At 34.3% G+C, this 132800-nt stretch overlaps 13 protein-coding genes, 1 long non-coding RNA gene and 2 other non-coding genes across 30 annotated transcripts; 10 read left to right on the forward strand and 6 right to left on the reverse strand.

The window, feature by feature from the left end:
• Positions 1-437: 437 nt before the first annotated feature.
• LOC100814386 (B3 domain-containing protein Os01g0723500) lies at positions 438-4919 on the reverse strand. The gene is made up of 7 exons (XM_006595886.3): positions 4767-4919; positions 4413-4648; positions 3311-3857; positions 2880-3055; positions 2024-2528; positions 1584-1753; positions 438-865 (listed from the first exon to the last, which is right to left on the reverse strand). Exons 2-7 carry the CDS (start codon positions 4497-4499, stop codon positions 548-550), a joined length of 1803 nt encoding a protein of 600 aa, XP_006595949.1. The 5' UTR covers positions 4500-4648; positions 4767-4919; the 3' UTR covers positions 438-547.
• Positions 4920-7952: 3033 nt separating this feature from the next.
• On the forward strand, positions 7953-11373 carry LOC112999398 (uncharacterized). The gene is made up of 3 exons (XR_003264584.2): positions 7953-8137; positions 8220-8553; positions 9610-11373. It is a non-coding gene; the product is annotated as an uncharacterized lncRNA (long non-coding RNA).
• Positions 11374-15246: 3873 nt separating this feature from the next.
• LOC102665645 (uncharacterized) lies at positions 15247-16906 on the forward strand. Its single transcript, XM_026125560.2, has 2 exons — positions 15247-15703; positions 15784-16906. Exons 1-2 carry the CDS (start codon positions 15350-15352, stop codon positions 16810-16812), a joined length of 1383 nt encoding a protein of 460 aa, XP_025981345.2. The 5' UTR covers positions 15247-15349; the 3' UTR covers positions 16813-16906.
• Positions 16907-20944: 4038 nt separating this feature from the next.
• LOC106795766 (uncharacterized) lies at positions 20945-24844 on the forward strand. The gene has a single exon (XM_014766666.3). The coding sequence runs from the start codon at positions 21731-21733 to the stop codon at positions 24842-24844; it is 3114 nt and encodes a 1037-aa protein (XP_014622152.2). The 5' UTR covers positions 20945-21730.
• Position 24845: 1 nt separating this feature from the next.
• On the forward strand, positions 24846-27952 carry LOC102665982 (uncharacterized). Its single transcript, XM_014766667.2, has 3 exons — positions 24846-26276; positions 26412-27857; positions 27941-27952. Exons 1-3 carry the CDS (start codon positions 24846-24848, stop codon positions 27950-27952), a joined length of 2889 nt encoding a protein of 962 aa, XP_014622153.2.
• Positions 27953-29135: 1183 nt separating this feature from the next.
• Positions 29136-33148, reverse strand: LOC102666252 (uncharacterized). 2 transcript variants are annotated; one of them, XM_014766580.3, is made up of 4 exons: positions 30410-33148; positions 30239-30342; positions 29662-30175; positions 29136-29581 (listed from the first exon to the last, which is right to left on the reverse strand). In XM_014766580.3, exons 1-3 carry the CDS (start codon positions 32022-32024, stop codon positions 29945-29947), a joined length of 1950 nt encoding a protein of 649 aa, XP_014622066.1. In that variant the 5' UTR covers positions 32025-33148; the 3' UTR covers positions 29136-29581; positions 29662-29944. The 2 variants fall into 2 exon arrangements, with proteins under 2 accessions (XP_014622066.1, XP_014622065.1); XM_014766579.3 differs by having other exon boundaries at positions 29662-30342.
• A 14473-nt stretch (positions 33149-47621) lies between these two features.
• Positions 47622-53758, forward strand: LOC100815258 (nucleobase-ascorbate transporter 3). Its single transcript, XM_003544392.4, has 14 exons — positions 47622-48018; positions 48394-48491; positions 48599-48775; positions 49520-49620; positions 49779-49854; positions 49960-50019; positions 50111-50295; positions 50390-50486; positions 50706-50792; positions 50905-50963; positions 52118-52209; positions 52293-52370; positions 52455-52615; positions 53368-53758. Exons 1-14 carry the CDS (start codon positions 47862-47864, stop codon positions 53584-53586), a joined length of 1647 nt encoding a protein of 548 aa, XP_003544440.1. The 5' UTR covers positions 47622-47861; the 3' UTR covers positions 53587-53758.
• A 3980-nt stretch (positions 53759-57738) lies between these two features.
• On the reverse strand, positions 57739-64023 carry LOC100816326 (probable disease resistance protein At4g33300). Its single transcript, XM_003544394.5, has 7 exons — positions 63588-64023; positions 62886-63249; positions 62009-62403; positions 61516-61871; positions 61184-61395; positions 58193-61084; positions 57739-58115 (listed from the first exon to the last, which is right to left on the reverse strand). The coding sequence occupies exons 1-6, from the start codon at positions 63969-63971 to the stop codon at positions 60276-60278; spliced, it is 2520 nt and encodes an 839-aa protein (XP_003544442.2). The 5' UTR covers positions 63972-64023; the 3' UTR covers positions 57739-58115; positions 58193-60275.
• Positions 64024-66998: 2975 nt separating this feature from the next.
• LOC100816846 (probable disease resistance protein At4g33300) lies at positions 66999-70722 on the reverse strand. The gene is made up of 5 exons (XM_003544395.5): positions 69925-70722; positions 68993-69381; positions 68442-68797; positions 68113-68318; positions 66999-68004 (listed from the first exon to the last, which is right to left on the reverse strand). Exons 1-5 carry the CDS (start codon positions 70598-70600, stop codon positions 67181-67183), a joined length of 2451 nt encoding a protein of 816 aa, XP_003544443.1. The 5' UTR covers positions 70601-70722; the 3' UTR covers positions 66999-67180.
• Positions 70723-81413: 10691 nt separating this feature from the next.
• Positions 81414-84316, reverse strand: LOC100816851 (protein OSB1, mitochondrial). Of its 2 annotated transcripts, none has more exons than XM_014767224.3 (4): positions 83924-84316; positions 83379-83517; positions 82379-82454; positions 81414-81942 (listed from the first exon to the last, which is right to left on the reverse strand). In XM_014767224.3, the coding sequence occupies exons 1-4, from the start codon at positions 84274-84276 to the stop codon at positions 81677-81679; spliced, it is 834 nt and encodes a 277-aa protein (XP_014622710.1). In that variant the 5' UTR covers positions 84277-84316; the 3' UTR covers positions 81414-81676. The 2 variants fall into 2 exon arrangements, with proteins under 2 accessions (XP_014622710.1, XP_003545297.2); XM_003545249.5 differs by having other exon boundaries at positions 81414-81939; positions 83924-84315.
• A 1597-nt stretch (positions 84317-85913) lies between these two features.
• Positions 85914-90902, forward strand: LOC106795767 (guanine nucleotide-binding protein subunit beta). Its single transcript, XM_026125542.2, is given in 9 exon segments — positions 85914-86238; positions 86974-87125; positions 88249-88389; positions 88478-88588; positions 88749-88798; positions 88948-88966; positions 89873-89962; positions 90479-90751; positions 90753-90902. Coding segments are annotated over 9 exon segments (1311 nt in total).
• Positions 90903-92434: 1532 nt separating this feature from the next.
• Positions 92435-101840, reverse strand: LOC100818465 (protein OSB1, mitochondrial). Of its 13 annotated transcripts, none has more exons than XM_026125296.2 (8): positions 101471-101829; positions 100990-101329; positions 100445-100583; positions 99445-99520; positions 98743-99041; positions 97645-97766; positions 97456-97542; positions 92435-97175 (listed from the first exon to the last, which is right to left on the reverse strand). In XM_026125296.2, exons 2-5 carry the CDS (start codon positions 101322-101324, stop codon positions 98776-98778), a joined length of 816 nt encoding a protein of 271 aa, XP_025981081.1. In that variant the 5' UTR covers positions 101325-101329; positions 101471-101829; the 3' UTR covers positions 92435-97175; positions 97456-97542; positions 97645-97766; positions 98743-98775. The 13 variants fall into 13 exon arrangements, with proteins under 13 accessions (XP_025981081.1, XP_025981082.1, XP_040865253.1 ...); XM_026125297.2 differs by having other exon boundaries at positions 97442-97542; XM_041009319.1 differs by lacking the exon at positions 92435-97175 and having other exon boundaries at positions 97268-97542; positions 98743-98816; positions 98889-99038.
• On the forward strand, positions 93972-94213 carry MIR5678 (microRNA MIR5678). Its single transcript, NR_048920.1, has one exon. It is a non-coding gene; the product is annotated as a microRNA MIR5678 (primary transcript).
• Positions 96214-96366, forward strand: MIR5370 (microRNA MIR5370). Its single transcript, NR_048842.1, has one exon. It is a non-coding gene; the product is annotated as a microRNA MIR5370 (primary transcript).
• A 12917-nt stretch (positions 101841-114757) lies between the features above and the next one.
• Positions 114758-118177, forward strand: LOC112999390 (uncharacterized). The gene has a single exon (XM_026125543.1). It carries the CDS (start codon positions 114758-114760, stop codon positions 118175-118177), a length of 3420 nt encoding a protein of 1139 aa, XP_025981328.1.
• Positions 118178-119168: 991 nt separating this feature from the next.
• LOC100818989 (uncharacterized) lies at positions 119169-121157 on the forward strand. The gene has a single exon (XM_014766669.1). The coding sequence runs from the start codon at positions 119169-119171 to the stop codon at positions 121155-121157; it is 1989 nt and encodes a 662-aa protein (XP_014622155.1).
• The last annotated feature ends 11643 nt before the right edge of the window (positions 121158-132800 follow it).

Genomic DNA, 132800 nt, shown 5'->3' on the forward strand with positions numbered 1-132800 from the left:
ATCAATACAATTCAAATCTCTTTAAATTGAATTGGATTGATGCAAAACTTGTTTGTTAAGTTTTTAAAACTAAACACATGTAATACTATGTCCCTCTGTCTAAAGTTATAAGCAACTGCTAAGTATCACGGTATACACAGGAACAGCATAGACACCTATCAGTTTTGAAGCCACTCCCTCAGTAAAACAAATTGGCCAAACTCCCAATTAAAAACATGTACTTTTATATGGGGTTACAAAACGTAGAAGAAAATGTCTATAGAAAACTATATCAGTGATAGATGTTTATACGAGACAATTATTCCATGAGCCTTCTGACAGTGATAGACAATCACAATGATAAGAATTAAAAGCAAAGGCATAAGCAATATATTCTAAAGATCTTACCAGATGAGATGATAAATTGGGATGTGAACGATCAGATGGGATGTTACATATATATCAAGAGAATATGAAATTACTGAAATATGTACATAAAATGCAAAAGATCTTAGCGACTCTCAAAACAAACATCTTCATTCAAGATTGATTCTAACAAACAAGAACGTTAGCAGGTAGATGGAACGTTAGCTAATCTATTAGTAAGTTTTAAATGGCCATTTTGATGGTCAAGCCCTTCCTTTCCAACCCCAGATATGTAAACCTGCATCTCACACTGAGCAACAAGTTCAAAAATGCATGTGTCTCCAAAATTGATGTCATTGTCACGAACAAAGGCCATCCATCCCCCACAAAAGGTGTGAACTGTTCGGCCTTTTGCATCTGGGACCGAGTTCACAGTCCAACATCCACCTCTTGAATTACGAAGTGTAACTTCAGTTTTGTAAGTTGGGAGATGTGCAGCTGAGAACTGGTATGGAATTTTCTACCATGTAAAAGGCATTGCATAACTTAGCATTGATATTATATATATAGAGAGAGGACATTTCATATGAGAATGATTTGTTAGATTAAAATGAAAAATCAAGAATAAAATATTTTAAATTCAAATTAAAATTTTATTTAATAATAAAATCTCTATAAGATTTACCAAACAGAAAATCAAATATTTTAAAGATTTAATTTATGTCAAGATTATCACCACAATCACCACCATTGTTGCAACCACCAATACCATGATTGCCGTCATGACCATCACTGTCTGGCGGCAGTGAAGGCAACAATAGTGGCGGTCAAGTTGGTAGCAATGACGGTGATCACTGCAGCGAACACAACGGTGGTCATGACGGTGATGGCAATGGTAGGAGTGACGGTCATGTAAGTGACGATAACGGTGGTCATGATGACAATCATGATAGTAGTGGTTCCGGCAATGATGGTGGTTGTGGTGACGATCTTCACGTAAATTAAATCTTTAAAATATTTGATTTTCTATTTAGTAAATCTTATAAAAAAATTATGATTAAACGAGAATTTAATTTGAATTTAAAATGTTTTAATCTTAATCTTTTATTTAAACCTAACATATGAAAATGACCGTCTCATTCTCACATAAGAGGGTCATTCTCAAAACGTACTCTACATATCTACATATCTATAAATAAAATGTAAATGTGGATGCTAAACGGTTGTGCATTACTCACCAAAGTGTATGATCCACTGACATTAAACTTTTTCATTATTTTCACAAAACTAGGAAAAGGGGAACTAAAAGCTTGAGCTACTCTTTGTTCATCAAGTGCAAACAACATTCTCAAACCAGCTTTAGCCTGTGAGCTTAGCTCATCTTCAACACGATGTCTCCTTGGAGCAGCTGTCAATGTTTACAGTTGAAAACTGAAGTCATAATTTGGAAGGTAGAAACTGTAATAGAAGGAAAGCATTCAATATTTATCCTTTTTGTTTTTTCTTTCACTAGCAAAGTAATACAATTCCAATTCTCAAGGAATTGAGTTATATTGTTTTCCCTTTTCTAAAAATGAAAGAATTTCATAGAAATTTGTTGCAAAATCCTAAGATATACATTAACAAAGAATTAGAATTTTAGTGGGTCTCCTACTGGGCAAGCAGAGAAAAACCTTACCCAACTTTTTATGGGCAGCTTTCGACTGAGGGCAAAGCCCCATCTTCTTAGAAGTATTTGAAGCTCTACTAGATTTCTTTAAGTCAATGGATAAAATAGTTTCTTGACCAATCTTTGACCACTTCTTATCTGATAGATCAACTTTTCTTATGCATTTCGAGTTGACTTTAGGATTCATTGACATACATTTGGAACTTACAGCATGTCCTGCACTAGGCCTAGTCATGGCTACGTTTCCAACCTGGCAATCTCGCCCATCTTTTCCCACCTCAGCAATGCGAACACGTAATTCACACTCACGCACAAGCTCAAAAATACAGATATCTCCAACCTTTATGTTATTACCACGAATAAAGGCCATCCATCCTCCACAAAGAGTATGACTAGTATGCACCCTAGTTGTTGGCACAGAATTAACAGTCCAATGTTCTCCTTTCAAATTATGAAGAATAATCTTTATCTTGCAATTGGGAAGATGTGCCATCGAAAACTGATATGGGATATTCTGCATTACAACATTTGTAAATCAGCATCAGCAACAAATTTATGTGTGTGTGTATGAACACACACACAGGAGCAAAAATAAGTTCTTCAAGGTCAACATTCACTAATTAGGACTTGAATGACAAAATTTTCATTGAGAGCATCTTTTAATGGTGACATATACATCTAAAATGCTTTTCATCCTCTGTATATGACGGAAGAAGTACTATCAAGGTAAAAGATAATATATCTCAATCAGATAAATTTCTCAAGCTGATGGAACACTACACAAGTGACTTAACAGAATATACAGAGACATAAAGCAACATTATTTGGAAATTAAAAATACGAACCACATATGAGAACAACCCACCAGAGTATATGAACCACTGACATTGAAGCTTTTCATGATTCTAACAAAATATGGAAAAGAGGAAATAAATGACTGGGCAACTTTTTTCTCATCGTGTGCTGATACATTTGATAATGAAACTCCACTGAGAATATAATGATGATCGTCGTTCCCACTTCTATACAGGATGTCAGCCTCTGCATTGCATAGATGATAGAACCATTCAAGCAGTCATGAGTTTATGATTTTGTCAATATAATATATTCTGGATAGCATTTCACATATAAAACTTCAAGGATCAAGTATTAAAGAAATGTAAGCTGTGGCATTAATATAATGATTTGAATGCAAAACGTTTTTCTAGACAAGTACCAATTAACTTGGCAAGATTGGATCAATTTTAATAGATCATTTTTGTGAGAACCAGAAGAACTACATAAAATTACTTGTACCTTCATCTTCATTGCTATTTTCCATGTGAAAAGGCACAGGGACATCATTAGCTGAACATGTTTTGGAGGTTTCTTCATTTTCTCTGAACATACTAATTGGTCTTACAACGTCATACAGCAGTAGTTCTTTACCAACACCCAGTTCAAGTTCCTGGTTCTCATTGGTACTGCCTCTCATTTTCTTTGGAACACCATCAACAACAATATGCAAAGAAGAATTCTCCTTTCGATCTCTTTTCTGCCCTTTAATATTATCAAAGTCGCTTGAACTTTGACTGCATTCAGAATGAAACGCTGCCTCTTTCTCACATGCATCCTTATCAAATATTTGCACGGTAAAATGCAAGTGACCCTCATATCTGAAAACCAAAAGTTCACCACATTCTAGTCGATGATCCACCACAAATGTCGACCATCCATGATGGAAAAATAGATCATTGTCTTGCTTAATCAATTGCACAGTCCATATGTTTCCACTAGGACCAGTCAACGAAACTGATCCATATGCCCTTCCCTCCATATAACAGACAAATCCATCGGGAAGTCTCTGTATCAAAAGAATTCAATTCCAAACAGAGAAATTCCAATAAGCATTTTGTAACAAGATTTAACCCAAAATAAGCATTTTATGATAAGAACATGAACTGGCATCATTAATCTCCTACAATAATAGAACTGAGTAGGATAATCTTTTTGATCTGTAGGAATCGAAGACAATGTCGGGATTTATAATAACTCACGCATCTGCTTGACCAAAGTAGGATAATCTAACTAAGAATGTAAAAAACTAAATTACTGTTTCCGTTATTCTTCACATGTTTTTAAGGACATACCTTTTAAGGAAAAAGTTTGGGACTTTTAGTTTCTTTAAAAGAAAAAAAAAACTTATTTTTCATTAAAAACACACTTTAGGCTGCTATTATTGCAGACAGATGCTTAGTCATAATGCATTGTATCTAAAAAGGGAAATGGGCAACATAAGATGTAGCAACAAGCTAGTTTTAGATTGGATTTCATTGATTAAGAAAGTTACAAATTAGAGTTAGGGAACATTCAACCAGGCCTACATAGAGAGAGAGAGAAGAAGAAGTTGAGGAATTACCAGTCTGTGAGAGCTGAAGGCAGAAGAATAAACCTCATAGAAATGAGGCTTTCTCACATTTAACTTTCCCCCACAGTCACAACCCATAATCAAGCCCTATTTCTCTCTCTTCGTTTTGATTTCAACGACGAATTTTAAGTAATATGTTGCCACTTCTCAACATCAACAACCACACCGCGTCTGATTTTTTAATTTCTGGAAATTTGCTTCATTCTGATCGTCGCCAAATCGCACATCTGGTGGAGGAGAAATGTGAACAAATTACGGAAATTGGAAAATAAGTAATAACTAAAAAATGAAAAAGAGAGAGAGAGAGAGAAATTGGTAGAAGAAGGTGCGTGCGTGCGTGCGTACCTTGGGTTGGGGTTGGGTTTCGTGGAGGAGTGTAGAGCTGGTTTGGCCAAATCTGTGAAGCCTAGCCTTGGTACTGCCAAAGCTCATTTCTCTTTCATTCTCATTTTTCGGTCTCATTCTATTTCATATTTCTCTGACCAATAAGTAATAAGTACGTGAATCAACTAATTAAAATGAAAGTATTTCAATTTAATTATATTAAATGTTTGAAAAATAATTATCATCAATACTAATTTTATTTGACTCACACAGAATTATTTCTCATTAGGAAATACGTGGTCTAGACAAAAACTTCTATGCCTCTGCACTATCAAATTTTTACCATTGTGCAATCACAATTTAATGTGGGCGCGTGCTAATTTACGTCCCGTAAACGATGTCGTCTCTATTAACGTTCTATGGCAAGCAGCGCGTGAGACCTGGATTCTCATTCGAGCGTGTTGCTGGGAGTAAAGAAGTGATGAGTTACTCTAATCCTTTTTTTTTTCAAAAAAAGAAAATACTATAGTACATTTTTAAATGTTTTTAACAAAAATTAACATACAAGAAAATAAATAAATAAATTATAAAACAGCGCTGATTCAGAAGCTGTGAAACTTATATTGCCTTCTTCTCTAGTTATAAGATTATTTTTTATTTTTATATATATTAATTTTTTTCACATATCTTTAATCATTTTTTCTTTAAACAGAGAAATAATTAAGTAGATAAAAAGATAAAAAAATAATTTTTTAATGATAATATAAATAATGGATGTGATTAACTATTTTTTAAAAAAATGAATTAATTAAAAAAGTTTTATAATGAGAGATGAAGAAAATGTGATTTTTCTTTTTTTATCAATTTTAATTAATAATAGAGTTTATTTGTAAAAATATATTATTAATATTTATCTTACAACATATAGGTACATGTTTGCATAGCCGTTTCTAACGAAATTTGTATCATTCGAAGACACAAAATGAAAAAGGAGCAAGTTTGTTACTTATGCCCTTTATTCATTGGAATTCATGCGGCATTTACAATTGAGAACAAACATGCCAGCCATCTCCATAATGTAACAAATCATGTTTAAATTTACTAATGAGATTGAGTTTATTAAAAGAGACTAATTTAACATGGTGAATCATGAAGAATTATTAGGTAATTTAAACATATATTTATGATCTCATCAATTTATGTGTCCATAAATTTTTCAGTTTATGAAAAAAAATTAATGAGACTTGATTATATATCATGTGGATATTAATTGAGATCATATTAATTTCAGATCATTTAACAATTTTTTTTTCAATGAATCACTACTCAAATCCTTGATTAAGAAATTATTACTTAGTCAAGGATGAACACGTCAACTTTGGTCCTGATCAATGAACGTGTGACCAATGACTTGTGGAGAGATATATACTTGGTGTAAGGGGTTAAAAGTAAATCACGATTTAATCATATTGTAAAAGATACTCTTCCCAAAAGTACTGCAAACGCATGTCTTCCACGCCAGAAACAATATTGCTGTACCAAAAACCTATTTTGCATGCCATTTGTTGTACCTCTGTGATACTCTCGTCACTGCTCTAGCGGTTTTGTGGATTTTGCATGCACTTTAGTTGAACAAGTCACGTACTCGTGTGATTGTTAGTTATAACTTTTCCTAGTGTGGGAATTATTTAATCCAACGTTAGCATGATTATTGGATCATCAGATTTGAAATTTTGAGTCAACCGAATTCCAGTACTCTAAACGCCAGTATTCTTAAATAACTTGAAATTAATTTTCGGTCAACATGATAATTGTTCTTAAAGATGATAGATATATTATATATAATATCTGTCTTATATAAATGAATTTAGACATATAGCATATTTCAAATTCATTCTGTCTATTGTGATTGAGTTAAATTTTGATAATTTATCAATATATATAAATAAAAGAAACAAGAAACATGTAAACATGCTTTTGGAACACCGAGATGAGTAGTGCATGCAGCAGCTGCCATGCATAAACCAAGGAATGATATCGACACGCGGTGCATAAACCTTTTGCGGCAACCACTGGGTATTTTGGACTTATAATTTTTTTTTGTATGGTCGAACTAGTAATTTGAAACGAGGTAACCATGCGCGAGATTTGCATTGATTGATTACCCTGTTTTTAAAATTTTTGATCTTTCACATAATCGTAAATGCTGTTACACATAACGACCTTCACATAGCAGTTAGTAAAAACCTGTCAGCAAGTCACATGTTGCAGGTTGATTGGCCGGGATCACAGCTGGCATGGTCCCAGACCCACTAATAACTTCTCCCTATTAAGAGAGATAATCATATTTAGTGTTAAACAATACCTCAAATAAGATTTTTTTCGAAAAAAAAAATATCGATGAAAATAAATCATCTTTAAGTTTTGTGTTTATTTATCCTTTAATAAATATTAGCATTAGATTTATTGTTTACCAAAAGAGAGATAGATGCAAGATTTAAAATGCAAGGTTATGTTAAAATTTGAAATCAGGTCACTACTACAATAACACCGGTGATACATGTTGCAGTTTCACACGTGAATTGCTGTACTATTACTATTCTAATGGTTTGTAAGTTGAAACATTGTAATGACTTTAAGAGTTGGATTTACATCCATTAAAATATATTATTTTATACATGCTAAATAGTTAATTGAGAAGTTATAAAGTATATTGATTATGTATTTGTGTTTTTAGTGATTAATTGTTTGCCAAATGACTTAGTTGTCATATTTGTGGAGAGTATATGTCTTTGGTAACGTGGGGTTTAGGAGTTGATGACTGATGAGTGTACTTCCTTTAGAATAAAATAAAAAAAGGAGTTGATGAGTGTACTTGAGAAGGAGTAAATATCTTATGTATTGGTTGTAATAATCGCCCTGAGGTATGATATAACATATGCTGAACCGTTTTGTAATTTTGGTATAATTAAATAATAATATAAAATTATTTTATATGTCGTCGTCTAATCACAATTATTATATATAATATACTTGTTGATCATAATTATTTTAATACTGATTTATGAATGATAATTCATCACTATTCAACTCTTAAAATCATTCCTTACCGATTAATCTACGGTTATAGAGAATAATTATTTTTTATATCGTTAATAATGAATCTATTCTTTAATAAAATATAAAAACTTACACCTTAATGCGAACGAGTTTGGCGAATCTGAGAGACGAGAGTAACGCTGTGTAGTTCCCATCAGATACCTCTGCTCTCGCCGGTACCCACCGTTGACGCTTCGAGGATGACACCTTATTGCTTCCCTCTCTCATTCTTCATATTTCTCCTTCAATTCACCGCCTTTGCTTCTTCTTCTTCTTCCACCCACATTTTGCAGGTATCAATCAACACTATCATGTATTTGTTTATTCTAAATCTGTTTATTACTAACTTAACTTTTTCGATTCGTGGAAATCAAGGATGTTCTGAAAGCGGTGTCGGCGAAACAGAAGTGGGATTTCTTCCAACGACAACGACGACAACGTGAGAGTAACCAAGTTGGATGTCGGAAAGGTTAGGTTCGGGACCTCCCTGAGCTACGAGTTCCGAATCGGAATGGGCAGTGATAATGATAACTTCACCCTCAAATTCGCAGACCAAGTTACCACGTGGAACAAGTTCAGAACACCATTTCCCGATTTGCCCTCTCTCGTTCACCGGCTCGGTTCCTTCCCACTCCTTCATACCCTCAAATTAGAAGGTCCCTTTGCGTTGCGGGTCGATGCCCTTCACAACCTATCGCTTTCCCTCCCCGTAAGCTATTCTTTCCGTTCCTCTTAAGATTCTGTCATGGTGTTTTATTTTCCTTATTCAGTTTGTTGAATTTTTTTCTTCTTCTTTGTTCCTTTGAAAATTGTACTTTATGTAGAGGCTAATTTGATAGCAGAAACTCTTATCCAAGAAATAAGAAAATAAGTTTATATACATAGCACAATCGGAGATATAAGGTTGAGTCTGTGTGGTTGAGGTCGCAAGTTCGAATGCTCCCAATTGACATTGCTAACAAAACTAACAATAGGAAATTTTCGTAGTCTAGCTTTTATTTAAGGTAGTTATGTGAAAGAGTTTAATGAATGGCTATACATGGCCGGTGTAAAAACTTCTCTTCTTTTTTTTGGTGAGCTTAAAAAAAACTTCTATACTATCAATCAATTAATCAGAAATCAACATTGTTTGATATGACTTTTAAGATAAACTTTTCCTAGTCAGAATCTCAACTGTATAATTTAAAATGGATGGTTAATTAAGATTAAAACTAATTACAACAATCTTTAGCATCCAAGTATGGATATCTGATCAAGATTTACTCCCTTCACTTCTAATGCATCCACTATCCACATCTTTGGTTGCACATATTGTGCTCTGCGACGTGTCCATCTGAAGCTTTGTGGGCTTGCTTCTGTGTCATTTTCTTGTCTTGAAGTGAATTTGAAGGGCAACTTGGATCAAGGACATTGATCCAAACACACACTAAATGTATAAGATCAAGTGTTATTTAACGATAGTTGTTGCGTTGATGACAATGGACAATTTGTTATTTCTTACGTGTTTTTTGTTGTAGCCTTAACTTTTATTACTAACATAAACATCTTTCCTCTATAGCTAGTGATGTCTTAAAAGTTGAAGATATTTTCCTGCTGTTGTTTATGTTTATTTGTTCTACTCTTAAGTTCAGTTGGCAAAATTTGAGGATTGTCCTGCTGTTAATAAGTTTCTTTTTTCTTTCCTCCGAGCAATCTATGATATATCCAAGTTAATTCTTGTAGATAACTATTTCGATAAATTCTGAGCTCTGACTCTATCTGGCAGATGAATGTTTCATACACTTGTTTGAAACACATCCTTGTTGGTGAGGGTATTACAGTAGAAGTGAGAAGAGCACAAGAAATCTCTCTTTTTACTCGTCTGATCTTGATTTGCAAATGAATGGAAGTGCCATGTGTAGTGAGGGGAAGAGTGACCTTTGGCCCTTTTTGCATTCAACTTGCATGACTCTAATTCCCATACGCATATCAGGCTCTGCATCTTTGGTTGCTTATAGAGCTCGAAACTCTTATGCACACATAGCAACTACATTGATTTCAGAGGATGCTATTGAGCTGCTTCCAGAAAAATGTTACCATGGTCGTATGTTTAGAAAGCGAGCATGCCCCATTGATTCCTTAAGTTTGAGATTAAGTATATTGGAGAAAGTTTTGAGGAGTCTTCTTGAGCGTAAGATACTTAAAGATCAGCTTTTTGGCCTTCTCAAAGCAAATATTAAAGCATCAGCTGTTGTGAAGTTCCCCTTAGAATTAGAAAGAGACCTAAGTAATAATGCCACTCTTAATCGTACGATTCCTGATTGGAGAACGAGGCCTAGTTTTGAAAGGTTCTGGTTTGAGATATTGGCCAGAGTTGAGGGAAACACGCTCAAGCCTCTTTTAATCAAGAAAGTAAGACCTTTTATTGAATCAGTTTCAGTTTCCTAGGCGCATTTGATGTCCAATATGTCATACACAAAGTTGAGACCCGTTTTTCTTCCTCCGGAGCCTCTTACACTGGATGTGAAATGGTAGGAGAAACTCTTGTAAGTTCTAATATATATTTTTTTTACACTTTTTTAGGTTATGTTTGTAGATTCTTCAGTTGATCTTGTTATATGCGAGAGTTCACCAATTCTTGTAAAATATTACTCATGCACTCATGATTGGTCATGTAAATACCAAAATAGGAGAGGAGAAAGAAGAGAAAAGTAATTTGCTTTTACACGATTTCGTTGTCTTCTAGGATATGAACCTAATTCTTTAATTGGTACCTCTGATGAAGCAGTTTGGACTAAGCTGGTGTGCTATTTGGTAATGTGTTTTTTACTATGTTAAGTGGTTGGGCTGATTATGAAAAAAAACATCTATGGGGGAGGTATTTTATGTGCGGTGTGCTACTGTGCTTTATGTTTGGTTATGAATACAGTCTTCAAGAACTTATTATCCTGTTAGCCCATATTTTTGATGAGCTAAAATATGCTCTAAATACGCATTAGATGTCGTCTCGAGTTTCGAAGCGTATTAAAGAGCAAGAATCTTGTCAGGACTTGTTCGAATCGAAAAGAGAGAAGAGGTTTTTGAAAGGGATTCCCAGGCTCAAGGAAGTATTTACGAAGTACAAGGCTAAGACAAGAAAAAGGGCTTCGAACCATTGGGCGATTCGAGTTGGCGTATGGTCGAGTCGAAGCCAAGGCAGCAAGATTTCTGGACTTAGCACAATTTCTGACAAAACTTCACAAAATCAGTTCGACTTCGAGCAATGAGGATAACCGTTCTAAGGAGCAGTTATGTGCATGTAAGGTGTACGTAGCAGGACACTTGGCATTAGGATAGTGTTCGACCGTTAGGGCAGTTTATTTTCGAATGTCTATATATAGCAGTTTTTAGTCAGATTTCGGGGTCGCAAATCATATATACAAATCCTTATACACTCAAAGTACCCAGCGCAGAGAGAAACGAGTACGCAAGGAGAATGTATGTTTGTGAACCATTTTAAGTTCCTGTAAACTTTACATTTCGAATGCAATGCAATTTACGTTTCATTTTACATAATTCCTGTCTTTTAAATGGCTCATTCGATCGAATGAACTTGTTGGTCCTTTAAATTCTGTAATTTACCTTTCCCTTGTCAAGTTACTTCCAGCATTTCGATTCTTTCAAAGAATTTTTACTTTCTGCAAACCTCAAAACCAATGAATGTTCGTTGCAACGATGAACATCAAAAGCTTTACGTTTAAAGCGAACATACAAATGGCATGCTCCTGAGATTCACTAGTTGGTCTCGCAAGCAATTAACTTAGACTAGCGATTGTTTACCAAATTTCAGCGTAAACAAATTGGCACGCCCAGTGGGACCGGTCAATTGTGTGTTTTGGCTTTAAAATTATTATTAAAGTTTTGTTTAGAACAGTTAGTTTATTGCATTCTTAATTGTTTTGACCTTGTATGCATTTAAGAAGTGGAAAATCTGTTCCACACTTAACAGAATTCAAAACTCGTACAAGGATGGCTAGACCACCCCCAAGTAATCGAAACAATGACCTTCCAAATATGGAGGGGCAACCAACGCAGACATCTGTCAGTAATGCCAATATAAATTTCAGCGTAAACAAATTGGCACGCCCAGTGGGACCGCTAGTCTAAGTTAATTGCTTGCGAGATCAACTAGTGAATCTCAGGAGCATGCCATTTGTGTGTTTGCATTAAACGTAAAGCTTTTGATGTTCATCGTTGCAACGAACATTCACTGGTTCGAAATTTGCAGAAAGGAAAATTCTTTGACAGAATCGAAATGCTGAAAGTAACTTGACAAGGGAAGATAAATTGCAGAATTAAAAGGCTCAACGAGTTCATTCGATCGAATGAACCATTTAAAAGACAGGAATTATAAAGTGAAACGTAAATTGCATTGCATTCGAAATGTAAAGTTTACAAAACTTAAAAATGGTTCACAATCATACATTTTCCTTGCGTACTCGTTTCTCTCTGCGCTGGGTACTTTGAGTATATAAGGATTTTGTAGAAATGATTTGCGACCCCGAAATCTGACTAAAAACTGCTATATATAGACATTCGAAAATAAACTGCCCTAACGGTCGAACACTATCCTAATGCCAAGTGTCCTGCTACGTACACCTTACATGCACATAACTGCTCCTTAGAACGGTTATCCTCATTGCTCGAAGTCGAACTGATTTTGTGAAGTTTTGTCAGAAATTGTGCTAAGTCCAGAAATCTTGCTGCCTTGACTTCGACTCGACCATACGCCAACTCGAATCGCCCAATGGTTCGAAGCCCTTTTTCTTGTCTTAGCCTTGTACTTCGTAAATACTTCCTTGAGCCTGGGAATCCCTTTCAAAAACCTCTTCTCTCTTTTCGATTCGAACAAGTCCTGACAAGATTCTTGCTCTTTAATACGCTTCGAAACTCGAGACGACATCTAATGCGTATTTAGAGCATATTTTAGCTCATAAAAAATATGGGCTAACAAATTGCCCCCAAAAAATGTCTGCTTCGATTCGAGATCGAAGGAAGATGAGAAGTTGACATTTTTTTTTCTCTTCTTCTACCAGTTTTCCTGAAACGGCGTCATGATCGCACGTTCACTGTGTAACCGTCGCCTCGATCTCCCACTACCCATCATTAATTCCACTTTTCTAGGCAAAGTGGGACACGTGTCATGCTGGGGAATCGGAAGGGAAATCTGATGTGATTGATTTTTGACCATTGATTATTATATTGTTTTTTCCCCTTTTAAAAATGAAACTCCATAAATAGCGCCAGAAAACTCCAGAAAACCCTTCAGCTTCTCTGCTTCCAAAACCCTTCTTCTTCTTGTTGTATCTCCGGCGAAACCTTTTCATTTTCAGACATCAACTTACTACTCCTTTCATCATCAACCTCACCGTGTCTCTGAGCTTTGCCATTGTTCTCCGTGAGTCCAAGCTTTTACTCACTGATTCCATCAGTTACCAAACCCTTCGTAAGAATCATCCTCTTTCAAATTTCTTACGATGTCGCAAGAACAATCAGTTCCGTTTGCTGGGAAGTGGCACCACTTTACAGTCAGGACTGATGGAGAAAAGGTGGTTCCAGAACCACATGGTGACGCCGAACAAACAGAAGCCTGGGAATCAGAGGTGATGATCCCTTTCGCAGTGGAAAGAACAGTTTACGCTTTCGGTGGACCCCTGCCAGACCAAGAATCACTTTCGAGTGCAATGAACAAGGTATTTCCCTGCTACCCAACTTGCGAACCTAGGATTTTTGATAGTGAGCCTTACAACTTTAATTGTTTAAGCAAACCCCACAAACTCTTTCGATCCGCCCCGTCAATAGCCCATAGGGATTACCTACCTTGGCTTGATCGAGTCGAACAAGCGTATGAGGATTTCTGGAAGACATATGGCATCTTTGATTTGATACAATTCTCTCGATCTGGTCCTGAATATCGACCAGAAATGCTGATAGCAGCTATGCACTTTTTCGAGTCTTCTACCAACACCTTTCAATTTAAATGTGGTATGATGACCCCCACTCTCTTAGATGTAGCCGCCCTCACAGGCCTTAGGCCTAGCGGAGAAACTTATGACCCCACTAATTCTAGTGACAATATCAAGCTAGTATATAAGGAGAATACCTTTTCCAAATATATAGCTGAACACAAAGGACCCGTCGAAGAGGAGGTTTCTGATGAAGAGCACGTAGCCTTCTTAACCCTGTGGCTATCTCACTATGTTTTTTGCACGAAATCCTTGCAAGTAGCCAAAAGATTTATTCCAATGGCATTACAAATTCATGAAGGTCAGAACTTTGGATTTGGACGCCTCTTGTTAGCAGTGCTATACGAATCGCTTGGTGAGGCATGCGATGATCTGAAGAAGTCGAAGGATGGGTCTTCCTTCTTAGTATCTGGGCCTATGTGGCTTCTCCAGTTGTGGCTTAATGCCACCTTCGAGCAAGAAATGGGATTAATAATCCCACAAGATTATGCTGAAGAAGTTGCAAATCGCTCGATCGAAGGCCAGAGAGCACTTCGATTAACCCCCAAGACCTTAATTCAAAACTCACAAAAGCTGTTCCTAAAGTACATGAGGATTTTTCTGAGCTTTGACAAGTTTCTTCCCCAACATGCTCCATTCATTAGTCGAGAGGTTGGCCCGGCCTGGTTCACTGACTATTTTCCTGCTGTCGATCCGGACAATGAAGAAGAAGTGAACGAAATATGGTCATTTTACTTGAATCCACAGATCCTGTCTTGTCGTACAGGTGTTCAATCGAACTATTTAGGCCTGGTTGGATACCAGCCTAATTTGGTTTCAAGACAATTTGGCCTCTCGCAAATCCGTCCTAAAAGCTTGTTCGAAGATCCTCGAGACGTTATAAGAGGGGCCAATCTTTCGGAAAAGACTTTCAAGAAGTTTTTGAAGATTTCTCTTGATGAAAACTATAACCTGCATCCTTTTGAGTTCAACCATTCCCACTTCTGCACCATGGGGTTTGTTACCTGGTGGGAGAAATATTATTCGACCTATTCAGTTGGAGACACTACTATCATGATCTCCAGACTTGAGAGTGGTTTCACACAACCAACGGTCGAGAATATCCGCTCAAACCTTCAAGCTCGAGGTATTAAATTACTTTCGACTTTCTAAATTGATATGTATTTTTGCCTTTTCTAATATTCTTATTTTCAGGCAAAACAATCATGACGAAGAAAAGTGCTGAGACGTCTCGAGCTGATGTGAGACCCAAGAAACCCACCGGGGTGAAGATCCAAGAAGGGAAACAAGAAGAGAAGGTAACTCTTCTGAACTTATCTTTTACTCTTAACGTCTTGCCTCATATTTCTTTATTTTTTCAGAGTCAAAAGAAAGATGATAGCATTGATACTACCACGACTTCAAAACGCTCGAAGCATGCGGTCGTCGAATTAGACGAAGAGAAAGATGCAAGTTTTATTTCTAATGTCAATATTATAGCTTTCTTTCAAGTCTATATTCTGACAATTCTTTACCCTCGTAATGCAGGAAGAAAAGGAAAGACCTCTTATAAGAAAAAGAAAGTTACCTGCGACTTCGACCAAGTCTGCTGAACAAACAGAGGCAGGCAATTCCCAGGCTCAAATGCCTAAAAAGAAAAAGAAAGTAAAGCAGGTCGAGCCTGAACCTTCTGTGGCTGTTGAGGGTGGTGAACCAATCAAGAAGAAAAAGAAAAAGACCAAGCCTTCAAAAGAACAAGGTGACAATCAACCTGTTGACGTCCAACCACCTTCGACCGATATTGACGGCACTGAAGTAGAGGCTACTCCTTCTGTTGCTGAGATGGGCAACCCTGTCGATCAACCGGACTCACCACAAGAACAACCTGCCGTCGAGGTATCATCCTCTTAATGTGTTTTAAATCATAGCTTATACGAAACTATTTGTTAACCTTTTTCCATGATAATTCGAATCAGGTACAACAAAATGTTTCTGTAGAAGAAATACCCTCACATGCTCGAACATCTCCCACTCCTGAGACGGATGCAGTGAATGTTGAAGAACAGGGTGAAGGTCAAGGCATTGGATCCAGCAGTCCTCATGGATCGAGTCAAAAAAGTTCATCCGAAGAAAACTTTTCCGATGAAGAGGCCATAGAAGAGGCTGAAGCTGGAGGTTCGGACATTTACCCGGCGTCTTCGACATCTAAGCTTTCCGCTAGCATAGGGATCGCAGAAGATACATTCATTCAAATGCAAGACGAAGACCCTGCTGCAGCCCTTCGACTCCTGCTGACCACAAGTCAAGCCGACATCTCAAGTGAAAAGATTCCTGGTGCTTCGTCCTCATCTGATGCCGAAATAAACTCTTCAGTACGCCAAGATTCTCTGCTCTTGAAGTTATCCATGGAATACGCACGGGAAGATGTGCTTAAATCCATTGAAGAGAACCCCTCTGCTGCCTTTGGGCACCTGAACTTTTTGAAGAAATTGCACAACCCCCTTACCTCTGATGAGATTCTAGGCAAAGTTATCCAAATCGAGGCCATCATTGACCAATTTGCAAGTACTGTGCAGAAAAAACGCGAAAATGGCGCCAGACTGGATGCCCAGAAACAGGCACATATCCTTCTGCTCGAAAAAGCCCGAGCTGCTCAACATGAAGTCGAACGTCTCACCAAAGAGGCGAAAGAAGGATCTTCTGAGATCAAAGCCTGTGATGATAACATCTCCTCCTGGGAGGCAACTATTACGGATTTGCTGTCTCAGGTCGATGATCTAAGGCAAAAAATTGTGACGGAGCAGGCCAAACGCAAGGAACTCCAGGAGAAGGCCGCTAATTCGATTCAGAAGCTGGTTGCTGAAAAAGGGAGGGAAGGCCTGAAGGCCTTTAGCGCATCTCAAGCTATAGCAGATGAGGCGAGAGTTATGGAGAGTGCTGACCAGGTCTTAACTAAAGAGATGGCCACCTTGAAGAAACTATATGAGGACTTGGTCATGCACTAGTAGAACTTATAAATTCTTTATTTCGAATTCTGTATTTCGATTCTACTTTTTGATGTAATATTGACAAATGCCCTTTTGTGGCAATTTACTGTTATTGCCATTTTTATGTTTCCAGTCTTTTTCTTATTCTATGCTTATTTTAACTTCGAGCAGTGTTGGTTTATATTTTTTCAAATACTTACCATTTATGCTCAAAGTACGTTTCTGAGGGGTTAACTCTTCTAACTCATAAGCACCATTCGAATAGATCTGAATTATTTTAAACGGTCCTTCCCAATTTGGGGACCATTTGCCCAAGGCTCGATCCTTACTATCCATGGGCAGGATAACCTTCCAAACTAAATCTCCAATATTAAAAGTTTTTGACTTTACTTTCTTATTATAAGCTTTAGCAACTCTTTCTTTTTGTTTAGTCAAAACTTCTAATGCTCTCAATCTCTCCTCATCTAAATCAACCAACTCATCTGACATCATTTTCCAATAATGGTCGATTGGAATGTCCATTTGTTTTTGTACCCTGGCTGATTGGAAATGTATTTCGACCGGAAGTACAGCATCATGCCCATAAGTCAGTCGAAATGGGGTAGTATTAGTTGATTCCTTAGGAGAATTTCTACATGCCCATAGAACTTGATCTAACGTTTTATTCCAATTTCTTGGCTTTTGGGCAATGTGTTTTTTAATCAAGTTAATTACAATCTTATTGGCTGCTTCGACCTGACCATTTGCTTGCGCGTAATATGGTGTTGATGTTAATAATCGAAAGCCAGTTTTTTGGGCAAATTCTTGCATTTTTCGTCCAGTAAAAACTGAACCTTGATCAGTGGTAATTGTTTCGGGAATACCATACCTATAAATAATATAATTTTGAATGAAACTAATTACTGCTTCCTGATCAACATTTGGCAAAGGGACTGCTTCGATCCATTTTGTAAAGTAATCGATACCAACTATAATATAATGCTGGTTCTTAGAAGAGGCAGGCTTGATTTCACCAATTATGTCCAAAGCCCATCCTCTGAAAGGCCAAGGTTTGATTATGGAGTGTAACTCACTAGCAGGTACATGCTGTATCCCTGCATGCTTTTGGCATTCCTGACAGCCTTTAGCAAATTCTATGCAGTCTTTTAACATCGAAGGCCAATACAAACCTTGTCGAAATAAAAGCCATTTCATTTTATGGCCTGCTTGATGTGATCCACAAGCCCCACTGTGAACATGGGAAACTGCTAAGTATGCTTCTGATTCACTTAGACATTTTAACAACACTCCTTCTGCAGTCTTTTTAAACAAATCATTTCCCATAACCACGTAATTTAAAGCCCTATATTTGACCTTTCGAGCCACATTGCCTATTGGATTTTCCAAATATTCAACAATGGACTTTCTCCAATCATTATCTAACATATTGTCAATGGCCAAAATTTGAATTTTTCCCTGGAAATCATCCATGCTTTCATCTTCATTATTTTGTGGTATACTTGCCCCCACAAGTTTTGGCATTGGCAATTTAGTGCTTAATGGCTCTGGTAACACCAGTTTATCTTTTATTTCGATCAACTGAGTTAACTTTCCCTTCGACATTTTGTACCCTGAAGCTATTTGGGCTAAATCATTTGCTTCTTGGTTTTCTTGTCGAGGTATATGCTCAATGTTAATGTAATCGAAATGATTCAGAAGAGAACTTGCTATCACAAAATATTTTGCTAAGTGTTTATTAACACATTTGTATTCTTGTGTTAATTGCCTCAACACTAATTCTGAATCACCTCTTATGTTAACATTTCTTGCCCCCAGGCTAATTAAAATTTCAAGGCCTGTAATTAGAGCCTCATACTCAGCCTCATTATTAGAACAAAGCCCTTTGATTTTATATTTGAATTTAGTTGGAACTTTATTGGGGGATATTATTAAAACTCCAATTCCAGTTCCATGTTTGTGTTTCGAACCATCGAAATACAAAATCCAAGGCTCTGTATCCACATAGTCTTGCGGCATTTCGATCAATGAGTGATCTACAATAAAATCAGCCACAATTTGACCCTTAACAGATTTCAAAGGCTTGTACGTTAAAGAATATTCTGTTAATGCTAAAGCCCATTTTCCAATTCTACTGTGTAAAATAGGTTTTGACAACATGTGCTTAATAATATCATAATGAGAATACACATAAACATCAACAGGCTTTATATATTGCTTAAGTTTTGCACAAGAGAAATACAAACAAAGACAAAGTTTTTCTATGGCCGTATATCTAGTTTCTGCATCATTTAGTACACGACTAAGATAATAAATTGCATGCTCTACGCCATCATCATCTTCCTGAGCCAACATGCTACCAATGGTCTTGTCAGACGCAGCAATATACAACTTCATAGTCTTGTTTCGACTAGGAGGCATTAACACGGGAGGCTTGATCAGATATTCTTTAATTTCATCGAAAGCCTTTTGATGCTCTTCATTCCATTTGAATGGTTCATCTTTCTTGAGTCGAAGTAATGGCGAAAAAATTTGAGCTTTGCCACTTAGATTCGAAATGAATCGCCTCAAGAAGTTGATTTTTCCTAGCAAAGACTGAAGCTGTTTTTTGGTCGAAGGAGGCTTCGTCTCAAGAATAGCCTTTGTCTTGTTTTGATTTATCTCAATGCCTTTTTTATGCACCACAAAACCAAGGAAATCTCCTGCACGCACACAAAAAGCACACTTTAATGGATTCATTTTTAATCCATGTTTCCTCATTCGTTCGAAAGATTGCCTAAGGTAATCCAAATGGCTATCTTCTGAAGAGGATTTGATGATTATATCATCAATATAAACTTGCATAAATGTGTCAATAAAATCATGAAACATGGAATTCATGGCCCTTTGATAAGTGGCCCCAGCATTTTTCAACCCAAAGGGCATAACCACCCATTCATAAGTGCCTAAAGCACCAGGGCATCGAAATGCTGTTTTTGACACATCATTTTCAACAATAAATATTTGGTTATAACCAGAATAACCATCTAACATACTTAAAAATTCGAAACCAGCTGCTGAATCTACCAACATTTCTGCTACTGGCATAGCATATTCATCTTTAGGTGTAGCATTGTTTAAATCCCTAAAATCTATGCATACTCTTAGAGTTCCATTCTTTTTAATGACAGGGACTATATTTGCTAACCATTCGACATACCTGGCAGACCTGATGAATTTACACCTCAGCAGCCTTTCGATCTCTTCCTTAATTTTGGACATGATTTCTGGTGCGAATCTTCTTGGTAGTTGTTTTACTGGTCTTTTTCCTTCCTTAATAGGTAATTTCATTTCGACCATTTCTCTGCTTAACCCAGGCATTTCGTGGTAATCCCAAGCAAAACAGTCTTTAAATTCTCTAAGAAGAGGCACCAGCTTTTCTTTCAGACTTGAGGTGATATTGGCACTGATATAGGTTGGCCTTTTTATCGAGCCATCTCCAATGTCGATTTCCTCCAAAGGATCTTGAGCCTGCATCTTTGGCACCTCACTTATGGGATTTTTCTCAAAACCCAGCGGCTCATCATCATAAATACAATCCAGTCTTCGATCCTTTGTTTCTTTGTTTTCATGATCTTCGATCTTGGCTTCAACTGCCATATTTTGTTGAGATTCAGCCTCAAAGGCCGTATTTAGTCTATTTTCGGCCATATAAGCCGTAATTCTGGCCCATGCAGTGGCCTCAGTCATATTAATCTTCATATATATTCCACCCAGTTGGTGGAATGACTCCATCTTCGGAGGGAACAACATCAATTTCCTCCCTCTCCCATATAAACCCATAGGTAGGATGGAGTTTGACAGAGTGGATAACATTGTCACTTGATTCGACAACAGCCTCCTTGTTACCACAAGGTGCTATGTTAGCCAACTTTTTGTCAAAGGTTTGTGCAGTAACACTATCAACCTCTGACTTATAGAAGCTTTGATCTGCCTCTATATTTTCAACAATCCCATCCTCCCTCCAAATAATGAGTTTCTGGTGGAGGGTAGATGGCACAGCCCCAACTCCATGAACCCATTCCCTTCCTAATAGCAAGTTAAAATTAGCCTTAGACTGTATCACCAGGAACAGAGTTGGTCGAACTATACTGCCTACAGCAACATCTACTTGAATGGCTCCCAATGAATAGCCAGTTTTGCCCTCATAATTAGAGAGCACAATGTTGTGAGCAGATAGATCAGTGTCATGTTTCCCGATCTTGTAGAGCATAGATCGAGGCATTAAGTTGACAGCCGCTCCTCCATCTATTAGCACTTTGTTGATTCCAATATTCTCAACCTTTGCCCTGATGAAAAGAGGTTTGAGATGACTTTTCATCTGAAAATCTGGCTTTTCGAAATAAGCTAATTGTTCTTCCACACAGCCATTATTCATAACATAGTAGCACACTGGCTTTGGGTCAGCCATATCAAAATGATCGAACTCACTTTCGATCTCAGTAACCTCAGACTGTACGTCGTATTCAGATGGCAAGATAGATACCACACAGATGACATCAAAGTCTGGTTCAGAATCCAGTAGATCCTCATCTTCCATCTTATCTTCATCCATCGGAGGCAGGAGTCTCTCCTTTACTGGCCTCCTAGACACTTCTTTATACTGGCCCGTTTGCAGATTCTGTTGGGCCAATTTCTTCTGACGCTGGAACCTGCGCCATTGGGTCCTCGTCATAGGATTCTTTCCTTTGTAATTGTTCCTATAAGAGTACCTATTAGCCTCCTGTGGGCCAATTTGCTTCGTTCCACTCGAACCACCTACTTCCATGGCCCCTTTGTTAAACCTTATGAGTCCCTGGTGCATCCATTTTTCGACCGGAACTGAACCAGGAGGAGCGAAAGTATTCCTTCGACCAAACTTCTGATTACCTTTCGACCGCCTCAAAACCCTCTATATGGCATGCCTACATCTTTGATGGCAGGGTTGCAAAATTCTCAACCAAATATAGAGAATCTTAATATGTCCTCTCCATCAGGATCTGTAGCGGGCAATCAAGGTAGGGTAATTCCTCAACATTTAACTAATACATCCGTTTTGTCACTCAGACAACAAATGGATGAAAGTAACCATGATATGGTTAACATGTTAACACAACAAATAGGAACTGTTATTAACCCCTTAATTCAAAATACAAACGACAGTTACCAAATGTTAACAAATCAAATAAGTCGAATTGCTGACTTTTTTGGGGCACCACCCATACAGCAACCACCAATTCGACAGATCCAAATACAGGCGCCTGTCCAAGAGATACAGATGCCTAACAATCCAGGGATGCAAATGGCTCAAGCACCACAACCATTGGCACGCATAGAGCCACCAGCCCAACAGGTCGAACCAAACCCTGGTATAGTATTGGTAAATAGGAACCAAAATGCTGATGAAGTAATAGGGAATATTCAACAAAACCGTTTCGATAGGCAGAATAACCTGGCTCAAATGGTCGAAACGATTTTGGTGCAGAATGGTTTGAACTTAGGCTTACACAGGCCTAATTTTGTGTCTCCATTATCTGAGTATGTGTTACAGACAGAATTACCAAGGGGTGTGAAAATCCCTAAGTTTACTAAGTTTGCAGGAGAGACAAATGAGTCCACTGTCGAACACATTGCTAGATATTTGGTCGAGGCAGGGGATTTGGCTAATAATGAAAATTTAAGAATGAAATTTTTCCCTAATTCCTTGACTAAAAATGCTTTTACATGGTTTACAACCCTTCCTCCTCATTCCATACATAATTGGAACCAATTGGAGAGGATTTTCCATGAGCAATTCTATATGGGACAGTCTAAGATAAGCCTTAAAGAGTTAGCCAGCGTTCGACGTAAGGCACCTGAATCAATTGATGATTATTTGAACAGATTCAGACTCTTAAAGGCAAGGTGTTTCACCCAAGTCCCTGAACATGAATTAGTCGAAATGGCTGCTGGTGGCCTAGACTATTCGATTAGAAAGAAATTAGATACCCAGTATTTAAGGGATATGGCTCAATTGGCTGATAGAGTTCGACAACTCGAACGATTGAAGGCTGAAAAGGCTAGAAATTCTAAGTTCCACAAGAAGGAAAAGGTTGCATATGTCGAAACCAATGACAGTGACCAGGAGTTCAATATTATTTATGAAGATATCGAAGACAATGAGGTTGATTTAGCAGAATTAAAACCTGGACCTCCTTATGTTTGTAAACTTCTTAGACCTTCCAATGGAAAAAACCCTGTTGAACCTAAAAATGATAAATTTGTGTCCAAAACTTATACATTTGACATAACTAAATGTGATGAAATATTTGATTTATTAGTCACAGATGGCCAAATTGTTGTTCCTAAGGGCTTGAGAGTACCCCCAATCGAACAACAGAAGAAAAGGGGTTATTGTAAATTTCATAATTTCCTTGGCCATAAAACCTCACGTTGTGTTCTTTTCAGGGATTTGGTTCAAAAGGCTCTCGACGAAGGGAGGCTCAAATTTGGTGAGAAACCAAAGGTTGCTCAAGCAAATGCTGAAACATCCAAAGCTGCTGAAACTCTCTATGCAGAACCCCAAGAAATAATGATGGTCGAAACAATGGAGTTGTCTCAGGTGCAAGTTCAAGACATATCTGAAGAGGATTACAACGAACAAATGAAGGTGGTGTATCCTCAGGCTGAGGAGGATTTAATTGATTTCTTGAACAGATGCAAACTCGAAAACAAGATTGTGATGCTCTGCCCTCGCTGCAGTGCAGTATGTGATAGGGAGGCTACTGAGGGCCTCAAGAAATACCAAGTTGTTAACAAGGGGGCAAAGCAGAACCAACGTTTCGATAAAGGCAAAAGGGTTATGGTGCAGTCGAACACTAATCAGAAGTCTGGTCGAAGGAATACTTTCGCTCCTCCTGGTTCAGTTCCGGTCGAAAAATGGATGCACCAGGGACTCATAAGGTTCAACAAAGGGATCATGGAAGTAGGTGGTTCGAGTGGAACGAAGCAAATTGGCCCACAAGAGGCTAATAAGTACTCTTATAGGAACAATTACAGAGGAAAGAATCCTATGACGAGGACCCAATGGCGTAGGTTCCAACGTCAGAAGAAATTGGCCCAACAGAATCTGCAAACGGGCCAGTATAAAGAAGTATCTAGGAGGCCAGTAAAAGAGAGACTCCTGCCTCCAGTGGATGAAGATAAGATGGAGGATGAGGATCTACTGGATTCTGAACCAGACTTTGATGTCATTTGTGTGGTATCTATCTTGCCATCTGAATATGATGTCCAGTCTGAAGTTACTGAGATCGAAAGCGAGTTCGATCATTTTGATATGGCTGACCCAAAGCCAGTATGTTACTATGTTATGAATAATGGTTGTGTGGAAGAGCAATTAGCTTATTTCGAAAAGCTAGATTTTCAGATGAAAAGTCATCTCAAACCTCTTTTCATCAGAGCAAAAGTTGAGAATGTTGGAATCAACAAAGTGCTCATAGATGGAGGAGCGGCTGTTAACTTAATGCCTCGATCTATGCTCCACAAGATCGGGAAACATGACACTGATCTATCTGCCCACAACATTGTGCTTTCGAATTATGAGGGTAAAACTGGCTATTCTTTGGGAACCATTCAAGTAGATGTTGCTGTAGGCAGTATAGTTCGACCAACTCTTTTCCTGGTGATACAGTCTAAGGCTAATTTTAACTTGCTATTAGGAAGGGAGTGGATTCATGGAGTTGGGGCTGTGCCATCTACCCTTCACCAGAAGCTCATTATCTGGAGGGAGGATGGGATTGTTGAAAATATAGAGGCGGATCAAAGCTTCTATAAGTCAGAGGTCGATAATGTTACTGCACAAACCTTTGACAAAAAGTTGGCTAACATAGCACCTTGTGGTGACAAGGAGGCTGTTGTCGAATCAAGTGACAATGTTATCCACTCTGTCAAACTCCATCCTACCTATGGGTTTATATGGGAGAGGGAGGAAATTGATGTTGTTCCCTCTGAAGATGGAGTCATTCCACCAACTGGGTGGAATATACATGAAGATTAATATGACTGAGGCCACTGCATGGGCCAGAATTACGGCTTATATGGCCGAAAATAAACTAAATACGGCCTTTGAGGCTGAATCTCAACAAAATATGGCAGTTGAAGCCAGGATCGAAGATCATGAAAACAAAGAAACAAAGGATCGAAGACTGGATTGCATTTATGACGATGAGCCGCTGGGTTTTGAGAAAAATCCCATAAGTGAGGTGCCAAAGATGCAGGCTCAAGATCCTTTGGAGGAGATCGACATTGGAGATGGCTCGATAAAAAGACCAACCTATATCAGTGCCAATATCACCTCAAGTCTAAAAGAAAAGCTGGTACCTCTTCTTAGAGAATTTAAAGACTGTTTTGCTTGGAATTACCACGAAATGCCTGGGTTAAGCAGAGAAATGGTCGAAATGAAATTACCTATTAAGGAAGGAAAAAGACCAATAAAACAACTACCAAGAAGATTCGCACCAGAAATCATGTCCAAAATTAAGGAAGAGATCGAAAGGCTGCTGAGGTGTAAATTCATCAGGTCTGCCAGGTATGTCGAATGGTTAGCAAATATAGTCCCTGTCATTAAAAAGAATGGAACTCTAAGAGTATGCATAGATTTTAGGGATTTAAACAATGCTACACCTAAAGATGAATATGCTATGCCAGTAGCAGAAATGTTGGTAGATTCAGCAGCTGGTTTCGAATTTTTAAGCATGTTAGATGGTTATTCTGGTTATAACCAAATATTTATTGCTGAAGATGATGTGTCAAAAACAGCATTTCGATGCCCTGGTGCTTTAGGCACTTATGAATGGGTGGTTATGCCCTTTGGGTTGAAAAATGCTGGGGCCACTTATCAAAGGGCCATGAATTCCATGTTTCATGATTTTATTGACACATTTATGCAAGTTTATATTGATGATATAATCATCAAATCCTCTTCAGAAGATAGCCATTTGGATTACCTTAGGCAATCTTTCGAACGAATGAGGAAATATGGATTAAAAATGAATCCATTAAAGTGTGCTTTTTGTGTGCGTGCAGGAGATTTCCTTGGTTTTGTGGTGCATAAAAAAGGCATTGAGATAAATCAAAACAAGACAAAGGCTATTCTTGAGACGAAGCCTCCTTCGACCAAAAAACAGCTTCAGTCTTTGCTAGGAAAAATCAACTTCTTGAGGCGATTCATTTCGAATCTAAGTGGCAAAGCTCAAATTTTTTCGCCATTACTTCGACTCAAGAAAGATGAACCATTCAAATGGAATGAAGAGCATCAAAAGGCTTTCGATGAAATTAAAGAATATCTGATCAAGCCTCCCGTGTTAATGCCTCCTAGTCGAAACAAGACTATGAAGTTGTATATTGCTGCGTCTGACAAGACCATTGGTAGCATGTTGGCTCAGGAAGATGATGATGGCGTAGAGCATGCAATTTATTATCTTAGTCGTGTACTAAATGATGCAGAAACTAGATATACTGCCATAGAAAAACTTTGTCTTTGTTTGTATTTCTCTTGTGCAAAACTTAAGTAATATATAAAGCCTGTTGATGTTTATGTGTATTCTCATTATGATATTATTAAGCACATGTTGTCAAAACCTATTTTACACAGTAGAATTGGAAAATGGGCTTTAGCATTAACAGAATATTCTTTAACGTACAAGCCTTTGAAATCTATTAAGGGTCAAATTGTGGCAGATTTTATTGTAGATCACTCAGTAATCGAGATGCCGCAAGACTATGTCGATACAGAGCCTTGGATTTTGTATTTCGATGGATCGAAACACAAACATGGAACTGGAATTGGAGTTTTAATAATATCCCCCAATAAAGTTCCAACTAAGTTCAAATATAAAATCAAAGGGCTTTGTTCTAATAATGAGGCTGAGTATGAAGCTCTAATTACAGGCCTTGAAATTTTAATTAGCCTGGGGGCAAGAAATGTTAACATAAGGGGTGATTCAGAATTAGTGTTGAGGCAATTAACACAAGAATACAAATGTGTTAATGAACACTTAGCGAAATATTTTGTTATAGCAAGTTCTCTTCTGAATCATTTCGATTATATTAACATTGAGCATATACCTCGACAAGAAAACCAAGAAGCAAATGATTTAGCCCAAATAGCTTCAGGGTACAAAATGTCGAAGGAAAAGTTAACTCAGTTGATCGAAATAAAAGATAAACTGGTGTTACCAGAGCCATTAAGCACTAAATTGCCAATGCCAAAACTTGTGGGGGCAAGTATACCACAAAATAATGAAGATGAAAGCATGAATGATCTCCAGGAAAAAATTCAAATTTTGGCCATTGACAATATGTTAGATAATGATTGGAGAAAGTCCATTATTGAATATTTGGAAAATCCAATAGGCAACGTGGCTCGAAAGATCAAATATAGGGCTTTAAATTACGTGATTGTGGGAAATGATTTGTTTAAAAAGACTGCAGAAGGAGTGTTGCTGAAATGTCTAAGTGAATCAGAAGCATACTTGGCAGTTTCCCATGTTCACAGTGGGGCTTGTGGATCACATCAAGCAGGCCATAAAATGAAATGGCTTTTATTTCGACAAGGTTTGTATTGGCCTTCGATGTTAAAAGACTGCATAGAATTTGCTAAAGGCTGTCAGGAATGCCAAAAGCATGCAGGGATACAGCATGTACCTGCTAATGAGTTACACTCCATAATCAAACCTTGGCCTTTCAGAGGATGGGCTTTGGACTTAATTGGTGAAATCAAGCCTGCTTCTTCTAAGAACCAGCGTTATATTATAGTTGGTATCGATTACTTTACAAAATGGATCGAAGCAGTCCCTTTGCCAAATGTTGATCAGGAAGCAGTAATTAGTTTCATTCAAAATCATATTATTTATAGGTATGGTATTCCTGAAACAATTACCACTGATCAAGGTTCAGTTTTTACTGGACGAAAAATGAAAGAATTTGCCCAAAAAACTGGCTTTCGATTATTAACCTCAACACCATATTACGCGCAAGCAAATGGTCAGGTCGAAGCAGCCAATAAGATTGTAATTAACTTGATTAAAAAACACATTGCCCAAAAGCCAAGAAATTGGAATAAAACGTTAGATCAAGTTTTATGGGCATGTAGAAATTCTCCTAAGGAATCAACTAATACTACCCCATTTCGACTGACTTATGGGCATGATGCTGTACTTCCGGTCGAAATACATTTGCAATCAGCCAGGGTACAAAAACAAATGGACATTCCAATCGACCATTATTGGAAAATGATGTCAGATGAGTTGGTTGATTTAGATGAGGAGAGATTGAGAGCATTAGAAGTTTTGACTAAACAAAAAGAAAGAGTTGCTAAAGCTTATAATAAGAAAGTAAAGTCAAAAACTTTTAATATTGGAGATTTAGTTTGGAAGGTTATCCTGCCCATGGATAGTAAGGATCGAGCCTTGGGCAAATGGTCCCCAAATTGGGAAGGACCGTTTAAAATAATTCAGATCTATTCGAATGGTGCTTATGAGTTAGAAGAGTTAACCCCTCAGAAACGTACTTTGAGCATAAATGGTAAGTATTTGAAAAAATATAAACCAACACTGCTCGAAGTTAAAATAAGCATAGAATAAGAAAAATACTGGAAACATAAAAATGGCAATAACAGTAAATTGCCACAAAAGGGCATTTGTCAATATTACATCAAAAAGTAGAATCGAAATACAGAATTCGAAATAAAGAATTTATAAGTTCTACTAGTGCATGACCAAGTCCTCATATAGTTTCTTCAAGGTGGCCATCTCTTTAGTTAAGACCTGGTCAGCACTCTCCATAACTCTCGCCTCATCTGCTATAGCTTGAGATGCGCTAAAGGCCTTCAGGCCTTCCCTCCCTTTTTCAGCAACCAGCTTCTGAATCGAATTAGCGGCCTTCTCCTGGAGTTCCTTGCGTTTGGCCTGCTCCGTCACAATTTTTTGCCTTAGATCATCGACCTGAGACAGCAAATCCGTAATAGTTGCCTCCCAGGAGGAGATGTTATCATCACAGGCTTTGATCTCAGAAGATCCTTCTTTCGCCTCTTTGGTGAGACGTTCGACTTCATGTTGAGCAGCTCGGGCTTTTTCGAGCAGAAGGATATGTGCCTGTTTCTGGGCATCCAGTCTGGCGCCATTTTCGCGTTTTTCTGCACAGTACTTGCAAATTGGTCAATGATGGCCTCGATTTGGATAACTTTGCCTAGAATCTCATCAGAGGTAAGGGGGTTGTGCAATTTCTTCAAAAAGTTCAGGTGCCCAAAGGCAGCAGAGGGGTTCTCTTCAATGGATTTAAACACATCTTCCCGTGCGTATTCCATGGATAACTTCAAGAGCAGAGAATCTTGGCGTACTGAAGAGTTTATTTCGGCATCAGATGAGGACGAAGCACCAGGAATCTTTTCACTTGAGATGTCGGCTTGACTTGTGGTCAGCAGGAGTCGAAGGGCTGCAGCAGGGTCTTCGTCTTGCATTTGAATGAATGTATCTTCTGCGATCCCTATGCTAGCGGAAAGCTTAGATGTCGAAGACGCCGGGTAAATGTCCGAACCTCCAGCTTCAGCCTCTTCTATGGCCTCTTCATCGGAAAAGTTTTCTTCGGATGAACTTTTTTGACTCGATCCATGAGGACTGCTGGATCCAATGCCTTGACCTTCACCCTGTTCTTCAACATTCACTGCATCCGTCTCAGGAGTGGGAGATGTTCGAGCATGTGAGGGTATTTCTTCTACAGAAACATTTTGTTGTACCTGATTCGAATTATCATGGAAAAAGGTTAACAAATAGTTTCGTATAAGCTATGATTTAAAACACATTAAGAGGATGATACCTCGACGGCAGGTTGTTCTTGTGGTGAGTCCGGTTGATCGACAGGGTTGCCCATCTCAGCAACAGAAGGAGTAGCCTCTACTTCAGTGCCGTCAATATCGGTCGAAGGTGGTTGGACGTCAACAGGTTGATTGTCACCTTGTTCTTTTGAAGGCTTGGTCTTTTTCTTTTTCTTCTTGATTGGTTCACCACCCTCAACAGCCACAGAAGGTTCAGGCTCGACCTGCTTTACTTTCTTTTTCTTTTTAGGCATTTGAGCCTGGGAATTGCCTGCCTCTGTTTGTTCAGCAGACTTGGTCGAAGTCGCAGGTAACTTTCTTTTTCTTATAAGAGGTCTTTCCTTTTCTTCCTGCATTACGAGGGTAAAGAATTGTCAGAATATAGACTTGAAAGAAAGCTATAATATTGACATTAGAAATAAAACTTGCATCTTTCTCTTCGTCTAATTCGACGACCGCATGCTTCGAGCGTTTTGAAGTCGTGGTAGTATCAATGCTATCATCTTTCTTTTGACTCTGAAAAAATAAAGAAATATGAGGCAAGACGTTAAGAGTAAAAGATAAGTTCAGAAGAGTTACCTTCTCTTCTTGTTTCCCTTCTTGGATCTTCACCCCAGTGGGTTTCTTGGGTCTCACATCAGCTCGAGACGTTTCAGCACTTTTCTTCGTCATGATTGTTTTGCCTGAAATAAGAATATTAGAAAAGGCAAAAATACATATCAATTTAGAAAGTCAAAAGTAATTTAATACCTCGAGCCTGAAGGTTTGAGCGGATATTCTCGACCGTTGGTTGTATAAAACCACTCTCAAGTCTGGAGATCATGATAGTAGTGTCTCCAACTGAACGGGTCGAATAATATTTCTCCCACCAGGTAACAAACCCCATGGTGCAGAAGTGGGAATGGTTGAACTCAAAAGGATGCAGGTTATAGTTTTCATCAAGAGAAATCTTCAAAAACTTCTTGAAAGTCTTTTCCGAAAGATTGGCCCCTCTTATGACGTCTCGAGGATCTTCGAACAAGCTTTTAGGACGGATTTGCGAGAGGCCAAATTGTCTTGAAACCAAATTAGGCTGGTATCCAACCAGGCCTAAATAGTTCGATTGAACACCTGTACGACAAGACAGGATCTGTGGATTCAAGTAAAATGACCATATTTCGTTCACTTCTTCTTCATTGTCCGGATCGACAGCAGGAAAATAGTCAGTGAACCAGGCCGGGCCAACCTCTCGACTAATGAATGGAGCATGTTGGGGAAGAAACTTGTCAAAGCTCAGAAAAATCCTCATGTACTTTAGGAACAGCTTTTGTGAGTTTTGAATTAAGGTCTTGGGGGTTAATCGAAGTGCTCTCTGGCCTTCGATCGAGCGATTTGCAACTTCTTCAGCATAATCTTGTGGGATTATTAATCCCATTTCTTGTTCGAAGGTGGCATTAAGCCACAACTGGAGAAGCCACATAGGCCCAGATACTAAGAAGGAAGACCCATCCTTCGACTTCTTCAGATCATCGCATGCCTCACCAAGCGATTCGTATAGCACTGCTAACAAGAGGCGTCCAAATCCAAAGTTCTGACCTTCATGAATTTGTAATGCCATTGGAATAAATCTTTTGGCTACTTGCAAGGATTTCGTGTAAAAAACATAGTGAGATAGCCACAGGGTTAAGAAGGCTACGTGCTCTTCATCAGAAACCTCCTCTTCGACGGGTCCTTTGTGTTCAGCTATATATTTGGAAAAGGTATTCTCCTTATATACTAGCTTGATATTGTCACTAGAATTAGTGGGGTCATAAGTTTCTCCGCTAGGCCTAAGGCCTGTGAGGGCGGCTACATCTAAGAGAGTGGGGGTCATCATACCACATTTAAATTGAAAGGTGTTGGTAGAAGACTCGAAAAAGTGCATAGCTGCTATCAGCATTTCTGGTCGATATTCAGGACCAGATCGAGAGAATTGTATCAAATCAAAGATGCCATATGTCTTCCAGAAATCCTCATACGCTTGTTCGACTCGATCAAGCCAAGGTAGGTAATCCCTATGGGCTATTGACGGGGCGGATCGAAAGAGTTTGTGGGGTTTGCTTAAACAATTAAAGTTGTAAGGCTCACTATCAAAAATCCTAGGTTCGCAAGTTGGGTAGCAGGGAAATACCTTGTTCATTGCACTCGAAAGTGATTCTTGGTCTGGCAGGGGTCCACCGAAAGCGTAAACTGTTCTTTCCACTGCGAAAGGGATCATCACCTCTGATTCCCAGGCTTCTGTTTGTTCGGCGTCACCATGTGGTTCTGGAACCACCTTTTCTCCATCAGTCCTGACTGTAAAGTGGTGCCACTTCCCAGCAAACGGAACTGATTGTTCTTGCGACATCGTAAGAAATTTGAAAGAGGATGATTCTTACGAAGGGTTTGGTAACTGATGGAATCAGTGAGTAAAAGCTTGGACTCACGGAGAACAATGGCAAAGCTCAGAGACACGGTGAGGTTGATGATGAAAGGAGTAGTAAGTTGATGTCTGAAAATGAAAAGGTTTCGCCGGAGATACAACAAGAAGAAGAAGGGTTTTGGAAGCAGAGAAGCTGAAGGGTTTTCTGGAGTTTTCTGGCGCTATTTATGGAGTTTCATTTTTAAAAGGGGAAAAAACAATATAATAATCAATGGTCAAAAATCAATCACATCAGATTTCCCTTCCGATTCCCCAGCATGACACGTGTCCCACTTTGCCTAGAAAAGTGGAATTAATGATGGGTAGTGGGAGATCGAGGCGACGGTTACACAGTGAACGTGCGATCATGACGCCGTTTCAGGAAAACTGGTAGAAGAAGAGAAAAAAAAATGTCAACTTCTCATCTTCCTTCAATCTCGAATCGAAGCAGACATTTTTTGGGGGCAATTTGTTAGCCCATATTTTTGATGAGCTAAAATATGCTCTAAATACGCATTAGATGTCGTCTCGAGTTTCGAAGCGTATTAAAGAGCAAGAATCTTGTCAGGACTTGTTCGAATCGAAAAGAGAGAAGAGGTTTTTGAAAGGGATTCCCAGGCTCAAGGAAGTATTTACGAAGTACAAGGCTAAGACAAGAAAAAGGGCTTCGAACCATTGGGCGATTCGAGTTGGCGTATGGTCGAGTCGAAGTCAAGGCAGCAAGATTTCTGGACTTAGCACAATTTCTGACAAAACTTCACAAAATCAGTTCGACTTCGAGCAATGAGGATAACCGTTCTAAGGAGCAGTTATGTGCATGTAAGGTGTACGTAGCAGGACACTTGGCATTAGGATAGTGTTCGACCGTTAGGGCAGTTTATTTTCGAATGTCTATATATAGCAGTTTTTAGTCAGATTTCGGGGTCGCAAATCATATATACAAATCCTTATACACTCAAAGTACCCAGCGCAGAGAGAAACGAGTACGCAAGGAGAATGTATGTTTGTGAACCATTTTAAGTTCCTGTAAACTTTACATTTCGAATGCAATGCAATTTACGTTTCATTTTACATAATTCCTGTCTTTTAAATGGCTCATTCGATCGAATGAACTTGTTGGTCCTTTAAATTCTGTAATTTACCTTTCCCTTGTCAAGTTACTTCCAGCATTTCGATTCTTTCAAAGAATTTTTACTTTCTGCAAACCTCAAAACCAATGAATGTTCGTTGCAACGATGAACATCAAAAGCTTTACGTTTAAAGCGAACATACAAATGGCATGCTCCTGAGATTCACTAGTTGGTCTCGCAAGCAATTAACTTAGACTAGCGATTGTTTACCAAATTTCAGCGTAAACATATCCTAAATGTAATACTGTGCTAACATGAAAGACCTCGATATAATAGATCCTAATTCAATGCACCAGAAGTTGCAACAATTTCAGCATGATTATTTTGAAGGCTTAATTTATTTTTTTAAAATAAATTAGTCTTTCTATTTTTTAAATTGTAATTTTAGTCTTCTTATTTTAAAATAGAAACATTTAGTTCTTCAATTTTGTGAAATTCATAATTTTGATCCTTCCATCAAATTTAAAAAGCGTTGATCAATAAGAAATTAATTTAATATAACTCAAATTTAGTGATGTGACATAAGATAATTTATTTAATTCATGTCTTAATCAATGTTAATCTTTTAACGTTTGGGGGAAAGAGCAAAATTGCATGTCTTTATTTTTTTAAAAAATTCTATGGTGTGCTGCTGTGCTTTATGTTTGGTTATGAATACAGTCTTCACTCTTCAAGAACTTATTATCCTAAATGTAATACTGCGCTAACATGAAAAACATCGATGTAATAGATGCTAATTCAGTGGCACAGGAAGTTGCAACTATTTACCAACAATTTCAGCATGATTATTTTCTATATGGTAGACCTATATTTTTTAACTTTAGCACCCTGATATGTGCATATTATAATCTATACAATTCAAGCATTGCATGAGGTTTGAGTCCTAATCAAGTACTTTTCAGTTAATGATGATCATTTGTCGTTTCACAGCAGAAGGATTTTTTTTAAAACAAAAAAAAGAAGTGACACATCCGCACATGTATAATGATATGAAGTTGGCATTTAAAGAAAACTACTGTCTTTTGATACTTCGGAAAATTTTGCAACTACAAAGTAAACAAATGCAATATAAACTGTTAGTATTTTAGGAAAATTGAAAGATAGTTAGTTATTGGATGATAATTGATAGTTGGGTTTAGAATGGAGTGTAGTTAGAAATATTAATTAGAAGTAGTAGATGATTTAGTGATTATGTAGCTCTTAGACAATGGAAGGAGTTTACTTTATTTTTTAAACTCATTACATTAAGATGTTATAAGCCTATTTATAGGCAAACAAGGTTGGAGGCATCATAATTCTAAACATAGACTTTTCTAGACTTTATACAATAGTCTAGAATACTACCGTCTACTTAGGTCCTAAATCTTTTTAGATTGTTTTTAACTATAATCTTATATTTTTCTAGTACATTTAACTTTTAAATGAATCATGAGCTTCTAGAACCTTTTTTCCTATTCTAGAAATTTGTATCATATTTTAACACTCTTTCTTGATACAAATTTCAGTAACTCCAAATTTAGTCCTTGGTAACTTGAACTTTGTTCTTTGATAGTGCCATTGTAAATACTCGTTCTTCGGTCTTGTAGTGCTCGAGCTAGATTTGCTTTTGCTTAGTTTCTTTGAGGTTTCTTCATAGTATATAGGCTCAAGTATAGTTTTGTTGCAAATTTCATATATGTGCACCAAGGATTTTACTCATCTTAGAGTAGACTCTGGTGAAGAATCTTGTTGTAGAGGTGACAGAAGCATACCTAAGCATACCTGCTTCTTCTACCACTTCTTGGACTTTTTTTGCTTCCCAATTCCAAGAAGCATTTTCATCAACCTCAACATCTCGATTGACCATGAGTTTCTTCATTTGCAAGTTGTAGACTTTGTAGCCTTTTGATTGTGTATTGTATCCCAAGAAGATTCCTCTTGTAGCCTTGTCTTGTAGCTTATCTTATGACCTGGAACATGTATGTAGCTAACAAATCCAAATACTCTTAGATGTTTAGCTGATGACTTTCGTCCACTCCATGTTTGAATTAGAGTCTTGTCTTGAATTGTCTTAGTCGGACATCTGTTGAGTATGTAGACTGAAATGTAAAATGCTTCTTCCCAAAATGTATTAGGCAAACTTTTTTTTCTTTAGCATTGATCTAGCTATCTCCATGATTGTCTTATTCTTCCTTTGAGACACATCATTTTGTTGTGGAGAGTATGCGATTGTAAGTTATTGTTCAATGCTTTCATTTTCACAAAACTTATCAAGTTTCTAGAATATTACCGTATACTTAGATCTCAAATCTTTCTAAATTATTTTTAACAATACTCTTATACTTTTCTAATATATTTAAATTCTAGATAAATCATGAACTTCTAAAAACTTCTTTTCTATTCTTAAAATTTGTATCATATTTTAACTTAAACAATTTACATGACAGTGAACATCTTGGAGGCATATTAATATTAAGTTCTAAACGTTTGGCACTTGTCTTCCACCCCTTTTACCAAGAGGCACATAACAAGTAATCACAGTTCACAATGCTTATCACTGATACCAACCAATGCCAATAAACGCCAAGGAATTTTGTGCGTGGTGACTTCATTTTTGCTGAACTCTGCATTTAAAAAAACTCCACACCAACCATACCATAATGGAAACCCAGCCAAAACATAATTGTTGGCAAAGGCTTTCCAATGTCTGTCTTATTGTGTTGGATAGACAAAAATTCGCAGTCAGTTTCTACAAGGATAAAACTAAATGCATTTTCATAGGTATTTTTAATATTTTTTTATCAATCAAAATTAAAATTTGTCTAAGGAATATAGTTCAATTGGTTGAGTAAGAGTGTGTGAGTTATTATAAATTTTCAAGACCCTATCTTTGATTCTTAAGAAAAAAAAAATCAAAATTAGAATCTTACCTTATTAATTTGCATAATAAAGATTTTCATTATCAACGCAGATTACATAGATGAAACTCTAATTCTTATTAAATAACAGTATTACAAGCACTTATAAAATTGCTTTTAAATTGTCCTTTTTATGATCCCAATTGCAATATTAATGGAAAATTGGAAAGAACAGAGAGAATCAAATCTCTTTCAATATACTTAAGGTGACGAATTTAATTAGATGGAATTCCCATATTTTTTGAGCAAGCAGAAGAAGACAAAAACAAAAGGTCATACAAAGGGATTAGGAACTTGAACATCAAAGGATGATTGGGAGAGAGGGACCAACAACTTTAAACCCCGTGATGTTGGAGTCCTTGGTGGTGCTTGTTTGTTATAGAGGTTTGAAACCGAGCTAAATGAATATGTTGCTAAGTATCATAGGAAGCTAGAGATGACAATTGAATTTGGACTTAATCGGTACTTAAAAAAACTATTCACACCGGAAAAGGAAATTACTTGCCACATAGATGAGCTTTTATTTTTTTTAAGAGACCACATAGATGAGTTTAGGTTCAAGAATTTATTGAAAAAGAAAAAACAATAGGAATCATTGCAGGTTTTGGATACTTTAATATCCACCTGTCCCATACCGACACAATATAATTTAATATAACAAATTTATATATTTTTTATACAAAATTATAAAAACATTCAGCAACGAAGATATATTATTCATGTTGTTTATGAATAGTTTGTATATTATTGTTTTTTTGGTGTTAAAACATTACAATGTGTATTGTAGTGAATTCCTTTATTATGTTAGGCATTAATTGGGTTAAGTTTTGTTCTCATGTGTTTTATAACTAAAGTTTGACATATCTTTGATTTGAATATATTTTTAAATACAGTTAAGTGAATTTTTTTATTGAACTTAATTTTTGGTCATTTTTATAGTTACTTTTAATACTAAAAAAATAGTTTTTTTTTTATAAAAAAGAAGAAAGAAAGAGCATTTAGTGTAGAATAAATAGACAGAGTATAATGTCAAAAATTGGCCAAAAGTCTTCCCTTGGTCCACGTTTTAATATTAACGTCAAATTGGCAAAAAGAACGTGAAAACACGTATTCTTGCTTCAACACGCAGTCAATAATAGAAACACGTAGAGAATAACATATTTTCTTTATTTTACAGTCCTCTTTGTTTCATAGATCCACAAGATGATCATCATTAGTTTTCAGTAAGTAGTTTCAGAACAACACAGATAAATGTTAACCGTCAATATCTACTTAAATTTATGAAAACTCTATTTGAAGCTATACATATTTTTACTTCAAACCTTTACATGCAACAGGTTATTGGTCACCAATTCTGATCATTGGATTATTCAATAATTAACCTGTCCATAGTTGGAAGTTATTCACTTCATATATGCTAGATTAGACATGAACCCATTAAAACAAAAGAGTTTTTTTTTTTTTTTTTTCATTTCTTCAAATGTAGCGTTCTGATCATTATAAGCGCAGCACCAGGAATTCATAATGGATAAGCAGCAAAGGACCAGTAATGCTGTTGCTTCTTCCTCCAACTCTTCTTCTATGGCGTCTTCTAAAAAATATGATGTTTTTCTAAGCTTTGGAGGAGAAGACACTCGATCGCAGGAACTTCAGGGGCCATCTCTATAAAGCTTTGAAGGATGAGAAAGTCAACACTTATATAGACGACCAGCTTAAGAAGGGAGATGAAATCTCATCAAAGCCATCGAAGATTATCGTGTATCTATTGTCATCTTTTCAGAGAAATAAGCTTCATCAAAGTGGTGCTTGGGTGAACTCAGCAAGATTCTGGAATACCAGAAAGTCCAAGGACAGATTGTAATACCAATATTCTACAACATAGATTCATCCCATGTGAGGAAGCATGCAGTCTGGAAGCTACGAGCAGACCTTTGCAAAACATGAGGGAGATTCTAGGTGCAACGACTGGAAAGATGCTCTGACTGAAGCAGCCAATTTTTTTGGGTGGGACTCTCAAAATTTTAGGTAAATAAAAGGAATTGAGAGTGCTTAACCTTTCTTAAAGAAAAAAAATGAGAAAGACATTGTATTGTTTTAAATCGAGTTTGTCAAATTTGATTCTAAGTTGAGCATACTTTCATAGTACAACACCTTTCATGGTAGTTTGTCTTCTCTATGTTGTTGAATTTTCATTCTCTAATGGTATTTTTTGTTTCTTTGTCTACTACACTACCATGCTGATCATAGATTATGTATAATCATTTGTATAGTTCATTTTTTTCTTAGATTTTTTTTTTACGTATAACAAATCATTTGTTTCTTGGTTGTCTTTTTCATATGGCAAGACTGAGTATCATTCGATACAGAATTTTAACTCATGAAAGTAATTTATCAGATAATTTATTTTTTTTAATCTAAAATTTATTATTTAGATCCTTTTATAAAATATAAATTTTTGAAATTTTAAAATAAAATTTTAAATAACTAATAATGAGAAATTTTAATTTTCTTTTAAAAAGTGAGAATTTGAATTTTTTTTTTGATAAAAAACCTTTCAAAACATTCACTTATTTCCTTTCTAACTTTTATCCTCTCTTCCACTTGAAAGTTTTTGAAATTTTATTCTTTAATTCGTGACTCTTCCCTCTCACATGATCCTCTTCTTCAAGAATTGAACTCACTGAGCGTTGATAGGGTGCAGGCGTAGGGGACACGTAGAACTGCACCCACTAATTAGGGGAGCAGTCGTCGTTGCTTCTCACGTGGCAAATGTGCTCGTCGACATGGATGGTCTGGGTCATGCCTTGTGCCATTGACTGAATGTTGTGGTCGGATGTGATGGTGTACGTGTGACCCGGTTCTCTTACGACTCTTTATATCACATTAATATTTTTTTCTTTGGAAACACACCAACCGTATCTTCTTTTCTCTTTGCATTAATTTTATTTCACCGTCATAATTTTAATTTTTTTTATTCAAATACAAAATTTTGAAAATAAAATAATTTTAATTAAAGTATTTAAAATTTTTAGAATTTAAAATTTTTCAAAATTTTAAATTTCTTCTTCTAAATACACTAAGATCATTGTTGAAGATGTGTTGAGAAAATTGGCTCCAAGAACCCCTGACCAACGTAAAGGACTGGTTGGGATTGAGGAAAATTATCAACAAATTGAATCATGGTTGGAATTAAGGAAAATTATCAACAAATTGAATCATTATTAAAAAATGGGACAAGTGAAGTTAAAATTCTTGGAATATGGGGCATGGGTGGTATAGGTAAAACCACCCTTGCTGCAGCTTTATATGACAATCTGTCGTATGATTTCGAAGGGCGTTGCTTCCTCGCAAAATTAAGGGGAAAATCAGACAAGCTTGAAGCTTTACGTGATGAGCTTTTTTCTAAATTGTTAGGAATTAAAAATTATTGTTTTGATATTTCTGACATAAGTAGGCTTCAACGTAAAAAAGTTTTCATAGTCTTGGATGATGTGGCTACCTCAGAGCAATTAGAAACACTAAACACTGATAAAAGAATATGATTTCTTGGGACCAGGAAGTAAAGTCATTGTAAAAACAAGAAATAAGCAAATACTTGGCCTAACCGATGAAATATATCCAGTCAAGGAGTTGAGTTCTCACCACTCTCTTGAACTTTTTTGTTTTGACTGCTTTTGGAGAAAAACAACCAAAAGAAGGATATGAAGATCTATCAAGAAGAGTAGTTTCCTATTGTAAAAGTGTCCCTTTGGCTTTAAAAGTTATGAGGGGAAGTCTTAGTAATAGAAGTAAAGAGGCATGGGGAAGTCTTTGTTATCTGAAATTGTTATGAATTTCCATTGATTCCAACAACGGAAATTCATAAGGTACTAAAATTAAGTTATGATAGCTTAGATTCTTTCAAAAAGGAGATATTTTTAGCCATTGCATGCTTCTTCAAAGGAGAAGAGATTGGGTAACAAACGTACTGGAAGCTTTTGGTTTCTTTCCAAAATGTGGGATAGAGGTCCTTTAGACAAATCTATCATAACAATTTCAGATAACAATTTGATAGAAATGCATGACTTGCTACAGGAAATGGGTCGAAAAGTAGTTCATCAAGAATCTGATGAACCTAAAAGAGGAATTCGATTGTGTAGTGTTGAGGAAGTGTATGACACTTCGAAACGCCTGTTACAATTTTGACTGCCCAATGACCAATTTGATCCCAAGGTAAGGAATAACCGGTTACACCAAAAGATGCCGTCAATACAGCCAAAACTTTTGCTAATTATTATTCTAAATTATGTTTCTCAGGGAACTGATGTTGTCGAAGGCATATTTTTCAATTTGCATCAATTAAATGGGGATCTATATTTGGGCTTTGATTCCCTTGGAAAGATAACTAACATGAGATTTCTTCGAATCTATGACTGGCAGTGCAAACTAAACCTTCCTAATGATCTTGAGTCATTGTCTAATAAATTGAGGTACCTTGAGTGGATTGGATGTTCTCTTGAATCTTTGCCACCTAACTTTTGTGTTGAACATCTTGTAGAGTTATAATGCATCACAGCAAGCTTAAAAAGCTTTGGGATGGGGTTCAGGTAAGAATGTGGCAATACGTACTCCATTTTCTTTCAATTTTTAAACGTACACGACAGACTACTAAGTGGTAAATGTTTTGTGCTGGCTTAAGTGCTTTATGTATGATTTTTAGCTTTTTCTTTTAGTTAAAGCTCATGATTATAAATTTAACAATTTTTGAACAATGGTATGCATCTTTCTTGTTACAGAATCTTGTGAATTTAAAGAAAATTGACCTTGAAGACTCCCGAGACCTGGTTGAGATCCCAGACTTATCTACCGCAGAAAAACTTGAAACATTAATTCTTAGATGTTGTGAAAGCTTGCATCATCTCCATCCATCCTCTTTATGTCTTCCTAAGCTTACATGTTTGGACTAAGGGATTGGGTAAAGATGGAAAGCCTCAATCTCCATTCAAAATCTCTCAGAGAACTTAGTCTTTGTGGTTGTTCATCTCTCAAGAAAATCTCAGTGACATAGTGACATCAGAGGAAATGACAACATTAGATTTATTTGGCATTCCTATAAGTGGATTATTGTAATCAATGTTATCTCTCCCTAAGCTTACATATTTGGGGTTAAGTCGCTGCAAAGAGATTGAAAGACCTGACCTTCATTCAGAATCTCTCAAAGAACTTCATCTCAGTTGTTCATCTCTCAAGAAAATCTCATTGGCATCAGAGGAAATGACAAAATTGGATTTAACTGGTACCGCCATATGTGCATTGTCATAATTAATGTTTTCTCTCCCCAAGCTTACACATTTGTATTTGATAAGATTCAGAATGATTAAAAGCCTTAACCTTCATTCAAAATCTCTTAGAAAACTTAATCTTAGTGGTTGTTCTTCTCTCAAGGAAATCTTGGTGGCATAAGAGGAAATTAAAACATTGGATTTATCTGGCACCCCTATAAGTGGATTGCCATCATCAGTGTTATTTCTCTCCAAGCTTACATATTTAGGTTTAAGTGACTGCAAAGAGACTGAAAGACTTGGCCTTCATTCAAAATCTCTAAGAGAACTTAATCTTAGTTGTTGTTCATCTCTAAAGGAAATCTCAGTGGCATTAGAGTAGATGACAAAGTTGGATTTAACTGGCACCACTATATGTGCATTGTCACCATCAATGTTGTATCTCCCCAAGCTTACACATTTATTTTAATATAATGTTGTATGATTGAACGCCTTAACCTTCATTATATTCAAAATCTCTCAAGAGAACTTTATCTCAATGGTTGTTTATCTCTTAAAGAAATCTCAGTAACATCACAAGAAATGAAAACATTGGATTTGTCTTGCACCTATAGTATTACATCATTAGCATTTATGTTATATGTATCTAACGATAGATGTTTGTGTTTTAAGTAACCACAATGTGATTGAAAGACTTATCCTTCATTCAAAATCTCTCAAAGAACTTAATCTCAAATATTGTTCATGTCTAAAGGAAATCGCAGAGGCATAAGAGGAAATGACAACATTGAATGTATCTGGCATCGCTATATTCGCATTGTCATCATCAATGTTATCTCTCCCCAAGCTTACATCTTTAAGTTTAAGTTTAAGTCACCGCAAAGAGATTGAAAGACTTTACTTTCATTCAAAATCTCTCAGATAACTTAATCTTAATTATTGTTCATCTCTCAAGGAAATTTTAAGGAAATCTCAGGGACATATGAAGAAATTGGACTTACTTGGATGCAGAGAGATTGAAAGTCTTAATGTTCATTCAAAATATCTATGTGCAATGAGACTAGATGATTGTTCATCTCTAAAGAAAATCTTTGTGACAAAAAAAAATGATAAAATTGGATTTTTAATAAAAGATTTTTTTACTATCATATTAATAATGATTTTAATGGATTAATAATATACTTTTTCAACTGTTCATGTGGTGAATAAAAGTTAAATTCGAAGCTATGCTTAAAAAAAGTTAAACTCAAATGATTACTGTTTTATTTAGACTATAAAAAAATTGATAATCTTCTCCAAAACCTTTGAGAGGGGAACCTGGAGTGTACAAAGATTCTCTTGCATATTATTCATGGCCTAATGGTTATGACCCATCTGAGTCACAATGTTGATAATCTCAGTACGGTATTACCAAATTCGAGTTATTATAACGTGGTGGTGCAAAGATTGTGTGGGGTTTGGTTGATTTCAACTTTTCAATTCAGATCAGAAATCAGTAATAAACAGTAGGTTGTGGTACACATTGGCCGGTTAAGGTCGGTGCCTTAATTATGGCATTGGCATTACAAATTTTAATATATATAATTAGGGAAAAATAGATCGAGTACTATACTACACACATAACTGGGCACGTAGTAGTTCCAAGTCCCCACGGATCACATGGTTCCCACGTGATGGCTCGACATTTTAAATCCTACACGTAGTATCTGCCTCAGCATAAACACTGCAATCAATTTCCTTGCATGTCCTCCACCTTGCCATCAAATTACCACTGCATGTGCAATTGTGCATGTATGGTAAAGTACTAATAAAATGATTAAAATAGTGTTATTAGCAATACATTCTCTATATATAGATTATAAGATTAGGAGAAAATCATAAGATGTAGAACCCATGAAGTATGCGACTTCCTATGAATAGGAAAGAATGTTTAAAAGAGTATCTTAGAAAATATATTCAGGTGCATGCAGGTTTAACATTATGGGACTAATTGCTCTTATAAGATATTTTTTTGGATGAATATAGAAAATTATAACTAAGAGATAAAAGATAATAATAAATTAGTATTAATTTTATCATTTTTTCTTTTAACTTTTACTATTTTGTTCCTATAGTACTAAAATGTAGTAAGTAATTTATAAAAGTTTATATAAATAATTTAAATTTTTCATCATAAAATTATGTATATTATAAAAATTTAAAATAGAGCAATTCATTGTCACTGTAATCTCTTCATTTTACTAAACACAATTATCATCATTGTAAGAAAAAACCTCAAATTTAATATATAACCGAATTATTTTAGTATAAAATATTGTAAATCCATTTAAAAATTAAATTGGTTTCTCAAAACTCGTGGTTCAAACAAACAGTTAATATTTGATTCCAATATGGAAGAGTCGGAAAAAAGAAAAAAAAACCTGGTGCAACTTTAAGTTAAACAAGACAATTATTGAATCATATAATATGGATTAATTCCGGCCTTTGGAGGGACACCTAATACATGATTATGATTATGATTATGGGCAAAGTACTCCTTTATTGATAAACTCAAAATTCTTTATTTATTTATTTATTTTTTTGCGGAGAGACAAGAAGATAAGAAAATTTTCACTAAGAAAAGAAATAAGATAAGAGAAATGATTAAAGTTGTAGGAATGCTGTATGATGAAACGTTAGTTTGTGAGGTAGGATGTGAACGGGTACATACTTTAATTGATTGGTGTTTGTTTTGTCTACCAAAACAAATATATGCCAAGCTTTTGCGATAAAATCTTTTGAAAAAGTTGGCCTTCTTATTTGATTTCTATTGTAGTATTAATTACTGGTGCACTTTGTTTGGTTCGAGATTAATTGCATTCCTTGATTAAGATTTGAATAAGTTGATTAATAGGACAAATCTCATATTAGGAAGTGGACCTATACCTAAGTAAATTCATCATGAATGGAAAAAAAATAGTAAACCGATTAATTTTCAAAACGTAATTAATTAAACTGAATTTCATCCACAATTTACCATTTTACTTTTTGTCCAAGGACTCAACATCTTTCATTGTATAAATTAATAGTAAGTATTGTCAAATGAAAAGTTATCATATTCATTATCTCAAATTCTTTTATTTTTTTTAACTACATTATCTCAAGTTCAAAGTCTAATTACTTATCATAAGACAAACTATAAAAAAAATGCTTTTGAGAAAAGTATAGCTAAAAAAGTTAAAATCTATCATATTATAGGCGTATTTAAGACGTTGACAGGCAAAATGCTCAAATATACTCAAAATCATTATATACAAAAAATAGGATATATTTGTTAAAGAATTCAATATAAAAAAATATGACTTAGCTAGGTTAAGATAGCGTTTGATATAGAAAATGTTTTAACATTTTTCAAGAAGTAACATAAAAAAGTAACATAAGAATAAAAAAGTTTCAAGATTATAAAAAAATGAATGTAGAGGTTTTTATAAATGTTAATTTAAAAATATGTGAAAATAAAACTTTTTGCATTCATAAGTAAAAATAAATTTGTCTCGCAATAATAAAATTTTATTAGAAAAAATCATATTTTTTTTTAAAAAAATTGGGCATTGAATAAATATATTTCATATTTTTTTAAGAATCTTTGTTATTAAGAATTTCATTCTCAGAAAATTGATTAAATTAATAATTATTTTTTCCTGTACCAGATGCCACTGAAAGATAAAATGACATTTAAAAATGAAATTTAAGTATCAAAAAGTTTTTTTAAATACCATAAATTAATACATTCAACTTTTTTATGAATTATAGGTATTTTTTATGGGAAACAATATTTATGAAATTAAAGATTATTATAAATAATAACTCTCTAAATATTTAACACAATTATATATTTTATTAGTTAGAGTGAAACAACTTTTGGTCTCAGTAATGAGTATCATTCAATTTTGTGATATTGAATTATTAAAAATTGTGTTATTTATAACTATTCTTTAAACTAAATGATCATGATTTCGTAACAACAGCTGATAAATTCAAACTTAAAATACTTATAAATTTAGACCAAATTTTTTGTTGTAAAAGTATAATGCCAAAAGGAAATGTAATGTATATATTATCAAGATTTCGAATAAAGTTTACTATCATTATTCCTTAGGACAAGTTGCTTTTTAATGGGGTAGATTAATCATTGATTGTTGAATATTCCAGGAAATGGATAAATTACTGTTTTTTTTTCCGACCAAGATAGATTACTTTGTTAGATAGCCTTTAATTAATTCAAAGGCTACGTTTAGCTGTTCGTAATAACTAATAACAGATAATTAAGATTTGTATTAGATTCTGAAAACTTCTAATAATTTCGTTAGTTATTTGCTTATTTTTAAATATTTTTTGCACTCAATTAGGAAACCATCTTAACACATCAAACAATGGTTAGTTTAAGTGAATGAGGATCGGACTCTTGAATGAAGCATGTGATTAGGGATTTTAATTATGAATAAACCATTGTTGGAATAGGATAATCCACCTATTAATGTAGTCGAGGGAGTTCAACCGATAAACATATTCCTTTACAATCATATGTGCAACAAAAAAAAATTGTCATGAGACGTAATATATAAGTTAAATCTCATCATAACTTTGAGAGTGTTATTATGCTCATCTCACTTATTAATGACTTAAATAAACTTTAACAAAAAATAATCTCATTCATATATTTTTATTTAATCTAAATTTTTTAATCATTAATTTTTTATTTAATCCATTATTATTATTATTATCACCACTATCAATAACACAATCATCATCATTGTTATCATTATCTTCATTATTACTATCATCATGAATGGATCATTATTTCTTTTGTCATTATCACTATTATCAATCACAACAACTAGTTATTGAGAATAACGTTAATTATAATGGTAAATTAAATAAACAATTAAGATTGATAAAATGTTGGATTAAATAAAAATTAGATTTTTTATACAATTTATTAAGATTATTAGATGATGATAAAATTAACGAAATATGATACACTTATAAAATTATACCGATATAATTTATTCAGTCATGTATATATCAAATGAATAGTTAAGTTATTCTATATTATTATTATAACTATTTGTTTCAAGATTAAACAACAAGAAAAAACAATTAAATGACTAGCCTTTAGTATATTTTTTTTATTTTCTACACTAATCTCCTTCAAATTTGAAAACATTATCTTAACATTTTCTTTTGTTTTAAAATATTATATTATCATCCTCTTAAATTTTACGCTAACATCACTTCGGAGAAGTGAATTTAATAATTAACAAAATGAACATACTTTTGTAATTACACAAAACTTTAAAAAATGTTATTGTAATTTGCTCAAACATATAAAATATGAGGGAAAATTGAGGGAATTTAGACCGAACTGTTAACCCTTGAATTCATGGCTGCCAAAAATGGTAAAAAAATGAAGACAATATATATTTTTATGCAATTTATTTAAAATATCTTGAAGAGAGAAGAAAACTCAACGAATACGACTCTGTCACTGTTAGTAACATACTTTGACTTTGATTTTTACAGAACACATCCTTAAATACATACCAAAAACATACTTTAAGCATGATTAGGCTCTAAACTAACCACTATCAGTTACAACTGTTTCAAATGACCAAAACCTTGTATGGATATTTCGAAATTTGACCAAGAGTAGTTGTTATCATTGCTCACTACCTGTTGTTGACTGGTTTATGGCATTGTGAAGAAGTGGCGTGGACCAGAATCGTTGAGCCATGAAACACATGCTTGACCAGAGTTCAATAAGTATTTGGTATGGTAACTACATTGCAAATTTGGAACACAGAATGGCATAATGGTAATTTGGAAGAAGCAGAATGCAAAGTGTGTGAGGAGGTGTGAACACCTCCAAGATCGTAAGTAATTAAATATTTTAATGTAAAATAAAAAAAATTAATATGAATTTTGAAAATAAAAATTGTATTAAATATTTTAAAGAACATTTATAATAATTTTATCTGTTTATATAGAATTATCTCCAACGAAGGAGGATATATTTAATTTAAACTTAAAAAAACACTGCAGATCAGATCCACGCGTTCAAACCCATACTTTCTCATTAACTCCATGTCCATCAATTCAAAATGAAAAATAAAATATATAAAGAAAAGAAGGGAAAAATAAAAATACTTGGCTCACAAAACGACAACCATAAAACGCTACCTTAATAACTCCTTCCTCACTGTTTCCTTGTACTTTTCTGGAAAAACAACTCTTTACTTAATTACTTAATTAATTATAAGCCCCCTTATTTTTCGAAATGAGAAAGAGACTCTTCTCACACTTCAATTAATTAATTTACTTTACTTTTCTTTCCTTTGTTTCAAAGCTAGCCATCCATTCTTTCAAAGCCTTGTTTGCTTCCTTTTGATTTCTCTGCTTTTCAATACACAACACAAAAGCTCTCTTTTTTTTCAAACACTCTTCGAGAAAAATCAGATGGGTGAAGAGCACCACAACCATCCACCGCCACCGGTTCAGGCACCTCCGGCAGGTCCACCACCGCCAAATCTAGCACTTTCTAGAGGCCCCGTTTGGCATCCAGCTGAACAACTCTCGCAGCTTCACTATTGCATCCACTCAAATCCTTCATGGCGTTAGTCTCTCTCACTTTTTCATATTTTTTGTGTGTTATAAGATGGAAAAAAACTTATCTTTGATGTGAAAAGCAGTTAGGAATCTCGTGTTGTAATAAAAAGTTCTTTTTTTAAACTCAGTTTCGTGTGTCTCTATCTATATATTATATAGCTTGGTTTGTTTGCAGATTGCTTTTTGTTACCTTTATTCCACTCTGATTTTATTCTCTTAAGAAAAAAAAAAGGTCCTTTGTTTTTTTCTCTTGTCAGCTTTGTGAATCTTTTATGTGAAAAAAAAACTTAATTTAATTGTCGGATTCAATCTTATGATTATGATGCTGCATGCATCTTAAAGCTTCAACTTTTGATTGCACAAGATTATTTTTTTTTGGCAGCGGTGGCAATTCTACTGGGTTTTCAGCACTACATTGTGATGCTTGGAACAACGGTTCTGATTGCAACCACACTGGTTCCTGCAATGGGTGGGGACCATGTAAGTGAAATTTATAATTTATAATATAGATTATAGTACTATATATTCTCCTTGCTATAGTATAAAATTATGGTATAACAATGTCAAACTTTGCTATTTTTGGATAGGGTGACAAGGCTCGTGTGATTCAGTCATTGTTGTTTATGTCTGGGTTGAACACACTGCTTCAGACTTGGTTTGGGTCGAGGCTTCCAACGGTGATGGGTGGATCATTTGCTTTTTTGCTTCCAGTTTTGTCCATAATCAATGATTACACAGACAGGACATTCCCTTCTGAGCATGAGGTTTGTTTATGTTGCTAATAGCTTCTAACTTGCAACTTTTGATGATATACTTTATTTATTTTTAACTTTTTTGTTGTTACAAGGATGTCCATTCAAAAAGTAAAGCCGAAAAAAGCCTCCTATTTGGTTTTGAAATGAAAGCAAATGAAGAGTTGCTTTTGCAAACTCAATTTGCAAAATGAAGTTCATTCAAACTTAAGTTTGTAAACTTTAATCCAAACATGCATGTAATTGCTGATGGAGCTTACTTTTGCTGAATTCAGCTGTACTACTACTAGGATATTCAAGATGATCTTCTTTATACCTTTATTTCTTTGAAAATAAATGCTAAGGAGTGCCTTAAGGATGCTTGGTTAAGGAAAAACAGTGGAAGGTTTTTATTGGAATGTATGGCTTTTATTGTTACTGATGCACTCCCACCATGGTTTCCAATAAAAGCTTTCTATTTATTGATTTTTTTAAGCCGTGAACTTAAGAAACTTGTTAGCAGAATCTTAGTTTCTTTCTTTTTCTTTTATTTGTTTCAATGCGATATCTTCTCTTTGTTCAAGCGTTATTTATCTTATACTTGGTTTAATTCAAATGGTTGTTCTGGGATTTTGTTGCTTTTCCCTTTAACTGAACATGTTCTCACTTCAGTTTGGATGGTGTATGCTTGTCTTGTTATTTCTTAACTGAATTGCTTTCTCTAATATGAAAATGGTGAATCAAACTGCTAATGAATTATCACACTGGCACTTGTAGAGGTTTATCTACACAATCAGAACAATTCAAGGATCCCTTATTGTTTCTTCTTTCGTCAATATCTTCCTTGGGTTTAGTAAGACGTGGGGAAATTTGACAAGGTAAACTTGTGTCATTTGCCTGTGTTGACTTGCTTTCCCTTTTTATTCTAAGTTCATGGTCTATGTTTAAAGCAGTGTTACAAGCTTCTTGCTTTAGTTTTTTTTATCATAAATTATTAATTAATCTGTTGGTGATTTTTCTTTCTTTCTTTAATCAGGTTGTTTAGTCCCATAATCATTGTACCTTTGGTATGTGTGGCGGGTCTTGGCTTGTTTGCCAGGGGCTTTCCATTGGTAAATGTTCCTAATGCCGCTTCCTTGAATAAAGGGGTTATTTATTATAAAAAACATAATATAAATAGTAAGAGTTCATGAACTCAACCTTCTTCTTCTATGCAGGTAGCAAACTGTGTGCAGATTGGATTACCTATGCTCATTCTACTGGTCATAATACAACAGGTTTATATCTTTTCTGAAACAATTTCTCAAGAGTTTTTTTTTTTTTTTTCTATTATACTAATGTGACCTTTTTCTTCTTCTGGCCTGACAGTATTTGAAGAGGCTTCATCATGCTGCTCTTCAAGTACTTGAGAGGTTTGCTTTACTTCTCTGCATTGCTGTCATCTGGGCATTTGCTGCTATCCTTACTGTGGCTGGTGCATACAATACTGCTAAATCACAGACCCAAGTGAGCTGTCGCACAGATCGCTCGTACCTTATGTCTTCTGCTCCTTGGTATGTTCAGAAAACAATCAATTCAACAGTTTATTTGAGTTTGAGTTCTCCTTCTGGAACTTCATAATTACAATTAAATTTGTTTTTATTTCAGGATTAAAGTTCCGTATCCGTTCCAGTGGGGTACCCCCATATTCAGAGCTAGTCACGTCTTTGGGATGATGGGGGCAGCACTTGTCTCTTCTGCTGAGGTCTATCACTCTATCAACAATTTCTTAATATTTTGGATTCTAAATATAGTACTAATAATTTATATGTTCCTTCTCAATTTTGAGGCATTTGACAACATTGCCCGATGGAAAATGATCTTAACCTTTTGTTTTTTGGTCTATATACCATTATTTACATTCATTGTCATCAAACTGATTATCTAATGTGGAGCATTTTTCTTGATGAAATTTTGAATGCAGTCAACTGGTGCTTTCTTTGCTGCAGCCAGGCTTTCTGGTGCAACACCACCGCCTGCACATGTGCTCAGCCGAAGCATCGGGATGCAGGTGAATCCTGCTTCTTAACAATTGATTTACTTGTTCTTTTACACTGTTGCAAGATCTTCGTATGCATGTAACATTTATCACCGACTTCTGTTTTTAACCCTTCTAAATGCAGGGCATTGGTATGCTGCTTGAAGGCATATTTGGTTCCATTGTTGGTACCACTGTATCTGTGTAAGAAAGCAATGTCCTATGAACTTCTCATGTCCCAAAATTGCAATCTTTATCATAAAGTTTTGCTTCTTTGCTGTAAAGTGTCATCTGCTTGTCTATTAGTTTTTTCTTGTTGGTTTTGTGGGTAATAGCTATTATGTCCATGGATGGAAAGTTAACTGGGGTTGAATTTCAGCTTTATAAAATTTTAATTAATATTAAGAACTTGACACATATCAGGTGAACCATTTTTAAATCTTTCATCAATGATTGCTCTAGACAACTAAACTTCTTAAGACCCTAAACCTTCAACTGAGCATTTGGTCATGCTTGCATATCTAATGATTAATGGGATGTGATGAAATGGATAAATTTACCATACCATTATTTTGATATTCACAGTGGAATGGAAAAAAGCTTTCTTTCCATTATTTTGGAAACTGAATGAAATGGTAAGGATATTAGTAAACAATAAGTTATTTCCATCCAATACCCCAATTTGTGGGGAAGACAATCAAGGTTTTTTGTTGGAATAGATACCACCAAGCTCCATTCCATTCCACCTTATTTTAATCAATGCAAACAATAGCTACTTAAGTCATTCCATTCCACTATCAATCAAAACATACCCTATAGCGAACTGTTGTTGGAATTCACAAAAAGTTGTGAAAATAAATTAGGGGCAACAGAAATTTATGCTTGGTTGTTGTGTTTGTTACAAGATTTAAACTAATTTATCCATATGTGATGCTTTTCCTAGATCATGAAGCCAAGGAGAGTTTTATTTTTTGTTTGAGCATTTTGTACCTGTTACTGTTTTCCTTTGTCTATTACATCAGAATGGTCTATTGAATGGACTTTCTAAGCCCACCTTGCCTACGTGTGGAAAACGGAAACAAAGTGGGAGAGGGGAGAAATAAAATTTACAATGTATCTAGTGTTCTGATATAATCCACTCTTACTCCTCCACCACTTACATGCACACCCTAGCTTTGTATGGTTAATATTTATTATACACATTTTTTGATTTATTTGTTACATTGGATAGCATGTATATTTATATTAAATCTTAGTTTTATAGAGTTAGAGCCTTTGCTAACTTCCAATAGCAAGAGGAATATTAGTATAGATTTGAGATTAAGAATTCTGAAACTAATCTTTTTTTATAATTGCAGTGAAAATGTTGGCCTACTTGGTCTGACACACATAGGGAGCCGAAGAGTAGTGCAAATATCATGTGGTTTTATGATCTTCTTCTCTATTTTTGGTACTATATTCCACCTGAAACACGTGGGTAGACTTTCCTTCCAGTTTTTACATTCCTGGTGTAATTATTTCTGTTTCTTTCAGGGAAATTTGGAGCCTTTTTTGCATCGATTCCCCTACCGATATTTGCTGCCATATACTGTGTTTTATTTGGTATCGTGGGTAGGTGCTGCTGCTATTATTACATAGATGATAATTTTGACCAATAAATGCAAGCCTTTTATTTTATTGTTAATTTTTTTGCAGCTGCTACTGGGATTTCTTTTATACAGTTTGCAAATACCAATTCCATAAGAAATATCTATGTTCTGGGCCTAACCTTGTTCCTTGCGATATCAATACCACAATATTTTGTCATGAACACTGCACCGGATGGTCATGGTCCAGTTAGAACAGGTGGTGGATGGGTAAGTGACTCTTCGAATATCTTATTTCTACATTCCCTGTGATTAATTTGGCATATAATCTTTCGTGAACCCATAATTAAGGTTATAAATGTTTGTAACTTTGTAACATGTTGAAGATTAGGCAAATGGAACAATTAGATGCTACCTTTTATTTAGGAAATAATTTCTTCCAGCAACACTATATTGTTAGATCAGTGAATAGAAGTCAATGAATTGTAGAAGTTCAGGCAATATCTTAGATGCAATTTACCAGTCCCCAATGTGAAGAACGAATATGGCTCCACCTGGATGGTTTTGCCCAATATCATTCACTTGGTCATTTTTCCATTTAAAGACAGTGAAAAATAATATGAAAAAAAAGACTAAAATGAATAACTTTTTACAGAGTTAGGGGCTAACTAAGGGTTTTTAAAATCTCAAGGACTAAAATGTCCAACTGGTATATTCTCAAGGACTGATGTAGGGGTTTACTCCTTTGGAGAAATTTGGAAACATACTTCTCTAGTATAATTTGAACTATGAACTTTGTTTAAATTAAGATGTATTTAGAGATTTTGAAACTGATTTGTAAAATAAGTGATATTCCTTCTAAAATAAGATTCTTGAACTATGAACTATGAACTATGAACTTTATCAAGTGATTTTCCTTCTAAAGTAAGATTTTTGTTCAACTATTTATATGCCTGATATCCTACCCATGTAAAATGCATTTATCTTATTGGTCTTTACACCTTGTTTTTGTGTCACAACAGTTTAATGACATTTTGAACACCATATTCTCTTCTGCCCCAACTGTGGCTATAATTGTTGGGACTCTTGTTGACAACACACTTGAAGGCAAACAAACAGCTGTGGACAGAGGACTTCCATGGTGGGGTCCTTTCCAGAATAGGAAGGGAGATGTTAGAAATGATGAGTTTTACCGTCTTCCTCTCCGGATAAATGAGTACATGCCCACCAGATTTCTCTAAAGTACTCTAATATATGCTACCTGTACTTAACCCCTTCTGCGAACTTAATTAAATTCTCATGTACAATGAAATGACCCTGTAAAATATGGATAGACAAATTTTCATCATTGGCCAGCCAGCAGCCAAATTTTACCTTGTATAAATGGATTGACATAGTAATTCTTTGGATGAATTGCTCTCTAAAGATGCCGAAATTACTCTTAGGTAGATTATTTTAAAATATACTCCTTTTTTTGAGATAAATGAGTTGCTGTTTAGGTTTAGTCCTTTTGAATATAAATTCATGAGTTGCAGTTTAGGTCTACTTAAGACATGGAATAGACTATAGAGCATACGATTGTCAGTATCAGGATTATTAATTTTTTCTAGATAGGCATCAGGGTTAATATTTTATTCTTTTAAATCAAAATCTATATCTATTTATAATTTATGAGGTGTGATTTGTGAACTCATGCATTGTCGTATTATCTCTTCGTTTGCCACATATATTTACTTTTGTCATATTGAATGGTGTCACCTCCTAAGATCTACCCACCCATCCTTCAAGACTTATTTTTATCATTTTATGATTTTTTTTTTATCATTTTATGAAGGGTATTCAATCGAAGCGAATTGAGTTTCCTAGAATTTTAAATTTGTGTGCAATTTTCAATTTCCTCATTCAAACACACTTAATGTTGTATGCATTTATTCCATTCCAGTATTATAGCCATTCTTGCACGATTACTTTATATTCCATTCCAATACTTAAAATTCATTAAGAATTGTTTCTATGTTAAAACGATCTACTTTCAAGTCATGCTTATCGTTAAGTTTGCTACATGTCAATTGGTTTATGGGTCTCATGTATATAAGTAAGCCCTTTTTTGTTCTTATCCCTTTTCATTCTAAACATGTTTTGTATGATTTATAATTCAGTTTGGCTTTTTCAAAAAAAGGTTTGCTACATGTCAAATCTGGTCATCTTGATCTAGCTTGTCCATCTTTTAGCTCTTAGTCTGCAAATAAATTAGCTTTGATCTTCCAATTCTTAAAAATCATTAAAAAATGCTGCTATGTCAAAGTGTTTAACCTTCACGCCTATTATGTTCATTATTCAGTTTGTTGCTAGAGGAGTGCTATATGAAATAAGGCCAATAAGGCCATGTTCATCTTTTAGGTCTTGATCACCAAATAAATCACCTTTATTATTATTATTATTATTATTATTATTATTATTATTATTATTATTATTATTATTGATTTGTAACTTGAAATTTCATTACTACCTAGAGCTTTCTCCCTGAAAGCATTCAACCTGTAACCATAAATAAAAGTGCTATATTTATTCCTATAAAAACCATTTCTTCTACCTTACAACTAGTTGATATTATATCTCGGCTGTCACTGCCGATTTTAGTTTCTGAGATAAAAGTAGTAATTATTGAGATAAAATGTTAAATTTGAGTAAAATTTTTATATATAAATTTTGTTCTTATTAAGGAGTTATGAGAAAAGTAAGGTCTACTAACAGTAAATGAAGTAAGGTGAGAGAAAAAAAAAAAGCTCAGCTAAATCGAGCTTAACAGTGTACCAGTGAGATATCATTTGTTCTTAAATTTTAGTATGTTAAGATAATAATGCATTTAAATTGTATTTGTGAATTTTGTGGACAAGCTTTTCTTGGGGAAGTTTTCATCCTGTGAAGTCACTCCAAATCATTTAGACTTTTGAAATTGAACTTCGGCCATTTGATTTAGCTTATTGTTTTCTTTTTTCATGTCAATTATGTCGCTGTTAATCCGTAGATAATTTGCGTTTGGGATGCATCATGTATTAGACATAAGCATGGCGTAATGCTTCCCGAAGAAAATAAAAATTATTTGGGAAAATCTTAAGTAGATATTTGTCAACGTAACTACTCAAATCAACGTTAAGCATTCATTTTTAAATAACTAGTAAGTATTTTTTTTTTATGAAATTAACAAGTATTTCATGTATTCCAGGGATATTTTTATATGCATGAATGAATAATTTTTTAAAAAAAAATATATCAAGTTAGATCTAATAGAAAAAGTTAGTACGTTTCTCATAAACTAAAGAATATTATTTGAATTTTTATTAAGATAAACATTTATCTAATCACATCTTTTAATTTCTTATGAAGGTTATCAGTGGAAAACCAAACAAAATTTAAATTTTTCAAGCAAGCTTATCAATAATAAAAAAATAAATCAAAGCCCAAAATAAATGTATTTGAATTTTATATTGTAAAGAATTAAATAATTAACAAAACATTATTTTAACAATAATTTATAAATATCTTATTATACTTGTTTAGGATCGAAGAAATTTAAGTATTGATTAAATATTAAACTGAGTTAATTTAAACGTGTTTTCAAATATTAAATACATCTAGCATGTAAATGGTTACATATAGTGCAGGAGTTCATATCTCATTTAAAAATAAATTGTGGTAAAAATAAATACATGTTCCAATCAAAATTAGTCCTACTCATGGAAAGCAATGGTAAAAGTGTCTTTGACAAATAAAAAGGTTGTGTGATTAACAGTTATCTATGAAGCATGGATTTCAACACCTACATCGATCATGACACCCACACCCACATCATCCACATATAAAAAATATCAAGATAAATTCATAATTGAAAAGATAAATAAAAAATTATTAATCTTAATCTATTTAAGTTCTTTTTCTTCATTTTTGATCATCATTATTAAAAAGCGCAACTTTTAATTCTAGTTCATCAAGGGATAAATTAGTAACTTCAAAAATTTTATTCTCATCAAGTGATCCAAACTCATCTCGTATAGTATCTCACGTTTTAGTTTCTTCTTAATGATATTGTGGAAAATTTCTTGAAAGAAGACGAAGATTATTATGAATAAATATTAGATTCTTGAAAGAAGATGAAGATTATTATGAATAAATATTAGATTCTTTGTCCGATAAGGTGTTATCTTGTTTTTTTTTTATTGAATGCATGAAAGAATAAGTATTCCAGTTTCTTTCATAGCATGATGATGAACAAGGTTGTCTAGTAACTTACAAGCAATCTTTTGAAGTGTTGGTGCATGAACACCATGAATTAGCCACCAAGATTTTACCTTCATTAGACATCTATCTCTTAAAGAGTTAATATCATCAAAGCCTTCTCTTCCACTAGAAAAGTTTAGGGGGTGTTTGGTTTGGTTGTTTTCTGTTTTCATTTTCACTGAAAACATAAAATGGTGATGAAAATGTATTTCGTTGAATTTTTTAAAACATTTTCAGTGAAAATGAAAACAGAAAACAACCAGAAAATGAAAATAATAAAATCTTGTTTTTAGTGTTTTCAGTTGAAAACATAAACTTCATTTTGGATAAAATAAAAATACAATGACAAGAAATATAATTTTAAGCAAATTTAAAAATACAAAAAAGACAAGAAGTTAATATATTATAAATTTTTAATGTTTTTATTTCCTGAGAACAAAAAACAAGAAGTCAAACTAAACATGTTTTCGAAATTTTAATCTTTTGAAAATGAAAACAGTTTTCAGAAAATAAAAACAAAAAATGAAAATGCAAACTAAAGACACCCTTACAAACTCTACATTCACTTGCCTTCTTTCATTATCATCATCAAAATACCTTTTGAAGTATTTCAATCTTTCATGAGTAAGTTCTCCATCTTGATGTGGAGGAATTCTATTTGAATATTCACTTACGGTCCTATGAAAGATGAAGAAAAAATTAAAAAAACATAGAAAGTAAAGAAATTTTTTTGAAGGTGTAAACCTTACAAAGTTACAATGCACCCACACTACTACAAAAAACACAAACAAAGATGGTGGAAAATAACATATAAAGATGGTGGAGCACTGTCTTTGAATCTAACGTCGTCGAAACTTTACGACAGTCCTATAAAACCCGTCTTAAAATCGTTGCCTTCTAAGACGATCATTAGCTAACCACCGTCTTAGAAAGGTAACATTCTAAGACGTTGTTAAGCTAACGATCGTCTTAGAATGTTATTTTGAAAGAAAAAAAATTAAAATAATAAAAATAGTATTAAGAAATGAAATGAATAATATTCTTTGTAGCAGCTCACTATCTTCTTATCTAATTCATAATATTCTTCCATTTTACTCGTTCGCTTCAAATCCAAGTCAATGAAATGCACCAAATATAGATAAAACTGCAGTTAAAATAAGATATAAGTGTAACAAGCATTATAGTTATTCTGTTTTATAAAGATAAAGAGAATAGAATCATTAAAAATGGAAAGGGAGGCCAAGTTACACATTTCACTCTTGCTGTGAATCTACTTCTTTTTGTTTGATTTCTCGCTATGATGACTGAGTAACTCCTGCTGTCAATCATGCAATGCACTGTCTACCTTGGGCCTCGGTTTCTTTTTTTCTTCATTCATCGACGGCCTAGGAGAGAGGAAAGATGCAGAGAGAAAGGATGCGATTCAGACCTTTTCCTTCTCTTTTTTGGAGATGAGAGCGGTTTGGCGAAAGAACTCTTGCTCCTGAGCGAACTGCAATTATAAGACGCAAAGAGAAAGGGATTAGAAGAAGAATTGTAGTTAAGGAAGGAAGAGAGAAGAAGGAGTACCTTGCGAGAAACCTCTTCTGTGTGGCATTGACGGTTGGCGTGGGTTTGTTCGGCGATCCACTCTCCGACACGTAGTCTGCGTGCGCGAGATGGAAAATGAGGAAGCGGCGGCCGACACAGAGTTGAAGCATGTCCGGCAGAGGATCATGGCCGCCGGGAGTCCACTGCACATTGAGGCTGACAACGAGGCACTCCTAGTCGACGAAGTAGCGGTTGAAGTAGAGCATGGAGGAGATCCACCGCTTGACCACGGAGGCACTGGCGGTGACGATGACAGTGATGTAGTTTTTGACGAGATAGACGGTGTAGATGTCGTAGTTGTAACGACGCTCTATGTAGGTGACGGAGGCCATGGTTTGGAAAACATGTGAGGGAAGAAACTTTCTGCGCTTTTGTTTTGGTGTCTGCACTGCACTCCCCACTATTCTAAATGTTTCACTATGAACAGAGAAAACAAAGGGGGAAAAGGAAATTGAAAAGGCAAAGGGAAATTACACTGCACGGAAGAAACTCCTCACTATGAACATGTGAGAGAAGAAACTCCCCACTTTTGTTTTGCCCTGCACGACGTTCTATGAAGAGAGAGGAAGGGTGCACACTACTCGATAAGAGAGAGGGAGGGTCAGTGCACACTGCTCGATAAAAGAGAAAAAAGGAAATTGAAAAGGCGGGAATTGAAAAGCAACGACAATTTTTTAAATAAAACGTCCTTAAATTTATTATTTTAAGACGTTTATTTAAAAAACGTCTTTGTTATTAATGAATTTAATTAATTTATTATTTTACTATTTTCAAAAATGGTTTTTCTCCACCGTCTTTATTAGTTCGTCGTAATAAGTTGTTTTTGCAGTAGTGTCAATCAGAACCAAAAATCAGTAAGTCAGAGTTAGCAACCGTAAACATTTCGAAGATCATAAGCTGAACGAACTACAACAAAAATCGTGAATGAAAGAGTGACCCGACTGACGTGAAGAAAAAACGTTATTATTCTAATTTGATTTAATCTAAATTTTAATTTGTTATTATAATTTAAAATATAACATTTTATCTTTAAGATTTAAGAAATAATAAGAAGCGTAAACAACGGGAAGAGGAGGCGTGAAGAATAAATAATAAAAAATCTAATCTTTTATCTTTTAAGATTTAAAAATATGATTTTGAAAACAATAACAAAAATTGTGTCATGTCAGATTTGATTTCTAGTGTGTGGAGAACGGGACAATACTGCTGTTTGGGGCCATTTCAGTGGGTCACAAACAGTTATAAGTTGAATTAATGTGGATTAAATAAATGATTAAATATAGGATATAAGAATATTAACATGTTGGTATTCGTGTTATTTATATACAAAACGTACTTCTTATAATACTTTTTTTTATACATATTAACACTTCACACCACGTCACAGATTATACAAGAATTATTTGTTAGTTTTCTTGATGATGAAGTTGGCTTGGAATGCTTGACCTGCACTATTTACGGATTAACAATAAGTGGGGATAAATAATCAAAGAAAGACATTGACCAAAGAGACAATATTGAAAGAAGAAGAGATAAGAAATCGAGTAAGGAAGCTTCAAGGTAGAAGATACATGACAGTGACCTGTACGAATCTGGTGAGTTCAATCCCAAGGGTTGCTTTCAGTTTTTGTTTTTATGATTCTCTTTTACGCGTTTTCTCATTAATCTAGAACATGCCCATTAGGAGGTGGAGGAATGTGATAAGAACCGGTCGCACATGTACAATGTGCATGTACACATATGGTGATGGTGGCCTCAAGATACTTTCAGAAGAAAGATTATACACTGAAATAAAGATGATTTATAATTAAATGAGAATATAAATTAGTTTACGTGCATCACCGTTGAAGTCCTAATAATAACTAAATATGGGTTATCACTGGCTACTGCTGGCATTAATTCTAGGAACTATAGTGAAAATATTGTGCCACAGTTTTCACCATCACGGAAATTAGCTTTTTGGAAAAAGAAAAATTCCTTTTCAGAATTGAGGCTATGAATAAGTATATACAAGTGCAACGAATTGGGAAGGTAAAACATCCCAAGAACGTAGACACATGGGTCACTCTTGAAGCCAGTCTAGATCATAGTGTTGTTCTGCTACTTTAATAAGGACATTTGAGTTGGCCATCTCAACATCTCTCCACATACCATATACCTCCTCATCACAAATTACAAGCTGCAGAGATTGCAATGCCACTGCAGACTTTGGTAAATACCTAATCATGGGGCATTCCCTCATGTCAATCTTCTCTAAGCATACTAATCTACCAATCTCTTCAGGGAAGCATGAAAGGTTAACACATTGAGAAATATCAATATACTTCAATCTCTTCATGTCACACATGCTAGGAGGAAGTGTTTCTAGATCTGGACAAGCATATAAACGGAGGATCTCTAGTGATCTTAGTTTGCCAAATTCAACAGGTAGTTGACTCAAATGGTGGCAGTTGGTGACACTCAAGTTTTGTAGTGACTTTATTCCACAAATGCTTGAGGGCAATTGAGTTAGATCATCACAGTGATCAAGAGTGAGCTCAGAGAGGTTAGGGAATTGTTTCCCATCCAAACTGTTGTTAATTTTGCAGAGGACTACAAATAATTTGCCCAAGTTTTGCAAGACACTGCCTGATAACTGAGGGATGGAAACCTTTTCAAGCCAGAGACTTCTCAAGTTGGTCAAATTCCTAAAAACTGAAACATTTTGAAGGCGGGCATATGAGGTGCTGTAGTTTATTATTATCAATGCCCTCAAATTTGGCATTTTATTGATGAAGGGAGGTAAAAAGTAATCACTGGATGTGAAATTAATGATCAACACTTCAGCCTTGGGAAAATCCAGCTCAAACCAGTCCATTTTGGTCATTGCCCCTGCAATGTGAAATTCATCACAAATGAATCACATAACCATGGAGAGAAATATGATAATAAATAAAATCCTTTAGATAGGCATTGGTGTATATATATTACCTGTGTTGATTGAAACAATCTGTGCTTCAAAGGGTTGGTCCTTGTATCTAGACCATTCTTTGGGAAGTAGTCCATTTTCTTTTCGTTTAGCCATAACTAGCCTTCGGTGTTGATGAATGCTGCCACGGTTGCACAAATGAAGAACAAGGTCCCTCAATATATCATGTTGAGTGACAGAAATCTCAAAGCAACTGCTATACATGCCCCCGGCACTGAAAAATTAAAATGTCAAAAAGGGTGTTAGAATAATGCTTTTGCCAAGAGATAAATGAAAAAAAAAAACCAACACAGTAAAAAAGTTAAAATTGCATTTGAGTTTGCAATTTGCATACCGTGCTTCTTTTACTAAGGTGAGAAGATTCTTGTTTGAAAGCTCAACCACAATGGCATATGCTTCCGTTTCATTGATGTCATGAATTTCAACCCACATATTGATTAAAACTTCCAGAGGAATTTTTCTATCCTCAGGAAAAGAACACAGGTCCAAGAAGCACTCCTTGATCTTTTCTGGCAGGTAGTTAGTACTAATTGCCATTCTATCAATCAGATGGATTTCATAGGATTCACCAATGCTTTGGCCTTGAGAGAGCCTGCTTTTAACACTCAACCAAAACATTTCATTCTGGTCTCGCAAAGAAGCTCCAATCACCTTCAGAGCCAGTGGAAGCCTTCCACACTCGGCCACAACCTGTTCACCATTCGATGCAAACAAATATCAGGTGAGAAGGTAAGCAAAGTTCATAAAGCAAAGGCCAAAGGATTTTGGGTTTGATCACTCAATCAATGGGTAGTGACAAACTTCACAACTTCAATTCAAACCATTACCTGCTTCACCAAACTCACATTAGCACCCATTGGAATTGATTTCTGTCCAAAAGCATGGTGACAGAACAAAGAAAGGGCATCATGTTCACCCAGCAACTCCACACGATAAGTGGCATTAAAAATTGTTGGGAAATTAAATCTGGACACCACAAGGAATTTGCAGCCAGGAATTTTCCACACAAGCTGCTCCAGCACTGGGAGTGACCACACATCATCCAGAACAACAAGTACTTGAGTTTCCACTTTACACTCAAACTGTGGCATCCATTGTGGAACCGCATAAGTGCCATTCAAACCTTGGTTGCCCATGACGTGTCCCCAGATCCTCGCTCTCAGCTGCTCCAGATTCGGGGACTGTGACACAGTCAAAAACAAGATCCTCTCCTTGAAATAACCTGCAAAAACCAACTGTTACAATCTTGAAACACTTTCTCACAACTACAAATTAAACAAGAAATGCAACCACTAATTACAAGATACAACATGCAATCTTGTCACATTTAAATCAATTAATGATTCACCATTAATACACCAAACTTCATTACACAGATAAGAAAACATAAAGGATATGTTTGTTAGTTACCATCAAACATGAAACTAACATGATTCATCATCCCATGAAGTAAATATAATCTCCCCTAATGTTCTAAAAAAAACGTTCACAACCGCATTTTTCACCATCTCAAGTTGGTTGCAATCTTGAGGATACTGGTTAAGCTGAAACAAGCACGTGTGAGTCAATCTACACACTTAACCGTAATTGTTACCATAAATTTGTGTTAAATTCGAGACCATAGATTAAATTAGAATAATCGGTCTGTCATAACAATTTGTGTTAAACTTTTTTTAGATCAAGAAAATGGATTGGTGAACTTACATCTCACTTGGTCATCTCTGCAGACTTCTCTAGCAAGAGTGGTTTTCCCGGACCCACCAATCCCCCAAATCCCGACAACAGAAACATCACTCCTCGTAAAAACCATCTCCATAACCTTGTTCTTCCCGAACTCCAACCCAACCCCAAAACCGTTATTGTTCCCATTACACCCTTCAACCCACGTCTCATCCTCCTGCATACTCCTCACAGCCTCCTCCACCCACCCTCCCCCGTTCACTCCAATCTTCATCTCCCCGATAAACTTCTCCATCCTCTGGTTCGCCGCCTCCACCCGGTCGAACCGCTCCGCCATCTCGAACCGCACGTGGTTCACGTCCGCCAATATATGCGCCTGCATGGGAACCTGCAACGTAGGGTGTTAAAAAAAACCAGTTTTGTAAACAATAATAACTAGTAATACCAAATTATAAGTAGTTATGGTTATAGTTATTATAACAACTTATAATCTAGTTCAAGGATTTGAAAAACTGTCTGTTGCCGTGACTTGGGACGCAAAATCAAGACTCTTTAAACGTTCACGACTCGCAACACAACCGCAATTGTGACTACATCGGCAGTATTTGCCCGCGATTTTTTCCGATATCAACAAACGCGAGGAAACCGCAGCGCGAGAGCCTTGATCTAGTTATTTACTAGTTGTGGTTATGATTATTTAAATAACGAAGCCACGAACACCCCTACCTGCAAGAACCTTGTCACGTGCTTCTCGAGCTTCTCCATTTTTTTGGCGAGCTGGAAGTTGCGGTAGACGTTCCAGCGCGAGGAGGAGAGGGCCTGGTGGGAGAGCTCGACGCCGGAGCGGAGGATCTCCGAGAGGCGGTCGACCTGCGACTGGCGCGGCGCCGGCAGCTCCACGCCGGAGTACTTGATCTCTTCGATCGTCGGAAGGAGCTCGTGGACGTAGGAGATGAGGCTCTTGGCGCTCGACTTGCAGCGGAGGGCTTTTCGGGAAATTGACACCAGCATTTTCCATAGCTCCGATGAGATCTCGGCGTGGAAGAACTCCGTTAGCACCATGGTTTTGCGCCAACTAGTGCTATTTTTCTTTTCTTTTTGTTTCTTCATATATTATAAGAGTCAGCACTGACTCTCGCTGGTGCCTTCGGGAAATGATTGTTATGCCCTTCCTATGCTTATGCTAATCATGGTTGGTTTGGTTGTAATTTGTCATGTTGGTTGAAAATAAATAAAATTTTGTTTTTTATTTGGGGATAGGATACTAAGAAATAATGTCTCTTACTTCACTACATCGAGACTAATCTTCCTTCATGACAGAGACTAATATTCATTCATCATACATGATTATAACTTATTCAAGAGATTTTACATAGGAAAAAAACATAATTTTTTTTTAAATAAATTATTCTTCCATATCAATACATTGAGAACTTATAGCGTCAATCCCTCAGGTTAAACAAAATTATATATGTTTAACAACTTGAAACATTTCTAATCCTTTGGATATTATTATATATCAATGACCATAATGAAAACCAATAAGAGAATGTAAACTATCTTTTATTATGAGTGTTGATTGGTCCAAAATGAACGTGGATGACAAATTTGGAGTGAGCTAACTAATTATATGTCTAAAATGGACCGCAATTTGTTCAAAGTAAATTATTGATTAGTCTAAAATATATACCAAACACTTGCCTAAATTATGTTGTAAGATTGAGATCTAAATTCTTTTTAAAATATGTTTATCATGGTTTTCTGGTATTGTGAACGTGAACATGTGACATTTTTTTTGTGCGGATGAAGATTTAATGAAGATAGTTGGATATCAGAACAAGGATCATATTCAATTAACATGACAAAGTGTCAGCTCTCACATTTTTTTTATATATAAAATTTTAAACCTAAAACCTCATGCAAACTATCCCTTCTAGATTCCTATTTATATATCATTTACTATGATTCGATTTCTTTCTCTTTCCCTATTTTAAAATGTAAAATAGCATGATATATTTGTATATCTTTTATCTATTATCTTTTATTATGTATTGTATATATATGATATACATTGTGATCAAATACAAATAAAAAATTGATTTAGTAATTAAAAAATAAGAGAGGAAAAATTATTTATTCAAATCTCTATCAATAAAAAAAAATTAACAAAATAATAGTTAATATTTACCCATAAAAAAACATCATCAAACATAGATCATCTGCTGCCTCCGCACCAAACATTTGTTTCTGCAGCAAAAATTTAACCTCTTGATTTGTCATTGTTATAGTTAAGAGAGAATATCATTGATGAATAAGATTTTTGCTACAGGAAAAGTATAGCTGCAGGGTAAGCAGATTATCCATGTTCAGGTGTGATCAGCACCTTTATTTCATCATACACAATATTTTTAAGAAAAGGGATGTTACTTCAGTCTAAAGTAAAGTAAAGAAAGTCTTCGAATTCAAAATATATTATCTTTATCTCATTTCAACTAGAAGACCAGGGGCTCGAATATGTAATTTGTTTCTTTTTCATGTATTTTATTGGTATTTGCAATCATGGATGAAAGAGAGGATACAACATCGTTTACTAAATTAATTATTGTACCAAATTGTTTTGCCAACTTGATAGGTGTCCGACCACAGTTAAGATTTAACCTTTGATTCTCGAGTCAGTATTTAAATTTGTTTTCAATAATCAACAAAATTAAGATAAAACACGTTAGTTTCTAATAATATAGACAATTAAATTTATTCTTAAAACTTGAAAAAGTTAGCTATATAAATCTGTAAACACAAGATACATTAATTCCGGAAAAAAGACTAATATAACCTTATTTATTTATAATTCAAAAAGATTACCAAGGAATTTTTATAGTTAAAAAATAGAATTACTATTATTAAATTTTTAATAAATAAATTTGTGGATGTATATACTTAATTTTGCTAATTAGCCGCAGTTTCGGTGTTGTTATACTATGATATTTAATCTGAGAAATGTTGTGTATAGATGGAAAGGACTAAAGGAGAAAGAAATAAAATAAATAAAGAAATAGAGCGTCATACTTGTGATAAATAATATGATGGAGGATGAAGAAAAAAATGATAGAAATTGGTTTAAAACAAAGTAGATGTATATTAATAATAAGAGGAGTGACATGAACAATTATTTATAAGAGAGTCTAATAATAATTCATTTAATTTTGATTAGGTTTCCATATTTTTTCTTATAAGTAAATCCCTTATTTTTTAAATTTTAATTAAAAAAAACAAGTCTTTCTCTTAGTTTATCATCTCACTATTAATTAGCGACATGAACAATTATTTAACAATGGCATGATACTTTGTTAAGGATGTCATCTTGATGAATTAATTTGTAACTTTAATTTATTTGAAGTACATTATTTCATTATATTCAAATACGTAATTTTGTATTCAATCTTTTTATATTGTGGAATTTAAATTGAATAAAGTCACTCACTCGTAAGTCAATTAAGATGTTAACTATCATGCTAGATATATTATATAAATCGTTTATTGCGTCATCATTTTTAATTTTTGTAACAATCAGATGACGGAGGAAGCTTTTTAATTAGAAAAACCCAAAAAAGCTGCTGTAGAAAAACTTGACTCATAAAATCATATATTATCTATATAAAGACAAATTATAATCGCACTTTGTGAAGTTCCACGAAAGTTCTCTCCAGAATCTAGATGTCCTTCCTTTGCTATTATCCTATATAAATTTCAATTAATTAATTATACAATAATATAACCATGTACTTTTTTCGATAGGTGCTATCTTCCTTAATTTTTTTATAAAATTAAATTTTAATCGAGAAAGATCAAAATATTGGAAAAAAATATATATTAAAAATAATTTTGTTAAATCTCAAAACGTGCAAGTATAATATATTTACAATATAATTGGGTGTTGGAATGTAATCAGTTTTAGTTTTCAAAAAAGTATTTTTATGTTCAAAAATAAAAAAGAACATAAAAATATATTTAGATAGATTGGAATTTATCGCTGGATTTGAACTAATTCAAGGAACTTGACGCACTTGACTTAGCACAGGTTATGCTACTTTAGACTAGCGAAAGTCATGCCATGATTTTTCACCATCAGGAATTTGATTTTGGAAAAAGATAATTTCCACTTCAAATAGAAGTTATGTACAAGTATTCACATCAAATTGGAAAGTTCTGTTCATAATAGTCATACAGTATTACCTCTAATGGAGGATCCGTGTGATCTAGAAGAAAAAAAAACATCAAATTAGAAAGTAAAATATCACAAAAACATAGACACATATATGTCACTCTTTGAGCCAGTCCAAATCAAAGTATTGCTCTGATACTTGAATATGCACATTATCAGGCTTGGCAACCTCTTTCCAAATCCCAGATACCTCCTCATCACAAATTACAAGCCTCAGAGATTGCAATGACACTGCAGACTTTGGCACATTTCTAATCATGGAGCATTCCCTCATGTCAATCTTCTCCAAGCTTACCAATCTACCAATCTTTTCAGGGAAGCATGTCAAGTTAACACATTGAGAAATGTCAATATACTTCAATCTCATCATGTCACAGATGCTATTAGGAAGTGTTTTCAGATAAGGACAAGCATATAAACGTAGGATCTCTAGAGATCTTAGTTTCCCTAGTTCAACTGGTAATTCAGTCAAATTGTGGCAGTTGGTGAGACTCAAGTTCTGGAGTGACTTCATCCCACAAATGCTTGAGGGCAATTGGGTTAGATCATCACAGTGATCAAGAGTGAGCTCAAAGAGATTAGGGAAGACTTGAGCCAAGTCTACTTCTTTTTCCACCAAACTGTCATTAACCTTGCACAGGACAATAAATAATTTTCCCAAGTTTTCCAAGACAATGCTTGATAACTCGGGGGTGGAAACTTTTTCAAGCCAGAGGCTCCTTAAGTTGGACAAGTTCTTGAAAACTGAAACATTGTGAAGGCAAGCATATGTTGCACTGTAGTTTATTATTATCAATGCCCTCAAATTTGGCATTCTATTGATGAAAGGGGGCAAGAAGTATTCAGTGGATGTGAAATTAATGATCAGCACTTCAGCCTTTGGAAATTCTAGATTACACCAGTCCACTTCCTTCATTTCACCTGCAATGTGAAATTCATCACAAAATAGAATAACAGAAGGAAGAAAAGAAAAACAATAAAAAAAAAAGATAAATATGAATGGCAATATAAAGAGGGATTGGTATATACCTGTGTGAATTGAAACAATCTGAGCCTCAAATGGCTTGTGCCTGTATCTCAACCACTCTTTAGGCATTCCATTCTCCCGTTTTGGCATAACTAATAGCCGGCGTTCATCAATGCTCTCACGGTTTCTGAAATTAAGGGCCAGGTCTCTCAGTACATCATGTTGAGTAACTGAGATCTCAAAGCAACTGCTATACATGCCTCCAGCACTGGTAGATTAAAACATCAAAAAGGGTTTTGGAGTGAGTAACTAATGTTATTGCTTATTGCAATTGGTAAAACAAGAAAATTAACCAATGTAATCAGTAATGATGCCTTTTCAATTCACATACCGAGCCTCTTTCATTAAGGTGAGGAGATTTTTGTTGGAGAGCTCTACCACAATGGCATAAGCTTCTGTTTCAGGAATATCATGGATTTCCACCCATATATTGATGAGAACATCAAGGGGGATTTTCTTATCCTCAGGAAAACAACACAGGTCCAAGTAGCACTCCTTGATCTTCTCTGGAAGGTAATTGATACTGATTGCCATTCTGTCAATCAGATTGATTTCATGGGATTCCCCAATACTTTGGCCCTGAGATAGCCTGTTTTTAACACTCAACCAAAACATCTCAGTTTGATCTCGCAAAGAAGCTCCAATCACCTTAAGAGCCAAGGGAAGCCTTCCACACTCAGTCACAACCTATTTGCCATTTGACACAAGAAACAACAAACAAAGTAAGTGAAGTCCAAATATAGCACTCTACTTCCTTTTTTTTTAATCAAGGGAATCAAAGACACTGTCAGGGAGTTTACAATAAGACAACACTCTAGTTTTTTAGTCTTTAGGTAAATCACTTTTCAAGGACAAAGTTTACAATTCCAAACTATACATTACCTGCTTGACCAAATTCTCATTAGCAGCTAAAGGAATTGATTTCTGTCCAAAAGCATGGTGACAGAACAAAGACAGGGCATCCTCTTCACTCAGCAATTCCACTTCATAACTCAACACCGTTTGGAATTTAGGCCTTGACACCACAAGAAACTTGCAACCTGGTATTCTACACACAAGCTGGTCCACCACGGAGAGTGTCCACACATCATCCAAAACAATCAGAGTTCGAGCTTCGCTTCTGCACTCAAACTGTGGCATCCATTGGGGAACCATGTAATTTGCATCCAACCTCTCGTTGCCCATAATATACTCCCAAATATTCGTCCTTAGCTGCTCCACATTCGGTGACTGCGACACGGTCAGGAACAAAATCCTATCCCTGAAATAACCTGTCAAAATAAGCAAATAATTAAAACAAGAAGCTACCACTTCATGATTCGCTTTCCAAACACCAAGTCACACACCATCTATTCATCCAACATCCAGTTTGTTACTATAAAACAATCATTCATCTAGATTAAGTACTCAGTTTCTCAAGTATTTTTTTTAGTCAGGATTGAAATTTCACCTCGATAATATATTTTTTTGCGATCACAAATAGTATTATTTACAAAAGACAATCTTGCCTGAATAGGATAGGATCACTACAATACTATCTCCCTTTGAAATACTCAACGCATCAGTACAAGACTCGAATTTGAAAAGCTGAAACAACTCGTACCATCTGATCCATGCATAGAAAAGACTATGTACTTACTAATCCATGCATGGAACAATCCTGTACCAGTTGATTCCCATGTAATGATTGCTCAATAACATATGTTACCCTTTATATATTATAAACTTTTATTGCACAAATTACAAGATGAAACTCTATTGTGATGAGAAACTTTTTTTGCATAAATTAAGGAACTTTGATGAGATGAACTTACATCTAACTTGGTCATCTTTGCAGAGCTCTCTAGCAAGAGTGGTTTTCCCGGAACCACCAATCCCGGAAATCCCGACAACCCAAAGATCATCCCTCCCGACAACCATCTCCCTAACCTTATTCTTCCCGAAACCCAACCCGACAGCAGAGCTACTATCAACAACATCCTCGTCCACGCTCCTCACAGCCTCCTCCACCCACCCGCCGCCGCCAACACCTATCTTCATATTCCCAAAATACTTCTCCAATCTTTGAACCGAGTTATCGACCCGGTCGAACCGCTCGGTCATCTCGAACCGGGTGTGGTGTATGTCGGCCAACATGTGTGCCTGCAAGGGACCCAACAGGAACTTGGAGACGTTCTTCTCGAGCTTGTCCATTTTCTTGGCGAGCTGGAGGTTGCGGTAGACGTTCCAGCGGCTGGAGGAGAGGACCTTGTGGGAGAGCTCGACGCCGGAGCGGAGAATCTCCGAGAGACGGTCGAGTTGCGATTGGCGCAGTGCAGGAAGCTCGACGCCGGAGTACTTGATCTCCTCGATGGAGGGGAGGAGGTCGTGGATGTAGCTGATGAGCTGGTCGGCGCTGGCGCGGCAGAGGAGGGACTTGCGGGAGATGCTGATCAGCATTTTCAGAAGCTCCGTCGCGATCTCCCCCGCGAAAAAATCGTTCAGGGCCATTCTCTTGATAGCCCTGTTTCTCTCTGCTCACTCACACCTTAGCTTCTTTTCTTGCTTAGGCTCTGTTTTCTCCCACTTTCTTTAGTGGCTACTTGGCTCTTCCTTCTTGCACCAACTTTTTATCTATGGGCTACTATGCAAAAATTGTAGTATTATTTCTAGAGTCATGATTTTTTTATTTTGTGACACCCAAAAATTATAAACATTTAATTTAATTCACTCGTTTGATTTTTCTCTTATTTTGTTATATTATATAGTAAGTTATACTTATATCTCTTAATTTTTTTTTGAGATTACACAATTTTTTTTATTTTTAAATATTTGCAATAATTTTTCTTATAGGAAAATATAATGTAATATTTTTTAACCAATTAAAGAAGTCAGTATACATAGGAAAAAATAAAAAATATTTATGTAATTTCACAAAATCTTAAAAAATATTATTATTAACTTATTTTTCCTTTTTTATTATCACTCTCAAAATGTATCCATATTAAGGATGTAAAAGAAATATTTTTTCCCTCTTTATTTTCATGTATTATATTGTTATTGTTTTAAAGATGGATATATCAATCATGTTAATCAATTAAGCTAGGTTTGAATCAATTTGTACAAGATTTTTTAAGTTTAATAAGTAATTTTGATTTTAAGTTCTATAGTACAACTGATCAAGTTTATTATATATGATAAAAAAATATTATTTTTGTAAAAATTGCTTTAAAGTCACATGTAAAAATTTTCTGATTAGTGACACTAATAATATATTAAAATTATTGTTTTTTATTTATTAGTGTAGTTTTTTTCTCTTTTCTACTTTTATAATTTTTACCTATAATTCATTATACACAATACTGTTTTTATTCTATTTTTTAAGTATATTTTCTTTTAAAAAAATCAACCTCGTTTACCATATAATTGTCAGTGTCATCACTCCTCCATTGTCTTTGTACTGCGTTCGAGAATTGACCTATAGATGCTCTTTCCTGTCATCTTCCGAAATGGCGAAATACTGAGGAAGCTGTCCGTTTTGGGATGTCTGTCTGTTTATGTAATTATGTTATTACCTTGACAATTAGTATTGGCACGTGCCATGCTAATTTTGGAATAGCATTTCCTGTAATTTCAAAAAATGAAAATGAAAATGAACTGCATGTGCAGTTCTGAACCCACCCTTAAAATTTTACTCAAAGGATCACATTGATGCAATTCTTTGTAGAAGATTTTGATCCACTAATTTGTTAGAGATGATAAGGGATTCTTTTGAATTTTGTAGGGGAAAATAATAAAGGTATACCCTAAAATGGGGTGTATTTTAGTCGAAAGAAGAAAAAAAATTCACATATAGTAAGCAATATATAAAAATTATTTACGTACAGGAAAAGAAAAGAGATCAATTTATTTAAAGATTAACTTTCAAAAAATTATTTTTCATTCTTCTTATTTATTTTTTAAAATCTAATGTTTGTATTGAATAATTAATCTTAATTATTAATTTTTTATAAAATAATGGTGAGAATAAGAAATAAACATTTTAGAATTATTTTTAAAATAACTTATTAGCCTAATAGGACAATAGGCTTATACGCCTTTTTGTAGGTCTTAGCAGAACACATGTTTTTAAACATATTTTTATGTAAAATCAAATTATGTAGGTTAGAGCATATTAAAGAAAAAAAAAAGATTTATGATAGATAAATACACTAGACTTAGGCTTTACCTTTTTAATGAAGTTGAAGCAAAACGTTAATTCTACTAAAAATTGGCCTAGTCTAGCCTATTTTTACCTTTATTTATAACAATGTTAAACCATGTTAATAGATTTTAAACTTATGATCATTTCAACTTTCTATAAACATTCTTTGAGAGACAATTTTGCTTGATATAAATAGGACACATGAGTGGCTCGAATTTAAGACTATAAATTAAATTAGAATGATCATGGATCAATTGTCCAGTGATTTGTAACATTTTGCACTACATTAATTTACATATTATTTCAACCAACAAAATATAAAGATTTAAAGTAATACACCAAAAAGAAATTCAGCATGATTTCACACACACACACAAAAAAGCAACTTTAGTATGTTAAAATTTACACTAATTTTACTAAAACCAACCAATTAATACAAACAATTGGGCATTTAAAAAACAATATTTACAAAAATCTTAAGAAAATTAAATTAACTAATTATAACATCGAACTCCAATTTAACAACTTACATTTCCTAAACACATAATTACTAATAAAAATATAATGCTTTAATCATCACATTAAATATCCATAATAAAAAGTCTGAAATAACACAAATCGAACAAACAGGATTTAATCAACACAAATTAAAGTGAGGGTACAAAAGGTGGAAAAATAAAAGACAAAAGATATCAACTAAATAACAAATATACCCTAAGTCTAACCATTCACAATTTTCTTAAAAGCAAAGATATTTCCACAAAAGTAAATTTACATGACTCAATAAAAAATATATTACACAAAAAATCATGTAAATAAACAGAAAAATAGGTTACCCCAACCCAAATTTGTCTTATATAATTAATATATTTGCTTAATCTCTATTCAAGTACTTATTATTACTACTCCAAATTTACCCATTTTTTCTTGTCCAGCAGTGGGGACTTTTTGGTGAAAGGGTGGGTACGGGGTTGGAAATTTAGCGATGCATGATCTAGAATCTAAATTCTAAACGTGCTTTTTTCAATACTTGTTTCTAACTCCGCCACTTGAGTTATCAATGGAAATAGCTGACTGACAGACTTTTAGAAAATAAAGCAGCTGACATAAACTTTTTACTTTCTTTTTGCTTCTTCTTTTGATCATATTGAATTCCACTTCTCTCTAAGTAAAGATGATTTTCTTTTAGGCAAGTACATGTTTGGCTGATGAGAGGTGTTATATCATTCTGATATCAATCAAGATGGCTCAATTTAATCTATAAAAAATTATTGAATCTTTAAAACTATAAATGTTAGGCATTTTAATTCTTCATCATTAAACAGAAAATCTGAAATGTCTTATATCTATAATCTCGAAATATGTTAACTCTATTTTTTTAAGAGATGACCTTTAGATAGGTCTTATATTGGTACTTTTAGATAACTTAATATATGACTGCCAATAATATGATATATTTCATAACCTATCTATAAATTAAATATTTGGATACAATGAAACAAATTACAAGTTTTTTAAATGTAATAAGTTTCCTGTAAAAAAAAGTGTAATAAGTTGGATTGGACAAAAAAATTGTAATCTCATTATATTAATCTTGAATTTTGGATAAAATTAGCTTTCAAAACACATTTAAAAAATATTCCAATCCCCACCCCCGCCCTCCTTTCTTATTTAATATATTTATAGAGGGATATGCCTCTCCTGCCCGGCCTAATTTTTTTATATATAAGGTAAAACCTTTATCAAAATTTATGAGAGGATGTCAAAATTCACTTAATTTTACAATCTTATATTAACAAAAAAATTACATTATAATAACAATATGAATAGGAAATTAAACTTAATTGAATACTACAATATATAATTTTATGGCTCCAATTTGTTGGCTTCTAAGGTAATAATTTTTCCACATATACATGTAGTGAGGTTTCCTAACTATGTTGATAATATTATTCCAACGCCAATTAGTCTTCTTAATTATTAAGTAAATTTGCTTCAATATGTCAAACAGTCAAAGTTGCATATACGTAAAAATTTAAAAAATTATGATTTTTGATTTTTTTTTATAAAAAAACAAACACTACATATAAAATTGTCATACATACGTGACCTTACATATAAAATGAGTATTGTCCAATATATAGTAAAATTTTAAACTAAAAAAATAGAATGAAACGTTTTTATGTAGTTGGTCATTCCAACTAAATTAAAGTAATATGACTCCATCACCTACTAATGTATTTGTTAAATAAGATAAAAGTTAATAAGCATGCCAATTTCATATAATAGGTGCAATTTGAAACTGAATTTATAAACCATTAAATACCTTCTAAAACATTCTAATTGATATTGATCGATCTTTACCCAAAGATCCAATCTGGTCATGTTACCGATGAATCTTATGCCCTGGCCTGCAATTTTTCATCAATCCAAGAACACACATAAAATTTTGCAAGGTAAGTATTTGAGAAAAAAAAATAAAGAGAAAAGTAAAAAGATGATCATTAAGATATGGTAAAGTTCCACTCGGAGTATAGTGAAAGGAGGTTATTGCAAATAATAAAATATATTCCACTAAACAATCAACAAATGATATCATCCTTTAATCTTAAGCTTATAGAACAGGAACGACTATGATAGTGACCAGTGAGGCGTGCATAATCAAAATTATTCACTGTACGAATGATATGTATAGTTTATAAATTATAAAACCCTTTTTGGCCTTTTTTTGCATAATATAAATTATAAAACCACGACCACTATTGGAAGGCATAATTGTTGGGGGTAATTGAGGACCCGTTGACTACTGCAATGACCACTATGCCCTTAACCCACTCACACCAGTACCATACATTGTTGATATCGAAAATAAAATATAACTGAATTCATTCTCTACTTTGAGATCTCTGCACTTGTTGAATTTAATGGTCTTCGTCTGCATCCCAAATCACTTTATCATTAACAAATTTTGTGACTTTTAATAGAGGATTATAAGACAAATTTTTCGGATACACACAATCTTTAATAATACTTCTTTTATCTAATACTTAATAAAAATATTATCAATTTTTTTATAACATTTAAAAAATATCACAAAATATGAATAAGTATTTTAGGTTAAAAAATATTGTTAAATGTCACATGTAGTAATATAGAAATAATATTACAAAAGTAAAGAATTTTATTGTACATTAGTCCGTAGATGAAAAAGGACTCCTTGAATTTGACAAATGAGAAAATCCATGGAGTTTTTATTAATACAGCCATAAAATTAGAATAAATATATTAAACAACAGTAATAAGGAGTTTTTTTGACAGCACAACAGTAATATGGAGTTAGAATTTATAATTTTAACATGAGCATATTAGGTCATTAAAATGAGATTTGTAAAATGCTATTTTAAAATTATAAACAAAAATCAATATATTTTAATTAAATTCTAATAGAATATCTATACTCACACTCGTTTCCAAAAAAAATCCAAGATAAACACTGGTACCAGATCTAAACCTATTTAGTTGATAATTTTTCTTCTTATTTAGTTCATATTTTCTGTTTTTTTTTTTTACGCAAGTAGACAAAATAAAATATTAATTTCCTCCACTACTCACCCTTCAAAATTATTCTAAATTATTTACACAAGTAGACAACTTTACTCTACATGGTGTGATTTCGGCACTCGTACACCCGAATTCACACAATTCCCCCTTCACTTTTTTTGTTAAGTAGGTTAGGCATTCGGGTTTTTCAAACCCGAATTCTGAACCCTTTTATATTTTTTTAAAATATATGTAATTATATTATTTAAAAAAGAAATAATATTGCATAATAATATTATTTAAAAATAATTAGGATGTCGAATAAATAATATTACAGAATAATATCACCGTGAAAAAAATTAGTTTGGTAGTGTTGTCCAGAGTGAACTCTGTTAGCACTATTGATAGAGGAATCACAACTAACTCACCGTTGATGTAAATGCAAATTGAACGTCGTTTGGACAAAGCGTTATTAAAAAAATTCTTTAAGGAATTATTTTAGAACTTTTAAAACATAAGAGATCAATTTATTAATTCAAGTTTACAGTAACATTTATTAATTAAAATGATAGATTAACTCATAATTAACTAACTGTATTCAAATGTACAAATTTGTATTTTAAATATAATTGCAAAAAATAGAACAAGACTAAATATAAACAAATTAATTTAAATATTTTCATACTTAATTATAACAAAATAGCTATATTATTTTTATTAATTTAATTTTTTTTAAAAAATATTATTATTTTAAAAAAATTAAATACAATAATTTAATTTATTATTTTTAATAATTGAATACTTTACTTTTAAAAAAATGCTCAGAATTTGGGTCTGAGAAACCCGAATTGGTAACTTGCTTAACAAAGAAAGGGTAAGGGGGAGGGGTGTGAAAATAATAAACTTGTCTCTACTTGGATGTATAATTTAGAAGGGCAGCTAGTTGAGAAAATTAACATTTTATTTTTCTGCTTGCGTGAAAAAATCCACATTTTCTTCTTCTTATTGGTCCTTTTTGTATATACCCGTGGAATTTAGGTCCAATCACCATCTCTGTCACTACCTAACTAGTAACTAGAGGATGTGTTTTGTTTGAATTGTCCTTCGTGGACCACCCATGTGCAGACCAAATATAGAGAACAGAAATGTGTATCACACACTCCTCTAATTGGTTTCCAATGGAGATTTTTTTAATAATTTTAATGTTTATTCATTAATTTTATATTGTTATTCAATTAAAATTTAAATTATTTCAAAATAATTATTTTTAAAATTAATAAATTTATCATACATGATAAGAGATGATTAAATGATTACCTAAGACTTCTCACTCCATGGTTATTTTTCTCTTTCATCTAATAAATAATTAAAAATCCAAACACAACTAATCCTTACATCAAAAAAGCCTATATTTTCAGAATTCATGAAGTAATGGAAATAGATTACAATGTAGCAGTCAAAATTAACTAGTAACACTAAAACCACAGTATCACACTCATGAAAGTGCAAAACTCCCTAAACATTGATCAATATAGTTCGTTCAACATCACTTGGAAGTTAGGATTTTAAAATAAACACTCCGAAGTTCAAACCGAATACAATCATGTCATTGGCGGCCGTTTGGATTTCCATAATAGCCTTCCAAAGTAATCATCATTAGAAGAGTAAACGCCAGTCTATGGATAATCAGAATGCTTCAAAGTCTTGAGACAATCCCCACTATTGTAAACAATTTTATTTTTTTGTTTGAATCTCATCTTCAAATTGGGCCACAGGATCCAAGTTATAGGGGTGTTGCTATAGAAAACGAATTTATCAAAATATCCTTCCTATGAACACGTGATCTATAAGTTTTTTTTTTTTTTTAATTTTAAAAATATGTTTTATAAATTAATTTAAAACTAATGATCCAAGCAAGAGTCAAATTTATGACTTTCAAGTTATTAGCATAATATTTTAGCCAATTAAACTAATAGGATAATTATGTTATAAAATAAATAATGTTATTATATATAACAGTAAAATTTTTAATGTATATTTACTGCACACCTAAATTAAAATAATAAGTTTTGTGATAATTAATTTGATATAACTTATATGATTAGCTAATTCCTTTTTTTTAATTTATTAATAAATTATTTTTTTTAAATAGTAAATGTTTTTTATTTATAAAAAATATAAAGATCATATAATCCCTATGAGTTATATCAAAATTAATTGTCATAAAATTTATTATTTAAATTTACATGCATATTAAATATACATTAAAATTTTTACTGTTATATATAATAACATTATTTATTTTATAACATAATTAACTTATTAGCTCAGTTGGTTAGAGTCTCATGCTAATACTATGAAATTCACAAGTTCAATAAGTCTGGGTGTTAACACCTCTAGGGATACCGTTAACGAAAGAGCACACGTGACACATCTAGGGATGAATTTGTAAACGCTCTACACATTTAGGAACAAAAATGACTATTTATCTAAAATAATTTAATTTTCATCTTCCCCCCTTTTTAATCGTTGTAAATATAACATTACATTAAACATTTAAAAAAAATAGGAAAACAAACATGAGTTAAAACAAATATAATATTGATTAATAAGCATAATTTGTTTGTTACTCTGAAATTTTTATTGGGACAATATTAGGTAATGACAAAATCAAGTTGGGTCTCAATTTTTTAAAGACTCACTTAATGACTGTACATTTTTGTTTGAGTCTCATATTTTGAGTAATGTACTGTACATTAGAAATTTCAGGATAATAGACAAAGATTATGCTTATTAATCAATATTAAGCTTATTATTATGTTTATTTTAACTTATGTTTGTTTTCCTATTTTTTTAAGCATTTATTGTAATATTATGTTTGCAACGATTAAAAAAGGAAAGAAATGTAAAGATTAAATTATATTTTTGGTAAATAGTCATTTTCGTCCCTAAATGTGTAGAGCGCTGACAAATTCGTCATTGAATGTGTTATATATGCTCTTTCATTAAGAGTAACAGACGAAAATTAACAGATGGATCGATTTGTTGCACTTTTTTTACTTTCGATGATTAAAATTTGAATTTTCATTTTTTCGAGGATAAATTTGTTAGCATTCTACACATTCAAGTACGAAAATAACTATTTATCAAAAATTAAAAAGACAACGAAGTAACATTTACATGCTTGAGGTTGTTAGGTTAGATGTGTAAATGACAAATGCTAAAAGTTAAACCAAACATGCTCAGGTTTGTTTCCGTTGAATAGAGACTAAGGTACATTTGTTATTTATGAAGCAACTAATTATTACTTTCTTTGCTTTACATGTTTGGAAATTCTTGCTAACAAAGAATCAAACACGCTAATAAAGGTGAAATTTGAAGTGCTCTTCTATGATGGTTTTATAGTCTCCAAAGGACCACAGCAGCATTAACTTGTCAATGTTTTTTTCAGCTTGTGATAGCATTAAACTTGCCCTTACGCATATAGCGCACAACCACTTTATTTTTCTTAGGTTACAAGGAAAATGAATAGTGTATAACATTAACGACTTTGTCTTGGGAGGGAGGGAGGTTCGCATTTTGTCCCCGGCAGATGGAACATCCACTATCTATAATGTTGAAGTCAATTAAAGTCTTTAACATGGCCAAGTCCAAGAATTCACAATGAAAAAAGTTACATTAGATTCAGCATCCAGAAATTCAAAAGAAACACTTTCCAATTCACACCTCTTATATGAATCACTTCACTGAACCCTACCCTTTTCTAAACTTTCCATGACAAAAGCAACGAGGATAGAAAGTAGAACCACCACCGGAGAAAGATGTACTGACTATATGTGACCATGACATGCAATTTTCATTAGGTATCAATTGAACAAAATAGAATGAACAAAAAGAACAACGACCATTACCTCATAGGGAAAAGTGGTCCATAAGGAACCAATTCATAAGATATATTGCACAATGAGGTGATGCAACAAAGACAAATAATAGGGGTGAGATTAGATTAGACTAGTCCATAAAGACCTAAGGTCTAACCTACATCAAGCCTAAACTAGACTTTTTTAGAAAATAGATTAGATTAAAGTTTTTAGTAAAATCTATTTACATAAGGATGCTAGCTCCTAAGTCATTCAAAATGTATTCTAGGCCTAAAAAACTACTAGTTTAAAAATTTGGTTGTGAATATTATTATTATATTAAATTTGTTATTTTTATTAAAATCTTACATTTATTTATCTTTTTAAATGTTAATCATGTTGATTTACATAAAGAGTTTAAGTTAAGATTTATAATTAAGTTTATTGAAAAATAAATTTATCTTATTGTAAAGTATATTTTTAAATAAGATCATAAATGATATATGAAACCTTTAAAATATGCTTATATCATATAAATAAATTAAATTTGATTCTTATAAAGATTTACAAACAAATTTTTTATATGATAGTGCTTATAGGTCATGTCCAAATCCTTAAAAGCCATTGACTGATAAACAAACCTGAGTTATGTACTTTTAATCTAGATTAGACTCAAACTTAACAAAGCCTAACTTGATCCAGACTATTTCCACTCTAACCAAGATGGAAACCAACATCCTTTTTTAAGTTTTAAGTTTATGTTTCTATGCATTTAAAAATTAAAAGTTCGAACAAATCACTAATTTTGGTCCCCAATTATTACTCTCTTTCCGAACTTCTAACTCCTAAGTGATCCTTAAAGTAATGATTCTCAAATACTACAAAATATCTATCATTTTAATCCTTAAGTTAATGTATATTAATTAAGTTCAAGAATCAATTTAAAAGTTTTCTTTTTAATATTTCGAGGATGAACTTAACATGAATACTTCTAAGACTTAAACTGCTTTTTAAAGAACAAATAATACTTTAACTCTGAAATTAGTAATTTTTATCTAAGTTTCTTTATAAATGTTACTCGGTTGTGATGCTGCTGATGCATATTATTTCTGTCAAAAAGAAATCTTTGTCATTTATTATAGGTATGGTAAACTCATACCACATTTGTGCGGACACATGTAAGTTACGGACAACACACATTGACGTACATGACAACGTAAGTTACGGACACACATTGAGGTACATGACAAGTTGACAACGTAAGTTATGGACAGTACATGACAACGAGAAAATCACAGGATAAATTAACCTGTACTTGGTTTGAAATGGACAGTGTGCAACACACAAAATAATTATTTAAATATTATTATTATTAAAAATGAACACACATTAAAACTAGAAAAACCACTGACAGAAGGAAAAAAAACTACGGTCAAAGAAAAAATAATTCACTATCAAAATTGGTACAAGGAAAACAAAAAAAAAAAAAGAGCAGTTACTATAGAACTATTATTATAGTGTACATAAAATCCTAACTCAAAAACATAAAGTTCCATATCACAGGACGGAGCCCACAAATCCCCACCCGGATCAGTTGTGGGCTCTTGTCTCGGGCCTATCAGCCCAACATCTCCACTACCACCACATACTCCAAAAATAGTTTAAAATTATTTCTTCACTAAATTGGCCACACCGCAAGCTTTTCAGGTTAGACCAAGAATTCAAGTCATCAACTTTAACCCTTTCATTCTTTTCAGCTTCTGAGTAATTATCAAGTGAGCTAAGCTTTCTCACAGCTTATATGTTTTGCCTAGAGAATAGCGCCACTATCATCATCGTTAATCACAGTGATTTCCATTCTCTTACATAAATTATACCCAAGTTCACTAAGCTGTACATTTCGTTGCAAATGGTAACAGTAAGTACAAAATTATCGTGTATAAGGTTCAATTACCCATACTCGTCTTCTTTTATTGATATCAGCTACTCATCATAAACCCAGTTGGTGACACGTGAACGACGACCTGCAGATCCTCCAGCAATTTTTGAGTCAAACAATTGGAGTTGTCTTTTAACCCATGGAGGATCATACTCACTTAGCCACAGAGCTTCGCCGGTATCCTTGTGCTTAAAATCAGGCTGTTTTGGATTTCGCTTGCTCTTTCTTTGATCCCACCACTCATTTGGATTGGAAAAAAACACTTGCCAAAGGTGAAGCCGATTTTGATTTTTATGCATGCCAGCATCTGCTATATTTGTTTAAGATGAGGAGAACAGGAACAGGGAAATGCATGAAAAATATAAAATAAATCAGTTTAAGATCCAGTGATTCCTTAATATATATGCATAAAATATTCAAGCAATTCCTTTCTCTCTGTACTTAATCGATATTTAATCTGTCCTTTTTCTCTTTTCTAACTAAAATAAAATATGTTCTATCAATAGAAAACAAATATTCGTCTCCACTTGCTGGTGCTAGAAACTTTGTAAAGAAGAATCTGTCTCAAGTCTTAACATCACCAACTTCTGAACTACTAGGGAAATGTTTTTCAGCACAACCAAACAAGAATAATCAAAGTAAAAAAGTTCTCAGCATTTGTATGAACATAAGCAACCAACAAAACTAACAAACTAACATTTGCCGATAAAAAAATAAAATAAAAAAAAGCAACCAACAAAACATACCTTCAACAGATTCCAATTTCTTGTCACCTAGATAACCAGAACTTTGAGCAACAAACTCGAACTCCTTCACCTCTAACTGTAGAGAACTAGATGCAAAATTTGCACACACAGAAATGTCACATGATGCGGATAAAATGAAAGTGCAATGATAAATGAGGAATTGTGAGGATATGAATGTCATTAATACATTTTCGAGGATATGATTTTACAAACATGAGCATAAAATCTAAGACCCACAATCTAAGCAATAGGCAAAAGAGGAATACTTTGACATTACTGAAAGGGGATAGAAAATCTGTTGTGCAAGAGGATATTAGCCATCCAATAGCATCTTTGGATTTGCTTAAATTACAGGAGAAGATTGCTTTTCCTGTTCTTTACGAGCTACTTTGAACATAGAATAAACTAATGCAACCACACTAAATGAAATATTTATCACGAAGACTTACTAAAGGATCATAGTAGCTAAACCACAAGTACAATCATGATAAACTCAATCATAATCCGGTGTACTGTGAATCAAGCTTGTTTTCAGACAGGCACACAAAGAAAAGAAAGCTTCATATTAGAAAGTTCAAAGCATGATTCGTGAGAAAATGTAGTAGTAATGCTTTGAACTGCATAAATTATGAAGAAATAGTTCCCCAAACAGGACACCAAAGGATAAAACTGCCAGCACCATTAGTTCCACCAACCAGAAAATGAGCAAGCAACATTTCAAATTTTCAATTGCCAATTGTGACCCTAGTACACAAGAAATAAACGCATGCAAACCAGAGCACCATTCAAGCAAGAACCTAGAATTTCAGTACACGGGATATACCAAAATAATCAAACTAGGAAATTGAACATTTAAAAAATAGTTTTCTTGTAATTATAGAGTCGTGTAAAGATATTTCACTATCAATTAAAAAATCACTCTAGCTATAAATGTAAAAATTGCAAGGATCATGTGCAATCTCAAATTTTCAATCTATGATTGGAAAAGTGTGTAATGAACCTTGTAATTCAATCGAAGGATTCCATTGGCATCAGGTTTCGTGAAAGACCCCAAAGAACCTAAAACATGAATTAAATCATTCGATTTCAAGTGTTCCGAAGCAAGTTTTGCCACATTGTTCCGCATCATCAGAAGCAACCTGGTTTACAAAACGCAAAGCATAATGTCCTTTCGGTCAAAATTTCCCAGCCAAAACAATAATACCTGCAAATTTCCATCGAAACAATAATAAGGATAAATTAGTTTTTTTCCTCTAATTTATTCTTTAGATTCAATTTGTTCTTTAGTTTTTTTTGGATTCAATATGGTAATTTGGTCCTATTGTTTAAATTGGACCAATGTTAAGAAATTGTTTGTAGCATAAAACCGCCACTGACAAAATATACATTTCCTAACGCCCTCAGTTTAATTTAAACGACCGGACCAAATTCAACAAGTTTGAAAAATTTGAGACCAAATTGAATCCGAACCAAATCGAATCTAAAAACCAAATTATAGGAAAGAAAATTAATTTAACCTAATAATAATAATTGAAAAAAACGCACCGGAAAAAGGAGCTATTTGATTGGTTGGATTTTGGAACCTTAAGCACGGTGTAAACTCCGAATTTACCGGTTGTTGAGTTAACGCGCGTCGGTTCGCGGGCGACGGTGCCGATGAAACTAGCGGTGTTCTCGAGGTGCGGGCTCCACCGAATGGTCGGTGGACGCTGGAACTTGAGCACGTGTTGGTAAACGGCGCTGCAACCTGGAACGGCTTCGTCGAAGGAGTGGCGATTGTGAGTGGAGAAGAGAAAACGTTGTTGTTGCGGAGAAAATGGAAAAGAAAAAAGCAACGGAATTGGGAAGCGCTTGGCGAAGATGAAGGGTTTGGGTTTCATACTCCGACGACGAAGCATGCAGCTTGTCAATGCTTACATATTTCCTTCTTTTTTTGGGTTGGGCTGCTTTGCGAATTTTCTGTCTTAAAAATTTGTTAGGATGGGCTGAGACTAGGAATGTGTTATTAGCACAACCTTTACTGCTGTTGGCATCCCCTTGCATTTATAAAAAAAATTGAAATTACTCGTTTACTCACACCTCTTCCCCTCCCACCACCCTCTCCATATAGTAAAAAAAATACAATTTCGTATGTTTGGGTGATTAATAAGATAAATTATTTGAGTGATAAATTATTTTTATAATTATTGTTTTTTTATGTCATAAGAATTTTAGACATTTATATTTAAATTTAATGTATTCAAATTTTATATGAGAGGTTAGACGCTCGAAAGAGGGTAACTTCTAATATTGCTATACATAGAAGGATTATTTTATGCCTATACATTTGCAAACATATGGAATTCATTCATCCTTTATTTTATTTGTTGAGTCTTTGCAAAGGAATTTGAAAGATATATAAATAAAATAGATTTGTCATCGTTAGACATGAGGGCAATTAATTGAAAAGATTGATGTGGGTTATAGGAAAAAAAAATCATAAACTCATACATCCTAGACAAAATAAGGCAAGTCAGGTTTCAAAATTATTACGTTCTGATTTTATTTCTTTTCTCTTCTATTTTTATTTTTTAATTTTTCTTATCTTATCTTTTCTTATCTTTATCTTGATCTTTTATTTTCTCTTATCTTCTATTTTTATCTTTAAATCTTTTAATTTAAATCTTTTATTTTTCTTCTTCTATTTTGTTATTTAAATATTTATCTTATCTACTATATTTTTTTATCTTTATTTTAAATTCTTTATCTATTACTTTTAAATTGGGTTTATATTAATCCAAGTACAAACAAATCCTTGGCATTCGACACTCGTCCGAGTACTTTACTACTACACTTGCCAACAAGTTAACACTTGGTTTAGTACCACTTTCATACTCATGCTTGTATGGTTCTTGCTTCATCTAACATGCTTATACATGCATGGTTCTAGCTTTGATCGAACATTACTTAAATATAATATATCTATATATATATATATATATATATATATATATATATATGGTTCTTGCTTGATCAGACATGTTCATATGTGATTCTTGCTTTGATCATGCATTGCTTATGTGGGTTCTTACGTGATCAAACATGTTTATATATGATTTCTTGTTTTGATATGCTTATATATGGTTCTTGCTTGATTGAACATGCTTCATGTTTCTGGCCAAAATGGTAAGTTGTCGATGGATGTAGGGCTATATGTCAATGTCACGTCACTTATTCTGGTTTTCTTTATTCTGGCTTTTTTATCCTTCTCCCTCGACATAGGAGTATGGTTTTTGTCTCAAAATTTGATGTAATATCAAATGTACTCCATAGTGGAAATGTGTTGTACTCGTTTTAAGCATTTGCATCATTAATAAATTACTTAGTACCAAACATTATACTATAAAATATATGGTTCAAGATTCGCATTGATATATATACATGGTTCTTAATTATGTTTGCTTATTTATTGCGTAAAGATATAGCACAAAAACAAAGATGATAAAAAAGCCTTTTTCTTTAATTCTTTCGTTCCTATTTTTTCTTTACCAGAAGCATGGCAGGCAGCAATTCTTCATCTAGTACTAGTAACAACATGGAAGGGAATTGTTCCTCTTATAGCAGCGATGAAGAAGATTTAACTATGGGGAGCGAAGGGAGCGAAGAAGTAGAGGGGAGCGAAGGAGAGAGTGAGGAGGGGCTCATGGAAGAAAACAAAGAGGAAAGCGAAGGAGAGAGTCAGGAGGGACGCACAGAAGACGACAGCAAAGAAGAAAGTGAAGTAGACAGCGAAGAAGAAGAGAGTGAAGATGATCATGTTTCTGCTAATATGAGCATGCTAGACGGAGAGACAGGAGGAGAAAGCGAGAGCGAAGATGATTGTTGAACATGTGTATCGGTTGTCTATCATGAGTATTTAGGACTGTTTATTTTATTTCCATTTATTGCTTTTAGTTGTTATGTTAGTAGTTATTATTTAGGGAGTCAGTTATTGTTTTTATAATTTCGTTCAGTTACAAAAATCTCTATTTAAACATATTATTATTCAATAAAATGAGTATATTCATCTCCCTTCATTCTGTGAGTTAAGTTTTTTCCAACAATGATGAACATATTATTGAACATGTTTCTGCTAATATGAGCATGCTAGACGGAGAGACAGGAGGAGAAAGCGAGAGCAAAGATGATGGTTGAACATGTGTATCAACCGTTGTCTATCATGAGTGTTTAGGAGTGTTGTTTATTTTATTTTCAATTATTGCTTTTTATGATTCCTTTCGGTTACAATAGTTGTTATCTTAGTAGTTATTGTTTAGGAAGTCACTTATTGTTTTTATAATTTCGTTCAATTACAAAAATCTCTATTATTATTCAATAAAATGAGTGCATTCATCTCTCTTCATTCTGTGAGTTAAGTTTTTTTCCAACAATGATGAACATATTATTGAGAATATGTTTGATTATGTTTGTTTTATTTAATTACATTTGGATAAAGTACTAAGCAAAAACTTTGTCATCATTTTGATCTTTTGTTTGTCCTGTTGCATTTCTGCATTGTGACCTTTTACATAGATCTTTTTCTTCTTGTTGGACTATCTATTGTTGAAAAAAAAAAGATACATTGAGGAGTGGGATTGATACCAAGATCATTACTGCTCAAGAAGCCAGAGACCTAAATGATGTTCAAGGTATAAAGTGGGCAGCAGAAAAGAAAGATCGTACAGATTTCAGGAGAGCTAGGCTACGAAGGATGGGAGCAAAGCACATAGTAAGTTCTTTTGTTTATGCCATATAGATAAAACTGAGCTTGAGCATAGGTAGAATAGTTGCATGGGTTCTGTAAACTTTTTTTCATGGGACATTGATATTTCTAACAAATGACAATAACATTTGGTCTTGAAATTCTAGTAAATAAGACTGAAAATATATTGATGATCAACTTATCATATAATGCAAGATAACTCAAATAAAAAGATTATTGTTTGAAATTTCATCTCAATCCAATTTGAATATCAAAATAGTAAGTATAAGTACAATTCAATGGGTTAGGTTTTACTTACTTTTTTTTAATCTTTTCCTCTTTAATGATTCTACACTTTGTAATGAAAAGTTGAAAAATCATTATATAATAATCCAAAAAATTACAATAGAAAAGAAAAAGAAAGGTTTGATCACTACAAACTAATACTCCACAGGACTCTACGCATTTTGGTCTCACTAACATATTTCTAAGAAACTTTTCAAAATATCACACATCCTAAAATTATTCCCAAGTCAATAAAAATGTTAAAGAATGAATTATCAAAAAATAAATGTGTCTTATTGATACAATACTCATTAATTCTTTCGAGTCATCCTAAAATGTTCATACATATACAACCTGTCTCTAGTCATTCCTTTTTCATGTCTCATTTTTTTTTACAGGTGATCACTCCTTTCTTTTGTTAGCACTCAAGATGTTACATATCATTTCACTTACCTTCTAGTTATAATGTAGCTCATCTCTCAATTTATTTAGGATAAAAAAAACTAGGGTGTCACCGACTATTGTCAGGATTAACAAGTATGTGAGTTTGAATCTCTCCACATTCTAACAAAAATTAATAATTGCGATTTCTAATCTCGTACAACAAAATTTCACCTTCCAAATTTTATGAGGAATTTGTTAGCCATGAAACATATGATCCTACAGAGACCTTCAATTTAACCTTTGTCCTTTTTTTATAAAAAAAAAACTATCCTTCAGGAATACTGATCAACAGATGAGGCGTTGTATTATGATTTCTGGCAATACACTAAATTCAAATGCTTCCAATATCAGGTAATTTACTTCTTTTTTTTTCAATAACATTATTTTGTAACCCATTGATACACATATTTGTCATTTGCAGACATTAATGCCTACATTGGTTTGGTCGACATCAAAGCACGATGTCTATATGGCTGGAAATTTCAAGATCATACACTGGTCTGGATTATCTTCCAAGATGACCGATGTCTTAGATACAGCTGAGCATGTAACTTCTTCTGAGGTAATAATAATTTGATATTTTGCACTGTTCTAGTGTTGAATGTATAACTTGAACATAACATTTTGTTTTAAACGTGTTTTGCTAATAGGATTATCCTGGAAACTATGAGATAGGATTTCATCAATCACAAATTAATACAGTGTCAGTAAGGTTTAACTTGTTGATTGTTGGCGGCAACTTTGGACAACTTATTTGTAAGGTAATATTTTGCTCAATACTTTTTAGATCTTTTTAAAAATGAAACATTAAAAAAATGAAAATTATGTGAAGACATCCTTAATTTGGTTAATGTGTCCTTGATTTTTGAAATAAATATCAAAATTTTAATGGCATTAATGAAACACATTGATATCTTGCAGCGCATAGATCGACCTGATGTTAGTTTTTGTTATAAGATGTCCTGCCGAAGGTGATCACGACACAGGTATATGTGCTATTGAGATTTTTAAGAATTCCCAGGTTTTTCTTCATGTTTTCCTTTTTTTTTTTGTTGTTGACAAAGTCTAAGGTTGCAACTTTCAAACATAACTGCTTATACAACAATAAATAATTTGGCAGCGGATCTATTCAGTTCATGGTTTAGGTGAGGAGCATTATATCAACCACTTCAATGCAGAGACATTTGATCTTTTACATACTTTGCAATTCAATTGGCCAGTATTTGTAAGTACTTCAACATAGTTTTATGACTAATTAATTTAGAATTAGCATGACTTTGCTAATGCTAGTTTGCACTACTTTAAGAAACGATAGAATGAAACAAGTGTACTAATACAATTGTTTTAAAATTGAGTGCTTGACTAGAATACGATTTGATTTATGTTATGTTTATACTTTTTATTTAATTTTTGTATTTTTGTTGTTTTGAAACTGGTCCAGCATTCTAACTGCAATACTGTGATCATCAATTTATCTTGAATTGTCTAGTAACCAGATTTTTGCCTGCATTCTGCAGTTAGCTAAAAAGTATAATTAAATACTTTTCACAAATTGTACCCTTAATGTATGGAAGATAATTTAATTTACCCTTTAATCTTCTTATTAGCAAGATTGAAATACCATCGTTAAATTCTCTCAAGAACCCATCGAAATTTAATTTTGGAAGCTTTTTTGATGTTTTATGTTTGCATCTTTTTTTAATTATTTTAATGATATGGTTCAATTTTTTATCTTTTCTAAAGGCATTATGTTACTTAAGTTAAAGTACTGAAATCAGAGAGAGGTTTTAACTTAATAACATTGGCTCATTTTCGTATTCTCTCTCTTATTCACACGGAAATACATTGTAAAGTCGGGAATTTTCTTCTCATCGTGGTATATACAATAAACTTCTTACAAATACATAATGGTAGCTAATTGGATCGATATAGTATGTTAAAATAATGTCTATCTATAATATTTTTTAATTGCACAATGCTAAAACTATGACATCAATATCTATTGACAAATAGTATAATTGGTAATTTTAAATTTATGGTCATAGCATTCTTCACTGAACCCCAGAGATCAACAAACCCTTCTAGTTGTTGGAGATAATGCAAAAGGACGGTTAGTGAATTGTATTGATGGAGAGGTTGGTATTTTATGATTATCTACATTCTTTTTGTGATGCATCCTTGTAAAGTACTTTCTCTATTTCATATCAATTGTTGTTTGAGCATTTTTTTTTCTTTTTCTATTGATGTGTTTTTCAGTTTTTAATGAAACATTGTAGGGGCAATATTTAAATATGCAAAATTAAAGGAGAAAGTAAAGATATTTAGTAAAATTGACCCATAATAGATGCTATTATCTTAAAATAATTATTTTTCTTAGTGGTAAAAAAACCTTAAATATGAATCATTATAAAATGATTGTAGTATTACTTATAGTAGTAATAATGTTTACTCGATTGACATTTTAGCATCCGATCTTAATGATAGAATTTACTACCCAGATGCATATCCTTTCAAAAGAATGAGATTGAGACACTAAAAATTTGAGTAATTGAGCTATTATTAGTCTAAAAGTACGCAATAATTAACTTGCTAGTGTAATTTTGAACAACTACCAATATAAAAATATAAATATTGAATGTCTTGATTTGTAGGCTATCGCGACTCTAAGTGGACACTCGGATATGTTGTATGCATCTGCATGGCATCCTGATGGATACAAATTTGCCACTGGGAGCGTAGACAAAACATGTCGGATTTGGGATATTAGGAAGACATCAGAGTCTATGGACGTTCTTAAGGGCAACGCAGAAGCTATACGCTCGCTATGCTTCACAGCTGATGGACAATATATGGCTATGGGTGAGACAGTTGACTTTGTGCATATCTATGATGCGAGTAGATTTGAGAAGAAGCAGGTGGTGGATTTTTTTCGGACTGGTCTCTGGAGTATCTTTTAGTCCTGACACAGAATCACTTTTTATCGGTGTAACCCCGCACACAAATCCAAACAACACACATCTCCTGTGGTACAATCGGCGCAGAAACTTTGGATCCTATGAATATTATTATTATTAATTAAAACCATATGGGTTATTGAATACGCTGGTTTTCTTTAGACACACTATACAGTCGTTGTTGTCGCGTATTACATATGCTTTTTAGACATACAAATTAGTTCATTTGTGATAGGTGTTGTTATTGGGATTTCATTTCAAAATTATGTGTTTTAGGTGTTTTTAATATCTTTTGTAACTGTACTCATTTATGAGAATTTGAAAACTTTGTTTGAATTTTAAAATTTGTTTTAGAGCTCTTTATTAATTTTAGCTTTCTTTTTAATGCATGGAATTGCACTCCAATTCAAGTGATAGTTACCCTAGATGTTACGTACCCCTTATGCATGCAGAGAATTGCACAAAAGACAATCTCAACATCACTTATGAATTCTTTGCTCCATGACCACGACTGAAACAATATCTGATGAATAACTTCATATCTATGCCACCTCTTTTCTTGGAAAATTGACTGATTTCTGCAGTTCCAGAAGATCCAAACAGCAGCACACCATACATATCTCCATAAAACATTTACTTTGCCATTCTCATTAAGCATTACGTGTTGCCAAAAGTGTGGCTCAGCTGAATTAGGTAACACCGACAGCATTGACATCCCCGAATAAAAAAATTCCAAATGTCTTCCAGGTACAAATTTACATGAGAACATGACATGGTTGATGTCTTCTTCCACTTCCCTGCGGAAAATACACAGCGCGTCTAACTACCCCACCTCAATATTTCTTCTCAAAAAATTATCCGTTGAAGGCAATCTATTGATCATCAATCTCCACAAAAAGCAGTTCTCATTCTTCCAAAGAGCTAAATCCTCAACCCTATGACCACCAAATTTATAGTCGAATAACACATAGTAAGTCGATTTTACCGTAAAGTTACCGAATTGACTCTTCCACCAAAACCAATTGTTCATTCCCTGTCCATATGTAAATTAGCATTTCTCAAAGCTAGATACAAATTATCGACTAACTCTCTCTGGCAAGTGAACCATTCTCTTCTCTAAAGAAGTTTCCACTCCCAAACACCCTCAACTCAACCTCCCATATTCTTTATAATCTCCCCCTTTTGGTTTGAATTGAGATACAATCTAGGGAAGATGGATACCAAAGATTGATCTCCTAACCAAGTATCTTCCCAAAATCTAATTTTTTCTCCCTAGCTCGTCCAGTCTCCACTAAATACAACTATCAAACCACCTCCTTTCATTTTGACTTCCACATAGTATGCACAAATGCCTCCACCAAATTGACACATCATTCATATTACCATCCCTCGAGACCTCTCCAACCTCCATATTTTGCCTCCTACACCTCCTCCATAAAGCATCATTTTTATAAAATAAATTTCACCACCATTTTGCAAGAAAATATTTGTTTACCCCAAACCCACACACTCTTTTGACTCACACACTTTGTCCCAATTAACCCAAGGGATCATTTATGACTCTCGCCACTCCCCCACAAAATTCCTTTAGATGCTTATGAACCTCTTTCCCACATTTAAAGGCACTTTAAAAAACGAAAAGGAAAACAAGGGTAAAGATGATAACATTGAATTTATGAGACAAGTTCTACCCGCAAAAGATAAGACCTTGTGTTTCCAAAGAGCAAGCAATTTAGAAAACTTAACAATATCCAGTTTCAAATAGCTTCTAGCCTAGGGTTTGCACTAATAGGTATCCTTAAATACACTAGGAACAACCAACCATTTACAATTCAAAAATTGACTTTTAGATCGAATACCAACTTGAAACACCTAAGCATGCATTTGATTACCACCACATAAGACAAAGTTGTCTCTCCAATAAAAATGATATTGCCCGCATATTGTAGCAAGTTAACTTTTGTTTCACTCTTCCCCACTTTGAAACTTGTGAACAACTTCTTGTCAATTGCTTTTCTCATCAAGCTACACAAACCTTCCACCACTATATTGAACAAAAAAGGAGCAAGAGGGTCTTCTTGTCTTAGACCCCCCAAACTTACTGGTAAGACTTCCATTAATTAACACTGACATTTTACTACTCACTAAACAACCCTTAATCCACCCAATCCACTTTCTCTTTAAAACCCAAAAATTTTGAGCATATAATAAAGGAGCTCCTAATTCATCAAGTCATAAGTTTTTTTTTTTAAAATCTACTGTGAAAACCAAGTACTCTTACTTCAATCATCCTCTCATGTAAATCCTGTTTGCACTAAAGATTGTCCAAAAGGAATATTATTTTATACAGAAGACAAATTACACCAGATAAGAAAAATCACACCACAGAATTGCTGCATTGCTTTAAATCTCTATTTCTTTGGTCACTCTTTCTTTTATAATTGTTCCTCATCATGAGATAATCACTGTTTTCATTTCTGATATTGTGTTGTATGTGTTGCTATCTTGACTCACAATGTATTTAACACTCGATGCTTTAGGTAGAGATGGCCCACAAGAGACTTAATGTGAAAATTTGGTTTAAAGGACACCAAAGGAGATCCTATATCACAATGAAAGTCGGATGTTGCTTGTAATGAGGAGGACGGGACTAAATCATGATGGTGTTGTATTGTCGGACATATGTTGTGTGAATCTCCTATGCTGTTCAATACTGTCGTCTTTTGAGTATAACATTGAACTTTTCATGAGTATAACATTGAACTTTTCATGTCTTGTGTCTTTTTGCTTTCCCTGTAGTTTTATATCTAGGAACTAAACCGAAAAAGATTATTAGAGGGCAAAGAAAATGTCACGTATAGAATTAATAATAATTAATTTCTGTTCTTACCTTTCAGAATGATCTAAAATCTTCATAGAAATACAACAAATGTTTTATAGGATGAAATTCCACTTGCTATCTGTTCTTATCTTGATCAATACTTCTTGATATTTAGAGACAATTTTGTAAGCTGCATAAATCTTGCATTTTCACCATCCATTGTACTTCCTCACTGTCCCATCCAAAGTATATATAGTTATAGTCTTCTCATAAATTATTTTCTTATTATTTAGTTCCATGTTTGTGGTTTTGAAAATGAGGATAGTCTACCTTGGACGGGAAAGATAATAGTGATAAGGCACAATACAGGCAGGACACGTTCCATGATAAGATCTTTGACTGCACATGGTTCTAAAATTTCGGTTGGTAATAAGAGTGATGACATCGTAATTCTTTTTTGGATGAGGTGACTACACATGATAAGCATATCACCAATACAGAATTTCTCTCCAGCACTCACCTCATCCAATGAAAAAATACAATGTCATCACTATTATTATCAACAGCAATTCTAGAATCAGTCAAAGATCTTATCATGGAACATGTCCTACCCGTATTATGCCTTGTTACTCTTACCTTCTCCTTATCCAAGAAGACAATCCTATTTTCAGAACCACGTACATGAAACTGAATAACAAGAAAATAATAATTTATGAAAAGACTATAAACATATGTACTTTTCTTATGTGGAAAGAGAGAGTGAGAAAGTAAAATAAATGGCAAAAATACAAGATTTATGCAACTTACAAAATTGCCTCTAAATACCAAGAAATATTGATCAAGATAAGAACAAATAGCAAGTGGAATTTTGTCTCATACAGTTTTAAAAACCACATTTTTAACATTTCATTGTTATCAAGTTTGTTGTCATCGAAACTATTATCCTCATGACTGTTGCCAAGGCTATTGCTGGATGGCCCTGCCTCTGAACAGATCATCTGTGGTACAGCACAATAAGCATCCTATTGGAATATCATAACTATTGGGTAATGTAAGAACATATTGACTTGTTTTTCATTATAAATTAAGTATAGGATTATCAAGCGATAAAGATGTAAAATATTTGTTTTGTTGCTATAAAGATTTTAGATCATTCTGGAAATTAAGAACAAAAATTAATTATTGTTAAGTCTACATGTAAAATTTTTTTTGCCCCCCTAATAATCTTTTTCGGTTTAATCCCTAGATATAAAACTACACGAAAAGCAGCAAAAAGACACATAAAGCTCAATGTCATACCTCTGCTTCACCACTAAGCATTATGGCTAAATCCAACCACAAGCACCTCCAAACTCAACTAAGGGGATTCAACCAAAATATTGTCTAAATCCAACCAAAATATTATCAAGTTCGAAGGACGACAGTATTGAACAGCTTAGGGGATTCAGACAACATATGTCCGACAAACATACAACACCATCATGGTTTTAGTCCACTCCTCATTACAAGCAACATCCGACATTCATTGTGATACAGGACCTCCTTTAGAGTGCCCTTTAAACCAAACTTACATCTTAAGTCTCTTGTGGGTCATTTCTACCTAAAACATCAAGTGTTAAATACAATAGACTGTGAGTCAAGATAACAACACATGCAAGAAGAAACACATACAACACAATATCAAGGAATGAAAACAATGTTTGTTTCATGGTGAGGAAGAAAATTTCAAAGAGGGAAAATAAATCAGTCTGGTCGGCAAAACTATGTTGTCTCGAGCATCCCACCAGTTAAACAATTAACAGTAATCACAACACATAATATATCTTAGGATTTCTCTTCACATGAATCTGCAAAAATATAAAATCATCTTCTAATGCACTCAATTATAAAAGAAAGAGTGATCAAAGAAATAGAGATTTGAAGCAATGCAGCAATTATGATTTTATAGTTCAAAAGCAGTGTGTCAGCATAGTGCGAATGAGTACGATATGACAATTTATGGATGTATATGCCATCTGGTTGACAACTAACCATGTATATAGGACAAAATTTTTGTTTGATTCAGCTAATATTTCACAAAAAGATTGGAAGGATCTAATGTCTTGATTTCCTTTATTGACCTTCATTTTCTTTTTTTTTTTATGATTTGCTATACCTGTAGCAGTATTGACTATAACTATTCTCATTTTTGTATTCTTTTTACTTTTGATTAATTTATTATTTACTCTGAAGAAATATACTTATGTCATTTTTTCTGCTCAACTCCAGATGATAATATGTCATTCAAAAAAGTGAAGGGACTGAATGCATTTTTGACTTGCAGAAAACCAGTATATATGGTACTATTTAGAGTATGTGCTTTATTTCACTAGATTCTGGACAACCTAGCAAAGAGCTTAATCCTGTATTAGCTATTATTCTACAAAGGTATGATGATTCATTTATTTGGCCATTATGAATAGTTTATTCTAAAGTCTTGAAGACAGTCCTAAATTTGAAATAGCTTTTGTTTTTTTTGTCTTTTGTTTCTTTTGTATTAGCTATTATTCTACAAAGGTATGATTTCCTTTATCAAATACTCTTACTTCAACCATCCTCTCATGTAACTCCTGTTTGCACTAAAGATTGTCCAAAAGGAATATTGTTTTATGCAGAAGACAAATTACATCGGATAAGAAAAATCACACCACATAATTGCTGCATTGCTTTAGATCTCTATTTCTGCATAAAACAATATTCCTTTTGGACAATCTTTAGTGCAAACAGGAGTCACATGAGAGGATGGTTGAATTAAGAGTATTTGACAAAGGAAATCATACCTTTGTAGAATAATAGCTAATACAAAAAAAACAAAAGACGAAAGAAACAAAAGCTATTTCAAATTTAGGACTGTCTTCAAGACTTTAGAATAAACTATTCATAATGGTCAAATAAATGAATCATCATACCTTTGTAGAATAATAGCTAATAAAGGATTAAGCTCCTTGCTAGGTTGTCCAGAATCTAGTGAAATAAAGCACATACTCCAAATAGTACCATATATACTGGTTTTCTACAAGTCAAAAATGCATTCAGTCCCTTCACTTTTTGAATGATATATTATCATCTGGAGTTGAACAGAAAAAATGACATAAGTATATTTCTTCAGAATAAATAACAAATTAATCAAAAGTAAAAAGAATACAAAAATGAGAATAGTTATAGTCAATACTGCTACAGGTATAGCAAATCATAAAAAGAAAAAAGAAAATGAAGGTCAATAAAGGAAATCAAGACATTAGATCCTTCCAATCTTTTTGTGAAATATTAGCTGAACCAAACAAAAATTTTGTCCTACATACATGGTTAGTTGTCAACCAGATGGCATATACATCCATAAACAGTCATATCATACTCATTCGCACTATGCTGACACACTGCTTTTGAAAAATGCATGACAGTATAATAGTTTGGACCTTGTCAATGATATCATTTCCAGTCATTGACACAGAAAACAGCCAACTGATCTTCCAGTCATTGACACAGAAAACAGCCAACTGATCTTCATATGCATTGGCAGCAATATAACAACCACTGCAGAAAGAAAACCAGAAGAGTTAACAATCAAATTTGGCATTCTATGAATCTATGTAAAACCCGTTGAGTCTTCATCTAACAGCTAAAACTTTTATTAAAATTGGACTTTGATATTGAGTTGGGTAGCTGTCACTGTCAACGCTGATTAAGCACTCAAGGCCAAGATAAAATACACAAATAAAAAACAATTCTCACTTTACAAGTTGATGCTGTAATGTTAACTTATACAATGGGTAGAGATAAAGTGAAGATAAAGTATATACATGGAGGGCATCACCTCGAATCAGCTGCTAGCAGCATTCTTCTGAGCTGATCTATTTTGTTTCCAGGATTAGATAGCGGAAAATGCTTTATAGGAAAAAACCTAAAGAAAACTAAGAAAGTCATTATAATGATACATTAATGGACTAAACTAAAAAATGCACCCTGGATAAGGAGAAAGAGAAAGGACAAAGTGAAAGTGAACCTGTTTATTCCATTGCAAAATTTGACCATTGACAGCATCCCAGAATCAGAAATAACAACCAAGAGATTGTAAATAGTTTAGTCCATTAATGTCTGCACCTTGTCTGCTGATGCATATTATTTCTGTCAAAAAGAAATCTCTGTAATTTATTATAGGTATGGTAAACTCATACCACATTTGTGCAGACACATGTAAGTTACGGACAACACACACTGAGGTACATGACAACGAGAAAATCACAGGATAAATTAACCTGTACTTGGTTTGAAATGGACAGTGTGCAACACACAAAATAATTATTTAAATATTATTATTATTAAAAATGAACACACATTAAAACTAGAAAACCATTGACAGAAGGAAAAAAACTACGGTCAAAGAAAAAATAATTCACTATCAAAATTGGTACAAGGAAAACAAAAAAAAAGAGCAGTTATTATAGAACTATTATTTTATTTTTTTGCTCAGCAAAAATAGGTAATTATAATATATGCAAAGTACCGGGGGTACTGAAAATTCCAACCATAAAAAATATACACGCTGGTAACCAAATCCAATCCTAAAGGTTATATTAAAAACCAGCTGAACCCAAGCACTCGGATTACAGCTGTGGTGTATCTACTACAGAGAATCCTAGCAAGTACCCTTCTTTCCTATTATTATAGAACTATTATTATAGTGTACATAAAATCCTAACTCAAAAACATAAAGTTCCATACCACAGGACGGAGCCCACAAATCCCCCACCCGGATCAGTTGTGGGCTCTTGTCTCGGGCCTATCAGCCCAACATCTCCACTACCACCACATACTCCAAAAATAGTTTAAAATTATTTCTTCACTAAATTGGTCACACCACAAGCTTTTCAGGTTAGACCAAGAATTCAAGTCATCAACTTTAACCCTTTCATTCTTTTCAGCTACTGAGTAATTATCAAGTGAGCTAAGCTTTCTCACAGCTGATATGTTTTGCCTAGAGAATAGCGCCAATTAATTACAGTGATTTCCATTCTCTTACATAAATTATACCCAAGTTCACTAAGCTGTGTTGCAAATGGTAACAGTAAGTACAAAATTGTCGTGTATAAGGTTCAATTACCCATACTTGTCTTCTTTTATTGATATCAATCAGCTACTCATCATAAACCCAGTTGGTGACACGTGAACGACGACCTGCAGATCCTCCAGCAATTTTTGAGTCAAACAATTGGAGTTGCCTTTTAACCCATGGAGGATCATACTCACTTAGCCACAGAGCTTCGCCGGTATCCTTGTGCTTAAAATCAGGCTGTTTTGGATTTCGCTTGCTCTTTCTTTGATCCCACCACTCATTTGGATTGGAAAAAAACACTTGCCAAAGGTGAAGCCGATTTTGATTTTTTTGCATGCCAGCATCTGCTATATTTGTTTAAGATGAGGAGAACAGGAACAGGGAAATGCATGAAAAATATAAAATAAATCAGTTTAAGATCCAGTGATTCCTTAATATATACATGCATAAAATTTTCCAGCAATTCCTTTCTCTCTGTACTTAATCGATATTTAATCTGTCCTTTTTCTCTTTTCTAACAAATAAAATTTGTTCTATCAATAAATATTCATCTCCACTTGCTGGTGCTAGAAACTTTGTAAAGAAGAATCTGTCTCAAGTCTTAAACATCACCAACTTCTGAACTACTAGGGAAATGTTTTTCAGCACAACCAAACAAGAATTTGTACGAACATAAGCAACCAACAAAAGAAACAAACTAACATTTGCCGATAAAAAAATAAAATAAAAAAAGCAACCAACAAAACATACCTTCAACAGATTCCAATTTCTTGTCGCCTAGATAACCAGACCTTTGAGCAACAAACTCGAACTCCTTCACCTCTAACTGTAGAGAAATAGATGCAAAATTTGCACACACAGAAATGTCACATGATGCGGATAAAATGAAAGTGCAATGATAAATGAGGAATTGTGAGGATATGAATGTCATTAATACATTTTCGAGGATATGATTTTACAAACATGAGCATAAAATCTAAGACCCACAATCTAAGCAATAGGCAAAAGAGGAATACTTTGAAATTACTGAAAGGGGATAGAAAATCTGTTGTGCGAGAGGATATTAGCCATCCAATAGCATCTTTGGATTTGCTTAAATTACAGGAGAAGATTGCTTTTCCTGTTCTTTACGAGCTACTTTGAACATAGAATAAACTAATCCAACCACACTAAATGAAATATTTATCACGAAGACTTACTAAAGGATCATAGTAGCTAAACCACAAGTACAATCATGATAAACTCAATCATAATCCGGTGTACTGTGAATCAAGCTTGTTTTCAGACAGGCACACAAAGAAAAGAAAGCTTCATATTAGAAAGTTCAAAGCATGATTCGTGAGAAAATGTAGTAGTAATGCTTTGAACTGCATAAATTATGAAGAAATAGTTCCCCAAACAGGACACCAAAGGATAAAACTGCCACCACCATTAGTTCCACCAACCAGAAAATGAGCAAGCAACATTTCAAATTTTCAATTGCCAATTGTGATCCTAGTACACAAGAAATAAACGCATGCAAACCAGAGCACCATTCAAGCAAGAACCTAGAATTTCAGTACACTGGATATACCAAAATAATCAAACTAGGAAATTGAACATTTAAAAAATAGTTTTCTTGTAATTATAGAGTCGTGTAAAGATACTTCACTATCAATTAAAAAATCACTCTAGCTATAAATGTAAAAATTGCAAGGATCATGTGCAATCTCAAATTTTCAATCTATGATTGGAAAAGTGTATAATGAACCTTGTAATTCAATCTAAGGATTCCATTGGCATCAGGTTTCGTGAAAGACCCCAAAGAACCTAAAACCTGAATAAAATCATTCAATTTCAAGTGTTCCGAAGCAAGTTTTGCCACATTGTTCCGCATCATCAGAAGCAACCTGGTTTACAAAACGCAAAGCATAATGTCCTTTCGGTCAAAATTTCCCAGCCAAAACAATAATACTTGCAAATTTTCATCGAAACAATAATAAGGATAAATTAGTTTTTTTCCTCTAATTTATTCTTTAGATTCAATTTGTTCTTTAGTTTTTTTTGGATTCAATATGGTAATTTGGTCCTATTGTTTAAATTGGACCAATGTTAAGAAATTCTTTGTAGCATAAAACCGCCACTGACAAAATATACATTTCCTAACGCCCTCAGTTTAATTTAAACGACCGGACCAAATTCAACAAGTTTGAAAAATTTGAGACCAAATTGAATCCGAACCAAATCGAATCTAAAAACCAAATTATAGGAAAGAAAATTAATTTAACCTAATAATAATAATTGAAAAAAACGCACCGGAAAAAGGAGCTATTTGATTGGTTGGATTTTGGAACCTTAAGCACGGTGTAAACTCCGCATTTACCGGTTGTTGAGTTAACGCGCGTCGGTTCGCGGGCGACGGTGCCGATGAAACTAGCGGTGTTCTCGAGGTGCGGGCTCCACCGAATGGTCGGTGGACGCTGGAACTTGAGCACGTGTTGGTAAACGGCGCTGCAACCTGGAACGGCTTCGTCGAAGGAGTGGCGATTGTGAGTGGAGAAGGGAAAACGTTGTTGTTGCGGAGAAAATGGATAAGAAAAAAGCAACGGAATTGGGAAGCGCTTGGCGAAGATGAAGGGTTTGGGTTTCATAGACTCTGACGACGAAGCATGGCAATCAGGTTTTCCCGCCGGTCATAAATTTCGAAAAAAAAAAAAGAAAGACAGTGAATCTTAACGTGCCCCATGCCCATGGGTCACTTCACTCATCCGAAGGCAAGATAAGAAGGAAGGCTTACCGGGGAGTTTAGACAGGAGCTCAAATAGCTTAGGTGATGTTCGAGATCAAGGCTATTTCCAATCAGAGATTGCTTGCTATAAATTGAATAATAATAAGTTCGGATTCCTCTTAGCTACTATGAACGAATGCTTTTTCATTGAACAAAAAGAATAGCCGGCCCTTTGTTTTTGCTGTTACAGAAGAAGGCCTATTTTAGGGATTAGGAGGATCCATCTGCTCTTTTTCTCTCCATTTGAGAGAGAGCAAATAAGATATAACCCTAAAAAAAGGGGATAAAGGATACATAGACATCTAAGGAGGTGTCTATTCTGTTTCTCTGTAGAGAGAGTAAAGTAAAAAATTGATAAAGGAGATCTCTTTTTTACTATGCTTTGCGATTTAGGGTACTTTACTGTCTTAAATATTTCCTTCTTTTTTGGGGGGTTGGGCTGCTTTGCGAATTTTCTGTCTTAAAAACTTGTTAGGATGGGCTGAGACTAGTCATGTGCTATTGGCACCACTGTTGGCATCCCCTTGCTTTTATAAGAAAAATTGAAATCAGTCTTTTACTCTCACCTCTTCCCCCTCCCACCACCTTCTCCATATACTAAAAAAATACAATTTCGTATGTTTGGGTGATTAATAAGATAAATTATTTGGGTGATAAATTATTTTTATAATTATTATTTTTTTATGTCATAAGAATTTTAGATATTTATATTTAAATTTAATGTATTCAAATTTTATATGAATGATGTTTAAATTTTTTTTATATCAAAACAATCTTCAAATTTTTAATTTGGAATAATAAAAAATTATATTTTTATACCATTATATATTTTATTTATGGTGCCTTAATCAATAGTTTTATGTATTTGTCACACATATAAACATATTAGGACAAATTCATTGAAGTGATTAATTATTTTTTATAGTCATTTGTTTTTTATGTCAACATACTCATGCATATTTATATTTTAATTTAATGTATTCAAATTTTATATGAAGAATTTTTAAATTTATTTTTTATCAAAATAATTATAAGTTTTTTTAATTTGAAACTATAAAAAAATTATATTTTTATACAATTATATATATTTTTTTAGTTGCTCTTATCTATAGTTTTATGCATCTATCACCCATGTAATCATGTTAGGACAAATGCATTTGAATGATTATATATATATATATATATATATATATATATATATATAATATTATTGGGTTTTTTATGTTAGATGGCGGTTTTGAATATAAAAAATTTAGATTTGTAATGTGGTTTTAAAATGTAATTTGTGGAAATTTTAAATCACTGAAGTTAATTAGTAAATCAAAATTTAATTGGATCCACATTAATTTTCTTTCTTAACATTTTTTTATTATATAAGTTAATAATTTAAAATAAAGTATTAAAAATATTTTTTTCATAAAATGCATATTGAATTTATTTTATCGAAAAGAACAATAAAGCATATTTTGTTTCTTAACATTTATCCTTAAGATATTCATTAACGAAACATTCAATTTTTATTTGATATATAATTGTAAAAGTTTTGTCAAATAAGTAATATTGTCGATGCTTTTAAAGCTTATATTTATAGGTAATGTAACATCAAATTACATTAACAAAATAATGAACATTTTTGTTTGTCACAAAATAAAAAATATATAATATAATGTTATTAAATAAAATGAAAAATAGTAACTAACAATTATAGAATGTCAAGCTCATACGAGGTACACCACCAACTTCACACACTTTAACACTAACAAAAAGTCAAGCTCACATGAATTTCACTACTAATTTCACACACTTTGTGCCTTAACTCATGTGATAGGATCATTTAAGAGGAATACAAAGGAAAACAAATTGGTCTTCATTGAGTTGATGATCGGAAAAGAAAAGTTGGGGGTAGAGAAGCAAGAATGAGGAAAAGGTATGTTTAGTATAAGGCTGTGTTCAAGAACTCTGAGGTTTAGGAAATTTTTTTTGAAGAAATATAATATATAAATTATTAACTCTCATTAATTTTTTACTCTTTTTTTTTTGTTGGTTGGGCTGCTTTTCGGATCTGCTGTCTTAAAAACTTGTTAGGATGGGCTAAGGCTAGGCGTGTGTTGTTGGCATCACCTTTACTGCGGTTGGAATCCCCTTATAAAAATGATTGAAATTACTCTTTTACTCTCACCTCCTCCCCTCGCACCACCACCTTATTCGTATATAGTAGCCCGTGTGAAATTTGGAGGATAATTTCTTTTATATACAAAATTATATTAACAATTTTATTAAATTTATATTATTGAAAAAAACTAAAATCAACTTAAATGTCCATAGTATAGAACTTATTTATTAATAAATATAATAGATCTATAAAAAAGATAATTGAATATGATTAATTTTTAACATAACTATAAAATTAATTTTGATGATATTGTTCCATGAAGTCAAAGAAGATTGTATAAACAAATGAAACTACCTATCACTATCAGACCCACCCATATGAGTGATAAAGTTATCTTTATCCATAAATAACTCATGCATTATTCTATTATAGTCATTTTTATGAAGATAATTAATTTAACATCTTATAAAAAAATATTAAAAACAAACTAGGTGAATGAATGAAAAAAAATGTAAATTTAATAGTACATATTTAAAATTATAATTCTCATTTGAAGCACAATTAGTGGAATAAATTAACTGACATCTTTGTATTCCATCTATGTTGTGTTAATTCATATTTATAGTCATCCATTGCATGAGTAACCATAATAAGATAAATTTATTTGGAGGATTACTTTTTTATAATTATTGATTTTTTATGTTAAAAGAATCTTAAATATTTATATTTAAATTTAATGTATTCAAATTTTATATGAATGGTGTTTAAATTTCTTTTTATATTAAAACAATCTTCAATTTTTTTTTAATTTGGAAGAATAACTATTATATTTTTTTCCATACAATTATATATTTTATTTATGCTGTCTTAATCAATATTTATATGTATTCGTCACACGGACAAACATACTAGGACAAATCCATTTAAGTGATTAATTATTTTTTTATAGTTATTTGTTTGTTATGTCAAAAGACTCACATGTATTTATATTTAAATTTCATGTGTTCAAATTTTATATGAATAGTGTTCAAATTTATTTTGTATCAAAATAACCATCATTTCTTTTAATTTGAAAGACTCACAAGCAAAAAAGAGCACACCACTACCTTTCACCTTTCCACCAATTGTCTCTCAACCCCAACAACCCTGAAGTTACTTGTGAAGAAAGAAATTGACTTTTACCGCACTAAGATTGCCCAAAAGGAATATTGTTTTATGTAGAAGACAAGCTTGTAAGAAATATCACACCACAGAATTGCTGCATTGATTTAGATCTCTATTTCTTTGGTCACTCTTGAGACAACCATAACACTCACCTCATAAAAAAAAGAATACGATGTCACCAACATCATCATGGAACGTGTCTTGCCCGTATTATGCCTTATCACTCTTACATTCACAATCCAAGGAAGACCATCATCTTGAAAACCAAAGACATGGAACTGAATAACAAGAAAATAATTTATGAGAAGACGATAACCGTACATACCTACCTTCTTATGTGGAAACAGAGAATTGAGAAAGATGAGACAAGAAAACAAGATTTATACAACTTACAAAATTGCCTCTAGATACCAAGGAGTATTTAGCAAGATAAGAACAGATAGCAAGTGGAATTCCATTCCATATAGTTTTAAAAACCATTTTTATTTGTCACATTTTATTATTACCAAGTTTGTTGTCATTAGAATTATTATCCTTAGGGCTACTTCCAAGGCTACTGTTTGATGGCCCTACCTCCGAACAAAAAACTTATATCTGAATCTTGTACTTTAACAAGGTGGAGAACCAAAAAAGAACATATGTGGTCCTGCAAAAGAAGTTTTTCTTACTTGAATATCATAACTATTGGATAATAGTGATAAAATATTGACTTATTTTCCATCATAAATTAAGTATAGGATTATCGTGCGATAAAGATGTAAAGTATTTATTTTGTTGCTATAAAGATTTTAGATCATGCTGGAAGTTAAGAAAAAGAATTAATTATTGTTAATTCTACATGTGTTTGTCCCCCTGATGATCTTTTTTGGTTTAGTCACTAGATATGAAACTACATGGGAAAGCAAAAAGACACAGAAAGCTCAATGTCATACACAAGCACCTGCTCATCTCCAAACTTAACTTAACTAATTCCATGCATTTTCCTTCTCCATTAAGTTAAAAGACGACAATATTGAACAACTTAGGGGATTCAAACAACATATGTTCGACAAACATACAACACCATCATGATTTAGTCCAGTCCTCGTTACAACATCCGACTTTTATTGTGATACAGGACCCCCTTTGGAGTGTCCTTTAAACCAAACTTCCACATCTTAAGTCTCTTGTGGGACATCTTTACCTAAAACATCAAGTGTTAAAGAAGAAACACATGCAACACAATATGAGGAATAAAAATAGTGGTTGTTTCATGGTAAGGAAGAAAATTTCAAATAGGGGAAATAGATTAGTCTAGTGGACATAACTATGTTATGTCTCCACCATCCCATCAGTTAAATCACAACAAATGGTGGGTTTGGGCCTTTCAATCCCAGAATGTTTTCTCACACTTATATATTTTATTGTGACCTTATCTCTAGTAGTTGATGTGGAACTTAAGTTTTTCTCAGCACATCCCCTTATGCCCAACATTATTGGACTTGGTGTGTGGATGACATGGTGGGTGATTAGTTTCATGGAAATCTAGGATAGACTCTGATATCATCTTAAATGCTAGATTTGGGCATAACAATTTTATTTATTGTAATGTTGTGTGTCAAAGTATACCACACCACATGTTATTTTTAATATGAAAAAAGAATCAATATTGATTACAAAATCAATTAATTACTGATTAATAGGAAATAGAATATTCGAATAATAAATAAAATATCAAAAATAATGTCAAGACATAATATCACACTCCCCCTGAAGCTAAAGCATGTGTGATATGAACTTGGCTTGTTACAAACGTGATAAACCTAATAGCAACTAAAGGCGGTTCAAGTAATGTGGTTGTGTCAACGATGGCCCGCAGTGATGATGGAGCCTGATGTGACATCGGCTAAAGATGCGTGATGCTTTGTGTGTGTGAACTTCACGTGTTAGGGCCTTGGGTGGGGTCGTGTGCAGCGGTGTTTTGAGTTTGTTGTGCATGTGGACCACATGGCAATCTTTGGTGATGAAGATGAGCATTGTTTACCCTTGAAAAAAAAACTAGAAAGGTCCACTAGGGATGCCTTGAGGTTGAAGGAGAGAAGACTAGTATGACGCTGGTCACGCGTCGTGGCGGTCTTCGGAAAGGTTGCTGGAAATAGATAAAGCACGATGGTGTGATCATTGGATTGTGGGTCAGCCAAACATTGGCAAAACAGAGCCAAAAAAACAGCCAAACAAGGCCAAACAGTTGACACAAGAGAAAAAGCACGATGGGGAGGTCGCCAGAAAGTGGGTTGCATGGAAGCACCGTCACGTGTCAGAAAAGGGGATCTTGTGTGAGAGTCCGTGTCAGAAGAGGTCGCCGTCAGAGGCATTGGGTTTGCTGGAGAGAGGCATTTCTGATCGAAGGGTCACATCGGCGATATGGCTGCGCAATTGCAGTGTAAGGGCGCTTGCAACATGCACATTACTGTTCCCGCAAAACGAAAGCTACGGTGAAAAGGAAAAAATCACCCGAAAGAGGCACAGTTAACAGAGAGGTTCACCAATGAGCACGATTTTCGTTATTCCTCTATCAAGAATAAACCAAACTTTGATACCATATAACAATGTTATTTATTGTAATGTTGTCGGTCAAAGTAGATCACACATACTATTTATAATATAAAAAAGGAATGAGTATTGATTACAAGATCAATTAATAATTGATTAATAATAGAAAATAAAATATTCTAATAATAAATACAATATCAGGAATAATATCAAGACATAATCTCACAACATGGGAACTCTATGTTTCTCCTTGGGCTCTTCACTGCCACCATTGCCTTACTGGCATGTTTTGTCACAGCATTGGTATACAAATTCTGGCATATCTTATCGTCTTACCAACAACTTACTGAACAACAGTTACTTCCCTTTGAAGGTTCAGATGAGATCAAATTGAAATTGGTAATGACCAATGTTTGCCAATTAATTCCTCTGATTCCTCATGTCTTACCTCCCCTTTGTGTCGTAATGTACCTCTCTGTCTTCATAATCTTTTGTCAGTTCCCAGTATTAAAAGAACCTAATTAGTGTGTGTTAGTTCTGGATAATAAATATTGACAAATAGATCAAATTGATGGATAAGATTTCCACGTCTTTATTTTATCTTTTTTAATACTGAAGTATTTATGGAAGGGAAAGAAGTACCACAACACCTTTCGGTATGCCTCCCCCCGCCCCTTTCTAACTTCATTTTAGAAAAGGAAGTTGCTTTTGGTATGAGAAATTAAAAGGAGGTTGAATTCATGTTTTTATCCTTTCGTAAAATTCTAAGATATTGCATAATCTTATTTGTTGCTTAGAATTCAGATCTCAAAGTGAATATTTTGTTGAACCATGTAGAATCTGCACCCGTCAATTATTTGTCAATTTTTAAAATGCTCATTGTTGTGATAATTTATCTAGGATCGTAGATCCAAAAATCAATTTCACAAAGAAAGAGTCTAAGAAGACCACTTCTGAAGAAAAAATTCGGCCAGTCAGAGAATATTTATCACCACATGATATGAAGTGACTGGAGGCTTATGTTGGCAATCTTGCTGACTTTCATTTGGTGAGATCTCAAATGCTGGAATACTGATAACTTTATCTTAACGATTTCTTGATCATGACTTGACTTGCTATGTCCTAACAGTATAACACACGATGTTTAATCTTATGTTTGAAAGCGTGGTGGCTATAACACACAATGAAACCATGCTTAAAAGAACTGTATAATAAAATCAAACAAAACAGGGAGAATGAAATAGAGAAGTACTACTTAATAAAGGTGAGGGATTCATAAGAGAGAGAAATAAGACAAATAGTATCCTGTTCACAAAAACAAAGACTTAGAAAATTAATAAAAAAAATAGGATTGACAGATATATAAAAAATTAGAGTCTGGGCTTAAGACTTGACTCAACCCCACAAAACTTGTAAGGTGAGAGCTGTCCAAATCTTAAAAGCATTACTTAGGTCATATCTCTATTTGATGTGTGACTCTTAACACACCCTCACACTCAAGGTTTGACATATGAAACATGGACCAACATAGGTAGAATAAGAGGGATCTTAGCACTGCCTCACACTGAGGATTGGATATTAGGAGTGTGGACAAATGTGGGGGGAATAATAATAGAGATCTTGGCACAATAAAACATCTACTACAAACTTTGATATCATTTTAGAATATGAACTTAGGGCTTAAGTCAACCCCACAAAACTGACTTGTAAGTTGAGAATTACCCATATTTTATAATCACTACTTAGGCAATATCTCTTGATGTGGGACTCTTAACACACCACTCACTCAGGCCCAAACATGTGAAGCGTGAACCAATGCATGTGGAATATTAGGGATCTCCTCCTCCCCTCCTTGGATTGGACATCACTAGTTTGGACAAATGTGAGCGGAATAATAGGGATCTCAACAAGAACAAAATAGGAGGAACTTAAAGGAATAAAAAGACATAGAAAATAGGGAAATATAGAAAAGAAAAATTGGGTTGCCATTTAGATGCTGCAATCAGGGGTGGGTAAACGGGTCGGCCCATCCCGCATTCTTACACGGACCAAATAAATTGGTCCCCCCGCCCCACGGACCCCACGGGTTAAACGGGTCTGCGGGCCTAGTTTTAAAAGAATTTCAATTTCAATAAAAATACAACACAATCAAATTAAGTTCAATACAAATATAAATAAAATCTTAACAATTAGTCAATTACATCAATAAAATAAATAATGTCTTAACAAAAGAAAATCTAAGCAATAAATCTAAAATATATTTTTTTTTTGCTCAGTAAAAGTATATGATTGTATTAAAAGAGTATCAGAGGTACAAGGTTTACACTTAAAGTTACTAGACACAGGGTTCCGAATCAGACTTGGTGAAGTCTGCATAGGAACCATTGACTAGAACATTAGATTACATATTTAAAACCATTGTTATTGTTATAATGTATCAACCATCCCTAACGGATAAAGCCTAATATGAGATTGCTGGACCAATGATTGTAACTTGTCCCGAAGTAAAATATGAAACTTAAACATCTTTAATAACAAATAATTTCATATTTGAAGCAATAAAATCCTAATGCGGGCAACCCACGGGCCAAACCAGCATAGTTTGCGGGTTAACCGGAGCAGACAAAAAAATATGACATAACCATAGACTGTTTAAAAAAATTGGTTCGTTACCCACACGAACCGCGGGCCCCGTGAGCCAGTCCATGGATCTGGACCCGTTTACCCACCCCTAGCTACAATACTAAACTGCCATGACAACCATTTAACAACACAATAAATCTGTAATAATTTTGATTTTGATTAGATAAACTGTTGTGGCCAGACAAAAATGATCATTTACTTTAGGTTGCATTATGTGCATGAGCATCAATAGGTGAGAATTTTGATGGACCAAAATCAAAAAATGAGATGATGTTCTGCGTTAAGTTAAATCACATTTAAAATGGTTCAGGATGGTGGTCTAATGTAACATCCAACATTATGCACCATATAGATACTGCTGAAGTTATGGTGTAACTTTTCTAGCTTAGGCTCTTGATATAACATAATGCTGAAGACCTGTTTATGCGATTTGGAGTGCTTTAAGTATGATGTTAACCTTGTTTTTTTTTTGGACAGATTTTAGATTTAGTTCCCATCCTTACACATATGTACTTTCAAGAAAAGCTTCCAGTTAAATTGTCATATGTTCAAGCTTCTGTGTTACTCTGCATTGGTCTACAAAATCAGAACATTTCGTACATCCAGGTCTGCTTAAAAACTTACGAAGTATTACAATCATATGACTTGGTAGCATCTAATGCCTTGTACGGGCAACCAATAAAGAACAACCAGAAACTGTCTAAATTATCTTCTCATTATTTTGAAGTTTGCTATCATACATTGCTTGATTTTGTTTGAGATATGCGTAGACCATCTTGTTTTTGCCGTGATGTAAAAAAAAAACCATTTGGTTTCTTCCCCGATAAGTGCTTATTGAAAAGCTGTCTGAATATTCATTCTTGTTGAAAATCAGGAATAAAAAAATATACATTTATAGGAAAGTAGGATTTGAGGAAACGAAGTATCCTCTCATTATTAGTATTTATTGTAATGACATCTATATAATAGAGCATCCGTGGTGTTCTTAGACAGTTTCATTCCAACATGTCTCTGGTCTTCAACTAATTTAACAATATTCTCTTATGTGTCGCTTTATCTAATAGGGACAAATGAAGTTGGAAAGGCAACAAATATTGTCTCAATTTATAAAGATCATGAAGAAGTTCTACAAATATCTTAATGGCATTGAATCAACCTTGCCACGACTGAAAGACGTAAGACTTTGAACTATGGTTTAACTTGTGTCACTAAAACTCATAGCAAGTTTGGGTATTAAATCCCATATTTTTTTCTTTTTCTGTGGACTATTTTGTCCTTAGATTGTCATGGAACCTCTTGGTGTATCTGTGGATGAAGACCTCAACAATGCAGCTAAACAAGTTGAGGTATATATTTTATCTTTTATTTTTATTTTTTCTATAACCAATCTTAATCCCCATCCTTGCTTGTTTCCACCTTAAGTTCTTAGTGGCTCTTATCTCAAATTACTATTACTGGATAGGATGATATGAAGTCGAAAGTGGAAGCACCCTTTACTCCTGAGTTGCTCCAGCGGTATGCCATTGATGGTGGAGAATCTGACTTTGAGACTGTTTTAAAACATAATGGAGGAAACATACCCACGGGTGGTCTTATTAGTGTTATATCCAGCAGGAGTGGAATCAAGCCTGAAAAGGAAAATGGAAGTGGTAAAAAGCGGCGCAAAGACAATCACAGCCATAATTAAGCAAAAAAAGATGTTGACTACGAAGAACAAATTCGATTGCATTGAATTATTTAGGTTGTGTTATGTTAAAATATAAATGATACTCCTTAATTATAATATTTTTTAAGTAATTGACATCCATTACAAAATTTAGTTAATAATATTAAATTTGTTAAGAATCTGTGTTATTTTTTTTCATATTATCCTTACAGTTATTGACACTTATCATTTCACTTTGTTTACTTAATTATTTTTTGTCTAATTAATTAATTAATGTGTTAGTTATTTTCTCCAATCCTCATAAGAGAATGAATTTAATAATTTTTAATATTTATTGTAAAGTAATTAAGGGTATTTTGGTGGGAAAAAAAGTGACAACTCAAAATGAGTCTTATAACAAAGACAAACAATTTTTTTTTTTAAATCTTTTATTCCGGGACAAAGTATTTCTTTGAGCAAATTACAGTAATTTTCCTCAGTTTTACTCTAGTAACACATACTCTCCCTTCTTTTTTAGACGTTTCTTTGGCGCCCTCTCTCTGTATAATGGTGTTAACTTTCCTTAAATATTTTAGAGAAAATCATAATTACCCCTCTGCCACACGCTCTTTCCTCATTCTCATCCACAACATCACCGTTACTCCTGGCTTTAGCATTGCCATAAAGCGTCATGATTAATTTGTATGTAGTTGAGGAATTTATTTTAACAGATTTTGTGGTTGTATTTTTTTGTTTGAAAAAAAGGATTATGTAGTGTTTATAACTTGGTAACAAATTTAGGGATGCATCACGTGAATTGAACCAGAAATAAGACTAAAATCTATTGTTATTGTTTTGCTGATACTAAACTTTCAGAATATTTTATTAATCGAAAACAAGTAATTGTTGTGTGTTTTTTGCATAAAGAACCACAAAAAGAAGCATAAAAAAACATCTTTTTTAAGCTTCATTCTTTGTTTTGTGTGTGGGTGTGGATTTTTATTATTTTTTAGAGGTTGATTTTATTGTGTTTTGTGTTCTGAGTTTTAGGCTTCCATGACCATCAGCAACAACCAAACATGAGAGGATGAGGGCTTTTTGGGATTTTTATTTTACTTAAAATCATGTGTAAATCTTGTCTAACAGAATTAATATGTCGTGTGACGAAGAGGGGGTGCATTTGTAATAGGATAAGAGAAATTAAGGAATGCATTTGTAGGGTGAAAAAAGAGAGAAGATGCATGTGTAATTCATATAAAACTCGGGATAATAATCTTTATTCCAACTAAACTACTGAATTTCTTTAAAAATTGAAAAGAAGTTACAAATAAACAGAGGTACAAATCCCCTCAAACAACTTAATAAAACCAATAGCTAGGCAGTCCACATCTATCATGGAAAAAAACACTCTTAAGAAAATCAGGAACAAGATCCCACAACCTAAAACCCCTGAAACCCGAACTTTGGATTCCAGAATCTGCTAATTTGTCAGTGCAAATATTGCTCTCTTGATATACATGAGATACCGTGAAATTCATTTGCTTGGTCATGAAAATAAAATTCAACCAACGATTTCTCCATTGCCATGGCGCAATATCCATGCTTTTGAATGCAGCAACGTACGACCAAGCTTGAATCCATTCTAACCATAAATGGTGACAACCACGACTCTGATATTTTAATGGCTTTCACGGCTGCCAATAGTTCTGCACAAAGTGCTAAGGTGCTTCCAATATGCCTCGAGAAACATCCCATAATGATACCCCAGTAATCTCTAAAAGTTCCTCCCCGAGCTGAAGCAGCTGGTGTCCCCCAGTAGTACCATCAGAATTACATTTAGCCCAACCATACAAAGGAGGGCACCATGTGACCATATATAAATTGATGAGTTCTCCGATGGACAACGAAACACGTGGTTAATGGTGAGTCATTTTTTTTAGTTGATATATACCAACTTAGAACCGATTGAGTAGGTTTAAAAAAATTCGAAAATTGTCACTATTGTGGAAACACATACAATGCACGGGTAATTTATTGGCCAAGAATGGAATAACACGTATAAAAGACATAATCATAATAATCATACGTGAAAAAAATGTAAGTCATTATTTCAGAAGATTAAATGTATGGGTTCTATTAGGGTATGTGTTAGCCCATATTTTTGATGAGCTAAAATATGCTCTAAATACGTATTAGATGTCGTCTTGAATTTTGAAGCGTATTAAAGAGCAAGAATCTTGTCAGAGTCTGTTGAATCGAAAAGAAAGAAAGTGCTATTAGAAAGGATTCACAGGTTCAAGGAAGTATTTACAAAATACAAGGCTAAGACAAGAAAGAGGGCTTCGAACCATTGGGCAAATCGAGCTGGCGTATGGTCGAATCGAAGTCAAGGCAACAAGATTTCTGGATTTGGCGCAATTTCTGACAAAACTTCACAAAATTAGTTCGACTTCGAGCAATGTGGGTAACCGTTCTAAGGAGCAGTTATGTGCATGCAAGGTGTACGTAGCAGGACACTTGGCATTAGGATAGTGTTCGACCGTTAGGGCAGTTTATTTTCGAATGTCTATATATAGCAGTTTTTAGTCAGATTTCGGGGTCGCAAATCATTTCTACAAATCCTTATACACTCAAAGTACCCAGCGCAGAGAGAAACGAGTACGCAAGGAAAATGTATGATTGTGAACCATTTTAAGTTTCTGTAAACTTTACATTTCAAGTGCAATGCAGTTTACGTTTCACTTTATAATTCCTGTCTTTTAAATGGTTCATTCGATCGAATGAACTCGCTGACCCCTTAAATTCTGCATTTTACTTTTCTCTTGTCAATTTACTTCCAGCATTTCGTTCCTTTCAAAGAACTTTACCTTTTACAAATTTCAAACCAATGAATGTTTGTTGCAACGATGAACATTAAAGGCTTTACATCTAAAGCAAACACACAAATGGCATGCTCCTGAGATTCACTAGTCGATCTCGCAAGCAACTCGATTAGACTAGCGATTGTTTACCAAATTTCAGCGTAAACAAATTGGCACGCCCGGTGGGACAGGTCAATTGTGTGTTTCTGCTTTAAATTATTGTTAAAGTTTTATTCAGTGCTATTGGTTTATTGCATTCTTAATTGTTTTGATCTTGTATGCATTTAAGAAGTGGGAAATCTGTTCCACACTTAACAGAATTTAAAACTCGTATAAGGATGGCTAGACCACCCCCAAGTAATCGAAACAATGACCTTCCAAATATGGAGGGGCAACCAACGCAGACATCTGTCAGTAATGCCAATATAAATTCTGGCATAGGAGCAATTCCTGACCAAACTGTTGGCACGATAAGTTCGACTGCTTCGACGGTTATGAATCAGACAGGGGTAACTTCTCCCATGACCAACATGACGTTGGCAAGTTCGACCACGTCAGCGTCTGCTTTTGCCCCATGGAATAACCCCAGTTTAGGGAATCCCAGTGGAAGTCCCTTTCGACCGCTTCAAAACCCTCTATATGGCATGCCTACATCTTTGATGGCAGGGCTGCAAAACTCTCAACAAAATGTAGAGAATCTTAATACGTTCTCTCCATCAGGGTCTGTAGCGGGCAATCAAGGTAGGGTAATTCCTCAACATTTAACCAATACATCCGTTTTGTCACTCAGACAACAAATGGATGAAAGTAACCATGACATGGTTAACATGTTAACACAACAAATAGGAACTGTCATTAACCCCTTAATTCAAAATACAAATGACAGTTACCAAATGTTAACAAATCAAATAAGTCGAATTGCTGACTTTTTTGGGGCACCACCCATACAGCAACCACCAATTCGACAAATCCAAATACAGGCGCCTGTCCAAGAGATACAGATGCCTAACAATCCAGGGATGCAAATGGCTCAAGCACCACAACCAGTGGCACGCATAGAGCCACCAGCCCAACAGGTTGAACCAAACCCTGATATAGTATTGGTAAATAGAAACCAAAATGCTGATGAAGTAATAGGGAATATTCAACAAAACCGTTTCAATAGGCAAAATAACCTGGCCCAAATGGTCGAAACAATTTTAGTACAGAATGGTTTGAACTTGGGCTTACACAGGCCCAATTTTGTGTCTCCATTATCTGAGTATGTGTTACAGACAGAATTACCAAGGGGTGTGAAAATCCCTAAGTTTACTAAGTTTGCAGGAGAAACAAATGAGTCCACTGTCGAACACATTGCTAGATATTTGGTCGAGGCAGGGGATTTGGCTAATAATGAAAATTTAAGAATGAAATATTTCCCTAATTCCTTAACTAAAAATGCTTTTACATGGTTTACTACCCTTCCTCCTCATTCCATACATAATTGGAACCAATTGGAAAGGATTTTCCATGAGCAATTCTATATGGGACAGTCTAAGATAAGCCTTAAAGAATTAGCCAGCGTTCGACGTAGGGCACCTGAATCAATTGATGATTATTTGAACAGATTCAGACTCTTAAAGGCAAGGTGTTTCACCCAAGTCCCTGAACATGAATTAGTCGAAATGGCTGCTGGTGGCCTAGACTACTCGATTAGAAAGAAATTAGATACCCAGTATTTAAGGGATATGGCTCAATTGGCTGATAGAGTTCGACAACTCGAACGATTGAAGGCTGAAAAGGCTAGAAATTCTAAGTTCCACAAGAAGGAAAATGTTGCGTATGTTGAAACCAATGACAGTGACCAGGAGTTCGATATTATTTATGAAGATATCGAGGACAATGAGGTTGATTTAGCAGAATTAAAACCTGGACCTCCTTATGTTTGTAAATTCCTTAAACCTTCCAATGGAAAAAACCCTGTTGAACCTAAAAATGATAAATTTGTGTCTAAAACTTATACATTTGATATAACTAAATGTGATGAAATATTTGATTTATTAGTCACAGATGGCCAAATTGTTGTTCCTAAGGGCTTGAAAGTACCCCCAATCGAACAACAGAGGAAAAGGGGTTATTGTAAATTTCATAATTTCCTTGGCCATAAAACCTCACGTTGTGTTCTTTTCAGGGATTTGGTTCAAAAGGCTCTTAACGAAGGGAGGCTCAAATTTGGTGAAAAACCAAAGGTTGCCCAGGCAAATGCTGAAACATCCAAAGCTGCTGAAACTCTCTATGCAGAGCCCCAAGAAATAATGATGGTCGAAGCAATGGAGTTGTCTCAGGTGCAAGTTCAGGGCATATCTGAAGAGGATTACAACGAACAAATGAAGGTTGTGTATCCTCAGGCTGAGGAGGATCTAATTGATTTCTTGAACAGATGCAAACTCGAAAGCAAGAGTGTGATGCTCTGCCCTCGCTGCAGTGCAGTATGTGATAGGGAGGCTACTGAGAGCCTCAAAAAATACCAAGTTGTTAACAAGGGGGCAAAACAGAACCAACGTTTTGATAAAGGCGAAAGGGTTATGGTGCAGTCGAATAGTAATCAGAAGTATGATCGAAGGAATACTTTCGTTCCTCCTGGATCAGTTCCGGTCGAAAAATGGATGCACCAGGGTCTCATAAGGTTCAACAAAGGGGCCATGGAAGTAGGTGGTTCGAGTGGAACAAAGCAAATTGGCCCACAGGAGGCTAATAGGTACTCTTATAGGAACAATTACAGAGGAAAGAATCCTATGACGAGGACCCAATGGCGCAGGTTCCAGCGTCAGAAGAAATTGGCCCAACAGAATCTGCAAACGGGCCAGTATAAAGAAGTATCTAGGAGGCCAGTAAAAGAGAGACTCCTGCCTCCAGTAGATGAAGATAAGATGGAGGATGAGGATCTACTGGATTCTGAACCAGACTTTGATGTCATCTGTGTGGTATCTATCTTGCCATCTGAATATGATGTCCAGTCTGAGGTTACTGAGATCGAAGGTGAGTTCGATCATTTTGATATGGCTGACCCAAAGCCAGTGTGCTATTATGTTATGAACAATGGCTGTGTGGAAGAACAATTAGCTTATTTCGAAAAGCCAGATTTTCAGATGAAAAGTCATCTTAAACCTCTTTTCATCAGGGCAAAAGTTGAGAATGTTGGAATCAACAAAGTGCTCATAGATGGAGGAGCGGCTGTCAACTTAATGCCTCGATCTATGCTCTACAAGATCGGGAAACATGACACTGATCTATCTGCCCACAACATTGTGCTCTCTAATTATGAGGGCAAAACTGGCTATTCTTTGGGAGCCATTCAAGTAGATGTTGCTGTAGGCAGTATAGTTCGACCAACTTTATTCCTGGTGATACAGTCCAAGGCTAATTTTAACTTGCTATTAGGAAGGGAATGGATCCATGGAGTTGGGGCGGTGCCATCTACTCTCCACCAGAAACTCATTATCTGGAGGGAGGATGGAATTGTTGAAAATATAGAGGCAGATCAAAGCTTCTATAAGTCAGAGGTTGATAATGTTACTCCACAAACCTTTGACAAAAATTTGGCTAACATAGCACCTTGTGGTGACAAGGAGACTGTTTTCGAGCCAAGTGACAATGTTATCCACTCTGTTAAACTCCATCCTAGCCATGGGTTTATATGGGAGAGGGAGGAAATTGATGCAGTTTCCTCTAAAGATGGGGTCATTCCACCAACTGGGTGGAATATATATGAAGATTAATATGCCTGAGGCCACTGCATGGGCCAGAATTACGGCTTATATGGCCGAAAATAGACTAAATACGGCCTTGGAGGCTGAGTCCCAATAAAATATGGCAGTTGAAGCCAAGATCGAAGATCATGAAAACAAAGAAACAAAGGATCGAAGACTGGACTGCATTTATGATGATGAGCCACTGGGTTTTGAGAAAAATCCCATAAGTGAGGTGCCAAAGATGCAGGCTCAAGATCCTTTGGAGGAGATCGACATTGGAGATGGCTCGATAAAAAGGCCAACCTATATCAGTGCCAATATCACCTCAAGTCTAAAAGAAAAGCTGGTGCCTCTTCTTAGAGAATTTAAAGACTGTTTTGCTTGGGATTACCACGAAATGCCTGGGTTAAGCAGAGAAATGGTCGAAATGAAATTACCTATTAAGGAGGGGAAAAGACCAGTAAAACAACTACCAAGAAGATTCGCACCAGAAATCATGTCCAAGATTAAGGAAGAGATCGAAAGGCTGCTGAGGTGTAAATTCATCAGATCTGCCAGGTATGTCGAATGGTTAGCAAATATAGTCCCTGTCATTAAAAAGAATGGAACTCTTAGAGTATGCATAGATTTTAGGGATTTAAATAATGCTACACCTAAAGATGAATATGCTATGCCAGTAGCGGAAATGTTGGTAGATTCAGCAGCTGGCTTCGAATTTTTAAGCATGTTAGATGGTTATTCTGGTTATAACCAAATATTTATTGCTGAAAGTGATGTGTCAAAAACAGCATTTCGATGCCCTGGTGCTTTAGGCACTTATGAATGGGTGGTTATGCCCTTTGGGTTGAAAAATGCTGGGGCCACTTATCAAAGGGCCATGAATTCCATGTTTCATGATTTTATTGACACATTTATGCAAGTTTATATTGATGATATAATCATCAAATCCTCCTCATAAGATAGCCATTTGGATTACCTTAGGCAATCTTTCGAACGAATGAGGAAACATGGATTAAAAATGAATCCATTAAAGTGTGCTTTTTGTGTGCGTGCAGGAGATTTCCTTGGTTTTGTGGTGCATAAAAAAGGCATTGAGATAAATCAAAACAAGACAAAGGCTATTCTTGAGACGAAGCCTCCTTCGACCAAAAAACAGCTTCAGTCTTTGCTAGGAAAAATCAACTTCTTGAGGCGATTCATCTCGAATCTAAGTGGCAAAGCTCAAATTTTTTCGCCATTACTTCGACTCAAGAAAAATGAACCATTCAAATGGGATGAAGTGCATCAAAAGGCTTTCGATGAAATTAAAGAATATCTGATCAAGCCTCCTGTGTTAATGCCTCCTAGTCGAAACAAGACTATGAAGTTGTATATTGCTGCGTCTGACAAGACCATTGGTAGCATGTTGGCTCAGGAAGATGATGATGGCGTAGAGCATGCAATTTATTATCTTAGTCGTGTACTAAATGATGCAGAAACTAGATATAATGCCATAGAAAAACTTTGTCTTTGTTTGTATTTCTCTTGTGCAAAACTTAAGCAATATATAAAGCCTGTTGATGTTTATGTATATTCTCATTATGATATTATTAAGCACATGTTGTCAAAACCTATTTTACACAGTAGAATTGGAAAATGGGCTTTGGCATTAACAGAATATTCTTTAACGTACAAGCCTTTGAAATCTGTTAAGGGTCAAATTGTGGCAGATTTTATTGTAGATCACTCAGTGATCGAAATGCCGCAAGACTATGTCGATACAGAGCCTTGGATTTTGTATTTCGATGGTTCGAAACACAAACGTGGAACTGGAATTGGAGTTTTAATAATATCTCCCAATAAAGTTCCAACTAAATTCAAATATAAAATCAAAGGGCTTTGTTTTAATAATAAGGCTGAGTATGAGGCTCTAATTACAGGCCTTGAAATTTTAATTAGCTTGGGGGCAAGAAATGTTAACATAAGGGGTGATTCAGAACTAGTGTTGAGACAATTAACACAAGAATACAAATGTATTAATGAACACTTAGCAAAATATTTTGTTATGGCAAGTTCTCTTCTGAATCATTTCGATTACATTAACATTGAGCATATACCTCGACAAGAAAACCAAGAAGCAAATGATTTAGCCCAAATAGCTTCAGGGTACAAAATGTCGAAGGAAAAGTTAACTCAGTTGATCGAAATAAAAGATAAACTGGTATTACCAGAGCCATTAAGCACTAAATTGCCAATGCCAAAACTTGTGGGGGCAAGTACACCACAAAATAATGAAGATGAAAGCATAGATGATCTCCAGGGAAAAATTCAAATTTTGGCCATTGACAATATGTTAGATAATGATTGGAGAAAGTCCATTGTTGAATATTTGGAAAATCCAATAGGTAATGTGGCTCGAAAGGTCAAATATAGGGCTTTAAATTACGTGATTGTGGGAAATGATTTGTTTAAAAAGACTGCAGAAGGAGTGTTGCTAAAATGTCTAAGTGAATCAGAAGCATACTTGGCAGTTTCCCATGTTCACAGTGGGGCCTGTGGATCACATCAAGCAGGCCATAAAATGAAATGGCTTTTATTTCGACAAGGTTTGTATTGGCCTTCGATGTTAAAAGACTGCATAGAATTTGCTAAAGGCTGTCAGGAATGCCAAAAGCATGCAGGGATACAGCATGTACCTGCTAGTGAGTTACACTCCATAATCAAACCTTGGCCTTTCAGAGGATGGGCTTTGGACCTAATTGGTGAAATCAAGCCTGCTTCTTCTAAGAACCAGCGTTATATTATAGTTGGTATCGATTACTTTACAAAATGGATCGAAGCAGTCCCTTTGCCAAATGTTGATCAGGAAGCAGTAATTAGTATCATTCAAAATCATATTATTTATAGGTATGGTATTCCTGAAACAATTACCACTGATCAAGGTTCAGTTTTTACTGGACGAAAAATGCAAGAATTTGCCCAAAAAATTGGCTTTCGATTATTAACCTCAACACCATATTACGCGTAAGCAAATGGTCAAGTTGAAGCAGCCAATAAGATTGTAATTAACTTGATTAAAAAACACATTGCCCAAAAGCCAAGAAATTGGAATAAAACGTTAGATCAAGTTCTATGGGCATGTAGAAATTCTCCTAAGGAATCAACTAATACTACCCCATTTCGACTGACTTATGGGCATGATGCTGTACTTCCGGTCGAAATACATTTGCAATCAGCCAGGGTACAAAAACAAATGGACATTCCAATCGACCATTATTGGAAAATGATGTCAGATGAGTTGGTTGATTTAGATGAGGAGAGATTAAGAGCATTAGAAGTTTTGACTAAACAAAAAGAAAGAGTTGCTAAAGCTTATAATAAGAAAGTGAAGTCAAAAACTTTTAATATTGGAGATTTAGTTTGGAAGGTTATCCTGCCCATGGATAGTAAGGATCGAGCCTTGGGCAAATGGTCCCCAAATTGGGAAGGACCGTTTAAAATAATTCAGATTTATTCGAATGGTGCTTATGAGGTGGAGGAGTTAACCCCTCAGAAACGTACTTTGAGTATAAATGGTAAATATTTGAAAAAATATAAACCAACACTGCTCGAAGTTAAAATAAGCATAGAATAAGAGAAATACTGGAAACATAAAAATGGCGATAACAGTAAATTGCCACAAAAGGGCATTTGTCAATATTACATCAAAAAGTAGAATCGAAATACAGAATTCGAAATAAAGAAATCACAAGTTCTACTAATTCATGACCAAATCCCCATACAGCTTTTTCAAGGTGGCCATCTCTTTAGTTAAGACCTGGTCAGCACTCTCCATAACCTTTGCCTCATCTGCTACAGCCTGAGATGCGCTAAAGGCCTTCAGGCCTTCCCTCCCTTTTTCATCAACCAATTTCTGAATCGAGTTAGCGGCCTTCTCCTGGAGTTCCTTGCGTTTGGCCTGCTCTGTCACAATTTTCTGCCTTAGATCATCGACCTGAAACAGCAGATCCGTAATAGTTGCCTCCCAGGAGGAGATGTTATCATCACAGTCTTTGATCTCAGAAGATCCTTCTTTCGCCTCTTTGGTGAGACGTTCGACTTCATGTTGAGCAGCTCGGGCTTTCTCGAGCAGAAGGATATGTGCCTGTTTCTGGGCATCTAGTTTTGTGCCATTTTCGCGTTTTTTCTGCACAGTACTTGCAAATTGGTCAATGATGGCCTCGATTTGGATAACTTTGCCTAGAGTCTCGTCAGAGGTAAGGGGGTTGTGCAATTTCTTCAAAAAGTTCAGGTGCCCAAAGGCAGCAGAGGGGTTCTCTTCAATGGATTTAAGCACATCTTTCCGTGCGTATTCCGTTGATAACTTCAAGAGCAGAGAATCTTGGCGTACTGAAGAGTTTATTTCAGCATCAGATGAGGACGAAGCACCAGGAATCTTTTCACTTGAGGTGTTGGCTTGACTTGTGTTCAGCAGGAGTCGAAGGGCTGCAGCAGGGTCTTCATTTTGCATTTGAATAAATGTATCTTCTGCGATCCCTATGCTAGCGGAAAGTTTAGATGTTGAGGACACCGGGTAAATGTCTGAGCCTCCAGCTTCAGCCTCTTTTATGGCGTCTTCATCGAAAAAGTTTTCTTCGGATGAACTTTTCTGACTCGATTCATGAGGAATGGTATTATCTGACTGGTTCGGCTCATGAGGGTCATCGACCTCTGCCCAACCATGAGGACTACTGGATCCAATGCCTTGACCTTCACCCCATTCCTCAACATTCACTGCATCCGCCTCAGGAGCGGGAGATGTTCGCGCACATGAGGGTATTTCTTCTGCAGAAACATTTTGTTGCACCTGATTCGAATTGTCATGGAAAAAGGTTAACAAATAGTTTCGTATAAGCCATGATTAAAATCACATTAAGAATGATACCTCGACGGTAGGTTGTTCTCGTGGTGAGTTCGGTTGCTCGACAGGGTTGCCCATCTCAGCAATAGAAGGAGCAGCTTTTACCTCAGTGCCGTCAATATCGGTCGAAGGTGGTTGGACGTCAACAGGTTGATGGTCACCTTGTTCTTTTGAAGACTTGGTCTTTTTCTTTTTCTTCTTGGCTGGCTCACCACCCTCGACAGCCACAGAAGGTTCAGGCTCGACCTGCTTCACTTTCTTTTTCTTCTTAGGCATTTGAGCCTGGGAATTGCCTGCCTCTGTTTGTTCAGCAAACTTGGTCGAAGTCGTAGGTAACTTTCTTTTTCTTATAAGAGGTCTCTCCTCTTCTTCCTGCATTACGAGGGTAAAGAAATGTCAGAATATAGACTTGAGGGAAAGCTATAATATTGACATTAGAAATAAAACTTGCATCTTTCTCTTCGTCTAATTCGACGCCCGCATGCTTCGAGCGTTTTGAAGTCGTGGTAGTCTCAGTGCTATCATCTTTCTTTTGACTCTAAAAAATAAAGAAATATGAGGCAAAACGTTAAGATTAAAAGATAAGTTCGGAAGAGTTACCTTCTCTTCTTGTTTCCCTTCTTGGATTTTCACCCCAGTGGGTTTCTTGGGTCTCATGTCAGCTCGAGACGTTTCAGCACTCCTCTTCGTCATAGGTGCTTTGCCTGAAAGTAATAATTTTAGAAAAGACAAAAATACATATCAATTTAGAAAATCAAAAGTAAGTTAATACCTCGAGCTTGAAGGCTTGAGCGAATATTCTCGACCGTTGGTTGCACAAAGCCACTCTCAAGCCTGGAGATCATGATAGTAGTGTCTCCAACCGAACGGGTCAAGTAATATTTTTCCCACCAGGTAACAAACCCCATGGTGCAGAAGTGGGAATGGTTGAACTCAAAAGGATGCAGGTTATAGTTTTCATCAAGAGAAATCTTCAAAAACTTCTTGAAGGTCTTTTCCGAAAGATTGGCCCCTCTTATGACGTCTTGAGGATCTTCGAACAAGCTTTTAGGACGAATTTGCGAGAGGCCAAATTGTCTTGAAACCAAATTAGGCTGGTATCCAACCAGGCCTAAATAGTTCGACTGAACACCTGTACGACAAGACAAGATCTGTGGATTCAAGTAAAATGACCATATTTCGTTCACTTCTTCTTCATTGTCCGGATCGACAGTAGGGAAATAGTCAGTGAACCAGGCAGGGCCAACCTCTCGACTAATGAATGGAGCATGTTGGGGAAGAAACTTGTCAAAGCTCAGAAAAATCCTCATATACTTTAGGAACAGTTTTTGTGAGCTTGGATCCAAGGTCTTGGGTGTTAGTCGAAGTGCTCTCTGGCCTTCAATCGAGCGATTTGCAACTTCTTCAGCATAATCTTGTGGGATTATTAATCCCATTTCCTGTTCAAAAGTGGCATTAAGCCACAACTGGAGAAGCCACATAGGCCCAGACACTAAGAAGGAAGATCCATCCTTCGATTTCTTCAGATCATCGCATGCCTCACCAAGTGATTCGTATAGCACTGCTAACAAGAGGCGTCCAAATCCAAAGTTCTGACCTTCATGAATTTGTAATGCCATTGGAATAAATCTTTTGGCTACTTGCAAGGATTTCGTGCAGAAGACATAGTGAGATAGCCACAGGGTTAAGAAGGCTACGTGCTCTTCATCAGAGACCTCCTCTTCGACTGGTCCTTTGTGTTCAGCTATATATTTGGAAAAGGTGTTCTCCTTATATACTAGCTTGATATTATCACTAGAATTAGTGGGGTCGTAAGTTTCTCCGCTAGGCCTAAGGCCTGTAAGGGCGGCCACATCTAAGAGAGTAGGGGTCATCATACCACACTTAAACTGAAAGGTGTTGGTAGAAGATTCGAAGAAGTGCATAGCTGCTATCAGCATCTCTGGTCGATATTCAGGACCAGATCGAGAGAATTGTATCAAATCAAAGATGCCATATGTCTTCCAGAAATCCTCATACGCTTGTTCGACTCGATCAAGCCAAGGCAGGTAATCCCTATGGGCTATTGACGGGGCGGATCGAAAGAGTTTGTTGGGTTTGCTTAAACAATTAAAGTTGTAAGGCTCACTATAAAAAATCCTAGGTTCGCAAGTTTGGTAGCAGGGAAATACCTTACTCATTTTACTCGAAAGTGATGCTTGGTCTGGCAGGGGTCCACCAAAAGCGTAAACCGTTCTTTCCACTGCAAAAGGGATCATCACCTCTGATTCCCAGGTTTCTGTCTGTTCTGCGTCACCATGTGGTTCTGGAACCACCTTTTCTCCATCATTCCTGACTGTAAAATGTTGCCACTTCCCAGCAAACGGAACTGATTGCCCTTGCGACATCGTAAGAAATCTGAAATGGGATGATTCTTGCGAAGGGTTTGGTAACTTGTAGAATTAGTGAGTAAAAGCTTGGATTCACGGAGAACAGTGGCAAAGCTCAGAGATACGGTGAGGTTGATGATGAAAGGAGTAACAAATTGATATGAATATCTGAAAATAAGAAGGTTTCGCCGGAGATACGAATTAGAAGAAGAAGGGTTTCGGAAGCAAAGAAGAAGAAGGGTTTCGGAAGCAAGGAAGCTGAAGGGGTTTTTCTGGGGTTCTCTGCGCTATTTATGGAGTTTTACTTTAAAAAGAAAAAACAATATAATAATAATCAATTGTCAAAAATCAATCAAATCAGATTCCCCTTTCGACTTCCCAGCGTGACATGTGTCCCACTCTGCCTAGAAAAATGGAATTAATGATGGGTAGTAGGAGATCGAGGCGACGGTTACACAGTGAACGTGCGATCATGACGCCATTTCAAGAAAACTGGTAGAAAGAGAGAAAAAATGTCAACTTCTCATCTTCCTTCGATCTCGAATCGAAGCAGACATTTTTTGGGGGCAATTTGTTAGCCCATATTTTTGATGAGCTAAAATATGCTCTAAATACGTATTAGATGTCGTCTTGAATTTTGAAGCGTATTAAAGAGCAAGAATCTTGTCAGAGTCTGTTGAATCGAAAAGAAAGAAAGTGCTATTAGAAAGGATTCACAGGTTCAAGGAAGTATTTACAAAATACAAGGCTAAGACAAGAAAGAGGGCTTCGAACCATTGGGCAAATCGAGCTGGCGTATGGTCGAATCGAAGTCAAGGCAACAAGATTTCTGGATTTGGCGCAATTTCTGACAAAACTTCACAAAATTAGTTCGACTTCGAGCAATGTGGGTAACCGTTCTAAGGAGCAGTTATGTGCATGCAAGGTGTACGTAGCAGGACACTTGGCATTAGGATAGTGTTCGACCGTTAGGGCAGTTTATTTTCGAATGTCTATATATAGCAGTTTTTAGTCAGATTTCGGGGTCGCAAATCATTTCTACAAATCCTTATACACTCAAAGTACCCAGCGCAGAGAGAAACGAGTACGCAAGGAAAATGTATGATTGTGAACCATTTTAAGTTTCTGTAAACTTTACATTTCAAGTGCAATGCAGTTTACGTTTCACTTTATAATTCCTGTCTTTTAAATGGTTCATTCGATCGAATGAACTCGCTGACCCCTTAAATTCTGCATTTTACTTTTCTCTTGTCAATTTACTTCCAGCATTTCGTTCCTTTCAAAGAACTTTACCTTTTACAAATTTCAAACCAATGAATGTTTGTTGCAACGATGAACATTAAAGGCTTTACATCTAAAGCAAACACACAAATGGCATGCTCCTGAGATTCACTAGTCGATCTCGCAAGCAACTCGATTAGACTAGCGATTGTTTACCAAATTTCAGCGTAAACAGTATGCAACAAATAATCAATGCAATATAGTCTGACCTCATGACATTGGTTCTTGATAACGGCTAATTATGAATATATTTTTGGGATTAAATTATATATGAATTTGTAATTAAATATTTGGTCTTCTGTTTTAATTTTACTATAAATTGGATGTATTTGTCAATCCATCAACAAATTTTTTACGCTTTGTCGGGAACTTTATTCTTTGTACTTGGTATTTTAGATATTCTATTTTTAATTGTATTCTTCCTTAATTTTTCAAATTGAAATGATAAAAAAAAGAAGTATCTTTTTCTTGTGAGTCCATGCTTGCAGGGTGGACTTCAAAAGAACTTGATCCATGAAAGATATTTTAAAGAGGTGGTATGAGCATGTTGAAAGTATACAATTAAGAGTCATTCACCCACCACCAACAAATTGTGATTTTTGTGGAGGAGAACATTTCACTAATAATTGTCATCTTTACTCCATGAAAAATTCTTGGTGGGAACAAGAGTTACACCCTTACAATCAATATGAAGAAAAAAGACTTTCTCATATGGAGAACGTGTTGATGCAATTCATGGAAACATACTAAGCTAGCTTCAAAGCCAATCAAAACTCAATTCAAAATCTGAAGATTCAAGTTCGCGAGAGTTACTCCATGAAAAATTATTGGTGGGAGCAAAAGTTACAACCTTACAATCAATATGAAGAAGAAATAATTTCTAATCTTGAGAATGTGTTGATAACTTGATGCAATTCATGAAAACATCTAAACCTAATCAACACACAATTCAAAATTTGAAAATTCAAGTTGGTAAGCTAGCAAAAGAAGTGACTAAATTATCGTTTTTGGTCACAAGGGAAGAAAACTTTGTAGAGGTTGAAGCTCATGAGGAAAGTCTTATAGAAAAGCATGATTCAAGAGAAAAAGATGAAGAAAAAAGTATGGAGAGAACACAACAACAATGGGAGAAGTGCTCACAAGTAGAAATTCAATAAGAAAGTATTCTCCAAGTCAATACCCCTCCTCATCAACTGATTGGAAAAGAAGAATGACATGGAGAACGTGATAAATCTTTAAGTGTCATTCTCTCATTGATCACCAGCACTTCTCTTGCAATGATATGGAAGGCGTTTCCGGAATACATAAGTTTCATGGAGTCTCTAACTAAGAGGTGAAAGTGCAAGGAAGATGTGTTCTATGTGACTTTTATGCCACCTTGAAGGTATCTGACCCGTCAAGCTAATGACGCTTACTGGGAGGCAACCCAAGATTTCTTACTATATTTCTTTTTTAATTAATTACATTGTGTGTTTTTTTGTTATTTCTTAGGATAGTTGTGTTGAATTTATTTTAATGATAATGTGTGCTTGCCTTAGCTCTATGAGGTTAAGAAAACTGTAGGAATGTCTTGCATGAAGCAATCAAATGCTTGTAAAAGTTGTTTGGCCAGGAGTTCAATTTCCTTCTGTAGGGGGATGATACCTTTGGTATTGATAATGATGATGCTGTAGAGATTGGAGTTGATGATGATTACATTGCGGACATCACTGCTACACAGGAAGCTTGGGATTCAGGGCCCACACAGGATTGAGACCCATTTTGATAAGGATTTTTTTTAATTGTCTTTATTTTGTTTTGTTTTATTTTATTTTATTTTATTTTCATTTTAATTTCTTGCATTTAGGATAATTTAATTTCAGTAGTTTAAATTTAGTCATTTAATTTTAATTCTGATAAAGAAGTAAAAAGTTTTTGATTGGTTGCAACAGATTTTGAGTGAATCGATTGCATGATTGAGACTACCTTCGTACTAATGGATATTTTTGTGAATTGTTGATTCTCGTGCAAAGTAGGCGTCAATGTAAGTGATGGAGTGTGAATTAATAGTACAAAAGTGAGAAGGTTAGTATTTTTGACAGAAAAACATGAAATGAAAACCTTCATACTTCAATGAAAACCGGTAAGTTATGTGAACTTTCAACTATGAGAGAACAACTAGTTTTAATTTCTTGATTTTGCATTATTCTTAGATTGCTTGAAATGTATGTATGATGTGGAGATGATCAAGGCCTTGTTTGTTATTATTCAGCTACTTAGCCAAAAAGTCATCTTGTGAATGAATGCATATCTTGTACCCTTTTTGAGCCTAATGTAAAAAAAATTTGTCATTCGAACTCAAGCCCAAAATGTGATATTTACTAACTACCCTTTCTCAGATTGTAGGAGAGTACTCATGGATCCAGACAAATTTGTCCCAAATTTGAGGGAATATTTTTGGGTGATTTTCTATTGTAGGAAAATAAATATGCAACACAAGTTAAACTGAGTTACAAAATATGGTATTACTCCAGCCTAGTATGAATGTTTTTACATTTGCAAAAAAAAAAAAAGAAGATTTAAAGAATAAAAGCAGGGTAAACCATCATCAAAGAAAATAAAGGTGCTGAAAAAAGTAACAAAGCTATAAGATTGGTGTTGTGAAAAATTCTAAGTTGTGGTTTGTAAATAATTTGGGAAAATGAATGCTCTCCTAAATCCTAAGCTTTGAATCCTAGAAAAATTATGATTTCTTTGTTAGCCCAACCACGTTACAAGTCTAATAAAGTCCTTGGTGATCCACATTGTGCACGTATGTAGCATTAATTGAGATGATGTGCAAAGTTAGGAATTTTACTATTCAGTTATAATTGAAACACTTTTACGAGACACTTGTGGGATTGAGAGAAACACTAGCCTTGTGAGAACTGAAGTTAGTGATTATTCCTTGTGATTTGTCATTCTTGGTAACCATTTCATTTGAAGTGCATCTTGTTTGTCATTCTTGGTAACCATTTCATTTGAAGTGCATCTTGTTCTGCTCCTTTCATGAACTTATGACAACTATGAACTTGAAAATTGGCCAATGAAACCTTTTGGAATGTATGCAGTTATCTCATGAATTGTGATTGGTAAACTCTAATTTTTTTCCTTTTACTTGAAGACAAGCAAAACTTTAAATTTGGAAGAGTTTGATAACTACTAATTATGAGTATATTTTTGGGGTTAAATTATATAGAAATTTGTAATTTTTCTCTCCTAAATTTTCCTTTTTTTTAGCAAATAATTGTTAAATTAATACCATTTAAGTTTTTGTGCAGAGAATATTAAAAGTGATGACTTTATGATGCTTAGTGAGTAGAAGAGAGCTAATTAAGGAAAACAATTTAATTGAGAAAAGTAGAGCTAATAAAGGAAAGAAGACTAATTGAGGAAAGAAGAGTTAATTAAGAAAAAAAGACTAATTAAGGAAGGAGACTAATTAAGAAAAATAAAACTAATTAAGAAAAGTAGACTCGCTAATCTGCACCTATAAAAGAATAAGAAAGAAGAAGGAAAACATACATAGAAGTTAAAAAAGAACACAATTTCTTATAGAAAACAAATGCTAGAAGAAGGAGAATCAAGCATCGGGAGTCATTTCTTCCCTCCATTCCTTTTCTTATCTTTTCTCCTTTTACTAAATTTTCTCTCTTGCAATTGTAAAGCCTCCATGATAATGAGAGACAAAACTCCCTTGGTTCGGAACTTGACAGCCAACTACTCTTGATGTAACTTTTCTTTCTATCTATTTATGAATATTACATTTGTATTATCTTTTCTTGTGTTTAATATTATTACTTGTGACTTGATCACCCATTTGCATGGTAAGTTTTGGGAATAGTGTTGAGAAACATTATTTTCTAATAGAACTGAGAAAGTATATCTAAATAAAGTCATTACTAGGAATAAATTGATATTTGTTTAGTCTGTTATACATTTTTATTCTTAATGCAATTTACTACTTTAGCTCTACAAAGGGATTTGAGAGAAAAAAATAAATAAATTAGCTCTTTCAAGCGAAGGACCAAAGTTAGAGTATACTAGTAGATGGAGGTGTAAATTGGATTAATTATAAATAAAAAAATCATTAACATTACATCAAAGAGTAGCTTTGGGTAGGCTAAGTTTTCAACATTCTCATCTTCTGAATTTCCTTCTACAATAATATTGGATTTTCTCATCATTTCTCTTTAATTAATTAATTTAAATTCTTGTTTGATTTAATTTTCTGTCAATTTAAATTAATGTTTTTCTCATAATATTTTCAAGTCAATTTTTTTAACTTCTTTTATTAATAAAATATTCATCAACATAAATATAAACAAAGTCCTTGTGGATTCGATACTCGGACTTCCGTTTTAACTTTACTACTTGAGACATATTGGTGCACTTGCCAATTCATCAAGCGTTCTTGACAACAAATAATTTATTGTTGGCTAAAATATGTTGTTTGTCTTTATAAAATTATTGAAGTTTGAATTTAGTCCCTCTAAAAGTTTTAGTATGCCTTTCATCCTTCTAAAATTATAATGTGTTGCTTTTTTTGCTTGAAATTAGGCTGAGTGTAACACTCTTAAACATAGACTTCTAAAATAACTTGTTGATTTCCTTAATGAAAAGGTAGTCTCAAGTTTTCTTTATTATTAACTCAAAAGATTAAAAAAAATAGAGAAAATTTTTGTCGAAATATAAACTTTCTATTCCAAATTCTTAAACAGTAATTGCTTATTATGTTAAAACTATAAGTCAATGAGTAAAAAAAGAAACATTCGTGACAAATAAGTCATGCATGCTAAGTAATAAGTAATGAGAAATAAGTAAATTTTCATAACCACCAAATATAGATAAATAAGTTTCAAGTGTCATAACGAATAACAAAACATAGACGTCTAGGTAAAACCAATAAGTAGCATATACAACCCCAAAATGACAAATAAAGTAAATAAAACAAGTAATAACCGTTTAGATACAAAATGTTTAAGCCTAGGTCTACCCATACCCAAGTCAATTGCACCAAAAAAACAGTATAGTTAGAAGGAAAAGAGGTTTCCTAGTAAGACTCATCAGAAGAGTCTTGTGAAGAGTCTTCTTCATCGCCCCAGCTCCATGACATGGTCCTCCTCATCCATAGACTAACCCTCCTCGATAGATATATCTTCATCCAAATCTTCACCTTCATCCTCGGACACAAGATCCAGATTCAATAAGTCTATCCGAATGATACCCACTTAACAAATTTAGGTGAACGAACAAAAATGGAAAAGTAAAAGATTTCAAACGATTGATTGGTACTGAACTCATCTCCTCTGTTTCCTCGTTAACATTTCGTTTTCAAAAGTTGTTTTCCACGAACCCGAGTGAAGGTGTCGGTGGCCGTTGTCTGGACCCTGTATTTTGAAGAAAGGAAATGTTCCATACGTTACCTTGGCTCCATCTCATCCTCTAGTCTATATGCTGTCCCTCCCATTCACACATACAAACTATTAATTAATTGACGTACAGTTGTCAATTCCCTCGGTCGACATTTAATATATTTGTGAATTATATCTCAATTCCCAAACTTAATTTTACTTGCCTACATTATATTTGCTTCTATTGAGAAGTAAAATTACAAGTAATGATTTATGTTCAACATTTTTTTAAGCAACAATTTTAGCAGGAATAATTATGATTTTAATTACTTTTAATTGTGAGCGTATAATATATATACGAGAATAATAAATTTTAAATTATCTATAACTTAAATTTAAATGTATCTATAATTTGAATTTAAATTATAATAATTTGTAAGTAATTGTTCTATCATAAAAAAATTTAACATGTTCCCATAAGATGGTGGAGGGAAAGATAACACCAATTAAAATCAATAGACACAAACTTAATAAAACAAACAGGCTTAACTACCATAAGGCAAAAGCTAACACGCTTAATCACCAAAAGATAAAAAAAAACATATTTATTCACCATAAGATAGAAACAAACATGCTTAATCACCTTAAGGCATGATAAAAAAACTTAATCGTCTAAAAAGATAGAAGCAAGAATTGAAAAGGACACCTAAAAAGAAGTTGCATAAAATGGGTTTAACCACTTAAAAGAT

This window comes from Glycine max, chromosome 14, assembly GCF_000004515.6.
Source record: "Glycine max cultivar Williams 82 chromosome 14, Glycine_max_v4.0, whole genome shotgun sequence".
Classification (NCBI taxonomy): Eukaryota; Viridiplantae; Streptophyta; class Magnoliopsida; order Fabales; family Fabaceae; genus Glycine; species Glycine max.

Bases quoted from the DNA above. Each gene is read 5' to 3' on its own strand.
- LOC100814386 (XM_006595886.3), bottom strand. From the start codon at position 4,499: ATGGGTTGTGACTGTGGGGGAAAGTTAAATGTGAGAAAGCCTCATTTC. The intron at 3,858-4,412 runs GTAATTCCTCAA...CTTTTGATACAG, and splicing joins CCTTCAGCTCTCACAGACTG to AGACTTCCCGATGGATTTGT. The intron at 866-1,583 runs GTGAGTAATGCA...TTTACATGGTAG, and splicing joins TCAGTGGATCATACACTTTG to AAAATTCCATACCAGTTCTC.
- LOC102665645 (XM_026125560.2), top strand. From the start codon at position 15,350: ATGCAGGAAGAAAAGGAAAGACCTCTTATAAGAAAAAGAAAGTTACCT. The intron at 15,704-15,783 runs GTATCATCCTCT...AATTCGAATCAG, and splicing joins AAGAACAACCTGCCGTCGAG to GTACAACAAAATGTTTCTGT.
- LOC106795766 (XM_014766666.3), top strand. From the start codon at position 21,731: ATGCCTACATCTTTGATGGCAGGGTTGCAAAATTCTCAACCAAATATA.
- LOC102665982 (XM_014766667.2), top strand. From the start codon at position 24,846: ATGACTGAGGCCACTGCATGGGCCAGAATTACGGCTTATATGGCCGAA. The intron at 26,277-26,411 runs GTACTAAATGAT...GATATTATTAAG, and splicing joins CAATTTATTATCTTAGTCGT to CACATGTTGTCAAAACCTAT.
- LOC102666252 (XM_014766579.3), bottom strand. From the start codon at position 32,024: ATGTCGCAAGAACAATCAGTTCCGTTTGCTGGGAAGTGGCACCACTTT. The intron at 30,343-30,409 runs GTATTAAATTAC...TTCTTATTTCAG, and splicing joins CTCAAACCTTCAGGCTCGAG to GCAAAACAATCATGACGAAG.
- LOC100815258 (XM_003544392.4), top strand. From the start codon at position 47,862: ATGGGTGAAGAGCACCACAACCATCCACCGCCACCGGTTCAGGCACCT. The intron at 48,776-49,519 runs GTTTGTTTATGT...TGGCACTTGTAG, and splicing joins CATTCCCTTCTGAGCATGAG to AGGTTTATCTACACAATCAG. The intron at 49,621-49,778 runs GTAAACTTGTGT...TTCTTTAATCAG, and splicing joins ACGTGGGGAAATTTGACAAG to GTTGTTTAGTCCCATAATCA.
- LOC100816326 (XM_003544394.5), bottom strand. From the start codon at position 63,971: ATGAAGAAACAAAAAGAAAAGAAAAATAGCACTAGTTGGCGCAAAACC. The intron at 63,250-63,587 runs GTAGGGGTGTTC...CCTACGTTGCAG, and splicing joins ACGTGACAAGGTTCTTGCAG to GTTCCCATGCAGGCGCATAT. The intron at 61,396-61,515 runs GTATGCAAATTG...TTAATTTTTCAG, and splicing joins ACCTTAGTAAAAGAAGCACG to TGCCGGGGGCATGTATAGCA.
- LOC100816846 (XM_003544395.5), bottom strand. From the start codon at position 70,600: ATGGCCCTGAACGATTTTTTCGCGGGGGAGATCGCGACGGAGCTTCTG. The intron at 68,319-68,441 runs GTATGTGAATTG...TTAATCTACCAG, and splicing joins ACCTTAATGAAAGAGGCTCG to TGCTGGAGGCATGTATAGCA. The intron at 68,005-68,112 runs GTATATACCAAT...TTCACATTGCAG, and splicing joins GATTGTTTCAATTCACACAG to GTGAAATGAAGGAAGTGGAC.
- LOC100816851 (XM_014767224.3), bottom strand. From the start codon at position 84,276: ATGCTTCGTCGTCGGAGTATGAAACCCAAACCCTTCATCTTCGCCAAG. The intron at 82,455-83,378 runs GTTCATTACACA...AGTTCTCTACAG, and splicing joins TCCTTCGATTGAATTACAAG to TTAGAGGTGAAGGAGTTCGA. The intron at 81,943-82,378 runs GTATGTTTTGTT...AAACAAATATAG, and splicing joins GAAATTGGAATCTGTTGAAG to CAGATGCTGGCATGCATAAA.
- LOC100818465 (XM_026125296.2), bottom strand. From the start codon at position 101,324: ATGAAACCCAAACCCTTCATCTTCGCCAAGCGCTTCCCAATTCCGTTG. The intron at 99,521-100,444 runs GTTCATTATACA...ATTTCTCTACAG, and splicing joins TCCTTAGATTGAATTACAAG to TTAGAGGTGAAGGAGTTCGA. The intron at 99,042-99,444 runs GTATGTTTTGTT...AAACAAATATAG, and splicing joins GAAATTGGAATCTGTTGAAG to CAGATGCTGGCATGCAAAAA.
- LOC112999390 (XM_026125543.1), top strand. From the start codon at position 114,758: ATGGCTAGACCACCCCCAAGTAATCGAAACAATGACCTTCCAAATATG.
- LOC100818989 (XM_014766669.1), top strand. From the start codon at position 119,169: ATGAATCCATTAAAGTGTGCTTTTTGTGTGCGTGCAGGAGATTTCCTT.